Genomic DNA, 134,481 nt, shown 5'->3' with positions numbered 1-134,481 from the left:
TCCATCTCTCTCTCTCTGGTACTAACGTATTCTTACCTCGCCGGTTTTGTGGCTTGCAATACAAGATATATTAGGCTTAAGTGAGATTAATATACTCAGTGAGACAACGTGTATAATGTTATAATTGTTGTTTATAAAAGGTAAAAGGATTAGTAACCTTGGAAACTGTAGTGTTCACCCAGTAGTGTTCGTATTATTTCGTACAATATCTTATAGTTAAACAATTTTAAAGCCTTATTAGTAGGATATTGGTTGATTTAGTTACCAGTTAGACACATTTGTAATTATTTAATTGATAATGCTTTCCAGGATCGATATCCGTCGCCGACAAAATATTGGATTGGTATTATTCACGTATATCCTTTAAGAACAGAGCCACGTGTGAACGACTGGTTGGAAGTTTGTTACCTTAATATGTAAAATTTTAGCCAAGAGCTGTGGCATCTGAAATATAAAAACAAGTGGTCGATACAGGCCACCTATCGTCAATTAAAAGTAGGCGCCACGTCGTGTCCAATCAATATTTGGTGCAAACTGATGTCATTTGTTTTTCGTTGTAGTTTTCAAAAATTAGAATTCCACCAAACACCAGTCAAGATGTTCCGCTATTAATTCGTGTTTTTTTATTTATTTTATATTTTAAGGCCCTGTATGGCCAAGCGGGTTAAGGCGTGCGACTCGTAATCTGAGGGTCGCGGGTTTACATCCCCGTCGCGCCAAACATGCTCGCCCTTTCAGCCGTGGGGGCGTTATAATGTGACGGTGAGTCCCACTATTCGTGATGACTAGCTGCCTTCCCTCTAGTCTTACACTGCTAAATTAGGGACGGCTAGCACAGTTAGCCCTCGAGTAACTTTGTGCGAAATTCAAAAACAAACAAACAATCGTTGTTTTTTTTGTTGTTGTTGTTGTTGTTTACACACTGCGGCGTGTCATTTCGAAACGTGATGTCTTGAGTTTGTATTACGTATTTAAGTACGCTGCTGAAAAGGTGCCTGTCAAATTTATCCATTGAAGTTAAGAACCAAAGTTGTGTTACGCTCAGTGCTGTAGAATTTAGTCTAAACCTCAAGACAGATAATATTTAGTATCCCATTTTTTATCAACTTGATCTCTTAAAACATGAGTTTGGAATACTGTATTCCTCTGATAAAGGGGAATTCCCCCTTCAGATTTCCAAAATTTTACTAATTGTCTTTTTATTTGTATCAAAAATGAATCTAGTACTATAAATGTGGCAGTCAAAGAGTTAGCTCCCTTTCCAATGACTTTGAACTTTGCACCCTCTATCATAATTCGAAACCAATCTGAAAGGAGACTTGGCTAAATAACAACAACATTGGCAAAACCTTACGGTTTATATGCATGTAAACTACAAAACAACTTTTTGAAGAAAATTACATTTTATTAACATCATAATGGTAACTACAGTTCAAATAAAACTGTATATTCTATATTTATTTTATAACAAAAGATATAAAGCACCAAGGAAAAAAGTCATATGTTATAAAGTACGCCAAAATAATATATTAATCTATAGTTTGAAACATTTCTGTGCTATAACTGTATAATGTTAAAATGATCTATAAAATCAAAACTGTTAACTCAGGCGAAATAGCTTAAAAACAAATGGTTTGTTTGTTTTTGAATTTTGCACAAAGATACTCGAGGGCTATCTACGCTAGCCGTCTCAAATTTAGCAGTGAAAGACAAGAGGGAAGGCAGATAGTCATCACCACCCACCGCCAACTCTTGGGCTACACTTTTACCAACGAATTGACCGTAACATTATAACGCCCCCACGGCTGAAAGGGCGAGAATGTTTGGCGCGACCGGGACGCGAACCCGCGACCTTCAGATTACGAATCGCACGCCTTAACGCGCTTGGCCAAAACAATTGGTCTATACGTTTTGTCATCTAGTAACAAAATCCACTTCAAAAATAAACATTTGTGCTGTTATTTAACTCTAACTAATTAATTTTAGCCTTTTGGATTTTGAGTTAAAATTCATGGACTGTTTTTTTTCTTTCGGTAATAAAAAAATACTTCTAACTGATAACGATTTGTTTAGAAAATTGTGTCACAGGGTTCATACAAAATAAAGAATGAGCACCTGATGATTGATATTGTTGTAGTAGGATTGTGAATTATTTATATTAAAAGTTAGATACAAATATTTAAGACGTATATGGTAAAATACGAAATTGCAAATTTAACAAAGTTACTAATTACTATCTCAGAAATGAGATCATTTTGTTTCACACGTTAAAATGTTTGTCAAAAAGAGCTAGTTCTTTTAACAGTCTCCAGGTGGAGTGGAACCTTCAAGCAGAGGGTTTTTTACTTGCATACGCAGCATATTATCAGTGCCAAACGTTAACTAATTTTATGAAAAATATAACTTTTATTTTTTATTTATTGTTGAATTAATGAAAAAGTAATAATAATAAAAACATCACAACTAATTTATACACAATTATAAAAATAATACCAACAAGACATTTTACAGCCTCAAAAATACGATAATATATAAATAACTCACTATATTAGTAAACAACCCAACGACAGTTGACTGGTTTATTTTGCCTTGTTTCGAATTTCGCGCAAAGCTGCACGAGGGCTATCTGCGCTGGCCGTCTTATTTATCAGTATAAGACTATAGGAAAGGAAGCTAGTCATCACCACCCACCACCAACTCTTAGGCTACTCTTTTACCAACGAATAGTGGGATTGATAGTCACATTGTAACGCCCACCACGGCTGAAAAGGCGAGCATGTTTGGTGTGACGGGGATTCGAACCCACGGCCCTCAGATTGCGAGTCGAGTGTCTTAAGCACTTGGCCATGCCGGGCCATGACAGTGGAAAACAGTCTCATACACCATACATGTTTCTATATATATCAATGCATCATCCTCAGGACTTTAATGTTTTACACAAAAAACCTTATTTATGACCACCCGGTCATGAAACACCGAACCCTCAAGACGTCGCGCCAAATTTTGAAATATTATATCCCAGTAAGCGCTGATTGGTGGATATAAACTAATTATCTCTACTATTTAGGATCTATATTCAGATTTGAAATCCATGAAGTATGAAAGAAGATACAGCTTATACGACAGTAATGGTTTTAGAGGTTTCAGCGTTCCCATATTCTCTAGAATCAATACCACATGCTTTGCTTTATTTTAATCTAATTAAATTTTTGCTTCTCCGAACACTTGTCCTTCTCATTACTTCATTTTCAGCAACGTTTCTTTGTTTACAGTTAATATAAGTTGCTTTATTCGAGCATAAATCCAAAGGTAAACAGTATCTACTCACGTCACAGGTGAATCAGTCTAATTTATCTCTAAGTTTATGTTTCTGACAAGGGATTTACAGATTCCGCTTATGAGTATTTTTTCAATCAGAAGTAAAAGCTTTTTTTCAAATGTATTATTGGATTACGGTTATGTAGTCTGGCGCCTCCAATACTTTTTTTTAGTCTTAACGTTTTTGGATTTTTCCCCTTAATTTAGGTCGGTTATTCGCGACCGAGGATGTCATACAATGAGCTGATGACCAATTTGCATATTAAATAATGTTGCGCCACATACCGACAACATTCCCATGAGTTCTATTGTCTTTTTTCCCAACGAAAAAGCAGTGTGATTTATAGATAAGTTAAAGGGAGAGTTTAGTAATTTCAAAAGAGAGCATTCACTTCTTAGCGTGTCTCCAGAAATCATTATAAATTTATCAGATACCACATAAGCTAACTTCATGCATTTTCACTTATATCCAGAATAATAAAGCGGACGGTTAACGTACAATCTAAAGAGTCAACATTTATTAGGTTTATAAAATACGTGCTCTAAATTCTAAATTAAATTACTCGATTATCAATAACAATCGCATTGTAGATATGTTTACTACCCTTAGTCTCTGTATGAGCTTTTCTTTGTTCTGGAAAATCGATCACAGCTACACATGGTTATGCGTTCTAGCTATGGCCAGGTGGTTTAGGCACGCGACTCGTAATCTGAATGTCACGGGTTCGAATCCCTGTAACACCAAACGCGCCCGCCCTTTCAGCCGTGGGGACGTTAAAACGTGACGGTCAATCCCACTATTAGTTGGTAAAAGGGTAGCCCTAGAGTTAGCGGTGGATGGTGATGACTAGCTGCCTTCCCTCTAGTCTTACATTGCTAAATTAAGGATGGTTGGCACAGTAGCCCTCAAATACCTTTGCGGGAAATTCAAAACAAACCAATCTTTCTCCTAGGATACATCATCCCTTATGATAAATACGTTGGTATTAATTATTATATCTGGTTATTTTCATTACTTTTAACATAATACGTTTAATTTATAAGGTATAATTTTATTTCTTTGTAGTTAAGCACAAAGCAGTAAAGTGCTCTACTCACAACGGGTATCGAAACCTGATTTCTAGTGGTGTAAAGCTGAGGACATACCTCTGTACCCCTAGAAGCATAAGGCATGATAGACAAAAACATTATGACTATCGAATGTCATGCCATTTTTATGCTGTTTTACGCGTGAACTTAAATGTTTGGTTACTTTGAATATAATAAGGTTTAAAGCGACGCCAACCATGAACCCTAGGATTCACACTTCGGCCACCCTGCTAATGAGCCACGCCCATCTTGTATAGATGTGCAAACTTATGTGTGTAGTTATATATACATTCACACACAAAATTATATGTTAATACTAGAAACTGCAATAATGTGATTGTCTCTTGCATTGCTGACACTGTAAGAAAAGCCGTGACAGCGCCACCTACCAACTAAAATGTAGAATAAAAATAAAAACAAAATATATTTCGAATCTGATTGTGTAAGTACTAAATTAGCGAACACCAACAACGATATTAAAAATCACAGAATAGTTATATTTCTTCCTTTGTTTTAGCTAAACAATGTCCTGTCCACTCTCTGTCATGAAGGAAATGAACCCAGGATTTTAACGTTGAAATTCCTTAAAAGTATCGCTGACTCTCTGGAAACAACAAAGGAGAATACCAACCCCGGGTTATAATTCCTTTTAAGGTAAAATATAAAACATTTTATAATGATAGTTTCATAGACTTACAACGCATATATTTGGAGTTCGATTTTCCACGGTGGACACAGCAGAGAGCCTAAATAGCTTAACTTCCCTTTGCTCTTCTTACAAACTGAAAAAACGAAACTACTGGAAGGTTCGTCGTTCACTTTCCTACCTCTCTTGTAATATTTGTTTGTTTTTAATTTCGCGCAAAGCTACACGAGGACTATCTGCGCTAGCCGTCCCTAATTTAGCAGTGTAAGACTAGAGGGAAGGCAGCTAGTCATCACCACCCACCAGCAACGCTTGGGCTACTCTTTTACCAACGAATAGTGGGATTGAACGTTACATTATAACGCCCCACCGCTGAAAGGACGAGAATGTTTGAGGCGACGGGAATTCGAACCCGCGACCTTCGAATTACAATTCGAGTGACTTAATCACCTGGCCATGCCGGACCTCTTATAATGTTACAAGCTTCGCTTCAGTTAAACAATGAGAAAGTATCCACAGCCGTAAAGGTTAAAAAATGTGAACCTTCTCGCCAATATTTTTAGGAAATATAACCCTTATCTTGAAGTATAACCCCTTCTCTAATGTATAACCCTATTCTGAAATATAATTTCTACCCTAATGTATAACCCCTATCTGGAAATATAACTTATTACCTAAAGTATAACCCAATCCTGAAATATGACCCCTACCCTAAAGAATAAGCTCCATCCTCCACTCATGACTTCCTACTGCCAACTAACAAAATCTGAGAAGCGTAGTGTGTCTTATATGTAACTGGACACAGCATCATTATATCATTTTTGGACAACTAGAACTTGCGTATCATCTAACTCTCGCTCTTGAGGTCAGTTTAAAAACCTTGAATCAGTCATCGTTCACTTCGATCAGTACTGTCTTTCCTGTCTGTTGGGCCTTTGTTATATCAGATATCAAGCTTCTATTTCTTGTCTTATTGGCCCCGGCATGGCCAAGCGTGTTAAAGCGTGCCACTCGTAATCTGAGGGTCGTGGGTTGGCATCCCCGTCGCGCCAAACATGCTCGCCCTTTCAGCCGTGGGGGGCGTTATAATGTGACGGTCAATCCCACTATTCGTTGGCAAAAGAGTAGCCCAAGAGTTGGCGGTGGGTGGTGATGACTGGCTGCCTTCCCTCTAGTCTTACACTGCTAACTTAGGGACGGCTAGCACAGATAGCCCTCGAGTAGCGTTGTGCAAAATTCAAAAATAAATAAATTTCTTGTCTTATTACACGTTTCAAAAAAAATATTTGTAGAAAGTTGGAACTTCGTAAAAAAGTTATAATTTTGCCCGCTAGATGGGAGGACATAAGCATGGAAACAAATTTAGATTTCACGTTTGCTATTAATGTCAGAAATAAAAACAATTAAACAGAATTATTATCCAAAACTTTGAAATCTATTTTTAAAGCTACAATTTGGAACACTAGATGGAAGGATATGGAAATTAATTAATAGAAACAAATCGTCCTTAGGCTTAGCGGCAAAACCAGAAAGTGAACATCGATACTCAAAGTTGCTGAAAATAGAATATGGGAATATAATTAACTAAAATTGCTTTAGTATGCTTGAAAAAAAAAAGCTATTTAGATTCTTAAAGCAGGGGCAGTGCTAGCAGAGAAACAAAGGTGGCATTTGTCCCCTTGAAAGTCATTAAGGGATCTCAAATCATTAGGTCCAAATCACTCACCAAAATTACAAAGTTTTCTGATGTTAAAAAATTAAAAATGCAGTTCCATATTCCCGCCTACGTCTGCTGAGTTATTTAATTAACTGATAAGTGTATGCGGTGTTTAAATTGTCATTCTATCGGCAAAACCAAACTGGACTAATTGGAAACTGACTGGTCAGTGGTTACCATAGATGTATATCATAACCGTTACGTTTATTCTCTAATCTGGAATGAAATATCACGTTACATTGATCACTGATCACGTTAAATTGTTTTTCTTAATTTCTTGCAAAACTACACAATGGATTTCTGCGCTAGCATTCTCTAAATTAGCAGTGACAGGCTAGAGAGAAAGCAGACACTCGACACCCCTCACTGCCGCCAATGAACATTTGGAGTGACCATTACGTCACATCTATGCACAATTGCAAGGGTGAGCATGTTCGAAGCCGCGACTCTGATACTGAGAGTCGAGCGCCTTAACCTTATAAAACTACAAATGACAAGAGGTTTAACTCAGACCTTAGCTCCCCTAAGGTTGTTTTCATTTTGTTTCAGTTGTGACATCCATTGCCCTAAAAAAAACACCCTTAACCCCCACCCTGTCAACAATAGAAATATATCTTTGACATTATTATATCTACATATAGTTTGTCCTTACACCTTGGAAGTTTGTTTGTTTCTAATTAAGCACAAAGCTACACAATGGGCTATCTTTGCTCTGCCCATCAGGGGTATCGAAACCTGATTTCTATCGATGTAAGTCCATATACATACTACTGGCTCACTGTTTGTGGGAAGTTTTGGAAGACAAGGCAAGAAATATATTCAAACTATATAATAAAAACCTTTAAATTCCAAACATTCTCCTTTTATCTTGCAGATTAAGTCTTCCTCTTTCTTTTCGATTCCTTGGTTCTCCAGTGCCATTGGTATCGGTTTTAAAGTGTTTTCGTAAAGAAAATACGCAATCAGCTTTAACATTAGTAAACCGAACTACTTTGCGCGCTGTGTGGACTATTTAAAGACCAGTAACTACTTGGTGTGAAACGGTAGGGCACTTACCATTTCGATTTGGAAACGTCACGAAGCTACCCAAAGTTATATGCCGTGCAGAAGAAGAAAAAAAATTCTGCGGTTGTTCGTAATTTATCTCTTTTGGATATTTGGTAAGGTATACATTACCAGTTAAATAATGTGCCTTTGTAGCTCAACATTGGCACTGTTACAGCACCAGTTGACCTACTCTCGCTAAGGTAGTTATGGAACTTAATGAATGAGTAAACGTCCTTGCATAGACAAGACATTTAGCGAAAAAAGCGCTTCATGGAGCTTGTGCTGAGATGTCAGTGTGCGCTAAGTACTGGTTCATGGAGTTAGTGCCAAGAAGCCTGTGTGAGTTGAGTTCATGGAGTCTGTCTCAAGGGATTTGTGTACATTGAGAATCGATTCGTGTAGCCAGAGTTAAATACTTTATGTACATTGAGGATGGGTTTATATAATCAGAGCGAAAGGCTTTGTGGATTCAGGATGGGTTCATGGAGCGTAGCGGGCAAAAGGCTTGTGCGTATTGAAAATGGAACCATGGAACCAGTTCTTAGGTGTTTGTATAGATTAAAAGAGAATTCGTGGAGTCAATCAAAGGAACCTGTGTGTGTTGAAGATGGATTCGTGAAAGTTTGTGAGCATTGAAAATGGATTAATGGAACTATTGCCAAAAGATCTTTGTGAGTTGAGGATGGGTTTATGAAGCCAATAGAAGGTAACTGTGTACGTTGAAGATGGGTTCATGAAGCCAATAGAAGGTAACTGTGTACGTTGAAGATGGGTTCATGAAGCCAGTCAAAGAGGGCTCTGTGCGTTGAGGATTGGTTCATGGAGGCAGTCAAATATAGTTGTGTACGTTGAATATGTATATCTGTCAGGTAAAGCGTTATACTCGTCAGTGAAAGCGTATTTACCATATTTACCACACAATATTTGATTTGAATGTTTTACAGAATACAGACAAAGATGCATTACAATAGACAGTAAGTACCCTAAAAGTAGCATGAGTCAGACCAAGATGGAATACAATAGGCAGTAAGTACCCTAGAAGTAGTATGGGTCAGACCAAGATGGATTACGATAGGTATTAAGTACCCTAGAAGTAGCATGAGTAAGACCAAGATGGAATACAATAGGCAGTAAGTACCCTAGAAGTAGCATGAGTAAGACCAAGATGGAATACAATAGGCAGTAAGTACCCTAGAAGTAGCATGAGTCAGACCAAGATGGATTACGATAGGCAGTAAGTACCCTAGAAGTAGCATGAGTAAGACCAAGATGGAATACGATAGGCAGTAAGTACCCTAGAAGTAGTATGGGTCAGACCAAGATGGAATACAATAGGCAGTAAGTACCCTAGAAGTAGTATGAGTCAGACCAAGATGGATTACGATAGGTACTAAGTACCCTAGAAGTAGTATGGGTCAGACCAAGATGGATTACGATAGGTACAAAGTACCCTAGAAGTAGCAAGAGTCGACTGTGTTGCATTTCAATTTTCTTTTAACATTTTTTTCAATTTTATTTAAAGAAAAGATGTGCACGTTGCTTCGGTTTGTAACCTTACGCCAGACCACATTACTATCAGGGTTTACTGATGTAAAATAATTGTAATCCTACCCATCAGCAACATTGAGAGAGAGCAGAGACCGTTGTCGCTTGAAGTTTGGTACATTGCGACACATAGTGGTCATTTTATAAACTAGTTTTACGGTTTAGGCTTATGAATCCTACATTGGTTAAGAAATTTATCTCCAAGTTGTATCCACTGGCAAGTGGAGAATAGAAAATCACGATATTGTTAAACTAGAAGATATAAATATTGTCCATTGTAAATTGTATGGTTATCGAAATGATGCCAAACCCACTTTCAATCTGCTTACAGTTGAGTTTTATTATGAAAATCAGAATGTAACGGTTTCCTATGACAGTTAGTACTGCATGCTTGAAAATCACTCATACCTCCATAAAGGTTTTTCATATTCACGAATATTACGCAACTAACAAATACAACCTTCAAATTATTAACTTGTTTTGATACAATTCACAGTATCTAAGGTACGTATACTGTATTTATTGATCAATCTTTTGCTTTTTAAGTGTAAAAATAAACTAGCTCCATCTACCCCAAAAAGGGCGAAATTTCCTCAACTTTTATCTAAAACGTATAGATGACCCCGAGCACTAATTAGTAGGGTTAATTCCTTTATTAACAGCATTTTTCTTTAAGTTCGTTTGTGTATATCTTATGATTCTTGTTGTTTTCATAGTACAAAAATACACAATTGGCTTTATATACTCTGTTCATCGCATGGAATCGAACCCCAGATATAAAAGGTTCAATCAGAAAGCTCAGCGCAGACCATCCTTTCATCAGATATCAGAGAAGGGTTTTGATTATTTCTTTTCCAATAATGAGAGAGTCCGCTAGAAGAAGATAATTTTAAAACGTGAAATATGAATCACACATCGCAAGTTTGTTTGTTTTGAATTTCGCGCAAAGCTACTCGAGGGCTATCTGTGCTAGCCGTCCCTAATTTAGCAGTGCAAGACTAGAGGGAAGGCAGCTAGTCATCACCACCCACCGCCAACTCTTGGCCTACTCTTTTACCAACGAATAGTGGGATTGACCGTCACACGCCCCCACGGCTGAAATGACGAGCATGTTTGGTGCGACCGGGATTCGAACCCGCGACCCTCGGATGACGACTCGAACGCCTTAACACGTTTGGCTATGCCGGGCCCCACATCGCAAGTTTATTGGGAACTCGAATTATAGCGATGAAAGATATTTACAAATAATACTGACAATAGAAAGCTTGAAAAATTCCTGAGATAGGCAGAAAATTAAATGTTATCTCAATACCATAAAAGATGAAACATCTGATTAGATGGTTTATATTGTAATGAAAGATGTTAACATACAAAGAAACGTGAAAATGTACAGATCATATGAAGATTTGACAGAAAATAGACAGATGTAACAGAAAATATATAAACGTAATGAAAGATTAGAGATATACCAGAGAATGTAGAGATGTAACGAAACGTTTTGGGAACATGTAATTGAACACGGAAGCGAGTAAAGCTAAGATTTAATTGTAGTCTAAAAGAAGCTACACCGGATTTTGTTTATAAGATCAAGCTAAAGGTAAAGCTAAATATTTGTCGTGTTTGAATCATAAAATAAAAATTACGGATGGATTAAAAAAAGCGTGGAACTTTATCCTAATGCAAGTAAACACCACTTAACGTCAAAACAACGACTTTGCTGCTGAATTTTCAGTCGCGGCATAACGGCTCTAAGGATAGTTGAGCGTTTGTTTACTCTCGGATGCAAAACACACTTGATTGCTACCATCTCAATGACAAGACATTTGAGAGACTGGAGTTCATAGTGGACAGTTATAATATCTGTAAGTCATATTTAAAATATATATATATTTTAAGAAATAAAATAATTGAAATGTTATTATTTGTTCAAATTTTGTTTGTTTGGAAGCATTTGGTTTCATAAAATAAAAGTATTGAATCTTATCGTCTTCTGTTCCATCTTTATTGCATATCAGCTGACAAAGTATTCAAGACCACATACTTATGTATTCGTATACCAAGCATTTCAGCAGGCATGGAGTGGCCTGGTGGTTAAGGCGCTTGACTCGTAATCTGAGGGTTGCGAGTGCGAATCGCCGTCACACCAAATATGTTCGCCCTTACAGCCGTGGGTACGTTATAATGTTACGGACAATCCCACAGTTCGTTAGTAAAAGAATAACCCGAGAGTTGGTGGCGGGTGGTGATGATTATCTGCCTTCTCTATAGCCTTTCATTGCTAGGCTAGGGACGACTAATGTACGAAGTTGAAAACAAATAGTTGTAATAATATGAAGTATTTATATTTGATTTCGGATCACTAGTATTCTCTAACTATTGGACCACACCCCACTCCATAAAACAAACAAGATAACCCTTACAATCATAAATATAATCAAAGTTTAAAAAGAAAAACATCCCGCAATTATCAAGCTCGTTTATGTCTCTTTCTTTCTTTATTTCAACGAGGAGAAGAGAACAACATCTTTCTTTAATTATTTTAATATTCAGTGTTAATCATGAAACATCTTATTCTGTGCTGTGGATAGCAGTTAATTTCAGTTATCACGAACGTACACAAAAATGCTTTTACAGCTGTTTGTTCTACATCAGAGTAAATTTCATTATATAATACGACGAACGTAGGTAATCCAGTTTCTTCATATAAGCGCTTAATTTAAAGTATGTGTTTCTATAGCTCTCTGTGCGTGTATATATAAAATGAGTAACACTTACATTATATTTTGCAAGTAAAAGCTACTAACGATCCGCTTTACTTTCACTTGTCAATAAATGACTTAGAACGTCGTTGAACTGATTTTGATAAGTGAATAATTATTTAGTTGTTTTTGTAGCTTCCAAAAGTCATAAGTACTAAGACTGAGCTAAAGTTTGTTTGGTTTAGTTTGAATTTCGCACAAAGCTACACGAAGGCTATCTGCTCTAGCCGTCCCTAGCATTGCAGAGTAAGAATAGAGGAAAGTAACTAGTCATCACCACCCACCGCCTACTTTTGAGCTACTCTTTTACCAACGAATAGAGAAACTGATTGTCACATTATAACGTCCATATGGCGGAAAGGTCGAGCATATTTGGTGTGACGGGAATTCGAGCCCGCGACCCTCATATTACGAGACGAGTGCCTTAACCACCTGCCCATGCCAGGCAACCCTGGGCATGTAAACCGCTAAGCCACGACTGGTTCACTTCAGAAAAGTGCTGTAATTTAACATTTGCCACACGAGCCATGCCAGTATTTTGTAGTAGTGAGTTTGTCTAGAAAGGTCAACAAAGGGTCACTTTTGAAACCGGTAATTTAGAATTGTTTCAATATATTTCGATGAATGAAACTCAGCATGACCTGTGAATCGATAACACACTAGATGTTATTATTGATAAAAATACAATATGGTGAAATCTGTATGGGTTATACTGTGGTATACCTTATACCTTATCTGGCATTATACCATCTTCTTTTGTTTGTTTTAATAACAGAAATGGCATTTTGAATCTGAGAATCGTTAGGGACGCCATCTTGTAATGCATCGTGCATCTGTTTCAATAACAACACTGCATCTTTGGACTTTATGTGCCAGTAGTTTCTAAACTAATGATATATGATCCCAGTACTTCTTTTGGAAGACAATGGTACCATTATGCCTATAATTTTGTGTTTTGTTGTCAGTGACGAATCTTCGATTTTGCTGGTATGTCAGATCTATTGTACATCTTCGAATAAGTTCTTCTGTTATACGTCCCCTCCAGTAGCACAGCGGTATGTCTGCAGACTTACAACGATAAATCCAGGTTTCTATACCCGTAGTGGGTGGAGCATAGATATCTCATGGTGTAGGTTTGTGCTTAATTCGAAACGACTTCTATTATATAACTTGGACCCACTGTTTGGCTTAATTATCACACTTGAACCATCACATCAACAATCACACCTAGAATATTTCTACATCGTCTTACTTTACGTTCACAAGTTATCTTCTCCATGTTCACTCTTATGGTCTTAGGCTAGGTCACAGATCTAGTTCAGCAACCTAAGTTTCGATAATGATACCAAGCGTCTTCTTGTTGTCTAGCCAAAACAACCCAAACCTTTCGGGAGTAACCCACTTCTTTGGATCCACAAACGCCAGGTTAGCTCACAGGGTGTATAAATCACAGGTAACAATTACTGATGCATTTTCGACTGTCTGTAACATTTGATAACAATTAAAATGATAAACCTCAAAAACAAAAGTTAATAAGATATACAATGGTCAAAACATTCTGTATAAAACAGGTTTATTCTGAAATTATTTTTATTTTAATTAGTCTGGCATGGCCAGCGGTTAAGGCACTCGACTCGCAATCTAAGAGTTCGAATCCCCGTCAAGCCAAACGTACCCGCTCTTTCAGCCGTGAAGGCATTATAATATGACGGTCAATCCCACTATTTGTTGATGAAAGAGCAGCCCAAGAGTTGGTGGTGGGTGATGATAACTAGTTGATGACAACACAGTCCACGCTGCTAAATCAGAAATGACCAGCTCAGATAGTCCTTGTGTAGCTTTGCGTAAACTTCAAAAACGAACTAACTTATTTTAACGTCCTCAGTCGGTCACGGCGCAGATAGACCAGTTGCTTTGCACCACAAAGGCCCAAACCATCCAACCAACCAGTAGGTCACTAGTAATTTTACTTGTTCACAACGTTAACATTTGGAGCTCGATTCTCCTTGCTGGACACACAGCGGATATTGTATTGAGTAGGTTTACTGCAAAACAAAAAATCGTATTTTTAGAATTTCTTTAATTTAAATTTTATTGTTAGAATAATATTGACAACGTTCCGAAGAACTTTAAAATTGTTACTGGACGATCAAAGATAAGATCAGGTTAAGTCATGAGAGGTCAACTTTGCTTTATATTTACCGTGTCCTTTCTACTCAGTGTTATTGTTATTTTAACAACAGTAAGATCCAGCGATACCCCACATCCAGATTAGTTGTATAATTCATTTCACATAAAGAATGCTAGCATTATCAACCTGTAAGGTACCTTAGGCACACATGGCTAAATGGTTAAGTCCAAAATCTACCTTAGGCACACATGGCCAAATCACTAAGTCAGAAGCCTATGATGATCAGTTATTGTTGTCTTAATTTTGAGAGTCAGCCATCAATAATTTTTTCCGACTTCCAGTTTAATAATAATAATGATACTGACTGTCACTTTTATAACATGCTACAACTGAATTGTGAAACGTCTTCAGTGGCACGGGGGCCCAGCATGGCCAAATGGCTAGCGAGCTTGAATCGACATCTGAGGATCGGAGGTTCGAGTCCCTGTCTCACGAAACCGTGGAGACGTTATTATGTGACGTTCAATCTCACTGTTCGTTGGTGAGAGAGTAGCCCAAGAATTGGCGGTGAGTGGTGATGACTAGCTGCCTTTCCTCTTGTTTTACACTGCTAAATTAGGGACGGATAGTTCAGATAGCCTTCGTGTAGCTTTGCGCGAAATTCAAAACAAATAAATCAGTGATATGGTGCGAGAACCGTGGGCCGTCTTATCCGCAACCCTACCTGTTGACCACAAGGTCATGTATGTGAGAGTTGCGATATGATTCGTCATGAGACACCTGTTTCAAAACACGCTCTCTCGTCGTTGCTGAACGAAGAATGAGAAACGGAATGAATGTTAAATAAGACTGAAACGTTGTACTTTAATTATAAATGTGTTGCTTAATGGATTTTTGAAACTTAACTACTGTACAGAAACAGCACTAAAGCTATAAAATCATACGTTTTTAAGCATCATAATTCCCTATTTATATTATTCAATCTTTCTTCGTTATAACAACATTTATTTTTATTTTCAACTGTAACTGAAGGATACAGTGGTTTGAAAATCTTAGACTTTGTGTGTGTGTGTGTTTTTTTTTGCTCTCCAACAAAATCTTGTCTTGCGTAAAGTAAACTACACTAATTAATTACATAATCTCGTTTCGTCTCTAGCTATATTTATAAGCTTAACGTTTCAACGTATAACTGAGATAGAATTTCCTCTGGCTATAACGTAAAAGGCCACGTGCGATGATTACTGAAGTACATTCTGTGTTTAAATAACAGTTGTATCTTACTAAGTGGATAAGAAAATCATATGGAGGCTTTATTATTCATTCGTCTTGTTTATGTGTTTTTACAAAAACTTGTCTGTGACGAATTAATTAAACTTTCATGTAACGTAAGCGTTTTAAAACAATATGTGTATACATACACATATATATGTACATTTTAAAACTATATATATATATATATATATATATATACACACATATATATATATGTACATTTTAAAACTATATATATATACACACATATATATATGTACATTTTAAAACTATATATATATATACACACACATATATATATATATACACACACATATATATATATGTACATTTTAAAACTATATATATACACATATATATATGTACATTTTAAAACTATATATATACACACACATATATATATATATGTACATTTTAAAACTATATATATATGTACACACACGTTTCATTACTCGTCTCGAATAATGAGCATCAGCGAATTTTCAGACATATTTGTTCCTATAGAAACCATTCAATGTGAAACTGCGAAATGCAGTATCCGGCACTCGATAGACTAGTTGGATAAAGCAACCAGATTCCACACAGTATGATACTTCTAGTATTTCCGTACTTGTTTAACGGACAGCTGTGCAATCCGTATTGAAGTATTTCCTCTTTAACTCTTTAGATGGGCACCTGAGTAATCTATACTACAGTGTTCCGTAATTAGTTATCAGACAACTGAGCAATCTATACTACAGCATATCCGTAGATGTTTACCGGACAATTGTGCAATCTATATTGTAGTATTGCCATACTTGTTTACCAACCAGATGTACAATATATGCTATAATATTTTTATAGTTGTTCACCGGACAACTATGTAACTGACACTGCAGTATTTCTGTAGTTGTTTGTCTGACAACTATGTAACCTTATATACTTATACAAAATATCAGATACACAAACTATTTTACACAAAGCACATTTATGTTACGACCTTTCTTGGCATATTGTTTATTCACACAACTAGAGAGAAACAGATTGACAAACAAATTTCAGCACACTTTCTAAACTGTAAGTCCGAGCACCAAAGGGATCGAAACTCACTATCTGAACTGTTAAAATGGAGAACTAGAAACTGGAATACGATTCCTAGCTCTAAACGGAGAGCTAGAAAAGAAAAACAAGTTTCTTGACTGCGTATTCGAGCGTAACAAAAAAAGAAAAGAATTGTAGTTTACTTTGATATTATAAAAGCTGATATTTGGAATAGGCCTTTTTAATGATGCCGTACCCACGCATACCTTGCACACGAACAACAGCAGTGACATCTTGATCTCTGGGTTCAGCTCATAACATCATGAGTCAGAAACTAGTCAAATTTAATGTGGGAAAAAATATTAACAGAGATCATTTACTAATTTGTTGTGTCTTTTGTCTCACCCCCTATAAAAATATAACCTACCGAATAGAAAAATTTAATTACATAAAAAGTACAAGAATATCGAAACGTTTTGGACAATCTACTACCAATCAATATAAATCAAACTGCGGCGAACCAATCAGAAAATTAGATAAATATTGTCAAATAACCACTCAGTAACTTCAAAAAGCCGCAAAACAAACAATACTACTACACCAACGCAGAAAAACAAACAAACAACGCATGGAAACCATACTCACAGCTGACAATTCTTATTAAACAACGAAGACAACATATGGAAACAAGAGATCAAGCAATAAAAACAGAAATAAACACAATAAGAAACAAGATAAGAACGGAAGTTAAACTCTTAAAATAAGAAAAGTAGGACAACTTCTGCTCCCAACTAAATAAAAAACAGAACCCATACGATTCTGGTCATATTTTTAAAAACTCATAAACGGAGATAACGCAACATGAAAATACCTACCACTATAATATAACAACACCGTAGCACATACAAACTCAGAGAAAGTCCCAAGTCTCTAAATAACATTTACAAAACACTTTCGAAACATCTCATTAACACTTATCATACTATAATGGATCTCTTGCTTGAATGATATTGGAAAAACGTATTATTACGCGATGTGCAACCCCCAACTTCGCGAAATTTTACTCGTGTGTGCATGTAGATTTGCAATAGGGGTCCCATTTCCTCTCCATTTTCTGTCAAGGAGAATTTTATTCTTTTCCAATCTCAAGGTGCAGATATGATGTCATGAACACATCACACAGACATCTATTGCACTGGCGCCATCTATATGTATATAATAGTACTTTCTGTTATATGTACATTTAAATACTTCGCAGGATGTGGATGGATTTTCACCATAATTGGTATGAAGGTTGATTAGGTTCATGGGGAAATACACACAAATTTTCAGTTTTGTACTTTGCGATTTTTACGATTGTTTTCCGGTTTGTTTGTTTTTTACCATTACTTCGCCCCCTGTTGATGGATCTTCACCAAATTTGGCATGAAGGTTTATTGGGTTCATGAGTAGATACATTCAGATTTACGGTTTTACATTTTGTGTTTTGCTGTTTTTCTAATTATATATAAAAGAAAACAACTTTGCATGTCCTAAGATAACCTTTCACTATTAATGAATTTACATAATTTCCATCTAGAGTACGGTTGCCCTAGCTAGTTTTTATAATAAAGTAAACAAGTACATAAAAAATAATACAGAATTATTCAAACCTCACTTCAAGGTTAACACAAATATTAACATAACTAACAGCTACACAACAAAGCTGTTAATAAAGGAAATAACCTTAAAGATCTGTGATTGTTTCTCAGAGATTTTGTTCAGTTATTTTTTTTATTAACAGAAAGTGAAATATATCCTGAATTTAGGGATAAGTTGAAGGTTGCTTTTAGGTGTTCAAATAATCTCCGAGCGCCTTTTTTGAAAACATGCAAATGTATTAATGATCCATAAATTAGGCAAGCCAGCGAGTAAATCAAATAGCTACTGTCCAATCAGCTGTGTAGGCAAAATTATCGAACGAATAATCAGTAACAGACCCTCCACATTGCTGGAGAAAACATGAATATTGCCTTAAATGAAAAATTGATTCAGAAAATTCAGGCAGACAACCGATCGCTAAGGTTAATTGAATCCATAGTACATAGTTTTAATAAAACAGAACGCACTGTCGCACGCTTTCTCAATATCGAGAAAGCTTTCGACTCTGTATGTCACAACGGTTTCCGGTTTAGAATGACCGAAATCGGGCTAGAACAGCTAGCGATGTGTATATTAACAACATAATAAAGACCCAAATCATGGATACTAATCAGAGTTCGCCGATGACGTAGCAGTCTGGAAATGTGCATCACCACTAACTGTAGCAGCTACAAATCTACAACCACAGTTAAAGAGAATAAATGAATAGCTCCAAAAATAGAGAATTAAAATTAACATATCAAAAGCCAAATAATTATTTTCACAAAATTAACCAAACACAAATAAGAACAACCGCAGCTATATATATGCGAACGGAACATTCCTTCAGACTGCTACATCCGCCGAATTTTTAGAACAACCTTATGACTTGAAACTCACGTGAATAAGCCAGTTAAACAACACTAAAACCAAAATCTGGAAAAGAATAAACTATGCTAGGAGTCTAACAGGTAAAAACAGTGTAACAACAGTCGACAACAAATTAAATATTTACAAAACATACTTACGACGTATGACGAACTATGCAGCCTCAGTGTGGGTAAATGTCACATCAAAACTTTGCAAAGTAAACTACAAACACATTACTCAGAACTGCTTATAAAGTTTTCGAGTTCTTGCAAAAACACTCAAAGATAGAAACAGTGACAGATAGACTTAACGTAGTACACTAAGTTACTTCGATAAAATTCGGAGAAAAAACGAAACAGAAACCCATACAACCCGAGCGCTATCGAAAGGTGGACGGACCTTTCTTCTTCTTAACAGCAACCTGGAAATATCCAGAATAACTGAACGAGTGATATATAAAGATTTAGTTTAGTTACGACGTAGAGGTCATCCAACTTTCCGGGAATTGTTTATTTCTCTGTGTAAGAAAAAAAACAAAAAACAGTTATTTTGCAAACTTGACAGATGCTGCATACACGACAACAGTGGTGGGTATAGGATTTTTGGTGGTGGTGGGGTATGATCGACTAAGTAACAGTGACTTAAACCCGACCACAAGTAAACTTTTCCTTGTTGCTGCAACGTAAACTTCATGGAATTAATTTAGAAACAAAGAAAATAAACATATAGGACTATGAACTCTCATTTATTGATTTTATTATAAAATAAAGTTACAAGTAATCGTACAGCACTACACTGAATCACACAACATAGTGCATGTGACAATGAACTTTCATATATTCCTGAATAACATGTTACAAGTAAACATACAGCACTATCGTACTGTAAAATCACCAGGTCTGAGGTCAATTTAGTAATGGTGAGAGAGTAGCTCCTTGTTCCTGGGGAAATCCCACTCGGTGGTCTACGTAATCAAAAATATTCTAATTGAGATTATCAGTACTTTATATTTCTGATTTCCAATTAACCTACACAGTTTTGGGATGGCCAGTGGGGATGCATCCCCCATCCTCCCCTCTGTATCCATCCCTGCACGACAATGATAGCCCTAAACCTCTCTCTCCAGTGAATGTATATATAAGAATAAAAAAGTAGACCACCTAATTACTAAACGTTTTAAACCTAATTTAATTTACAGTTCTTTTGAAAACATTACGTAAAATACTAAAACACCACTGAGGTTGCTTGGAAAGTGTAGAACTATATGGTAATCAAACGAAGCGAAAGCGTGTTCCAGGAATCTCATGTTACTTTTCTTACCTACGTGGACATGACTTTGAAATGGGTCAGAGCAAGTGGGTGTAATTAGCTCTGATTATCTTGTAGTAAATAAGATAAACAATTACTATGTGAGTAACAGCATTTGTAAGAAGAGATAAAATAACACCTGTTACTTCCAGGTCTTGAACGACCAAATCCAGACACAGAGAGAGAGAACAACCCAGGTTCATTCACTTATTGTGAAACCAAAAATTGCAAGAAACCGGAGCATATTTACAGCCTTTAAAACTAGGAAGATGAACTTTATAGCACACCTTTTAGCAGTGGAAACTTAGAATCACTTTTTGGTGTATGTGTATGTATATAATAAATGCATCAAAGGGCTTGATTGTAATATACTGTGAGTATTTTTGTAACTTATCGCATGCTGGCTAATGCAGTTCTTTATTTGTTGTCTTTTTGAATTTCGCGCAAAGCTACTCGACGGCTATCTGCGCTAGCCGTCCCTAATTTAGCAGTGTAAGACCAGAGGGAAGGCAGCTAGTCATCACCACCCACCGCCAACTCTTGGGCTACTCTTTTACCAACGAATAGTGGGATTGACCGTAACATTATAACGCCCCAACAGCTGAAAGAGCGAGCACGTTTGGTGCGACAGGGATCCGATCAGCAACAATTAGATTACGATTCGAGCGCCTCAACCATCTGGCCATGCCTGGCCCGTTCTGTATGAACAAAAACAAAATACATAATTATTATTACAAGAGAAAATTAACATTGGGTTTTGAACTCGAAGTATGAAATAAGCGAAAAATTCTCGTCTACAAGAAAGATATTAAATGACATCGCTCGACAAAGACCAGCAAGAGTTGTTAATAGAACTGTTCCTTCTTTGTAATCAAAACTTTGAAAGCTTTTGAAAATATAATTTGATTTACTGGAAATAAAATATCTGAAAATAAATGACAAACAAAACCTATTTTAGAAATATGTAAAATTACTTAAGACGGAAAAAACGTAATTGAATGCATTTAGTATTTGAACTTTTTATTTAAATTTGTTACATCTCAGCGAAATAATTAGGGTTAGCAACAGTAACTCGAAGACAGTTTTTTTTGTTGTTGACTTACCACGATATCATTTATATTTTTCAAATAACGAATATTTTAGGTAATTAGATTTTGTATAAAATTTCTTCGATCCAATTTTCATATAATCCTTATAAATCAAATTTTGCTATCAAGAGAAAAGAAGTGATGGTTTTGTTTCCAGCTTACCTATGGAAATATCCCCCTACTGGTACAGCGGTAAGTCTACAGACTTACAACGCTAAAATCAGGGGTGCGATTCCCCTCGGTGGACTCAGCAGAAGGCTCGGTGTGGCTTTACTATAAGAAAACAAACCAAACCAGCTTACCTATAGAAATGTCCCCGCTGATACAGAGGTAAGTCCACGGATTTATAACGCTAAAATCAGAGATTCGATTCCCCTCGGTGGACTCAGCAGATGGCCCGATTTAGCTTTGCTAAAAGAAAAACACCCACGTATAGAAACGAACGAAAATATGATAAGGTTTATGGATTTATTTATTTTATTACTTACCCATTTATAACTCAGCCTATCTCTATTTATATGAGCTTTGAGCGCCACGTATTATCCTTGTGTGAAACTCTCTTTTTATTTCATACGTTGAACCGAGACAACCACTCACTATTGCCAAGACCACGAACGTCAGCTGTATATCAAATAAATGTAACTACGTATCACATATGATACTGAGGTACTTCAGCGTTATGTCCCACGAATCACGTGTAATATACAGGTTAAGGTTAAAACTTAACTGTAAGTATCATCGTATTTATGTCATGTGGTTAGGGCGCTCCACTCGTAATCTAAGGCTCGCGGCTTCGAATCCCGGTCACACGAAACATGCACGCCCTCTCAGCCGTGGGGGCGTTATAATGTTACGTTCAATCCCACTATTCGTTGGTAAAAGAGAAGCCCAAGAGTTGGCGGTGATTAGCTGCCTTCTCTCTAGTCTTACACTGCTAAATTAGGGATGGATAGCACAGAAAGCCCTCGTGTATCTTTGTGCGAAATTAAAAACAAACCGAAACAAACAATCATCTATGTTTTCACTATTCACAAAAACGAAGAAATTGATTTAGATGAGATGATGACGCTTCTGTTTCGTGTTCGAGAACGTGATTAACAAACTGGAGCCCCAAGTAACCAATCAAAATCTCGCCAGTTCTACGAATAGCTTTGTAATCAACTAATGAATAGCATCCGTTTTATGATGTCTGATGGTCGCGGGCTCGAATCCCCGTCACACCAAATATGCTTGCCATTTCAGCTGTGGGGGCGTTATAATGTTACGATCAATCCCACTATTGGTTGACAAAAGAGTTGGCGGTGGGTGGTGATGACTAGCTGCCTTCCCTCTAGTTTTACATTGCTAAATTAAGGACGGCTAGCGCAGATAGCCCTCAAGTAGCTACATGCGAAATTCAAATCAAACGAATCTAATGATGTCATCTTCAAAATACTTAAATCACTCATGCAGACTCATAAAATGCGAAGTATATACTGTCAGTTAGCGGAAAGATTCATTTATCATACACTTCACTGTGTGTCGCATTCATTTAAACGGTAGTTTATATTCTAAAGTACAAAAAATTCAGCTTATTCAAAGAAAATGATAAAACCACAGAGAGGTTTACTTTACAAACACCAGGACTACATTTATGTTATTCATTCGTGGCTTAAGATCGATATTTTTGAAAATGTTCTTCGTTTAAAATACATAAATAATATCCTCCCGTCGAATAGCGTATAGATTTAAAGAATTTTATTTTTTATGATTACGTTTTTTAAAATTAATTTTAAAACACTGGTTCAATGACAAAAACATTTAATTTATATACAAATAAAATAAATAAAGTAATTATATTGAAAAAATAAAAACAAAACAATAATTTGTAAAATCAACGACCAAATAAATCAGATGGGCACAAGCTGTATATTTGAGGCTTCGTGTTTCGCATGCTGTTACCACCAGCCTCTTAGTGGTACAGTGAATTTACAATGCTAGAAACCGGGTTTCTACACCCCTGATGGGCTGAGCACATATAGCCCATTGTGTAAATTTTGTGCTTAACTATAAATAAAGCGGGCCCGGCATGGTCAGGTGATTAAGGCACCTGTCTCGTAGTCCGACGGTTGTGGGTTCAAATCCCCGTCAAACCAAACATGATCGGCCTTTCAGCCGTAGGTCACATTATAATGTGACGGTCAATCCCACTATTCGTTGGTAAAAGAGTAGCCCAAGAGTTGGCGGTGGGTGGTTGATGACTAGTTGCCTTCCCTCTAGTCTTACACTAATAAATTAGAGACATCTAACGCAGATAGCCCTCGTGTTGCTTTGCGCGTTCCAAATTGGGATTGTTGGTCCGTTATAAAAGTAACGGACAAATTCTACTAATAAAAGGATAATTTACCTAATTCATAAAAATAATGTACAACAATGAATCGATACCGACAGTACATTGTTTGTTACAACAATGAATAGATACCGACAGTACATTGTTTGCTGTTTCATCACTCTTTTCATTGTCAGCTTCATTTTTATCATCAGTGAAACTATCTCTTGGAAGGATAAAATAGATAAAACCTCTCTTGCTCATCAACTCTTAGTTGTATCGTCTGGTATACCACATAATATGATTTTTCATTTTTCGTCCTGAGCAAAAGACATCGTTAGGTGTAACTGATCAAAGAGAAGTAACTCTTATTAACTTGTTAATTAATCTTTTAATTTATACCTAAGTTTGAAACTTATTTAAGTGGGGCAAAAAAACGCGAAATGTTTTCATATAGTACTTTAACCCTTCGTTTGCGGCTTGTGCATATCTGCCTACCACCTCAAGCGCAAAGATTCGCGAAGTTATGCGGGTGGGCCATTCAGAATGTTGCTCGCATCATATGGGGTCAACCGCAGCTGAAGGGTTAAAGGTCATTTAAAGTCATAAGATGTAATATAAGACTATATTTCTGTTGTTGTTGTTTTTTTTTTTATTTCGCGCAAAGCTATACGAGGGCTAGCTGTTCCTAATTTAGTGGTGTAAGATTAGAGGGAAGGCAGCTAATCTTCACCACGCACCGCCAACTCTCGGGCTACTCTTTCACCAACGAATAGTGGAATTGAGTGTCACTTTATAACACCCGCACGGCTGAAAGGGCGAGCATGTTTGGTGTAACGGGGATTCGGATCCGCGACCCTCGGAGTAGAAGTCGAGCGCCTTAATCACCTGGTCATGCCGAGCCCAAGTGTTTTGTAAACCTTATGATAAAGTCATCAAATAGTGCGTGCCTGAATATACAACACAGTGCTATCGTTCACCATGATAAAATACTATAAGAGACTATAAGACTATGAAAAGAAGTAACATCGAAAGTGGTAAGAGATCTCTAAAAATCAGAAAAGTCATAACGTCAGGATAGGTCATAAAAGGTCACAATAACGTACGAAACAGCATGAGAGATATCCCTTTCATATATGATAAGGATGACATGGTAACACAAGAGTTCTCTGTTTCCATGCCAATGGAGCTAAAAAAATTTAACTTTGGAGCAAAGTTCGCACCTTTTGTCTTTGAGCATTGTAGTCCCCCTATGAGATGGCGGTAAGTCTGCCTACTTACTATAGTACAATGTGCCTTTGCTCTAAAACAAACAACAACTGAGCATTGTAATGTAACCGTAACGCTAGAAGAAGGCTTCTGGGAAATGTTTCCAGAGAAGGTTTTTATATTTCCTTATTTTTGAATTCACACACTTCAAAGAACCCAGAACTTTCATTGTTATATTTTTATAGTAACGTTTAAAAATAGTCATTATGTGCTTACAACAAAAAAACGTTTTTGTTATCTTTGGTTCGCAATCTATGGGAATTGATCGTTACTTGTAATCGTGCAATGTATATTAATCATTGTCTTTGACTTCGTAATGTGTTTGATAAACAACGTATTTGACCTTGTAATGTATGCTAATGATTTCCTTTGACTTCGTAATGTGTTTGAGAAATATTATCTCTGACAGTGTAATGTATGCTAATCATTGCCTTTGACTTCGTAATGTGTTTGATAAGCATTATCTTTGACCTTGTAATGTATGCTAATCATTGCCTTTGACTTCGTAATGCGTTTGATAAGCAATATCTATGACCGTGTAATGTATGCTAATGATTGTCTTTGGCTTCATAATGCGCTAATCACTAATATTGTTTTATAACAGAACATTAAAGGACAACAAGAGATCTTTTGATTCGTCTAGACTATGCTACCCACTAATTTAAACTAAATTTTAAAACCAAAAATATCAGAACGTTTATCAACCTTTTCCTTAAACGAACTGAATCTACCACATCTGAAGGTTTTCCAAAATACAATTACTCTTTTAGAATAACAAAACTGTCTTAGCTGAAGATAACTCTCTCTCAGCAAAGTCTGAACTTTTGTCTCTTACTTTTATTGTTCTTATAATATAAATCCCATTAACCATCTTAAATACTTCACTCATATTCCCTCTAAATTTTCTTTTATCAAGAGAACACAGTTTCAGAGATCTTAAACTTTCCTCGTATGGCAAGCTTTCCATCACAAATATCATCCTGGTAGCCTTCCTCTAAACCCTTTCCAAGAATTCAATGTGTTTTCTAAGGTAAGATGCCCAAGACTTAACACGGCATTCCAAATTTGGCCTAACTAATGACCTAAGCAATGAAAACATAATAGCTTTAGGCTTGTGTTTAATATTTCTGCAAATACAACCTAGAATCTTATATGCTTGCACATTAAGAGACCAAACAAACATAACTCCAAGATTCTTTTACTTCCCGTCAAAATTATAGTCATAACTGACACTATGATATCCTCCGTGTAGTACCTTGCGTGACACTAGGGTATCCTCCGTGTATTACCTTGCGTGACACTAGGGTATCCTCCGTGTATTACCTTGCGTGACACTATGATATCCTCCGTGTATTACCTTGCGTGACACTATGATATCCTCCGTGTATTACCTTACGTGACACTAGGGTATCCTCCGTGTATTACCTTGCGTGACACTAGGGTATCCTCCGTGTATTACCTTGCGTGACACTATGATATCCTCCGTGTATTACCTTGCGTGACACTATGATATCCTCCGTGTATTACCTTACGTGACACTATGATATCCTCCGTGTATTACCTTACGTGACACTAGGGTATCCTCCGTGTATTACCTTGCGTGACACTATGATATCCTCCGTGTATTACCTTGCGTGACACTATGATATCCTCCGTGTATTACCTTGCGTGACACTATGATATCCTCCGTGTATTACCTTGCGTGACACTATGATATCCTCCGTGTATTACCTTACGTGACACTATGATATCCTCCGTGTATTACCTTGCGTGACACTATGATATCCTCCGTGTATCACCTTGCGTTTATTATAATTAAAAACAATCTGTTCAAACAATTCGTCCAAAAAACCAAATAATTCTGTGTGTGATAAACATTATCTTTGATTTCAAAATGTATGGTCAGTTGTTTTTTTTGTTATATAAGTATATATATATATATATATATATATATTTCATATGAGCTTCGTCAATGTCAGAATAATTTTCGGTCTTTTCCTCTGAATATTCTCTTAGCAACCCATTATCTTTACAGCTATAAGAGGCTTTTAAAAGTAGTCCGTCAACACTGATCAACGTCGGATAAAAATTACTACATTACGATGTTGTTGACACAGCTTTAAGCTCCATTATTTCGAAAAGAAAAATAAACCGTTTTTATCAAGCCATGCGCCGTTCGGTTGCACGACGGAACAATGAAAGATTCAGATAATAAGAGAACCACATCTAAGGAAAATCTCCGAACGATCCGGTATGATAGAAAAAAAAGAGAAATCGATAACATTAGTTTACAGAACTCAAAACAAACTCGAAAGAACAAGTTTCATATTCAGTTTCTTACGGTAATACCAACAGTTTATACGTGTGATAGTGTGGACCATTAGTAAAACCTTTGTGTAAAATTAAGAAACGGTTAGCAGTAAGAAGTACTTTGAGAAACACATATAAGTAAGAATTACTTTAAGAAACACATAGAAGTAAAAACTACTTTAAGAAACACATAGAAGTAAAAACTACTTTAAGAAACAAATAGAAGTAAGAACTACTTTAAGAAACACACAGAAGTTTTGTTTTTTTGAATTTCGCACAAAGCTACTCGAGGGCTATCTATGCTAGCCGTCCCTAATTTAGCAGTGTAAGACTAGAGGGAAGGCAGCTAGTCATCACCACCCACCGTCAACTCTTGGGCTACTCTTTTACCAACGAATATGGGGATTGACCGTCACATTATAACGCCCCCACAGCTGAAAGGGCGAGCATTGTTTGGCGCGACGGGGATGCGAACCCGCGACCCTCGGATTACGAGTCGCTCGCCTTAACACGCTTGGCCATGCCGGGCCTACATATAGAAGTAAGAGCTATTTAAAAAAAAAACACATAGAAGTAAAAACTACTTTAAGAAACAAATAGAAGTAAGAAGTACTGTAAGAAACATACATTTAAGGAAGAGAATTGTGTACATTTTAAAGCACAGGATTATGTTTACATTTTTTTACTAAACACATTATAACAGCAGAAGGTAAACGTACTGTTAACAACATTCGAAGTTAAATATGAGAACATGAGCAGTTTGAAAACTTAACATTCGTCACGTTTGTAATTTATTTTCTTGTTCTTAAACAGTGGACGTTTTATATCGTGACCATCGCGGGGATCTAGCACCGAATCTTACCGCCGATTCGCCTGCTTTCCAGGTGTTACCTAATGGTACGTGATATAAACAATGTATGCCTTTCCAACCTTTACTCTTACAATGTGTATATTTTAAAACTCGTTTCTAATGTTTCTTTGTTTGTAATTATTTTCTCATAAGCTTTGTACACTTTTAAAATTTTATCGAGAAAATTGTATATTCATGAGACCGTATCCTCTAGGGACGACGAATCGAAGGACCCGCCGCCTACAATATAATACAAAGAGTTTTAAGCTTATCATGAAATTGTCTTCTCTGCACTATAATCTCTTGCTAAACTATTTAAAAGTTTCGTTTCATTTTCTTAGCTCGAGCTTTCAGGTAACCTAATCGATCTATCTCTCTTCCAAGAAATGAAAAAAAATGTTTATCCGAATATGTTGACTTTCCTAGAAACATTACAATCTAAATGATTCTTTGTTTCGGTTAATAATAGGATTGTAAGCTGTAATCCTATGCGCTGCGTTACGAATCCTCCTGATTCGAATTGCATTATGGGGTTTAGTTCTGAAAAATATCAAAAAGATGCGGGGGTTTGATACCCATAGTTTACCTTGCCCCCTGCCATGTATGACTAGAATTTAGTTTTAAAAGTCAGTCACTGAATCTACCAACGCTCATACAATAATTTTTTTTTTTACTTTGTTTCGGTAATAATAAGAACACTACAGTTGTTCTGTATATAAATTCAGGAGTTGTTGGTTCTTGGTCGCCAATGTTAAAATTCATGGTTTGTTTCCTACAGCAGACAGTCCATTGTGTAGCTTTGCGCTAACACAGCAACAAAACCAATTTGTTAAGGAACTTTTTTAATACGAAACAAAAGCGAATGATGTTTGAAAGGTTTTAATAAAATAAGGAAATTCGAGCTAAGCCTTCTTCTTGTCTTTGTCAATCTGGTGAATCAGTTTTCATTAATATATCACAGTTATTTGAATCAGTGTATGTAGAAACTCCACACATTATGCTATATGTTGTGCTTTAATTTCCTTTGCAAATATAATATATTTCTTTAAAAGGAATATAATATATTAATTTAGTTTTGATCATTTGTATGAAACTTCGTTCATATAACTAGTAAAAGTCAAATATTTCTTACTTATTAATTTTGTTCGTTGTATGCATATGATTCGTTTAGCTACATGTCTGATTAAACGCGAAAAGAAAAACTATTACCATTACGAAAATAAACATGACCACAATCTCCAGATAAATAAAACCTGTAACGTTTTAACTCAGGTCTTTATCAAGGGTCATGTACCGACAGTTATGTATGTTTGAATTCATTCAACCGCAGAAGAGATGTCTGATTCTTGGTAAAGACGTGAGTCAATACGTTAGACGCTCGGCATGGCCAGGTGGGTTAAGGTGTTCGACTCGTAATCTGAGGGTCGCGAGTACAAATCCCCGTCTCACCAAACATGCTCGCCCTTTCAGCCGTGCGGGCGTTATAATGTGACAGTCAATCTCACTATTCGTTGGTAAAAGAGCAGCCCAAGAGTTGGCGGTGCGTGGTGATAACTAGCTGCCTTTCCTCTAGTCTTACACTACTAAATTAGGGACGACTAGCGCAGATAGCCCTCGTGCAGCTTTGCGCGAAATTAAAAAAACAACAAAAAACAAGACGTTAGAATTTTTTTTTTTTTGAATATGTGGTTGCATTTATTTTAATGCGATTTCTAACTTACATTTTGCACTTAGACGCCTGAATTTAAAAACGATGAATATCCCTTTTTGTTGACCATTTATTTTTGTTGTTGTTTTCACTGGACAGTACCGTTTGACATTGGTGCATGTTTCCTGAAAAAAACCTGGGGTTTCATCTCAAACGCCTAATTGTCTAACATCTTATTTATGAGCCACCTAGTGGCACAGAGGCATGTCTACAGGTTTATAGCGGTAGAGATCGGTTTTCGATACTCATGTTGGGCAGAGCTTAGCAACAAACAACCTACTCACATATGTTCCGTAAAATGTTTATGTATTTTACTTTTATTTGTAACAGTAACTCTTTGATTTATTATTTCTTTTCTATCGTTGTCTTTAAACTATCACTGACCTTAAACAGCCAACTGTGTCTTCTGTTACTGAATATACTAAAAGACATTAAATCATATTATTGACAGTATATCAACTGATGAGCTGGCTTACTTCAGGCTTTAATACAGAATTAGCAACGTTTCTTTAATATATAAAATTCTTTCATGACTGCATTTAGATTTAGTTTATGCGTGGCGAGTGTCTGTCTACCTTTGTCAAGTTCTCGAATAGCGTGAATTTGTAAATTAGATTTCTTATCGTTTAGTAAACTTACATGTTCTTGTGCGCGTGTTTGAGCCATCTTGTAGTAGATTCGGTATATTCGAAGAGATTTTGCAGTCTACATTCATGTCTAAAAAAATCACGTAAACCTATCTATGGATAACTTCTACGGAAACGTGTATATAGTCGTTTCTTCTAGCATAGAACGTCTGCCTATATAAGATAATGTTACTGGTATTGTTTATCCGGCACGTCATAGATAAGTTCATTGGTGTTTCCAGCTTTCACTAAATATTCATAACGTTATTAACAAAATTCAACAAAAGAACATTTTTATTAAGAATGTTTTTGTGTTTAGTTCTTTATGCAGATGTGCTGGTGATCTTATAAGCTTGATAAATCAATATATTGACCCTCTGGAACAGCAGTGGAATAAAACCGGAAAGACAACCATGCACGTGTACAAACCTGTTACGCGTGTACAAACCTGTCCGAAGGCAGTGATAATGTAAATCTACGTATCAGATAAACATTGTTAATTCGTAAGCTGAGGCCCGAACTCACTGGTATTAGTTTAGCAGTGATCCTAATTTACCGAGTTCGTGTTTCTGGAAGCATCCATTTGCTTTCCTGTTGCTTTAAATGTGTAGATCCACAAATCTAGCAAATTAAAGTGGGTGTCGGGTGTGACGAATTTAAAACCAAATGCTAAGATATTTTTTGTATTAAATAAAGGTTTTGTTCGGTTTGGTTTGAATTTCGCTACACGAGGTCTATCTGTCCTAATTTAGCAATACAAGAGTAGAAGAAAGGGAGCTAATCATCACCATCCACCGCCAACTTTTAGACTACTTTTTTTTACCTACAAATAGTGAGGTTGACCGTAACATTATAACGCTTCCACGACTGAAAGAATGTGAATGTTTAGTTGGATAGGAATTGGAACCCGCCATCCTCAGATCACAAATCAAATTAATTAAACACATTAGAAATTAAACCTGGAGTGATTGGTATGAGGACCAACGGTTTAAAGCAAGAAAGTAAAAACCCTAAATCACCCTATTTTGTCTTTATCCTAAGCTACAGCCTTAAACCTAATAGACTGTAGATTTTTATTCCAATTCCAGAAACACCTAAGCTAAAAGGACTATTGAATTTAAATCAAAAAGTTCCATTGTTTGTTGTCCAGATACTACAACATATCAGAAGACAGAGAAATGACACGTCTAAAACGTGTTACAGAACATTGTTTATTGTTTTAATATTGGATTGTCTATATATCAAATTTTAATTAACTGACCTCTGGATTTATCGGTACTGAATAAGTGTCGTTTTATTGTAAATTTGTGAAAATTGTTTTACTTCCCAAAATGTTATTAAACGTATTAAACTAGACTGAAAATCACTGAAAAAATAAATATCTTTTCTTCAAGCTTCTAGAAGTTAATGGACTAAAAGTACACGTTCATTTCAGGACAAAAGAAACTCAGAACGACAATATCCAACCAGATAGTTTTTAACCCTTAATCGTCATCATTAAGACTACTTAACCTTTAACCCTATAAGTCCTGACCTAAGGGAGCCAAATTGTCCCTTGGCCTGAACTCCACAGCAAAAAATGTATAAAACACATATGTGTCACAGAAACAGAGATAACATGAAAACTACTACACAAAAACACATAAAATTTGAGGGTAATATCTGTAATAGACTTACCTTTAATTCTGTATCAACACTAAACCTTGGTGTGCCAGTCTTCCCAACATGTTAACCCGCGTTTGATGCAGAGACATTTCTTGCAGAGGGAGTACCAAATTGAGTTCTTGACCAGTTTGAAAGAAATGTCCTTGCGTGGTATTCCAGGGTGACTTATTTCATATCTGAAGTGTTTTTTACTGTACGCAACACACACAAGGTTTTCGAGACGTACCTGCATTGTTACCATCAAGCTGTAAATCAATCTCTGGTGCAGAAAAAAATATTACTCCAGCCTACATCTAGAACATCTTTATCATCCTACCATCTACTGATCTAGAACCACGCCCCCTGGCTTGAGACATATCATCATTACCTTATTCTAAACTTTCTTCAACTGATTCCAAGTCATCCTCAGGATACTTTTCACCGCATTCCTGTCATCTTCACCTGATTCATCTAATTTTTAAACTTTCTTCAACTGATTCCAAGTCATCCTCAGGATACTTTTCACCGCATTCCTGTCATCTTCACCTGATTCATCTAATTTTTAAACTTTCTTCAACTGATTCCAAGTCATCCTCAGGATACTTTTCATCCTCATTCTTGTCATTTTCACCTGATTCATCTAATTTTTAAACTTTCTTCAACTGATTCCAAGTCATCCTCAGGATACTTTTCATCCTCATTCTTGTCATTTTCACCTGATTCATCTAATTTTTAAACTTTCTTCAAGTGATTCCAAGTCATCCTCAGGATACTTTTCACCGCATTCCTGTCATCTTTACTTGATTCATCTAATTTTTAAACTTTCTTCAACTGATTCCAAGTCATCCTCAGGATACTTTTCATCCTCATTCTTGTCATTTTCACCTGATTCATCTAATTTTTGCAATACCTCATCAGTTGTAAACATCCTAGGCCTTTGTCTTTTCTCACTCGAAGTGCTTGGTTCCAGAGACAGGAGGCCGCCATTTATAAAAAAAAAAAAAAAACAATATTAATACCGCACTTTCAAACTGTCTTTATTTTGATTGGTTGATTTATTTTTAGTTTGACCTTGTTTAAATGTGGGTGTTTCCCCATTCCCGTTAAACCGGTAATTCGGATGATAGTTAAGTCTGAAATTCCCGATAACTCGGGAATACGGCCTGAGCGGGTTAAACGTGAGTAATCTCAACTACCGGAAAGTTGCGTAATTGAACATTGGATACTTATGAGCTCACAGCCTGTAAAGTAAGAATTAAATTGGTCGATATTTGTATAGTTTTCAGTAAACTCTTCAGCGACTTGTACAGACGTAAAGACTCCCCTTGCAGACTGCATGTCGTAAAGATCAGGTTGTACCCAAAGCTGCAGTCTACGTGATGAAACTTTTAGGGAAAAAATGGTAAAAACAAAAACCGTAGATACTTCTATTCCTCTAAGGCGAAGTAGTATACATTAGAGTTGTATTTGAAACTGATGTTTTCGAAACGTGTTAATCAAGGAGTTTGTTTGTTTTTGAATCTCGCGCAAAGCTACACAAGGGCTATTCACGCTAGCCGTCCGAAGTGTAAGACTACAGGATAATCTAGGACATCTATAAATTTTAATACTAAAATTCACTTAGAAGCTTATAAAACCAAAACTAGACAATATTTAATTTTTTAACACCAACATTCACTTAGAAGCTTGTGAAACCAAATGTAGGTTCTGTGTAAATTGGCATCGAAGTTTGTTTAAAAGCGACTAAAACAAACCTATTTTGTAAATAATCTGCTTCACACCAAATTTTACTTCGGAACTCAGAAGTTACTAAAACCTAAAAAACAAGATACGTAGCCTCTAACATTGTATGTAACACCACATTGAAATCGCACGAGCTAAACTATTTATACGAAAACAACAGGTCACACTGCGTACGCACGGTGATTAAATACAGTTGGTATACTGTTTACTTTAGTAAACTGTAACTTGTTAGCAATATGTTACCATTGTTGTTTGTTTGTTTTATTTCGTGCCTATATCTGAGACTGTTTGTTTGTTTGTTTAAATTTCGCGCAAAGCTACTCGAGGGCTATCTGCGCTAGCCGTTCCTAATTTAGCAGTGTAAGACTAGAGGAAAGACAGCTAGTCATCATCGACAATTCTTGGGCTACTCTTTTACCAACGAATAGTGGGATTGATCGTCACATTATAACGCCCCAACGGCTGAAAGGGCGAGCATGTTTGGTGTGACGGGGATTCGAGACCGCATCCATGTATAGGAACTTAGTAAAGACACTAGGAACAATATATAGAGCAGTTTTATCTCATGGAACACAGAGGATACGAAGATTATTATTGTTAATGCTACGTCACACTGCGTCTATTTATATAACTGTTAAGAGATTTGGATTGTCAAACGGCTAGGAGAAAAGTATTTCTTGATACAAAGCATTGCATTCTAAACTGTATTGGAATTACTGATAACGTCCCGTTTGTAGGTTGGATAATATTACTATTCATCTTTACGAAACAATCGTTTACGGTCAAAAATTTGTAATAACCACAAACGCAACATTCGTGAAGTTATAACAATGTAGACTGTAGAACCATGCGTCACTAAAACACAATATACAACGCAGACTGACATTATATATCGAACCTTTCCTAACAGTGCGATTGTATAAGCAACTAACACTATTCAATCAACATTATAAAGCACTTATATGGTTAGCGACACAGAATTCAATAACAGGAGGTTTATCAGGATAAGATCATAAAACAATTTCTTTATTTTTCTATTTTCTTGTAAATCACACGGTTCTAGAATATCAGATCTTGAAGAAAAAAAATCTACATCGTGCATTATTCTTCTACTAAATACAAAATAAATATTTTACATATTTAACACTAGTCATATCCTCCAGAGGGTGCGAACTTCTCACAGGGAGGTAAATACCTGACAATGATCGTAAGTGTAAAATCTGGTTTATCTCTAAGAATATTCTTCGTAATAATCACGAAAATTTTGAATTTTTTTAATAAATTCTACTCACGATCGAAAACTGTTAAGATGACTTAGTTGCTTTAATGAAAATAATTTATTTGACACGTTAAAACTGCTACTTGGCCCGACATGACCAGGTGGGTTAAGGCGTTCGACTCGTAATCTGAGGGTCGCGAGTCCGAAGCCCCGTCTCACCAAACATGCTCGCCCTTTCAGCCGTGAGGGCTTTATAACGTTACGGGCAATCCCATTATTCGTTGGTAAAAGAGTAGCTCAAGAGTTGGCGGTGGGTGGTGATGACTAGCTGCCTTCCCTCTATACTTACACTACTAAATTAGGGCCGGCTAGTGCAGATAGCCCTCGTGTAGCTTTGCGCGAAATTTATAAACAAACAAACATACACATCAAAAACCAACTTTAATGTCATTACCTGGCGAAACGCAACCTTAAGTTCATTAAAGGTCAAAACCAACAGTAATCACCCCTTTACTTGACCAGCAAAAGTTGTCATGCTAGCATGACACTTTACAACAGAAGTTATTTGCTGCCAGATAACGCGTTATTAGTTCTCACATGGCATTATAGTTCGAGTGTTACTTTGCAGAGAGCGCGTTGCTGAGATTCACATAGTGGCATCAGAGGACGGCTTGCTAAGGTTCTTTTTGCGGACGGTCTTACCAAGGATAGAGCTGTTAGGGAAGGTAATGTTTCTACAAATGGATAGGATGGTGAGTTTATCGTAGGTTGTCTCAACATGTGGTTACATCATGAACATTGTAGTCTGAATATAATTAAATGTTCTAAAAAGTTACAGGTAAAACCATTACTCTAATGAAAGAATTATTATTAGTATAGCATAGTGTATTACGTATTAGATGTTAAAATATAAGTTAGAAACTATTATTGATGAAAACTTTATAGAATGGACGACAACTGCCTGTTGTGAAGACACAAGTGTAGAGGACGACGTTTCGAAAGTCTTCCGCCTTTCGTCTTTAAGACTGACTTGTGTCTCCACAACAGGCAGTTGCCGTCCATTCTATATAGTTTCACCACGAATACTCTACCTAAAGAATTTATCAAAGACTCTTTTATTCATGTGGCGTAATTTATCAAAAAAAAAAAACATGTAATTATCTTAAATTTGACCTTTGGTCTGAACATTGATTTTTTAACTGACGATTTTTATAATTGTTCTAAGTGAAAAGATAACATACGTTGCAATAACTGTTTCAAAACATATGTGAGGAAAATTCGAAGTATTACATTTTCTGAGTCTAAAATATCAAAATATGATCACCAAAAAATAATTGTTCATCATAACATGGGATTAGAAGCTCGTTAATAATTAAAAGTAACAAAATTAGACAAAGTCGAGATCTAATGTAAGAAATCTAACTGGAGAGTCCTGTTATAACTTACCACAATATATAAAACAGTTTTGTTGTAAAGTATGATTCATATGGTTGAAATACAAAATTACACGCTGTTGTTTATAAGCTAAATTCATTCCTGTACAAACTTGTTTTTCGGGAACTAATGAGTTTAACTGCTATAATCTGATTTTGAAATTTTAAAAAATATAGAAGGAGAAATTTTGATTTGTAAACAAATTTTAAACTAATAGACATTTGAAAGTGTCATGACCTTTCATAACCCTTCATATTTCCAAAAATCAAAGTTCATCAATATCATTTAAGCTGGACATCTTAGACAGTGTTAGGGTGAGTTACAAATTTATACAAGATGACCGTTGCAAACGTTTTGATTTACACACAAAGAAAATTAATTTATAAATTCCACTCTAAAAGTCACAAATTTTTATGCATAAAGTTAAAAAAGCAAAAAACGTTCTATAAACAAAAGTTTGTGAAAATATCTAAAGAAAAATAAGAATATTAAGAGTTAAACACAACTTTTTATGTAGATCTTTAGTGGAACAAATCAACCTATAAAACTAAACTTTCAATTATTGTATATTATTTAGAAATTTAAATAAGCGTCCTTTTCAGTATCATTTTTTAAAAAAGTGTTTTATGCTCATTAAATATAAAAGATATTATCTGTAACTTTTTAGAATTTATCCATTTATGGAAACATTATTTGCTCTAGTAGCTCCATCCTTAGTTAGACCATCTTCAATCTTAGTAACACAGTCTGCTTACCACGTATAGTATCTGGGTATTATTATCCACCACAGAAACATTGTCAGCCTTTGTAAAACATGTGTAATATGTAATTAAAAATTACCAAGTAACTGTAGAAATATGTGAAATGACATACTGTGTCAAGAACTGATGTGCTGTTTTTCACAATAAAATCATACTTACGTGGGAAGCGTGTTAAGGCGTGCGACTCGTAATCTGAGAGTCCCCGGGTTCGCATCCCCGTCGCGCCAAACATGCTCGCCCTTTCAGCCGTGAGGGCGTTGTAATGTGACGGTCAAACTTTGCTTACTACGGCTGAGACATGACTTGTTACAGGTCCCCTTCTTGATGATCCTGGTATCCTGAGATAACCCATGTTTCTTTGTTTTCAGTGTACGAGGAATAATGTCATCTTGTAAATTATAAACACTACCTGAACATATCTTTATGATCTCGGTGTATCAATATTTTGTGAGGGAAAAGGCTATTATATACCCTTTCCACAAGCGATCAATATTTTCTGTGTTATCGCACTACCTACATAATACCAAGCAATGTGGAAATGTAGTTCTAAACCAATATAAAGGAACACCTTTATACCTATACTAATTAATAACCTAATATCTAACTGCAATAGCCCTTACAATCCCGTACCCGTTTATACTCTCGTCCTTAAGACATGTGTCCGTCAACGGCCACATTCAAACACTCTTAATCTGAAGATGACCTAGGAAGGTCGAAACGTTGTTCTCTCCTTATCAGTAAAAGTGTTAATACCCACACTAGCCGTTCTGAGGTACGTTTTTATTTCAAGTGGGTTCCTCGTCATCGAGAGGAAAATATTAAATTAGTTTAGCTTTATTAAAAATCCTATGTCGAAATTTCGGGCAACAAGCACCAATACAATGAAATACTGACTCAAGAAATGTTAGTTTACTATAAAAATGTGGACGTTATAATGTAACGGTCAATCCCACTATTCGTTGGTAAAAGAGTAGCCCAAGAGTTGGCAGTGGGTGGTGATGACTAGCTGTCTTCCCTCTAGTCTTACACTGCTAAATTATGGACGGCCAGCACAGATAGCCCTCGAGTAGCTTTGTGCGAAATTCAAAAGAAACAAACAAACAATACTTACGTGGGTAGAATGATAACATAAGAATATGTTTAATCATAAAACCAAACTAGTGAAACGTGTATAAAGTGAAAATGTAAGATTGTGAATTAAATAGTGAATGATATTTAGAGAAGGTATCATGTAAAATCAGTCCTTTTTAGGTTAAATACTTATGAAAAGTATACTATACAAATAAGATAATATTCTGTTGATTAATCAATCATTCTACAAACAGTGTCTCTTATAGCATCATTCACTCTTTGTAACACTATCCCTTAAAGTCCGGAAACATTTTGTCAATAATAACCCATTTGTTATTATATATGATACATAAACATATTATCAATATAGAATAATAGCTTATAAAATATAGACATCTTTGTTTAGAAATACGCAATTTACCGACGTAATGATCCTAACACACGCCCTCTACTTCCACGTCGTAGAACTATTACTCTTAGCAACACGCTTTCTGCTGAGCAACACTCGAACTATTATGTTGTGTGACATCTAATAACGCGCTCTCACGCAGTAGATAACTTACGTCGTGAAGTGTAAAGGCGGCGATCACAATGTCATTATAAGTCAAAACACAGTCTCTATATCATTATAGGTCAAAACGCATCCTTAATGTCACTGCATGTAAAATGAAACATTGATGTCAGTAAAGGATAAAACACAACATTAATACAGATCAAAACACAATTTTAATGTCGTAAAGATGTTATAGAAAAGATAACAGAAAACTAGTCACTCCAACATAATAAGCCATGAGGGATAACTTTCTAATCATCTATTGGACTCACATGTCGTGCTTCTAATAGCTTAAGACCGTTCAGACAAACAGACAGCGACAAGTATGACGGACGCGTGGAGTTTTATCAAGCGTTGGCAGTGAGCCGAGGACTTCGAAAACTTAACAAAAAGTTCAGCAAGCATAAATATAGCTCTATAGACATTCTCCGGTATTCTAGTCCCATGAGGTACATTTAGGTATATATATTGCCCTAGCGTTTCGGGTATTCAGTATAACTAATTGTCCTTGCCTTTACTCGAAATGTTATTATTGTCGAATGCTGAGTTTTAGTATGATTATTTGTTTTTGTTTGTGTTTTAATTTCCCGCAAAGCTACACAAGGGCTATCTGCGCTAGTCGTCCCTAGTTTAGCAGTGTAAGATCAGAGGGAAGACAGTTAGTCACCACCACCCACCGCCAACTCTTGGGCTACTCTTTTACCAACGAACAGTGGGATTGGTCATCACATTATAACGCCCCCAGTTTTAGTATGAATACCGAGATGAACATTTTTAAATGTTTATTTGTATTTTAATCACAATAAGTTACTTTTAGAGAGAGAGAGAGTTACGAATTAAAAATTATCCCTACTGACAAAGTTATTTGCATTCTCGTTAATTTACAAAGCGACAGACCTTGATGAAATAATAGTTGTTTCTTTCACATGATTAATTTTTCATGGATATGTATAGTTAAAGGAAAATTAAATAAATACACTTGTGTTTACCTTGGTACATGGAGAGCTGGATTTATTGCCCAGTGAGGAGAGCCATGTTTCTCTATTTGTTTGGGTAACTTTCGCCACAATTATGAATATTGGATTTAGAAAATAAATTAGTCCTGGAGTTAACCTGTTCAGTGCCATAGACGAGATAACTCGTCCAAGCCGATCGGTAACACAGTGCCACGGACGAGTTAATTCGTTCTCAATAATACCTAACTTCAACGCTAGATGTCAGCACCATACGTGCATTTACCTACTTACAATTTGTTTCACTTTCGATCAAAAATGGCGTCACAAAAAACTTACAAAATGAAGAAGCATTAGAGTTGTATTGTAGTAGTTGAAATACCTGGCAGTCAACAGGTTAACAAAGCATCCTCTTCCATCGGCTTTTTAAATATATTTTATAAATTTATTGTTGGTCCATACTTAATTCTACCGAATAATAATTGAACAAGATAAATAAGAGAATTGGGAATTTGAAAACCTGTAAATAGTAAAGGTAAAAAAGTAAAGAAAGAAGGCTGTAAATACTGTAGACATTCATGCTGAAAACTAGAATTACATTTGATGTAGTCAAAATAGGGATTTGTAGTTTGAATAAGTAATGTCTACAATATAACCAGCTATATTTCCTTACTTTCTTTACGACTCCTATTTGCAAGTTTTTAAATTCTCTATTTTTAATTATCTTGCTTGCTGGTTGTTTTTTATGCTCTTATATTGGCAATGATTACTTGATATGGTAGCTAGCTTTATACATTGTAAGGATGATAAAAATAGCTAGTAGCTAGCTGTTACTGCTCATGATGATTTACTGTAGCTATTGACTGATAGATCGTATTAATCAGAGATGTAAAATGTTGAGCTGCAGCTAGAAATTGTCATGAAGAATTATTTGAGAATACAGTGAGCATTTATATTTTCTGTGTAACTAATTTTTCCATATAAAATGTATAGCAATGGACAAATATATGTCCAGACTAAGAAACAACCACCCATTAAAAGCGCAAAATTGTACCACTAAAAAAGCAGCCTTCTGAAATAAAGCATACAAGTCTAAAACATCACTTTAAATAAACCTTCGTGTCTTATAAGGTAATTATTGTAAGAATGTATGTAAAAAAATCTAATATTATGCTTATTGATTTTTAACTCCTTCACTTCATACATAATATGGGGGCTAGCTCCCTAAAGACACCGACTGTATAGTGTACAAAGCATTGAATATTTACACGTTATAGTCATTGGCTGGTAATTCATGTTTCGTTTTGCACTTAAGCTTTCTGAAGGAACAACAGATGTTTGTAAGATAAATTACATAAAAGGATAATGATAACATCGTTTACGCTATAATTACGATATTTTTTTTAACTTATGAAATTACCGAAGCAGCAAATTGACTTTTATATTATCTTAGTTGGTATTCAACAAAAGATTTTGTGCACTATACCAAGCTGTTTTTGTTGTAGGCTGGCAAGATAATAAGAAAATAAAAACTAAAATCAGGCCGTTTTCGGTAGATTTTATTTTCCTTGTAAGCCTAAGATGCGTGCTTTTATGAGCAGTTTTATATACCTTTGTACTGAATAGTAAAGGTTTCAAATTGTTGTTTAAACTGAATGTTTACTGCTTATGGTGTTTGCCAGCACTAACGTTCTATTAGAGTTTTGTGGAATTCCTTGCACGGTTTGTTACAACACAAGGAAATGTCGCAATTAACCCTAACGTGACTACTGCTGTAAGGGAACTCTATACATATTTTAGATGGAAAGTAATTGGTTTTGGACAGTTCTTTAGGACTAATACATGCACAAACATATTGCGACTGCTCAATTTCATGCAATATATGGGCCTCACAAGGATTGAACGATACAAAAAAAAATAAGATGGTGGTCTGAGGACACGAACAGTTTAGTAATTTGACGAATTATAAAATTTGACTGCGTAGGTTGGTTTAAAATTAAACGCTTGCTTTTAAGCACGAGTTTGGATGCGTGTAGCGAATTCTTTTTCTGAAGATTTTGAGTGCTATTGAATGACACGTTTTGGAAAATAAGTTTCTATTAAATACGTTTTTATGCTATTGACGTAAGTATTAATCTTTACATTGTTGAAATAACAATAAAAAAGTCATATAATGAGATTTTTGATCTCGAAACGAGCACAGGGAAACATTCTGACCACAGAGATAACGCCAGTGATTATTAGCGATAGTGCGCAGGCGTAATAAATGTTTACTTTGTTTCGGACGAGTAACAATGTTCCTGATATTGATATAACAATTTACTGTTTTGTATATCTAATGTGTACTGCTACAAACCTTTGTATTTAATTTATTTGGTTTATAGGATTTCTGTTACCCCCCACCCAATCCTCGAGATAATATCTTATCCCATAAGTCAAAGTATAGCAGCCTGATAAATGAATATCTAAGTCGAACAGAACGCCGACACGTGTTGGTACTGCTAGAAAAAAAAAATTAGTGAGCTCTGGCCGTTACGAGATAACAAAACTGAAAGTGAGTTGGCACGTGACCATTACACGCGCCTCCAACAACCAAGACGCACACCTCATGTATTTCAACCCAAATCATGCCTTGTGCATGCACGCAATAAAACACTGTCTAAGGTTTATGAAAACTAGGTTTGAGGGTACGTCATTTGGCTTATATAATAACCTTTTTGAGTCTCTGTAGTCAGGGTATAAAAAAATTACAGCCTTTTTAATAGTAATAGAAATTGTTAATTTATCTAAACCTAACTTCTTTTTTCAGGTATGCAATCAAAGTGAGGACTTGTCTCTATAGAACCTGAAATTTCGTTTTCCTTGGCTACACCAACAAGTTGTGGCAGTGGTCCAGTGAGGTAAATCATAAGACATCGTTGTTTTTTAAAGTAAAGATCTGCACATATATGTCTGTAATTTCAGTTATATTTGAAGACACGAGATGCTATAATGAAGATGAAAGCTGTCTGTTTTAATTGAAATTATAATCCTAATATTAGTTGTTTTTAATGCGTCTTAAAATGATTTAAAAAATTATCATACAACTCTGATGATATAATACCCTTTACTTCGATAAATACTTGCAAAGAGAATAGAAGCAGTCTTCTTGACAACCTGAACAGCATATTTATGACACAAGGACTAAACAGCCTTATCAGAAGTCCCTGGGGTTTAGGTAAATCCATCCCTACTTGTTGAGCTACTGACCAGAGAAAATAAACTCAGTCAGAAACACCCACTACCTCGAGGGTTATGTATAGTTTTCTGATTATAAGTCAAAAGACTGACTCAATTGTACTCTTATAAAGCAGCACAGCGCAAACCTTGGTTACTTCGATCCGCAGCCCAGCACGATAGTTCTTAGATCACGTCAGACTTACCAAAGATATCATATAGACATGTAAACATTAGGAAATTCAGCCAGTCCGAGAACAAATACAATAATAGACGAATGTTGGTCGTAAGCTTAATCTAAGGTTAAGAGATTAGCTACTGAAAGGATTAATCAAAGATTAACAGGTTACTTAGTGAACAAACTAAAAACAGAAACGAAAAAAACATTGTGCCAAAATGTTTGTAGCGAAATGAACCTAGAGAATTCTGTAAGTATTTTGTTTACACTTCTATTATAACATATGTTTGGCTTTCGTGTGGCTCCGAGGTGAATCTTAGGACTTATAACGATCAAAATCGAGTTTCGATATTTGCTGTTTGCTCAGCACGTTTAGACCGTCGTGTAGTTTTGTGCTTAAAATAAACAAAACATGTATTTCCACACTTAGTTTTCATTATTTAGTAAACATACATCAACATTTTTTTTCTAAATTAGAGCAGAGTTTAGTTCATTTATTTTGAAGCAATGTATTAATAATTTACACGAACGAGGATTGAAAGCATTGATAACAGTGCAATTATCTACGTCATGGGCGCGTGCGTGGTCAATCAGAAACCAACAAACTGAAACTTATTTTCTCGTTTTAATTCTTTAAAAATTATTATTTGGGTGTGCCTTATTTTGATAAAAATAACAATGTTTTATCAGTAATTGCGTGATTGTATTTGAAAGTAAATGAATTCCTGCAATTTTTGAAACAAAATTCACCAGAAGTTTGTTTATTTAGAATTAAACACAAAGCTACAAAATGGGCTATCTGAGCTCTGCCCACCACGGGTATTGAAACCGGGTTTTTAGTGGTGTGAGTAAGCAGACATACTGCTGAGCCAATAGAGATCTCAGAAATATGAAAAAGACGACTTGTGACATTAATTTATATTAACTAAGTCTTAAACTTTTTTTTCTTTATTGATAGGGCCCAGCATGGCCAGGTGGTTAAGGCACTCGACTCGTAATCCGAAGGCCACGAGTTCGAATCCCCGTCGCACCAAACATGCTCGCCCTTTCAGACGTTCGTTGGTAAAAGAGTAGCCCAAGAGTTAGCGGTGGGTGGTGATGCCTAGCTGCCTTCCCTCTAGTCTTACACTGCTAAATTAGGGACGGCTAGCGCAGATAGTCCTTGAGTAGCTTTGCGCGAAATTCAAAAAACAAACAAACAAACTAAAGGTAATGAATGAGAGTATTTTAAACATTTTGCTACCATGCTGCCCCCTATGTAAAACATTAGTTTATTCTTAATTGAATATTAATTAAATTGCAGCTCGGAAAGCTGAGATCGAATTTTTATGCATATATTATCCATTTTTAATGCATTTTGACAAGATAGTTTTTAACTTTTAAGCCTACGAGATACCTCTTTTGCATATAAATGAATTAACAAATGACGTTTTAATACTAGGCCTCGCGATGCGTGTGTCGTATCGGGGTTAGCTTTTCTAATTACGGATTTTATTTTACGTTAGTATCAGGACGCACTGCTCCTACCGAAGATATGTAGAATTATTTATGAAATGCGATCTTGTTTTGGTAAAATATAGACCTAAATTAAACGTCACCAAACACTGGCATTCAGCAGAAGTGTCCACAAACACGTATAGATTTTTGTATAGGTATATTTCTTTCCATAGGGTCGCTGTTAACTCTAGAAACCAGACAAGGAACTTTATAACTCTAAGACATCCTCACATATAAAACTGATTTTTAAAGCAATACCCCAAGTCTTAAAACTCCTACCGTTGGACAAGGAATAAGACTAAGGACCTACAGCGCTAAAATACGGGGTTCGATTCTCCACAGTGAACGAAGCAGATGGTCCAATCTGGCTTTGCTTTTAAACAAACAAACTCCCAAATATGAGTTGCTAGACCAAACACGCTACAGTTTCACAACAACCTTCTTTCTTACTGTTTATGTAAACAGAAGCCAGCGAAAATTTCCATCAGAGACAAATACGAAATAAAAATATATATGTATAATATGTTCTACTTCTAGTCTAGTAAAAAATAATATCTACTTCTATGCAGCAACTAATAGCAATTACCAGCATATTTCTTCCAGTAAAAGCTTCTATTGTCTCTAAGAAAGATAGACCACTGACGATGTGTTTTTCTCCAAATAATTCTAAATGTTCTAAAAGTTATTATTTAAGCTTTATATATATATGTATAGGCTACATGTGTGTATCTATCTAACATTTTAACAAATGTTTATTATGGTTTCTTTAGTTAACATAATTTCAGACATTTTTCGCTATGTGCTGTTGTTCTGTTCAGGTCTGAGTTTTACAATATGACACAATTTTCAGGAGTTCAAAATCAGCTTCGCTTCAGCAACTTATTGTTTACTTTGTGTAAGTTGTTTGTTAATAGTATGTTACGAACGCTTTTCTCAGTCTCCAATTTCTCGTTTACAAAGTATTTTTGCATGGCATCGTTATAAATATTAGGTAAATATTCCGTACTCAATCCGACTAAGTACAAGATTAGGCTTAGTAAATAACATGTTTCACAGCGTTGCTGAAACTCATTGGAAATAAACTAAATGCTAAAGTGGTTAAGGCACTCGACTCGTAATTTGAGGGTCGTGGGTTCGAATCCCCGTCGCATCAAACATGCTTGCCCTTTCAGCCGTGAGGGCATTATACAGTAACGGTCAATCCCACTATTCGTTGATAAAAGAGCAGCCCAAGACTTGGCGGTGGGTGGTGATGACTAGCTACCTTCCCTCTAGTTTTACACTACTAAATTAGGGACGGCTAGCGCAGATAGCCCTCATGTCGCTTTGCGCGAAATTTAAAAAAAACAACAACAAGCAACATGTCTTCAAACACCTTACCTTAGCAAGCGATTTATCACATACTGTTCTCTTTTCACGTTTCCCTTAACTGGCCAGCTGGAACTTCATATCAAATAATCACTCGGTGGGACAGCGATGAGTCTGCGGAAAGACTCACAGCACTAAAATTCGGGGTTGGATCTCCTGCAGTGGACACAACAGATAACCTAATGTGGCTTTGATGGGATAGTAAACACCTTTAATCATTTTATGCCAAAACAGAACAACTGATAAACGCTTTAACACATAAATAGACTTGTTACGTGTTTCTTACCTGAAAAAAATCAGTTATTTCGCCGTTGACACACTATATTCTGCATCTCATCCACTAAATCGGTGTCATTTATAAAATACCGCATAGGATTGTGACTGTTTTTAGAATTTCGCACAAAGCTACTCGAGGGCTATCTGCGCTAGCCGTCCCTAATTTAGCAGTGTAAGACTAAAGGGAAGGCAGCTAGTCATCACCGCCCACCGCCAACTCTTGGGCTACACTTACCAACGAATAAAGGGATTGACCGTCATATTATAACGTCCCCACGGCTGAAAGGGCGAGCATGTTCGGTGCGACCGCAATTCGAACTCGCGACCCTCGCATTACGAGCCGAACGCCTTAACACGCTTGGCCATGCCGGGCCGCAGTGCGGTGGAACAAAAACGTTTGTACAATTGCTTCGTTTGGGGCAGTTTATCTTGTAAAGTCTTACTATTAAATAAAGATTAGTTCGACCTGTTTTAGTTGCCCTCGTAATATTTCCTACAAACCGTATAACGCCCTGTGTATCAACAGTACTGACCATGTAGTACCAACTTTATAGTATCTTTAGTCTAATTTCATATGTTTTGTTCCATTCTGCTTATCATTTAAACCTTAAGGCTGGATCTGAAAGGCTTATTATTGGGCTTTATGCCCGAAACCTAAACCTAAATCCGACAAGCCCCAACACCTTTATGTGAAATATAACCTTTATGCGTTTAGGTGATTCGAATGTAATGAATTCATCATTGTAAGACTGTTGATTTTGCTTGTAATTAAACACAAAGTTAGGCAACGAGCTCTCTGCGTTTTGCCCCGAATGGGTATCGAAACCCGGTTTCTAGCATTGTATGTCCGAAGATATTCCGATGTGGAAATTAGCGAGTGCAGTTACGAGAACCAAGTGAAAAAAACAAACTAGTTGTAAATATATCAAGAAAGAAAAAAAACATACTATTGTAGCTCATGATAAATATGTTATCGTAGCAATACGCTGGTTCTAATTATCTAATAACCTAGTTCACACACCTGAGAGAACAAATATCCGCCAATAGCAATGTCTCAAAAACAAATCAATGAAGAACGTGACCGAATGACCTTGTTTTTCATGTACAATAACAGAGATATGTTTAATCATACCATTTTACAGCTCTGGTGGTTTTATCTCTCTGCAATTAAGGACCAAATTAGAAAGACAGCGAAAGAAAGATTCGCAGCTGAAGTAGCTTTTATTATAAATTTTACATCTTCTGTTTCTTTAATATTTCGTCAGATATTAGTGTAAACCTTGAGTTTTTTTACAGTGGTACAATTCACACGTAAACAGTGTTTCAGAAAGCCTTCTATCTGTCATCGTCCAGTCCCATTGACGCGTTTTGGTATTCGATGAAAGGCCTCTGCGACAGACACTTCTGAAAGACAAAAAGTCACGCCTGAAATATTAATTTTTACACGCCTCTGATTTTGAATCCGCAATGGGCAAATTAGGGGGAATAAAGAATTTAAAAATCTGCACTTCACGTGAACTTTACCACAAATCTTGGGACTATCAGTTTCTAATGCTTCTCCAATTTTCGACGAGATTTTTCAACTGTAATTATCCTTCTGTTTCACTCTTTGCTGCAGTGATTGAAGTCAATGAGACAGCAGTACCGCTACCAATTACAAGTCAATGTGACAGCAGTACCGCTACCAATTACTAATCGACTCTCAAATACACGGCCAGGTGGTTGAGGCACTGGACTCGTAATCTGAGGGTCGCGGGTTCAAGTCCCCGTCGCACCAAACATGTTCGCCCTTTCAGCCGTGGGGACGTTATAATGTGACGGTCAATCCCACTATTCGTTGGTAAAAGAGTAGCCCTAGAGTTGGCGGTTGGTGGCTACCTTCCCTCGTGCAGCTTTACACGAAATTCAAACCAAACTCATTTCAAGAAACGATTTTGCACGTTTCATCGCCAAATTTCAGTGGCCAAATAATAAAATTACACAAAATTTAATATGATTACACATCTTGTTCTCCTCTTTATCATTTCATACTCTAGTCTTACACTGCTAAGTTAGGGACAGCTAGCGCGAAATTCCAAAACAAACAAAATCGTAGTTTTTGAGATTTGTTGATGAAATTTTCCCTGATTGACTTACAGCTGAAATGTCTGTTTTTCAAACAAATCTACCTACGTTTAAGTGGTAACTTTCCCTGATTGACTTACAATTGAAATGTCTGTTTTTTGTGCAGTTCTTTCTAAATATCAGTTCTAAAGTTTATTCATTTTTATATCTAATAGCATTAACCAGGTTTGGTTTGGTTTGTTTCGAATTCCGCGCAAAGCTATACAAGGGCTGTCTGCGCTAGCCGTCCCTAATTTAGCAGTGTAAGAGGAGAAAGAAGGCAACTCGTCATCACCACCCGCCGGCAACTCTTAGGCTACTCTTTTACCAACGAATAGTGGGATTGACCGTCACATTATAATGTCCCCACGGCTGAAAGGGCAAACATGTTTGGTTTGACGAGGATTTGAACCAGCGACACTCAGATTACGAGTCGAGTGTCTTAACCCACCTGGTCATGCCGGGTCCATTAACCTGATCAGTGCCGTAGACGAGATAACTCGTCCAAGCCAATCAGTAACACAGTGCCACGGATGAGTTAATTCGTTCTCAATAATACCTAACGTCAACGCTAGATGTCAGCACCATACATGCATTTGACCTACTTACAAATTGTCTCACTTTCGATCCAAAATGGCGTCACGAAAAAAGTTACAAAATGAAGAAGCATTAGAGTTGTATTGTAGCAGCTGAAATACTTGACAGTCAACAGGTTAATCAGGAAAGTTAACTAAATACACTGTTCATAGGTATTACATTTTCATTTAAAAGGAAATAATTTATGTATAGAAATGAATTACATATATAATCTTGACTACATATTATTACTGTTAATAAAAAAACGTTTTCAATTATCTATGTTGCAAATAACATTACTTTATGGAAACAAAGCCTTTAACTTTCCGATAGCATTTTAAATAAAGGATTTATTATGTTATGCTTACTTTATATCTACTAGAGGGCGAGAGTTTACCATGAGACAAAGCTCTGGATTTTGTTACTGGGTAGATGAGTTGGAATGTGTGTATGCGTGTTATTGTTGTTGTTTTAATAGAAAAGCCACGTTGGGACCTCTGTTGTGTCCACCGAGAGGAATTATTTTAAATTTGTGAATGCTGAAAATTCCTGAATTACATGTGACTTTGTAAGAGAACGCGTCTCGTTGACTTTAATTAATGTCTTTGTTGTTCGTGATACAGATTTGAAGACCTCGGTGACTTTAGTTGGGCGTCTGTAATTACTATTCATGGCTGGATTATTGAGGTGGACAAAACACAGTTAGCCCGTTGTGTAGCTTTGTGCTTAACAGCATAACGAACGAAATCTGATAAGTTTCTACTTTTTTTTATTCAATAACCTCATTTTCTATAGACTATAATATCTTAGTTTTGTTTCATTTTCTGGTTTGTAATGAGATAAAAGACGTTTTACCAGTTCTCAACAGGTACTCGAACTTAGAAGTTAGAGTGAGTACCGGAAGGTATAGAACAAAATCTCGACTTCTGTAGAGCTGTCAAACATCAGAGCTGAGACTGTGTCCAACTCAGCTGAACTTAAGTGATCGACTTCCAGCTGTTTTCTCAACATTTTATCATTTCCCTGACCTTTCTAATACTGTGTGTTGAATGATAGCAGATATTTATGCAATATATATGAGGTTTTAAGTCCGTTTTACTTTACCATATGGGAAACTTTGATGAAATAGAAAAAGGAAGCCTTTAACATATATATATATACACACAAATATTGTATTCATTAACTAGATAAATGCCTTATTTTATTATTAATTTTAAAAATCAATCCGATATAAATATTAACAGGCCCGGCATGGCCAGGTGGGATAATTTGTATAGTATGTATACTACATGGGTTGTTGTTTTACGATTAGAATCGCACCGACAAAACAACAACAACAAGAAAGCAGTGGCCCATAACAAAAGGACATAACTTAGATACTCAAATATAGTTTGGAATAATTAGTACCAAACACCTATTAAATTTGGAGACATTATATGTGATTTCCTTCTGTAACTTTAGTTTATATCTTTCAGTTGCTTTATGGGGTTTTTTTTTCACCCATTTTTCAACCAAGTTGTGTTTCGACATCGACAGACCCTTGTATAATTTTATGTAGTAGATAAAGTGGTATCATAAAAACTATGCTAACTGTACACCAGTTTGGTCTGTGTTTTTGGAATTTCGCGCAAAGCTACATGAGGGCTATCTGCACTAGCTGTCCTTAAATTAGCAGTGTAAGGCTAGAGGGAAGGTAGCTACTCTTCACCACCCTCCGCCAACTTTTGGGCTACACTTTTACCAACGAATAGTGAGCTTAACCGGAACATTATAATGCCCCCACGGCTGAAAGGGCGAGCATGTTTGGTGTGATGGGGATTCGAACCCGCGACCCTAGGATTACGAGTCGAGTGCCTTAACCACCTGGCCATGCCGGGGCCTCAATACACCAGAAACGAAGGAAGCATTTTTATTAGTTTGAAGTCTGTGGCAAACTAGTACGTTAAAAATTGTGTGTAATTTTTTACAAGATGGTGGTTTTAGGTTCATATCTTCCGACTTTAAAGTTCGAGTTTTGTGCAGACTAAAACTTTCCGCTTTTCAAAATACTTTAATGTGTGGTAGAAATCTCAGTGCAGTCGAATCAATCAACTTTTCTTCAGGCGAGGGCAAACATTTATGATATTTATGAGCAAACTTTTATTTTTCTTTTTACCCATATCTCCAAAAATTCTTTAGATAGTACAACCAAATTCGCTGACAAGCTGAGAAAATATACGTGCTAGACGAGTACTAAATTTGAAAGAAATATATTAAAGGAATGTTGTTGATTTTACTTGTAGGAAAGTGAAGAAGACATTGAAGTGTTTCGCCTATGTTTGACCACTGTGAAACAATAAAGGTTAAATTGTTTATTTAAAATTGCTTATATAAAGTAAAAAAAAACAACCTAGAAACTCTTCTAGACAGGGTTTTATTTAACAGAAGCAGTTATAGGGATGGGTGGGCCTGGCATGGCCTAGCGCGTTAAGGCGTGCGCTTCGTAATCTGAGGGTCGCGGGTTCGCGCCCGAGTCGCGCCAAACATGCTCGCCCTCTCAGCAGTGGGGGCGTATAATGTTACGGTCAATCCCACTATTCGTTGGTAAAAGAGTAGCCCAAGAGTTGGCGGCGGGTGGTGATGACTAGCTGCCTTCCCTCTAGTCTTACACTGCAAAATTAGGGACGGCTATCACAGATAGCCCTCGAGTAGCTTTGTGCGAAATTCAAAACAAACAAATATAGGGATGGGTGAAAACTCAGAGTTTTCGTTCTCGGTGTAGTAATACATTGGGTATCTGTGCGGTTTTGTTTTCTTTTGGTCACACGACACACTACAGTGTACACATCAACACGTCGTTTCTTTACCTTCTCTTTATGATTACATAAATTATCTTATTTGTTTGAGGTCTTAATACGTTTTAGATCAACTATACCTTGGTTATATTTTACCATTTTAAAAGACATTTTATGTTGACAATAAGTTGGCGTAAGCTTTAGAAAAAAAAAAACCTGCAATTTATCTGGAATGTCCTTCGAAACATTTTCAAGATAACCAAGGTTTTTAAGTCCATATAAGCATCTTGAAGACAGCAACTGGCTACTGAGATCTGCAGTGTCAATTTAGATAATGATTCCCATTTACGGAGGGTCGCGGGTTCGAATCCCCGCCGCACCAAACATGCTCTCCCTTTCAGCCGTGGGGGCGTTATAATGTGACAGTCAATCCCACTATTCGTTGGTAAAAGAGTAGCTCATGAGTTGGCGGTGAGTGGTGATGACTAGCTGCCTTCCCTCTAGTCTTACACTGCAAACTTAGGGACGGCTAGCGCAGATAGCCCTCGTGTAGCTTTGCGCGAAATTCAAAATAAACCAAACCAAACCTATTTTACGTTGAGAGTACTACCTACTTCGCAAAGGATTTCGAGTTACATTAGGTTTTAGTTTCTTTTTTTTAAAAAACATGAAATGCTTTTAAAAGGAATAAAGAAGATAACCTACTTTAAAATCTCATTTCAAAGTCGAATAAACTTCTGCCTATTCGCTGTGCTTTCATAAAGCTCGGAATAGCGGAGAAAACGTTTGCAATATCTTTATGGTGATTCATGTGTATTGAAATACGTGAATACTCAAAAAGTAAAAATACTATTTTTTACCTGTGCTTCTGTGATAACGGTAAAACAATTTTATATTATACATTACTCTAAAATAAATTAAATTTACCTTTCTTAATACCCCCCCTCTGCAAGTTGCACAGCGGTGGACTTACAACGCTAAAAAACGGGTTTCGATACCCAGAGTGGGCAGGGCACAAATAGCCCATCGCGTAACTCCGCGCGTAACATCAGCAAACTTTTTCATGAGTTTCTTTTGTTTATAATTGAGCACAAAGCTACACTACGGCCAATCCGTATTGTGCTCACTACGGGTATCGAAACCAGGTTTCTAGCGTCAGATATCCGCAGACATACCGCTGTATCGAGGGCTTCGTGTAAAGGAATAATCAGAAATTGAAATACTGTCTAATGATATGCGTGGAAACAAAAAATTGTGCACAATCCTGACATGCCCACTGTAGGTTGCTTGGAGACGAGTAGTAATGAGGTCCATGGCTTGTAATTGAAACAAATGAAAGAGTTAGATTACAGGACCACGGTTTATTATTAATATATATTGTACGATAATTATTGTCTAGTAAGCTTGGTTTATTCTACTGAAGTTTACTTTGAAAATGAATGATTACAGATCCGACATCTTCAAAGATATACAGTGATATAAATGTATAATCTGTGTGATCTCTTGTGTGGGCGTGGGCGGGTTCTGATTTTTTTTTTTTTTTTTCGTTTTCAGAACCAAACATACATTCGCGAGAAGTTTCGAATTTATCTCTATATTAGATCATCAACAATGGAATTACTGAAGACCTGGAACAGCGAGTGGCGCTGCTATTATACCATAATGATATAGAGGACTCTGATTGGTTATTCCCCGTGTGACGGAAGCTGACTTACAACAGAACGGCTTAGCTACACCACCACGTTCCCAGTCTCTGGATATTTGGACCGATGGACTAATGAAATATTTCTTTCTGTTCTGAGCGTGAACCAAGGTAAGGTTAGTATCTGATGTGTAAACATTTCGTAACAATTTATTAAGTATTTGGAAAGATAAAGAATTATATGTGGTGGTTGTAAGAAACAAGCAGACAAAACCGTTCCTCACTATTCTCTTATAAAGCATATTTATAAACAGATAAGGTTCAGTTCCGTTCACTAAACTACTGGTATAATTACAGTCTAAATATTACTTTTCAAACTAATGAATCATTTTAAAGATAAGAGGAGAACGTCACAATATCTTTTCTTACTGTTATCAAGTTTTCAGTTTTGAGTAAACCTACCCGAGAGCTATCTGCTCTAGTCGTCCCTAATTTAGAAGGGATAGACGTGAATGAAGGCAACTAGTAAACACCACCCACTACCATCTCTCGGGCTATTATTTAGCTAATGAAATGTGGGGTTGGCAATCACATTATATCATTCCACGACTAAAAGAGCGAACTTCTTTCGTAAAAAGATTCGAACTCTTAGCCAGCAAATTGCGAGTGGCAAGTAATAGGCCACTAGGAAGTACCAGGCCTATTTTTGTAAAATAGTAGTGAATAATTTAGATATTGTAGCAACTGAATATTGTTCATTCAGCTATGATGATAAGACAGGAAGCCAAAACAACCCGCAACTGTGTCTAAATAATGAAATTTAAATTACTCATATTTAGTAACAGCTACGAATTCATTTGTTGTTGTTTATTGCGCAAAGCTTTAAAATAGGATATTTGTACTCTGGTTAACGCGAGGAATCGAATCCTAGGTTTCAGGTTTGTAAGACTGTAAAAAAAAACAAAAAAACATTTGGAACAGAATAGGTCTGATATTTTAGAATGATCATTAAATCATGTTGGGCCTGGCATGGCCAGTGAGTTAAGGCATTCAACTCGTAACCCGAGGGTCGCTGGTTCGAATCCCTGTCGCATCAAACATACTCGCCATTTCAATCGTGGGGGCGTTATAATGTCACGGTCAATCCCACTATTCGTTGTTAAAAGAGTAACCCAAGAGTTGGCAGTAGGAGGGATGACTAGCTGCCCTCCCTCTAGTTTTACACAACTAAATTAGGGACAGCTAGCGCAGATAGCCCTCGAGTAGCTTTGCGCGAATTCAAAACAAACAAACAATTATTCATGCTAAATTAATATAAAGAAGTTGTCCTAGTGGTTTGTTAGTAAAATGTTACGTGTTTTAGCTCAAAGGGTAAATTAAAACCTTTACGATGCGTAAACTTGAGCATCGTGTTTAAAAACAAAAAATATGTTACGGTGCACTAGTGTAATGGTCAGTATCTTAATAATTCATTCGGCGAAGAAATATTCCTTATCAAAAAGTTGTTTGATTTTATTTAGTTTAACACGCTAGTGTGTGTATGTGTCTTTTCTTATAGCAAAGCCACTTCAGGCAATCTGCGGAGTCCACCGAGGGAAATCGGACCCCTGATTTTAGCGCTGTAAATCCAAAGACCTACAGCTCTACCAGCTGAGGACATTAATGCATTAGACTATTAAAAACTTATATTAAACGTGCAACAAATTATTCTGTTTACAATTAAACTTCCGTAAGTTTATTGTGATAAGCCTTGTTTTAAGTGTAACAAAGAAACGTGACCCGGCATGGCCAGGTGCTTAAGGCACTCGACTCGTAATCTGAGGGTCGCGGGTTCTAATCCTCGTCGCGACAAACATGCTCGCTTTATCAGTCGTGGGGGCGTCATAAGTTCCGGTCAATCCCACTATTCATTGATAAAAGAATAGCCCAAGAGTTGGCGGTAGGTGGTAATGACTAGCTGCCTTCCCTCTAGTCTGACACTGTTAAATTAGGGACGGTAAGCGCAGATAGCCCTCGTGTAGCTTTGCGTCAAATTCAAAAACGAAAAAGAAAAGGATTTCTTATTTAATTGTAAAAATAACCTTCTTTAAACGCCTAATTAATACAGGGTGTTCGGAAAGTCATTGTGCAGTTGTGTAATCATATTTTATTTAGTCTATTTAAAGCCAGCAACTGATAGCGGTGTTTAGGAACAAAACAAGAAGGATCCAGGCCTGTATTCATTCCAACGGTGGTTGCTTTCAACTTTGTTTATAATTGTCATTCATATTTACCTCCTGTATTCTAGATTGAAACATGTGTGTGAATAAATATATAAGTGCTCAGTGACTTTCCGAACACCCTGTATTAGTTTTAATATTTCTACTAATTTACACAAGTGTAAATTACTTGCAAAACTCATTTCTATTATAGTGAAAAGTACACTGTAACCTATTATATATATATTTATATATACGAATCAAAGCCTAAACGTTCACAATAAGACTTAAAAGTAATAGTTTTATTATCAGCTCTCTTTATTACCATCACATCATAGTGGAAAATGCCTGAAGTCATAACTTCCAAAAAGCGTTTGGAATATTACATCTATCAGACATGGCTCAATAAAAGACGGCCGGCATGGCGAGTAGGGTTAAGGCGTGTGACTCGTATGCTAAGGGTTGAGGGTTCGCATCCTCCTCGCACCAAACATTCTTACCTTTTCAGTCGTGGGGATGTTATAACGTAATGGTCAATCCCACTGTTTATTGGTAAAAGAGTAGTCCAAGAGTTGGCGGTAGGTGGTGATGACTAGCTGCCTCCCCTCTAGTCTTACACTTCTAAATTAGGGACCGCTAGCTTTGCGCGAAATTCAAAAACACACAATAAAAAGATGCCCCCCAGTGGTACAGTTTTACAACGCGAAAAACCGGGTTCCGATGCCTGATGTGGGCAGAGCACAGATAGTCCATTGTGCAGCTTTGTGCCTAATTCCAAACAAACAATAACAGATGCCAAAAAAGTTAGTAAACACGGCGAAAGTAGTTTTCTACTAATATTCATTCTTTTCGGGGCAGCACCTATAAATTTAATAATTTTATTTGTAAAAAAAGTTCAAATATTTATATGTAGATCAACAACTTCACATTACATTAACTGTAAATAGGCAATCAGAGTAGTACCAGTTAACAATAGTAAAATTAATACGGATTACAACAAAGAGTTAGTTGTAATAGAAAATACCTTCCCGTTGTCATAGTTACCAAAGATATGTGTATGTTCCATCTATCAGAAATGGTCCAAGTACATATGCCAAACAAGTTAGCAGACGTGGAGAATCAAATTAGTTGTCAGGAGTTCAGTGTTAAGTTCAACTAACAACTTTCTAACTGCAGCTAGTTGTAAGAAGATAGTTGCCCTTAATCTTTAGACGTGTGAAAAGAGTCTTGTGGTAGAAATAAACCACCCTGTTTATATTAGTTTGTTTGTTTTTTGTTTTTGAATTTCGCGCAAAGTTACACGAAGGTCTTCTTCTCTTTGTGTTCTTTGTCATTGTTGGCACATCCACATCACAGATTACAAGATCTTTTTAAGAAAATTATTTTTATTACTTCTTTATAATTTAGCAGTGTAAATTTGGTTTGTTTTGAATTTTGCGCAAAGCTACTCGAGGGCTAACTGCGCTAGCCGTCCCTAATTTAGCAGTGTAAGACTAGAGGGAAGGCAGCTAGGCATCACCACCCACCGCTAACTCTTGGGCTACTCTTTACCAACAAATAATGGGATTGATCGTCACATAACGCCCCCACAGCTGAAAGGGCGAGCATGTTTGGTGTGACGGGGGATTAGAACCCGCGACCCTCAGATTATATTAATTTAAAACTCACACTTACAATTTTCAATAAGTGTTAAATATTACAAAATGTGAAGCTGAGTAAACGTACCAATATTTAGACATAAAATTATCTTGAACCAGATATAAACTAACCTTTGTGAGAATCACCTTCTACGTTTTCAATTGTTATAACCAAATGGATTATTTCGATAATAATTTAGATATAAAAATAACCTCGTACCAGGTATAAACTACCATACATGTACTTTTGTAAGACTTGCCTTTACCCTTTCAATAAAGGCCCAGCATGGCCAGGTGATTAAGAAACTCGACTCGTAAGTCGAGGGTCGCGTGTTCAAATCCCGGTCGCACCAAACACGTTTGCCCTTTCAGAAGTAGGAGTATTATAATATTACAGTCCGTCTCACTATTCGTTGGTAAAATAGTAGCCTAAGAGTTGCCCTTAACCCAAGGTGGGTGGTGATGGCTACCTGTCTTCTCTCTAGTCTTGCACTGCTAAATTAGGGACGGCTAGAGCAGATAGCCCTCGTGTAGGTTTACAGGAAATCCAAAACAAACCGAACTCTTTCAATAAATATTATCAAATGGTCTTTAACGGTGTTAAACTGAAATAAAATCTCTTACCCTAATAGTTCTGCAAAAATTATTTAAACTATTAACCCTCTTGTCTCTGTTTTAAAATGTTAATGGGCCTGGCATGGCCAAGCGCGTAAGGCGTGCGACTCGTAATCCGAGGGTCGCGGATTACAAAATTAGGGACGGCTAGCACAGATAGCCCTCGAGTAGCTTTGTGCGAAATTCCAAAAACCAACCAACCTAAAAAGTTAATTATAACCACGTAAACAAAGACAAGTTCAGCTACCTGAAGTGGTCTTTCGGTCCCGGAATACTGAACAAATAAATACCTGAAGGAAAAAAAATTACAGTTAATTACACAGGTCTGCCAATTTTCTTTTTTTACAAATCAGAAAGAAAAATAACTCTTATTTAGATCAAAATATTATTTCTCTTACCACAATAAACATTTTTTTTTTACTGTTATGTCTCTCATGTTAGGGTTCCAGAACGATCGATTAGAGTCATTAGACTCTCACGTCGCAATTGGTTTAGAGACATCTATAGTCAGTGATTGTCAGTATTTTACGCATAACAAAAGTCGATCTTATTTCGATAAAAATGATTGACTTATGTTAAAGTACGTATGACGATTCCTAAACAAATCTGTAGATAATGGAGAATAGTTGATATCATTTTCGGATTAAGCGTATAGGAATTACCGTGGAACACGTAACAATTTCAAGACAATAAAACCATCGTAGGCCTGTGTTATTTATAAGCTCGAATTATCTTAAGTAGTGACCTCTATGTATTTCAGAAAGTAATTTCAGTAATAAAAAATATTTTTAATATATTATTATATTTATCATAAAAGTGTAAAAAATGTCCTTACTTGCGAATCCTTGTGGCCATTATTTTTAAATGTATTTGTTAATAACTAAGCATAATCCATAAAGGATTAATATTGTTACAAACTGTTAAATATATTTTTAATTGAGAAATAACAATTCCTTTCAACAATACACACGGAACTACGCTGTTTACGACAATTAAACCAAAGATAGAGAAACCAAAATATAAGTAGTGTGTGCGACTAATAGAAATGAGTAAATGTACAAATTAGGGTTAATTAGTCGTTTCATATATACCTATAAAGTCTTATAGAGGTAGAGATACAGGTTAGCCAAGTTTATGGAGAAATTATCTCTCGTGAGAAAACTCATTATTTGTTTGAATACCTTTACTTTTAAGATAATATAATTTATTATATTTATACAGAAATTAAACATATTATTACATTGAAACGTGTAAAATTTTAATTTCAGAATAATTATTTCACTATCTATAAATGGATCGATTAGATCATTAAAACTTATTCAATCTTTCAAATCTATTTTGTTTTTTAATGTAGTAAAATCACAAGAGGCGACAGAATCGTCTGTTTAAGGAAATCAATTTAGTTAAACACTCCAAAACTGAGATGTTATATTTAACAACTCAAAAATGTTGAATCAAATCATATGATAACAACAATTTTATTTCTCCAATGGAACATCTAGGGGCCCGGCATGGCCAGGTGGTTAAGACGCTCGACTGGTAACCTTTCAGCCATGGGGACGTTGTAACGTAACGGTCAACCCCACTGTTCGTTGGTAAAAGAGTAGCCCAAGAGTTGGCGGCTAGTGGTGATGACTAGTTGCCTTCTCCCTAATCTTACACTGGTAAATTAGGGACGACTAGCGCAGATAACCCTCGTGTAGCTTGGCGCAAAATTCAAAACAAACCAAATTTACACTGCTAAATTGGGGACGGCTAGCGCAGATAGCCCTCGCGTAGCTTTGAGCAAAATTAAAAAAACAAACATACAAGAACGTTCAGAATATCATTAAATACAATAGATATGGATTTAATAATGGTGTTTATAGAGTGTGTAGTTAACCTAACGTTACGAGACGTTTTATTCGTACAAAACTTATAAATGAAACCAAGTAAGATTTTAATTCATGTTCCTTTTGTAATGTTTTAATTCAAAACATTGAATTCTGAATTCTTATTTAACGAAACTTTGTAAATATTTTAGTTTCGTTAATTTGCTTAATTACGAGGGCTGTTCAAAAAATACGCGGACTGACGTCATAAAACAAAATGTACTTTATTTAGAAGTTACAGGTCTGGGACTCCTTCAAAGTACTCTCCTCCCCAACGCACACACTTATCCCAACGGTGTTTCCACTTGTTGAAACAGTCCTGGTAGGCTTCTTTTGTAATGTCCTCCAGCTCCTTCGTCGCATTTGCCTTAATCTCGGGAATCGTCTCAAATCTTCTTCCTTTCAAGGGTCTTTTGAGTTTGGGGAACAAGAAAAAATCGTAAGGAGCAAGGTCAGGTGAGTAGGGGGGTGGGGAAGAACAGTGATCGAGTGTTTGGCCAAAAAATCACGAGTTCTGAGGGCTGAATTTCGCAGCAACGCAGTGCATCTTCAATTTTTTGGTCAAAATCTCGTAACAAGATCCAACTGATATCCCACACTCTTCAGCAAGCTCCCTGAGAGTCAGACGTCGATTTTCCCGCACCAGGGTGTTGATTTTGTCGACGTGTGGGTCGTCAGTTGACGTGGAAGGACGTCCAAGACGCTCATCATCTTCAATGGACTGTCGACCATCCTTAAAACGTTCATGCCACTTGAAACATGCCGTACGCTTCATAGCAACATCACCGTAAGCCGTGTTAAGCATAGCAAAAGTTTCAGTCGCAGATTTTCCAAGTTTAACACAAAATGTCACAGCAAGTCGTTGCTCCTTCAGGTCATTTATTCTGAAATCCGCCAAACGAAAAAATCGCACTTCACTTAAAACCGCGTAGCTAATACACAAATGAAGATATCTGCAATCTGGAAATGGCGTCGTAATCAGCTTATCTGTGCGAACCTAGCGACACCAAGCGGATTCCCCTGGAACCAACTGGATCGGCGCAATTCAAACAGTCCGCGTATTTTTTGAACAGCCCTCGTATAATTTTTATACACAAAACCAAAATTACAACGTGCTTTATTAATAGGGTTAATAATAAATTTACCTTAGTTTATTTTAAGAAATACTAAAAGAAATTTTTTTTTTTTAATTTCATACAAAGCTACACGAGGGCTACCTGCAACAGCTGTCCTTAGTTTAGCAGCTAGTCATCACTACTCACCGCCAATTGTTGGAATATTCTTTTACTAACGAATAATGGGATTGACCGAAACTTTATAACGTCCCCACGGCTGAATGGACGAGGATGTTTGGTGCCACGGGGATTCGAGTCTTACCACGAATCGAGCTCCTTAACCACCTGGCCATGCCGGGCTTCATATTTTATATTCAGATAACCCCTTATTAGTTTTTAACTGCTTTTTATAGAATTAATAACATATAATTTCCACTTAAAAAGTCCTCCGCTAGTACAGCGTTAAGTCTTCGGATTTACAACGCTAAAATCAGGGGTTCCAATCCCCTCGATGGACTTAGCAGATAACCCAATGTGGCTTTGCTATAAGAAAACACACATACACTCCACTCAGAAAAGAAATACAGAATATTGTGAGATTTTTTCACTAGTTTTAGTGATACAATCGTCAATATTTTTCTAACTAAATCTTTTAATATTTTACTATTTTGTTTTTCTTAAACCTCTATATTTGTTATATTTTCGGAAATTACCTCTAAATCCCCATCAATAATAACCTCTAAATTGCACTGACCATTCTGATTTTAAATAAACCTTCTTGCATAAGAACGTAAAGGTTTAGTACAGCTCAGTGGTTAAGAAATTCGAGTCACAACCTAACTGTCGTAGGTTATAATGTGCTCGCCCTTTCTTCCGTTATAATATTACGGTAAATCACAATATTTATTGTAGAAAAACATAGTTGACTGTAGATGGTTTAATCAGCTCAAAATTTCTAAAAGAAACAAACAAATATAAGAGATTAAAAATTCCTTTAAATTCTTACATTATAGAGATCACTTTAGTAACAAAGGAAAGCTGAAATTTCTAACTGAATATTTATCGAAATTTGAATATAAATCTTCAGTCAAAATTATATCCATTGAAATTCCAAGAGTTAGAATATGAATTTAATAATATAACAGTCAGGGAACAGGTTTGTGATGAATGAACATAATCTACGTATTAAGATATGATTATTCCACTGTAAAGCTAATTACAATATTGAAATATATTATCGGTTACTTTCAGAGTCACGTGAGCTGAGTACGTTATTTTAATTGCTTGAGAAAACATCATTTCCGCTAAAAGGCTAACCATGATATTAGGCTTAATATAAGTCGCCTGGCATAAAAATAAATAAAAGGTTACTTATGTGGACTGCCGTTTGCAGGCAGTTTAGTACGTTATCATTGAAACGATTTTGATGTCTCACAACGTCTTCATAGTCCATGTCGCCACGTCATGCTCTACTTAAAGATAGCTTTACGGCCAGGGCTGGATTAAGGGCAAATGATGCCCTAAACACAGCCTAACAATGGTGCCCCCCTCGCTCCTCCACTGCTTAACTCACGAGACATTATGACTCAATAAGTGCTGAGAGTGAAATAAAAGTTTGAAAATGTATAACCCTTCTTCAGTTTTCTTTCAGGTCAGACCCCACAATCATACTAAATAAAAACGTTTATATTTTATTTATCTAACAGATTGGGCATGAATCAAAATCAAGCAATGACTGAGGCCTTTTATTTAGAAATGATGAGGGAAATCACTTCTTTAATTAATGATAATTATAACGAATTATTTTTACCGTATATTTGTTTTCACTCTTGAGTTAACAATTCTCACTTTGATGTTCACAAATTCACACTTTGATTTAACAAAAATGAAAAATTTACTCAAAACCCTTTTATTCAAAAAATTCTCTTTGATGTTAACAATTTCTCACTTTGAACTAAAACCCTGAAAGCAACAAATTATTTACTTATACCTTGATATTTATTTACAATTTGAAATGTTTTCGTCTAGATTTTTTAATTCCAAAGTCTTTAATCAAGTCCTCAAAACTAATTTGACGTAACAAATCTGCTGCTATACTTAGCAGAGACAAGGCATCCTGCCTGTCTGGTCACATAGTTGTTCTGTTGGGATTTTTAATATGCTTGAGTTGAGAAAATGAATGCTGTTAAAATTATATGCAGTGCAATATCTACGTTTGGAAACGCACACTCAATTTTGTCTTCTGAAATTATTTTATAAAATTCAGCATGACTGAATCTGTTTTTCACAGTTTTTGTTGCACTGAACTTATGGTGCTCATATGAGTGAAACTGCTCAAGCTCGGCAGAGAGATTAGTGTCCAAGCCCTCTGGATAAGCATCAATTAGCTTTTAGGAACACTGAGAGTACCTTTCTGTTTCAGCAGATTAAGTGACATCATTTGGCTCATCACTAAGGAAAGAAAACCTGTTTGCTATTTCTTTGTCCTCCTCTCCTCTTCTTCTCATCTGGGTTTCTAGTTTGTCAACAATTGTTTAAAAGGTGGTGATACGAAATTTATCTCTGGCATTCAGATCTACTTCTTGTGCATCTCCGTTATTGAGTACCTTCTTTTTGACATGTTTGTGAGTTTGAGCAGCATTGTAATCAACATCTGGTAGTATTTCCTTTGCAACTGCTTCAAATCTTTCAAAGTCATCCCTTAAAGTGCGTAGTTGGTCAGCTAATGACCCGTACAGATCTGCACGTGTTGTTAATTTCACATCCTCATTTTACAGAACTTGACTTCATTCATGAAATTTTTGCAAAATCTCATCCCACGTGATCAACATAAAAACAAATTATTGCTCTTACATCTTATTTGCAATATTGTCTGCTTCTCTTCTAGTGTATCCCTTCTGTGACTGGTCTTCAACTAGACATTCCAAAGCTTCAAACTCTTCAAAAAAGACTTTCAAATTGCTGTTGTTGCCATAGCACGTGCCTCCCATCTGGTATCTGAGAGGGATTTTAACACACTTTCATTTCCAAGACAAGCTTTAAGAATTTTCCACCGGCTGGTTGAGGCTGGAAAAAAATGTATAGAGCAAAGGTATTGTAGAGAAAAAATTAACTGCCAATTGACAGCAGTCAACAGCACTTCGGTCCACCAGATTTAGTGAATGGGCTGCACAGGGCACATATATGATAAATTTATTTTCTACTAAAATCTTTTGCTGCATCCCCTTACAACGCCCAGACATGTTAACAGTATCGTCGTAAGACTGACCCCTACATTTTGAAAAACTAAGTTTGCAAACTTCACACAAGTACTGCAATATCTGGTTTGCCATTTCCTCACTGGTATGGCTTTTCAGTTCCAGAAAGGTTAAAAAGCGTTCATTAGGCTGCCCATCTTTTAAGTATCGAAGTACAACACTTAACTGATCTATATGTGATATATCTGGCGTCGAGTCAACTGACAAGATGAAATAATCAGAAGAATTTACTTCATCAACAATGAACACGTGGGCCTTCTGAGCCATTGGTTCGATGAGTTCTTCACATATAGTTTTGGACAAGTAAGGATTTCCTTTTCCAAAATTTCAATATTTCGAAATGTCCCCTACTAAAAATGGAGCAAACTTATTTATGAGCTCAAGCAGCCCTAAAAACTTCCCATTCTGCAGTGAACCAATTTTTTCATCTGTTCCTCGAAAAGCCAGACCACATTCAGCTAACGTACGAATAACAACTGTTACATGCTCCAAGACATGTTCCTGGTAATTGCACTATTCTTTAATTTGTTTTTCCAACTCTTGTTGCAAGCCTAAACCTTGTCTGTGAGATAAATGTGTTAACATAGTCTCAGTGAGTAGTGCTTCTTTCATGATGATCAACTACAATAGTATTTCACCAGTCACTGAATTTTATTGTCTTTCAACAAAACGTGAGGAAAATTTAGGGGCAAAACGTTTACAAACAAAGCAGTAAACTGACCCTGTCGGTGGTGAATACAATAACCATTCTCTCTTGTATTGCTCATTTCAACTTCAAACTTGTAGAGCAACTTGCATAAACATTAACACTAGAGATATCAGGAGAATTTACAGGCAAAGTGAGAACAGTTGTGAGACTTGTGCCAGTTGAGCGAGCCTGTGACATCTCAACGTCATCATGATGTTCTGACCTTGAAGTGACTAAAGTGGTACTTGTTGGTGTGAATCTTGGTTCAACTTCAATCTTGTCAGAGTCAGATGCAGTACAATTAACTTCTGATGGTGGAAATGGGTTTTGATTTGGAAGATCATGTTGTGTAAGTTGAGTGAAAAAATTAGTCAGCTTTTCAGTCTTGACCACTAAATCCAAAGCATTTTGTTAGTTCTCTTTTGCCAGTTTTCTCTTTTGTCCACCACTTAATTAAACACGTTTCATCTTTCAGTCTGAAAAAAATACAGAAACAAAAATAAAAATAAAAACACAAAAGAATATGAATCATATATAGTTATAATGATCAGTAAAACACTGAAATTCATGAAGAAAAACGTTGGTAAGACAGTCAGACATACTAAACTCTAGGTCTACATTAGACAAAGATTGTCAGAAAGTTATCCTAGGACCTAGGTCCATCAGCCAATAAAGGAATTCATAAATACCTTTACTGGCTTGCTGCATTCTGATTGGTTAAAACCATTCGAGACTGGCTTCAATCCATTTTAGGATAATTAGTTTCAGTCATTGCAAGAGTTTCATTAATGTTGCTGCTATGGTAGCGTTATTCAAGAAGCAATGTCAGTGGTAATATGCAAATCCACTGTGAGCCAAAAGGTATTCCGAATGAATCCATGATCAACAACACATACTGTAGTAGACTATATACACAGTGATCATTGTGTACTGGTACACATACATAACATATAATCAATTGTAAACTACTGCACATTGAACTACTAAATACTGAGTTAGGCCTAAGCTAGAGTACTTAATACTAATCAAATATCCGAAGAATGAGTTGTAACCTCAACACTGAGCTCAGTTTTGACCTGGGGGCTTCAGATGAGCCAACAAACCATACATCAACAAAATAGGTATATGTCTGAAACTTTATCTGCATGCTTGGATGCGAAGGCAAATTCAAAACGATGGCCTTAAATTGGGAATAGGCCACTTCATTATTCCAAGATACAGTAGCGTTTCCAGTGTACTTACACTAAACTAATTACAGTATTTAGGCTTTATGTTATTGTCACTCAGTTCTCAGATAACAACACCAACGTTAGGCCTAATGCTAATACATTGCAACTGAGGCCACTAACGTTAAGCCTAGTACTCAGTACTAACCTTGCTCACGTAAATTTGTTCAATCGATGCACTTTTTCAGACAATCCCAAATTGATTTTGTTGATTTGTCGGTTCTTTACAATATCTTTGTATGACCACGGTGCTACAGCCCTGTATTACTACTAGTAGTATAGTGTATACGTAACAACGTTAAGAAAAACGTTGTCGTACATGTCGAAGTCTTACGCAATTTGATCTCAAAAGTCGAATTATCGCCTTTAAACTGCTCCGATCAGTCAACTGTTTTCCCAGCTTTTCAGAAATGTAACAGAACACATACTGATCTGAATTTATAGTCGTAAAATAGTTGAATTACACTTAAAAGATTGTCGTCGTTATCTCTGCGTTTCTGTCTCATAAAAATATCACCAGAGGGCCAGGGCATTATGACGTCAGGATAGGATCAAGGAAGAAGTAGGAGAATATAATTGTGATCTCCATTTTTAGGTATAAAAATAACATATTTGACAAACCTTTGTTGACTATTTATAAATGAGGATAAAAACAAGGGTGCTCGGTATTAAATGTGATTTGAGACCGGACACCCTTGTATTTATCCCCTAAGTAAATCTCAGCTTCAGATCTGTTTATATTATTACATAATCAGAAGGGAATACGTACATGCCCAAACACTCTTATAGGTTACATGTAATCTATGACCGGTGGCGTTGCTACAGCGGCATTCCTTTCTAAATTTTTTCTTGGTATGATAACTTTCAAAACATGTACTCACACACAAAAGAGTTTTTGTTTTGTTTTTACAGCAAGTTGTTTGAAGCCAAAAAAATTACGGCTCAGAAAAGCTTTAGTGAGAAAAACATTATAAAAATATTACAAAACATAAGTGAATAATGCAATACTAACACAAATAAAACTAAAACAAACGAGACAATAACACAAATATAACGTACGAAAACAGAAGCCGAAAAAAACATAAAACTAGCCATGTCTCTGTACACATCTGTCACCATTTCGTTTGACTTATGTTTCTGTGGTATTATACTCTTATTTGTCTGTAGATGTAACTGAATAAAGCAGTAAAAGATAAAACAAAACAGATCCATTGCCTATAATTTCTAATAAACAGCTACAACAGAAAAAATGATTGAGAAAAATATTTCATCTTCAAGGTCAGACATCACAACACACGATCATCTTTTATCTGAAGTTTTATTAACATTTTGTACTGTTCTTTACAGTTATCTTTCACAAATCAATGACTTCTTAATTCAAATACACAGTTTAACAGTTTCTCGAATCACTCACCGAACCAAAGAAACGTTTTTTTAACAATGCAGAGTAAAGTCGAACACGGCAGATAAGGACAATTTCACAAAAATATCGACTAGTTGAGTGTAACAGTAAAAGAGTTAAGGGCATGATAGCTAGTGGAAAAATTCTGTGTTGTTCCCCTTCCCTTGGTGGCCTAAACACGTTCTTATTTTGCTTAATGGTTAATCCAGGGTTGTTTATGGAATAGTTTCAGTTGCAAAAAGGATCCGTCATAAGGATGTCATGTCCAAAGCACGCCACTCCTCTCTCCATACTCCGTCCTCTGTACGATAACGACAGTTATAACAATTCGATCGCCAAGTTGTTGAGGTATGTGACGACTGAAAAGGAGATGTGAATGTAAGCTTTATATTGGTAAACCTATACCCTGTTGGTCTTATTTACAGACGAAAAGCCTTTTTTATTATGATGCATACTGTTGCCTAGGTCGCATGGGTCATTTGCCATATGTGTTTGTAGATTCTCATTCGTTGCTATAAATCACACTGTTTGTCACGACTCAAGTCTCTTTCTAGATTCTCCTGGTGTCTCGGATTTATACATTTTTCTTCGTTTGCCAAAATAATTAAGCACGAAACATATCCATAGCTTTTCAATTATAAATTACCAATCTAAACACATCTTCAGGATCTGTGTATATGATTATTTTGCGTTGTAAAAGACTGATATGCGACCCTTCTCAATACCATTCACTTTCCGGTAGCACTACACTATCAAAGAAACGACAATGTCAACAGTTAGTACTAAGGTATGTAAGTCCACTTCGACTTTATATTTGCTCTGTTTATCATGTTTGTTTGCTTCGTGTTTTTGTTTTTCGCGAAAAGCTACTCGAGGGCTATCTGCGCTAGCCGTCCCTAATTTAGCAGTGTAAGACTAGATGGAAGGCAGCTAGTCATCACTACCCACCGCTACCTCTTGGGCTACTCTTTAACCAACGAATAGTGGAATTGACCGTCACATTGTAACGCCCACCACGGCTGAAAGGACGAGCATGTTTGATGCGACCGGGATTCGAACCCGCGACCCTCAGATTACGAGTCAAACGCCTTAACCCATCTGGTCATGCCGGGCGTTTATCATTTAACAAGTGTTTTACTTATTCACAATCGTTTTAATGTAATCTACTCAATCCTATTAGTTTTTTTCAGTCCTAACAGGGCGACTGAGGTTTTATATTTTCTCCAATTCTCGACGTTTTTTCCTTTTCGTTACAATAGATAGTAATATTATCCAATAACAGGAAGTAAAACTTTTACCTACACTTTCACTATTATGGCTTGTGTTGTAAAACATACTAATGTACTAGGTATCAATATCCGTTGGTATTGAAAAGATAAAATATGTTAGCTTGTACTATACCTAACAAAACTATTGCCTTAATTTTTGGTGCTGTATGGATTGTTAATATCTGATATCAGATAACTAACCCTTACCTTTGTATAGCCTGAACTGGTAAATAAACCCTCGGTGGACACAGCAGATAGTCTAATGTGGCTTTGCTCTGAGAAACCACCCATCCAAGCAAATAAAAATTAACACTTCATACAATTCTGTGTAATTAATGTTTGAAATAATAGCAGATAAATATTCATGCTAATAATATAATCTTAAGTTAAAAAGCCTTTTCCCCAAAATATATTAGGCTACAAATTATAACTCCAAATATCTTGGAATCAGACTCAGACTTTAAAGCCCTCGCGGGGAAAAAAAATAAAATTCACTTAGCACAGAAAAAAAGGAAAGTTAAAAAAAATTATATATCGTGCTTTAGTAGACAGGCATGTTCAGCAATCTAAAGAAACGTTTTGAGACAAAAATACAGGAATTAGCTGCTTGTTTTTATTTAATATCGATTCCTTAAGTAACATTGTAAGCGATTCTTTCACTTTCGGCATTCCAACATTTCCTCTTCCACTGAAGCATTGAAAATGGAGACCTTCTAGGGACATCGTGTATCTCTATTTGGAAATGAAACGTTGTAATCTGAGTGATGGTATCGCTTATTAACAAAAAACGTTATCACAAAAGAAAAAAAGAGATGCAGTTTTGTAGGCATAGGGAGGGACAATTTAATAGGGAAAAAAAAGACATCGTGTGTTTTGAAGGTGTGTACTTTAGCTGCTGCTTACTATTACAATTTGAAACAGCCTAAAATTGAGTTAATTTGTAATTTAGATTTATAAGTTAGATAAGTGTTGATATGCAAACAGTTTATGACAATTGCCAACAAGATTAATAAACACCGTTTTTTTCTCTCTTTTTTTTACTGCAGATATATTTTACATATAAACAATAACACAATTTACAGTGACGGTTATAATAAATAATGATTTTTATATATATATATAAGTTTTAGAAATTTACAAATAACACTGAAACTTCTTCCTTATCCGGAACTTCCTTGATATCTTATCGACGGTTCACGATGAGCGATTTAATATCGAGTTGATGTAGCTACGATTCACTTAACAGGAAGCTAGCTTGCTATGTATTCTTCGTTCCTCACCGGTCATAAGTCAAGTTCTTTCACCAATGAAATTATGTAATTTTTTTCTAAAAATACCAATGTCCGCTGTGAATCCGCTGAAGTTAAATGGTTTGTAATTTTTGACATCGAAAAACGTACCTGGTCAAATATCTGAAGTTCCCAATTAACAAGCGTTAATCGTGGTTATATCGTCCGATGTTCATTGTATACCAACTATATCAAACCAATAATATACAGTGACTCTTGATGCGTGTTAGTCGTGTTAGTTACATTCATAGCAGTGAGGAGTGTTTTTAGAAACTTCAGATTACTCAACAATACTAACAATATACCAGTGTCAACAAACCCATACATATTGTTTCTTTGTTCGCTTTTGATTTTCGTACAAAGCTACACGAGGGCTATCTGCGCTAACCGTCCCTAATTTAGCAGTGTAAAACTAGAGGGAAGGCAGCTAGTTATTATAACCCACTGCCAACACTTGGGCTACTTATTTACCAACAAATAGTGGGATTTACCGTCACATCTCAACGCCTCTTCGGTTGGAAGGGCGAAAATGTTTAATGCGACAGGGATTCGAACACGCGGCCCTCAGTTTACGACTCGAGCGCCTTAACCACCGTTGGTAAAAGGAGTAGCCCAAGAGTTGGCGGTGTGTGGTGATGACAAGTTGTCTTTCCTCTAGTTTTACACTGCTAAATTAGGGACGGCTAGCGCAGATAGCCCTCGTGTAGCATTGCGCGAAATTAAAAAACAAACAAAGTAACTGTAAATAAATTCGTCGAGATTTCTTGCCAAATAATTGTGTGATAATTTTAAAAATGCCTCGAAGAATATCAACAGGCTTAATAGTACAGAAGTGTTTTAAACGAACACTCATCGCTTGTGGCAATTTTTAGCTCTTTTCGTTCAGGAATAATCTTTAGTTTAGTCTTTTGGCATTTTGTGGAAATTTCGAGAAAGCTCTTGTTTATCGTAACCGTAACTCGTTATGTCTGAAATGACGGTGTTTATGTATATATTCCAAAAGCTGCTGACATGTAAATTCCAATATTTCTGCAACGTTGCAAGTTAAGTTATATTTTTACGACAATTCTAAAGACGTTGACACATAACTCCAAATTACTATCGATGGATATCTGAATTTAGCTTCAAGAAATGTTACTTAAATATGACACCAGAGTAAATAAAGAACTTTATGATTTAATTATTTCGAATACTGTACTTAACGTTGGACGACAATTACAGTAATATAGGTTTCTGTAGGCGTACGATATACTTTAAGTTCCAAGTAAATTCAAGCTCGTTGGGATCTATAAAACTTTTAACACCCGAAGAGAAATTGAATGTTTTGAGTATAACTATTATCACATTTTGTTCGGAATTCTTAAGAGCGAGTGTGTCAAAATTAAAGTTAAAATTATTATATAGCTTGAATGTAGATGAAGATATATAGTTTTATTGTGTTAAGTATTATATGTGATATTTAAAAAATCTTTCAAACTAAGTTTTGTATGATGACAACTGTCAAAAACGTATCACACAAATTATCGGTCAAATATTATTTAAAAGGTTTAGAGGAAGTAAAAAGTTCTTAATTCTAGTCAGATACAGTTGTTGGTTAAAGAAAATTAGGCCTTTTTTTTTGCCGCGGCAAAGTGGCTCACAGAATGGCTCTGAGTTTTTTAGTCGCGACGTAACGGCAAAAAAACTTTAGCTCATATCTCCGTCCGTCATCTCTTGACTGATTTGAGATCTAATTACAGTATTAAACACAAAGATATAGCTTACAAAAGAAAATAAGGATCTCATAGATTAATTTACCCTAATCCTGCCCAAAATAATTCCAAGTGCTGCGGCTACTGAAGATCCCTCTTGATTTTCTAGTACAAACTTTTAACTCATACTTCCATCTCTTGACCGATTTGAGATCTAATTACAATCGTGGTTATTGAGGATTCCCTCTTGTTTCAAAATACCTCCAATTACTGATTAAAAGATTTGACTTGTTTTGAATTTCGCGCAAAGTTACTCGAGGGCTATCTGCGCTAGCCGTCCCTAATTTAGCAGTGTAAGGTTAGAGGGAAGGCAGCTAGTCATCACCACCCACCGCCAACTCTTGGGTTACGCTTTTACCAACGAACAGTGAAATTGACTGTCACATTATAATGTCCCCACGACTGAAATGGCGAGCATGTTCGGTGTGAAGAAGATTCGAATCCGCGACTCTCAGATTACGAGTACTGATTCAAAGAAATAGATTTCGATTTGTAAGATACGTTTGAAGTTAGTGATTGTTCAAAACTAAAACGAGGCGCAACCCACAACTTAGCTGAAAGACAAAAATTTACAATAAAAATTATACTTCTACATTGCGTGTAGATTTGACAGAAAGATCAAATTATTGTTCATCCCCGATCAGAAATGGCGCTACGAAGTCCGATTTAAAAATCGGGTTTCGATAGTTGCGATGAACACATCACAGCCAGCCCATTGTGTAGCTTCATAATCAAATGCAAACAAGCAAAGCAAATGAACTCTATGTTTCAGTACATGAAATACAAAATTCCGACAATAGTAACCCCACCTATGATAAATCAAATATTTCAAGCAGCTGCTTACGTAATCAACATTTTCTCTAAACTTTTACGTTAAGGACCCGGCATGGCCTGGTGGTTAAGGTACTCGACTCGTAATTTGAGGGTTGCAGGTTCGAATCCCTGTCACACCAAACATGCTCGCACTGTCAGCCGTGAGGGTGTTATAATGTGAAAGTCAATCCCCCTATTCGTTCATAAAAGAGTGGCCCAAGAGATAGCGGTGGGTGGTGACGACTAGCTGCCTTGCCTCTAGTGTTACACTGCTAAATTAGGGACGGCTAGCGCAAATAGCCCTCTTGTACCTCGGCGAGATATTCAAAAACAAACTTTTACGTTACACATTTCTGTGTTAGATTAAATACAGAGTATAGTTTTTCGGATACCATCAGTAGCACGTGCTCACTATGTCGCCCTCTTCCATTTAAGATTTTCCCATGTATTTGTTTAATGGATCAATTTAAAGTTTTGAAACAAAAATAATGTTCTCTTCCTTTCACAGCTCATGCATTCATATTCAGAGGTTTTGCTTAATTATCTAGTCTTCTCTGTAACAGAGGGACATTTCAGCGTTAGTTTCCATGGAAACGTTTCACAAAATTCAAATTCACCATTCCTGCTGTCCATGTTCTTCGTGTTGTGGAGAGAAAGGGGTTTGTATCAGTCATTTATGGTAGCTCGAGATAAAACTGTTAAGACGATACGTTATAGACGTTCTTCCACAACTTGTACACGTGTAAAAAAAACCTTTTAGGCAAATCAATTGAAACACTCAAGTTAAAATTCAAACATCTGAAGTGTTTATTACATTATGTAACACAAGTTTTGTTTCTGGATAGTATGTGATATTTCTTCATTGCTTATGTTGTAAAAGTACAGAAAATGGTCATTATTCCCTTCAAACTTTGCTTTTGTGACCTGGATAATGAAATTTAGGAATTAACCTATTTTCTTTGTAAAAACGGGCAAATTTGCACATTTTTATTTACATGAGTCTGAATAAAACAACATATGAACTAAGATTTACACGTATTTATACTAAAGTTATACAAAAATGTTTAAAAATGAGTAGTGTTTCGAGAAACTTGGAAAAGACTACTTGAAGACCCATCAGGAATGTCGTCATTTTGAAGTCTCTGATGACCTCTCAGTCATAGTCATCATTCTTCAAGACTTCTAGCAAGGTCTTGACGCTGTTGTATTCCCCTTTTAGGTGTACCGAATGAGCCAGGGAAAGAGACAGATAATTATTCCCGTTATGGAGCAGCACAGCTTTGAGGCTTCTGGATGAGCTATCAGAAGAGGCGCCACTCGTTCTGGTCACAGGCAATTCCAATTGCCTCGTACAAACCGGATACATTGTGACAGAATCAGAGCCCATCTTAACGAATGAGGAAGCTTGAATAATGTCGATGACGCTTCCTCTGGCTTGGGACTTGCACACTTTCATCTAACAAATCCCATTCCTTAAGCCTAGATGTCAAAAGCTCGGCATTCGACTTTGTTACATCAAGATCTCTGATCAAGTCATTGAGGTCTCTTTGGTTGGGGTAGTATGGGTTTCTCTCATCACTTGCACCTCTGAAATTGTAATCTGGATTTTCAACGTCTACTTCCTCTTGTGATTTGCTGCTCTTTTCTGAGAATGGCTGCTTTCTCTCTGGCGGAGTGGGTACAGGGAGCTCAGAGGAATGTGGCACTGGAGCGATGGATGAAGGAATATCTGGATACATGATAGCAAATTCATGCTTGCCAGCCCGACATAAGGAAGGGTCCACTATGCAGAAGTAGTAATTGCTTGAGTGGTCAGTGGGTTCTCGCCAAATTCTTGAAATAGCGAGCTTTATGGCTCTCTTTTCCCCTCTGAATCATCCTGCAAAATAGCAAAATAAAATTACTTCATCCATAACATATGTGTAAGAGGTTCATACAAAATATTTTATATGTGATATTTTTCTATGCTAATGGAAATTAAATAAAAATATATTTAAATTTTAAAAGGTCTAAAATTTGTATAATATGAAATCTTACTATTCAAACAAGCAAAATTTTTCTGTCTTACCTTCCATAATTTTTTTTGCAGTGCTCGCAGGTAAAATGAAGCACCCAGGGTTTGTATTGATCCCCGACATGCATGCCGAAATATTCTTTGTAGGCTTCACATATTTTAGAAGATGCTGTCACAGAGTACTTTTTCGCTCTTATCTTGATAAATTGGCCACATACATAGTAGAATGCGTCTGAAGAATGCTTGCAGCTTCTTGATGCCATCTCTGATAAAATCAGATAGGTCTATGTGTTGACTTAGACAGCTAGAACTAAACTGAAGTGGTGAGTGGTGAGCCCCTTTACATATATTATTATGGAGAGTTCTAGAAAATACTAAAAGGTTGTTGAAAATTCTTGTAAGTTCTACAACATTCTAGAAAGTTCTTGAAAATTCTTACAGGTTCGAGAAAATTCTCTATCAGTTACTCAGCACTGAATCTATCTGGAATGTTCTGGAAAATGGGTAAATTTGAAAAGTTAAATACCCATATCACAAAAGCAAAGTTTGAAGAGAAAAATAGGTTTTTCCATTTACTTTAGGCATAAGCAATTGGGAAATAACACTTTCTGTCCAGGAACAAAAAAAAGTACAAATTTTGTTACGTAGTGTTATTGTATGTGCTATAGAGTTTCATGTGCTGGTTTTAACGTTATAGCTGTCAATTAGGGCATATTATATTTTAGTAGTAATATGTAGTTATTACGTCACAATAACAGTTACAAAAATGGAATAATACGAGCAAAAAATGTATCACAAGACGGCTTATATGGGTATTAAAACATTTTTTTAACCTGAAGATGATCTAAGAAAATCGAAACGTTGTTCCTTACTTTCTTTCAATAAAGTTTTAATACCCATGTCAGCCGTCTTGAGATACATTTTTACTTTAAGTGTGTCTTTTCAGTGGGAACAACACGGAAAGCCCATTATGTAGTTTTCTGCTGAACTACGAACAAACTTAGCGCGGTTTAACACGCACATACATTGCTCATAAAGTGTAGTCTCCTGCTAGCTAAGATTTTCTACTACGTAAGACCATATTTCCCTGTCGCACCAAACATGCTCGCCCTTTCAGCCGTGGGGGCGTTATAACGTGACGGTCAATCCCACTATTCGTTGGTAAAAGAGTAGCCCAAGAGTTGGCGGTGGGTGGTGATGACTAGCTGCCTTCCCTCTAGTCTTACACTGGTAAATTAGGGATGGCTAGCGCAGATACCCCTCGAGTAGCTTTGTGCGAAATTCCGAAACAAACAAACAAAGGGACTATATGTGCTCCGTTCACCACGGTTATCGAAATCTGTTTTTAGCTGTGCCACTGAGGAGGTCGAATGGCATAGGAAATGAATGTCTTTTTTTCTTTTTTGTATAAGTTTTGTTATCAGGAACCATTCCAATGCCATGTTTAACGTTCCAATAGTGCAGCTTTCAGTTGTTGAACTGATATAAATAATTGATTTAAATATATTGAAGTAATAATAAAATTCCACGGAAGAAATGTATCGGATACTGCCCAAAGCTGTACTACTTGAAAAGAGATTGAAGATTGTTTGGTTTGTTTTTAATTTCGCACAAAGCTACTCGAGGGCTATCTGTGCTAGCCGTCACTAATTTAGCAGTGTAAGACTAGAGGGAAGGCAGCTAGTCATCACTACCCACCGCCAACTCTTGGGCTACTTTTTTATTAACAAATAGTGGAAGGAACCGTCACATTATAACGCCCCCACGGCTAAAAGGACGAGCAAGTTTGGTGTGACGGGGATTCGAACCCGCGACCCTCGGATTACGAGTCGAGCGCCTTAACCACCTGGACATGCCGGGTCGGCTCAGCATGCGCAGGTGGTTAGGGTGCTCAATTTGCAGTCTGAGAGTTTTAACAGCTTCCGGTATTATACCTTATCTGGAAATGATTTTAAGAACTTTCAGTTCTACAATAGTTACGATGAGAAGAGACCCAGTGAAGCAGGTCTTCTTCTCTTTGTGTTCTCTGTCATTGTTGACAGATCTACATCACAGATTACAAGATTTTCGTAAGAAAGTTGTTTTTATCATTTTATTATAATTTCCTGGGATGATGATACGTTATTTATAATGAAAGATCTGTTTTGCCCAGAAACTAACTGGTAAAAAAGATTAAAGGATTTCTTAGCGAGAGACATTCCTCTTCAGTTAGCACTTTTGCCGTAATCAGAGATAATTGGACAGGCGTTCATCTTATCTCTTCATCAGATTAGACCAGCTGTGATGAGTTTCCAAAATCGTGTGTCACAGTACAATCTTTTGTTCTAGGAAGAGATTACTATCATATAGAAAACTATAAAAACATATCAAGCAAACAATAACATGGTTATGGTAAGCCTGACGCATTTCCTGATCATTTAGAAAAGTGGATTTCGAGTTGTTTAATACAAACTGGGAAAAAAACATGACTAACTGTGCAACTTATAAGAGAATCCACATGACCTAATGCCAGATTGAAACCACTTACTTCAAATAGCCTCCGAATTAGAAACAGTTTCATTAAGCACCAACCTTCTATTAGATAAACGTTGAACTAATAATTTTAAGAGTCCAATGAGTCGCTACCTGAAGACTCAGTCAATGAAATTAACTTTTATTCGCCAAGAAAATAGACCCACGGACGTTTATTGGCTGGTGGAATTAATAAATGTATATATGTATGTATATGTACGAAACACTTTCATAAACGGATGTCAGTTGCTATGATAACGTCTCTGAATCTACTCATTAAACTAATCTTTGTGAGAAGACAATCAGATAAGCTGTCTTTAGCTTTACTTCGAACTGACACGTTGTTAACTCTCCATTGAGTCACTAGTAATTACCAAAGTGTTCAGGTGCAGCGACATGTCTAACTGACACATTTTAAACACTCAACTGAGCCACTAAACTGACACGTTGTTAACTCTCCGTTGAGTCGCGAGTACTTAGCAGGGTGTTCAGGTGCAGTAACGTTTCTAACTGACACATTTTAAACAGTCAGATGAGCCACTAAACTGATACGTTGTTAACTCTCCGTTGGGTCACGAGTAATTACCAATGTGTTCAGGTGCAGCGACATGTCTAACTGACACATTTTAAACACTCAACTGAGCCACTAAACTGACACGTTGTTAACTCTCCGTTGAGTCGCGAGTACTTAGCAGGGTGTTTAGGTGCAGTAACGTGTCAAACTGACACATTTTAAACAGTCAGATGAGCCACTACACTGACACGTTATTAACTCTCCGTTGGGACACGAGTAATTAACAGGGTTTTAAACAATCAGCTGCGCCACTAATGGTCTTCAAGGGACTCAAGTGTACTTAATTTAGCTACAAACTTTTACACTGACAAACCACTGATAGTTTATGCTGAAATCTTTAAAAAATAACTTTTTTTAAAGGTTATAGCTTTTTCACATCCTTATAAGTAGAATTATGGTTCTTGTAAAAGCTATTTTATGGCCTGGTGAATGATATGTGGTATCTCCTAATATGTGTCAGTATTCTAATGGTAATACAAAGAGATGAGTAAGTTGCATGTGGCAAGTTCACATATATAAATGTAAATAACATAATACGTATGTCTGATGGCTCTTGTTACATGTACAACTAATTTATATACAACTATTAATACAATTAATATCTACTTGTGGTCCTTGGGGACGAGGATAGTCGTGATGGCTTGGAGATTAACCAACCAACACTTATTAAAACATTAATTGATCCATTTGGTTTGTTCACGAAAAAAAAATTCTCATAAGTGGGATATCTAGAGATCTTGACAGGTTTGTTTCATATTTATGTGTGTGCGTGTGTTAGAGTGAATTCGAATCTCGTCCCCGAGTATATTGGTCCTTACAGCCGTGGAAGCATTATAATGTGACTGTTAATCCTGTTTTTGATGTAAAAGAGTAGCATAAAAGTCGGCGGTTGGTAGTTTAGACTCCTCTGAAGAAGGCTAGTGCAGATAGACATCTAGTGATCTAGCGAGAAATCCAATAACAAAAATAGAAAGAGAAATGATGTTAACAACGAGCATATTATAATTATTATAATTTCTATGTTACGTTAAAAAAGGCATTGCTAATTCTGTTTCCATCTGTTGCGTACAGTTAGTTTCATTAGTTAAGCCTAACACTTTATAGAAAGTAGTTTTTGATACCCTTTAACAAACGGAAATCACTGTTCCAAGACTAGTTATGAGTGCTTGTAACATCGCGCTGTTTGTAATTACGTCTGCGAAGGAAGGCAACTGGATATTTGAGATATATAGAGTAGCGGAAAGATAAACAACGTTTCTATAAAGCCTTGGAAATTATCAGTTTTCGATGAGTTGGCTCTTTATTTAATGTCTAAGAAGACGGAAGAATTTTAATGGATTCGAAGCCTGGGTAAGTACTAGGAAACATTACTTTTCTTAGCATGCGTTTATATCTATAAATACAATGTACGGTTGTTTTTAATACCAGAAACATTATCATGTGTTTGAGTGGCTCTATGCAAACAACAACGTATTTTATATGTACCAGGTCATCCCTTAAGTAATGTCCGATTTTAGGGTCAGAAAAAGAGAAAGGATTTCAAATACTTTTGATGTTATTTAAACAATAATGCATGTTCCATTATTATTAATTACGTCCTGCCAACGATTCATAAGATTTTGAATGTACTTCTGTAAAATTCTTGGGGCTTGAAGGTAAATAATGTAGAGAGGGCAGTTTTGACATCTTCATGTGTTCCAAGCTCTTTTCCATAAAGATAGTTCTGAAAACTTTGGAATGGATGATAATCAGATGGGGCAAGGTCTGGAGAATAAGGAGAATGTGGAAGTTTTTCCCAGTCTAGCTCTTCAATCTTTGTAGATGTGATCCATGCTGTATGGACCCGCACATTATCATGGTGTTAAAACAACACCTTTACGACTGACCAAAGCAGGCCTTTTTTCTTTCAGTGCAACATTCAAGCGCTCCAACTGTTGACAATAAAAGTCTGACGTAATCGTTACATTGAGTGGCAACAACTCAAAGTGGATAACACCAAACGCTTAACAAGACTTTCCTTGGGTGGAGGTCCATTTTGGGCTGTCCTGCACAGAGCCATTGTCTGCGGCGCTTAACACTTATAAAACATCCATTTTTCATCTCCAATCACTAACCTGTCCAAAACAGATGAGTGACGTTCACGAGAATGCAGAGAAGTGCAAATGTCCACTCTTGCTCTGAGGTTGGCTTCTGTCAAGTCATAGGGGACACATTTTCCAAGTTTTGACACCTTTCCAAGCTGTTGCAGATGACAATTAACTGTTGAATGGGTTGAATAACTTCTGAAACCACCCTCAAAATTTTCTTTCATGAAGTTTCTGCTGCACTATTGCCTTTTTAAACTCATAAAGCATTATATGTCTGATGTGCTCCTCAGACACATCCATCTTCACAATGGTTTATCTGATTAATGATCTGAAACAGTGGAGTTGGGTTAGTTTCTTTTATTTGTCTGAACATTTTTATACATGTCTTACTATATATTTTATTTATTTTAACCTTCTACATAGACAGAAATGATGATGCACTTTCTGTATTAAATTTTCGGACATTCCTTATGGGATGACCTGATAATACTACCCGATATGTTTATTACTTGATTTATAAAAGCGCCCTCTAGTTTACATGAAAATAACACCATTTAGTACTTTTTTTAAATCATAATATTATTGTATACACTTTAGACCCATTTTGAAAGTTGTCCGTACTAGTAACGAACTTGATCGTGATCAATACGATAAAAACAATTTAAACAAAAATTAAGTTCTCACACCCGACGTTTCTAATTCCGATATCATTCATTTTCGCAGCTAGAAACAGAGAGCTGCGGGAAAAGGAAAAAAAAGCAATGAAACATCAGTTTATGTTGTGAATAAATTAGTAATAAAATACGAAACTGATTTTTTTCGTGATTACATATTAATTGAAGAAAATACAGTGGAACCCCTCTAATGCAGCCACCTTTGGGACTGAGACAAACTGGCCTGATTAGAGGTGTCATCTGTACCAGACACTTCGAAAAAATATCCATGTCAATATGGTTACATAATTACATAAGAAATTAAGAAAATTATAGTCAATTTTTTACGGTTTTTACAGTAACAGAATCACTAATGTTCAATGTAATTCAATTTATATCGTGACAGAAGTGAGCTAACCCCATATACCTCCAGAACGTAACGACATGTCAAATGCCTTGCAGCTAATTAATTAGGTAATTGCTTATTTATTCACAATATTCTAAACTCGAAGATTTCGTTTGCATCTGTAGTTACCATGGAAATATCTCGGGTTTATTTATTGATTTTTACACTAAATCACATTCTCTTGTTCCAGGCATGGCCTGGTAGTGGGCTTGCCGAATTGTGGATTTCATGGTGTGCGTTTCATGTCTTGTTGCACAAAATTTCACTTCGCAACTGGAGGGACAGTGGGTGAGTTATAAGAGTGATGGTCAAATTCTACTATTCATTTAAGTAGATCAAGAGTTTATGATAGGTGCTGTTGGCTAGTTACCTTCCTTCCTGTGTGTCGTTTTTAACATTACGAAGAGAATTTTTAAAACAACCAACAAACCAATCACTTCACTCTTAGTGTTTTAAGTCACGTTTCTCGATTGAATTGTGGCTTAGACTTTCATTGAAGATTTTGTTAAACTGAAATATTTCAACAAATGTTTATCTCTAGCGATAAAAATTATTAACTACTTTCTCTTCAGCACACCAGTAATACAGTGGTATCTGTGGACTTACACCACTAAAAACCGGGTTTTGATACCCGTGGTGGGCATAGCACAAATAGCCCATTGTGTAGCTTTGTCCTAAATTCTAAACAAACTTTCTATTCAGTTAAATAGAATGTATAGAGTTTGGTTTGGTTTGAATTTCGCGCAAAACTACACGATGACTATCTGCGCTAGCCGTCCCTAATTTAGTAGTGTAAAACTAGAGGGAAGGCAGCTAGTCATCAACACCCACAGCAAACTCTTGGGCTACTCTTTAACCAACGAATAGTGGGATTGACCGTCACATTATAACGCTTCCACGGCTGAAAGAGTGAGCATGTTTGATGTGACGGGGTTCCGAACCCGCGGATTACGAGTCGAGTGCCTTAACCATCTGGCCATGCCGGGTCAACATATAGAAATACAGACAAATACTATAAATTAACTGATAAAATCAGAACGTGTATAAAAAGATAGCAAGTGCCAAGTATTCTTTCCTTATATATAAAATAGCCAAAAACGTGATAACTAAATTATTGTAATGAACCTCAATGAGAACAGTATGCAATAACGTTAGTATCCTAAGCCTAAATATCTAGGCAGCTACTCCAAGACGAACAAAACGCACTATTATGTGGATAAATTTCCATATAACTAATAATTTGTGATACGTATATACATTATTGCTCCACATTCATCGGTCATATCTCGTTGAAGCCGAGTAATGACTGTATCATCTTTCGAAACTCCTATCTATTAGCTGTAAATGATAACTTGGAAATCTAATATATTACTACCATAGTCGCGATATTAAAGAAACCAATCTCTTTAGAGGTTTCCATTCTTTTCACCTCCCTGTTGACTTGACTTTCATTATAAACCGATCCGTTTCACGTTGCATCAGTGTGTTCTGTATCTTCGTAAATAAACTAAGTGTACAATCAATAGAGAAGCTCAACAAAAACTATTAATGTTTTGAAACTAGCTTCCGAAATGTAATTACTAGAGTTTATTGAATCCACAACTGCTTCTTGTCCTCCTGAAGAGACTGGAAGTATTTCCGGTGACGTGGATCACCTACTAACGTAACGTAATTTTGCTGTAACTTATATTTAATAGTGTTTTCAGAAGAACGGAAAATTAAAAGGTATCCATAAGTATGAGATCTTAGGGTGGTAATGATAGGTGGAGAAGATAAAAAGAGATTCGTTAATGATAGATGGAGAAGATAAAAAGAGATTCGTTCTTATAACTTTCACACAGTGTAACTACTTTTAATTATAAGTGATTCGGTTTCAGAGTTCCCTGGTTACTGATTTTTTTTCATTCTCTTCTCGTGGTCCCTGGATGAGACTGCGACAGAATTACGATGCTAAAATCCGGTGTTCGATACCTGAAATGGACACAGCAGTTAGCTCAATTTGGCTTTTTCTCTAAAACAAACAAAACATTTATCACAATACTTTCCCTTGAGAGTTTTTGATTGATTGATTGGCTGGTTGGTTGGTTGGTTGGTTGGTTTGGTTTGTTAGAATGAAGCACAAAGGGCTACCTTTGTGAGTCCACAGACGTACCGCTATGCCTCCTTGAGAAAATAATATTATACGCTAACTAATCGTTTCATTAAAGACTCACCTGTTGATTAACGAGATTAACTGTATTTCTTAGTTTGTCTTCTCCCGTTAGACATTTCAACAGTTTACAATCTAAATTATCCTTTTATGACCATGTAGTACAATGAACACAACACTAGATAAAATATAAAACTATAATATAATATGGCCACTGGTCACTTGACTATTAGATAAACTTCGTGTGACGTGTGACTTTTATAAGGCGGCCCGGCATAGCTAGGTGGTTGAGGTACTCCACTCATAATCTGCGACCTGATGGTCGCAGGTTCGAATACCCGTCACACCAAACATGCTCGCCCTTTCAGCCTTGGGAGCGTTATAATGTGACGGTTCATCCTACTATTTGTTGGTAAAAGAGTAGTCCAAGAGTTGGCGGTGAGTGGTGATGACTAACTGCCTTCCCTCTAGTCTTGCACTACTGAATTAGGGACGGCTAGCGCAGATAGCCCTCGTATAGCTTCGTGCAAAAATTCAAAACAAACAAACTATCGCAAGACGTCTTTTCAGGCATCCCCCAATAGCTCATCGGTAAGTCTGCATGCTTAGAAAGATAAAAATTGAGTTTCGATACTCCTGAAAGGCAATACACAGATATTCCGTTGTGTAGCTTTGAACATAGCATCAACCAAAACTACGCCCTTTATTGCATTTTAATAATATTTACTTCGAACTGTTTGTTTGTTTGTTATTATGTACAAAGCTGTACAAAAGGATGCCCACCACGAATATCGAAATCTGGTTTCTAGCAGTACAAGTCCAGTGGCATGTATGCGTACATTTAAACCAAATGATCTAAATAATTTAATCTATAATAACAATATCTCTCTCAGATATTCCAACAGTTTATAAAGTTCTTCTAATACAATTTCGTTTTTTACGGAACAAACGTTATGACTAGAACTGGATTAAGACAGAACTAAAACAGTAGAACTAAGATTAACATGTTATTTACATTCGCAAGCCGAAAAAAAATAATTTCAGTAACATTTTCATGAAAAGCTGTCATTTTCCCATAATATATCTATATATATATACATATACGTAAGGGCCGGGCATGGCCGAGCATGTTAAGGCGTGCGACTCGTAATCTGAGGGTCGCGCGTTCGCACCCCCGTCGCGCCAAACATGCTCGCCCTTTCAGCCGTGGGGGCATTATAATGTGACGGTCAATCCCACCATTCGTTGGTAAAAGAGTAGCTCAAGAGTTGGCGGTGGGTGGTGATGACCAGCTGCCTTCCCTCTAGTCTTACACTACTAAATTAGGGACGGCTAGCACAGATAGCCCTCGAGTAGCTTTGTGCGAAATTCAAAACAAACAAACAAACAATATATATTTATTTACTTATACTACATTAATTATCTTCACAACCAGATGGACCTTCCATATTTTTGCTAGGCTTAGAAGAAAAACGACTTGGGAATTTTTTTACCTCCTTTTGTCTCATTAAGGCTATAAATAAAACAACGTGATTTGAGCAAATTATCTATTGAATTAGCTACACATTTGAAGCCAAACAGAAGTTTCCGTTCATATCCCTTTGAAAACGTGTTTTTTATTAGGAATTTCTATTATTACGTTTCTGATCATCTATGCGTGTTCCTTCTGTAGTTCTGAGAATTCTCATCGGAGAAGATGGTAACCAAGGGATATTGTTTGTCCGATGGGAGAAACAGTTAACATGCAAGCAAAGCAGTAAAGGATTAGCGTGTATTAATCACTTTTGGTTCAGATCTAATACTCTAGAAATAGTTGAGAGTCAGGTAGAGTGAATTTTGTGATACGTGATTCATTTCCTGTCAGTCTTTGTTTGGTTGCATAACCCAGGAGGCGCTTCTTCGGCGTGAAAAAATCAGTTTTTTTTATTCATTGATCGTTCGGCCATTTTTATTTAGGTGGTTTCTAAATGTGTCATGTGAGACGGTAGTTCTTCTTCTCTCCATAACAATGGCTGGAAGTTATCTCGGTGCTTATTTGACCATAACGAAAGTTTCCGGTCGCAATGTTTTAACACTCCTACGAAAAGACGTTTCTAGTCCTGATTTCTCCAAGCCCGTTCCCCTGGCTGTGGTTTCGCTAGATAGTAGATTGGGACAGTGGGAATCTCGTTAATCCATTTATTAATGGATTTAAATGGCAATTTCATTTAAATACAAAATTATTAGCCTAATATTAATAACCTTTCAAGTTGCTCTGGAGCCTATTAGGCCCCACTTTTCGTAAGAGTGTTAAATAGGGTCCCACCAGGCTGCCAAAATATTTGTGTGTAGAAGTTTCGTCAAGTCATCTGTGCAATGTGCACATCTAGTTTCAGCAGCGATTCTGACAGTTCCACCAAAAATCCTTCTGATGTTTTAAATTGATGTGCGGAATAATTTCTTTTATGTGCACCAATAATCAAGACAATGTGCAGATGTGTACGCTACCAGTTATATTTTAGGGTCGGTGAGTATTTTTAGACCATCGATCCTATTAGATCATCAGGCCACTTCGTAATGCTACCAATCGATTAGCTGAGCTTTAGGCCTTCCAACTTCATATCACCAAGGCCGTCAATGTGTTGAGACTCCTCACCATTACTGATAATGTGTGCAGCTAGAATAATGAAATGCACGGCACTTGATTGTTTGTTGTGCCAAGCTCTACGATTCTGCGGAAGTCAAGATGGGTAAAAGTTTGTTATTGAGTAGTAATGTTTGTCCAGAATAAATTGTTAGAATATCTTCTTTGACACTATAAGTAGCATTTAGACCAATAAACTCAACCTATGCCGTTCTGCAATGAGCTGGCAGTCTGACAGAACTGGAGCCTACTTCTAAGTAATAACTAACCCAGCGGGAAACCACTGCCTTGTCATTCTGACAACCACATCAGAACTCAGAAATGATTTTACTTCCTTAAAAATATTTACTGTTACAAAGCAAAAGTTGGTCTCGAGATATTACTCTATTACCAAAATCTGAGAGTTGGGGAACGTCACAGAAGCATCCTGCTTTTTTTCATTTTCGTTCCCTGTTCGAGGGAAGTTTGGTTTGAATTTCGCGCCAAGCTACACGAGGGCTATCTGAGCTAGCCGTCCCTAATTTAGCGCTGTAAGACTAGAAGGAAGGCGGCTAGCCATCACCACCATCTGCCAACTATTCGGCTACTCTTTTACCAACAAATAGTGGAATTGACCATCACATTATAACGCCTGCACGGCTGAAAGGGCGAGTATGTTTGGTGTGACGGGGATTCGAACCCGCGACTCTCAGATTATGAGTCGAGTGCCTTAACCACCAGGCCATGCTGGACCTGTTCGAGGTAGGAGTCACGAGAAAGTCTCACTTCGAAAAATGTGAGTTTCTTTGGCTTCCAGAACTTTAACCTAATCATTCAGGGTAAAGCAAGTGGTTAATAATTGGGCCCTTTTCCAAAAGGTGCAATGTAAAATTACCTGAGGTAAAACTGGAATTTCTCTTCCAGTTTGAGATTTCAGTTTCATCTCGAATTGATAAGTTTATTATTATTATTTTCCTTCACTGTTAATTAGAAGCACCAATTAAGAATTTTTTTTTCCATAAATCACTTAATATTTATTTTTGGTTTTTCTTGCGCAAACGCAAAAAAAATATATTGTCTTAACAATATTTGAGCAATCGGTAACAGAGGTTTGGCTGTTTTTTCTAGATTTTTTTCATGTTCGTCTTTACAAAGCACGAAACAAATTTGAACTTGATGAAGAGGAGTCCACTTTGAGACCAATATTCGAATGGGCGACGAAGACAACTTTATTGTATGTTTAACACAGCTGGTCAATTCACCCATCGACAACTTTTAGACTAACACCAGTGGCACAGCGGTGTGTCTACGAACTTATAACGTTAGAATTCTGGTTTCGTGGTGGGCATAGCCCAGATAACCCGTTGTGTAGCTTTGGGCTTAATAACAAACAAATAACTCTTAGACCATTCTTTGCAAACTAAAAAAGTGGGATTGCTGTAACATCCGAGGTTGAAAAGACGGGCATTTTTTTTGGTGAAGGACTCGATACCGTGCTCACAGATTATAAGATGAATTCCCCATAACCACCAGACCATGCTAAAACTAACACCAGTAAATAACGTTGAGCCCGACATGCCCAAATGGTTAAGACACTCAACTCGTAATACGAGGGTCGCGGGTTCGAATCCCCGTCACACCAAATATGCTCGCCCTTTCTGCCGTGGGGGCGTCATATAGTGACGGTCAGTCCCACTCTTCGTTGGTAAAAGAGTAGCTCGAGAGTTGACGGTGGGTGGTGATGACTAGCTGCCTTCCCTCTACTCTTACAATGCTAAATTAGGGACGTCTAGCACAGATAGCCGTTGTGTAGCTTTGCGCGAAATTCAAAACAAACAAACAAGTGACGTTGACTTTTTACATTTTCCGAGCAATTCGACAATGTTTCCTCAATGTCAGTTCTTTCCACTAAGCCTAAAATTCAGCAAATGTTTTTTGTTGTGTTTTTTTTTCAGGCTTAAATGCATATGTGACTTTGTAAACATTTTTGGGTTTATTTTTTACCATTTTAATACATAAAAAATAAAATAAAAAGTAAATATTCCCACATTTTTTATTTACTATGAAATATTTTACTTGGAGTTAGTATTTCGGAGCTTAAGATATTCTGTTAGTAAATATTAAAACATTAAACACACATTACAAGATAGCTATTGTCAATAATATATCTACATCAATAGATGTGTAAAAGTGTTTATTGACTGTAAAGTTGCAAGTAAGAGGATCACTGTCTGGGACTTTGAGGAAATACTTTCAGGAATATGTCACTACATTGTGATGATTAAAGCACTCGTATTTTAATCTAAGGGTCGCGAGTTCGAATCCGCATCGCACCAAACATGCTCGCCTCTTCAGTCGTGGGGGCGGTATAATGTGACGGTCAATTCCACTATTTGTTTGTAAAAGAGTATCCCAAGAGTTGGTGGTGATGACTAGCTGCCTTTCCTCTACTCTTATAATGCTAAATTAGGTACGACTAGCGCAGATAGCCCTCGTGTAGCTTTGCGCGAAATATAAAAACAAAACAAACAAACTTTTCTACACGCCCCCTAGTAGCACAGCGGTGTATCTAGAGACTTACAACGTTGGAAACGTTGTGCTTAACTACAAACAAGCTTTCTACTTTGACGAGTAATTATTTTTAGTAGTATTAAAAAACAGTAAGATACATTAACCGGACGTATTCATGCTATGACGCTAATCCAATCAGATTCTTTCATATCTCCTTGTTTATTTCCACGTTCCTAATGACGTAACGTGCTTCACGAAATCTGTGGATCTAATTTATTCTTGGTGGTTTATAAGAAGCTTTGTTCTTTAAACTATTTGATCTCCATGAATCAGAAAGCAGTTTGTAATTAATTTTAAGGCTGAATAACAGCTAAATCATGGATATTTAAGACTGAGAGATAATTTTATTATTTTGAGATCATCTTGCCATGTTCAACTTGAAATCAGTAAATTCGTACCGTATGCAATTAATTTATTTTTCTTTCTTTTCTTTCAATTAACTGTTTTTTTTATTTCATTTTGGAAGTTTAAAATGAAATTACATCTGTTTAAAACCAAAAATGCATCTTTTACGCTTTAGTTTATGGTTTATAATTAAAAGTTTTAATTTGTTTTGTTGGTTTTTTTTATATAAGACTTTAAAACTTTGTGTATGCAAAATATAAGTTTGGCGTCTATAAGTAACCTAATTTATTTTCTGTCAAGTTCATTATACGCACACTTCAAATTTATTTCTAAAATTAAAAGTTCCCCGGAAGAAGAGAAGTAACTTTACGGAGGTAACTGTAAAATCCGGGGTCCGATTCTCCGCGTTGGACATAACAGATATTCTAATGTGGCTTTGCTTTAATACAAACAAGCAAAAATTACAGTTCCTAGAGTTTATTCTTGAATAAAAAAACTATGTTGCTTAACAAGTGCTCACGAACATAATCAAAGTGCTCAAGTGTCAGCCTGAGAAGATCACGTAAACATTTTTAAAGTGTTTAGCTAATGCGTTTATTATATGTGTGTGTTTAAACACAATATACATATTTTCAATTTACCCATTACATATTTCCTGTAAGAAGGATTTATAATACTGCTTTCCTTACAATTCCTTGTGTTATATGTCGTTAATGAAAAGGTTCTTTCTCAACAACAAAGTTCATCAGGCTAGCTGGGTTTCACAACGTACAAAATCTTAGTTGAAAAGCTGTCTGTAACAGTAGTTTATGACACAATTAGTCTTAGGTTGAAAAATATATTGTGTGGTAAATTAAGACACCTACGACATCCATAAAGACTTCTTGCAAAACTTGAATGGTAAACACATTAAAGTGAAGTAAACATCATATCTCCTGTCGACCTCTTGAACCAACAAAAAATATATCTCTGAGAAATTTGGTTTGATTTGTCTTGAATTTCGCGCAAAGCTATACGAGGGCTATCTGCGCTATCTGTCCCTAATTTAGTAGTGAAAGACTAGAGGGAAGACAACTACTCGTCGACTCTTGGGCTACTCTCTTACCAATGAATATTGCGATTTGCTGTCACATTATAACGTCTCCACGGCTGAAAGGGTGCGCATTTTCGGTGGGATGTGGGATTCGAACCCGCGACCCTCATGTTACGAGTCGAGTGCCCTAACCATAAGTCGTTCCAGGTCCCTCTGAGAAACTGTTGAAACAGTTTGTCCGGCACACTGTACATATATTTCATTCCCTTAAAGCTAACCAGTAGCACAGCGGTATGTCTGCGAACTTACGACGCTAAAATCCGGGTTTCAATACCCTTTGTGGACAGATCACACAGCTCATTGCGTTGCTTTGTGCTTGACTTCAAACAAGCAAGCTTTTTTTAAAAAGATCATACAAATATAATAATTTTTAAAAAGTTCAATCCATATAAAACAAAAAAACAAAATACGGATTGGTATTAATTGCAATATTCTACGGAATTGCTTCTTTCAGTAAGTTTTTCTTAACGTCATCAATGGTTTCTTACTGCAACAGACGGAGCAACAAATGAATGAATGCTTAGTTGTCAGTTCATGGGGAAAACTTTAAACTGCATAAAAGATAAGCAGGGACGTTTTATTTTAATATGCTTGTGTTGAGTGTTAGGCGTAGCTCATAAGAACAATATTACAAATCTCGTGCTGCCCTTGGAACCATTTCCTCCCTCATTGACCATAAATACGTAATATTGGCCGACAACGATAAATACATTGCACGTGGACATCTGCTTCAAAAACGAACTTCAGCCAAACAAAAAACTCATAACATGTCAGTGAGTCACGTGGGAGAAGTTGACAGTTATGTGATCGAATGAAGTTGGTGTAATTCCTCAAAGAACTGTTGATGTCGAGATGTGATTGGAGGATTGTGCCCCCTTAGTAAACTATTGTTTATTTTATTTTTAGGGTATACGAGGGTACACTCATCTTTAATGCAATGGTTTTTTTTTTGGTCAGGTGGTTTCCTTCTAACCATCACTAACACAAATGTAAAATTAGATATTTATATAGCATTGCAAAGGCTATCTTACATGTTTATATAGCATTGCGAAGGCTATCTTACATATTTATATAGCATTGCGAGGACTATCTTACATATTTATATATTGCGCTATCTGCGAGGGCTATCTTACATATTTATATTGCATTGCGAGGACTATCTTACATATTTATATAGCATTGCGAGGACTATCTTACATATTTATATAGCATTGCGAGGACTATCTTACATATTTATATAGCATTGCGAGAACTATCTTACATATTTATATAGTATTGCGAGGACTATCTTACATATTTATATAGCATTGCGAGGGCTATCTTACATATTTATATAGCATTGCGAGGACTATCTTACATATTTATATTGCATTGCGAGGACTATCTTACATATTTATATAGCATTGCGAGGACTATCTTACATATTTATATTGCATTGCGAGGACTATCTTACATATTTATACAACATTGCGAGGGCTATCTTACATATTTATATTGCATTGCGAGGACTATCTTACATATTTATATAGTATTGCGAGGACTATCTTACATATTTATATTGCATTGCGAGGACTATCTTACATATTTATATAGCATTGCGAAGGCTATCTTACATTTTATATAGCATTGCGAGGACTATCTTACATATTTATATAGCATTGCGAGAGCTATCTCACATATTTATATTGCATTGCGAGGACTATCTTACATATTTATATAGTATTGCGAGGGCTATCTTACATATTTATATAGCATTGCGAGGACTATCTTACATATTTATATTGCATTGCGAGGACTATCTTACATATTTATATAGCATTGCGAGGACTATCTTACATATTTATATAGTATTGCGAGAGCGATCTTACATATTTATATTGCATTGCGAGGACTATCTTACATATTTATATAGCATTGCGAGGACTATCTTACATATTTATATTGCATTGCGAGGACTATCTTACATATTTATATAGCATTGCGAGGACTTTCTTACATATTTATATTGCATTGCGAGGACTATCTTACATATTTATATAGCATTGCGAGGACTATCTTACATATTTATATAGCATTGCGAGGACTTTCTTACATATTTATATTGCATTGCGAGGACTATCTTACAACAAATTTAATTGCTCAAAAACTGGCACTTGTAGGGAGCTGTTTTTTGTTCCTTGGTATTTTAGTGCAAAGCTACACGTTACTTTATCTTTGCTATGCCCACAACGGGAATCGAACCTGATTTTTTTGCGTTGTGAGTCTATAAATGTATTTTTGGTTCACTTTGTGATAATTGTACGCGTGAAGGAAGTTTAATTAAAGTCAAAATTTATTCATCAAAGCAAACACACACACATACACATGTTTTTCTCTGTTTTATGAAATATTGTAAAATCGTATGTTTCCAAATATTGAGGTTTGACCTCATCTAGTTACAACTACAAAATCCAGTGAAGTCAGACAGAGGTTTATCGCTAAGTGGAGTAGCGGATTCTTTCCTACGAAACGTATTCACTGGAGTATGATCAACTGGAAATTGAGAGGCTAATTGTGTGATAAACTTAGAATAGTAATCAACTAATAAAACACGTTTATTGGATTAAGATCAACTAGATATTGAGAGGCTAGTTGTGTGAAAAACAGTCTGTATCCTAATGAAAACAATTAAGTATCTTTAAGCAGTCTGTATCCTAATGGAAACAATACAACATCCTTAAGCAGTCTGTATCCTAATGAAAACAATTAAGTATCTTTAAACAGTATGTATCCTAATGAAAACAATTAAGTATCTTTAAGCAGTCTGTATCCTAATGGAAACAATTAAGTATCTTTAAGCAGTCTGTATCCTAATGGAAACAATACAACATCCTTAAGCAGTCTGTATCCTAATGAAAACAATTAAGTATCTTTAAACAGTCTGTATCCTAATGGAAACTTTAAACAGTATCCTAATGGAAACAATTAAGTATCTTTAAGCAGTCTGTATCCTAATGGAAACAATACAACATCCTTAAGCAGTCTCTATCCTAATGGAAACAATACAACATTCTTAAGCAGTCTCTATCCCAATGAAAACAATTAAGTATCTTTAAGCAGTCTGTATCCTAATGGAAACAATACAACATTCTTAAGCAGTCTCTATCCTAATGGAAACAATACAACATCCTCAAGCAGTACTATCCTGATGAAAACATCAAAGCATATTTAAGCAGTCTGTATCCTGACGAAATCAATACAATATCTTTAATTAGTCTGTATCCTGATGAAAACAATACAACATCTTTAAGCAGTATGTATCCTGAAAAATACAATAGAGTAAATTATAAACATTAACGTATAGATTATTCAAATTCCCATATAAATATAGTTTCACTGTCGTAAAGAAATAACAACTTTAACACCATATATAAAGACAGTTTTTACAATCTGTCTAGAATTAAAATGTATTAATAAACAATTATCTGTTTTCTATTACAGCTTTTTCCATTTATTAATTCATGTATATCAGTAAGTCATAGATTCTTTAAACATTTATGTTTTAACCAGTTTCAGCGCGGCCTGAAATTGCTAGGTGGCTAGGACGCTCGGCTCACAAGCTGAGAGTCGTGTGTTCGAATCCCCGTCACACCAAACATGCTTGCCCTTTCAGCCGTGGGGGTATTATAATGTTACGGTCAATCCCACTATTCGTTGATAGAAAAGTAGCCCCGGAGTTAGCGGTGGGTGGTGATGACTCGCTGGCTTCCCTCTGGTCTTACAGTGCTAAATTAAGGACGGCTAGCGCAGATAGCCCTCGTGTACCATTGCCCGAAATTCAAAACAAACAAACAAACACTTTTAGCAGCAGGTGGCTTCCATTGGATTATGAGTAAACAGACTGTCTGCTATCTGCAACAGTGATCTGTTGACGTTAGAAAAGTATAGTATGTTAATAAATAATTAGACTTCCCTTACTCTTACCCTCCCAGCCGTGGGGGCGTTATAATGTGACGGTCAATCCCACTATTCGTTGGTAAAATAGTAGCCCAAGAGTTGGCAGTGGGTGGTGATGACTAGCTGCCTTCCCTCTAGTCTTACACCGCTAAATTAGGGACGGCTAGCGCAGATAGCCCTCGAGTATCTTTGCACAAAATTCAAAAAACAAAACAAAACAAACAAACAAACATTACGGAATATGTAACAGTTTTACAAACTTACAACACATTCAGTTACGATATTGTTTTTGCCTCATTATGCTGACCATAGGTTTTATTGACCCCTGTGTTCTAAATCTTTCTTAAATCGGAGTGCTTAGTTAGTTTGACATGCTCGAACTCTTTTAACTAACAATGAATTTCACATTATGGTTGAGGATTAAGAAATTCTACGTTTTACTTTTTTATTTTTTTCCGTATTTTGTTTTAAAAATAATACTGTAAGAAAGTCAAACTAATAAAATGTAATCATTATCTACGACGAACTTATTATTAGCGTAGTCAACCATGATGAAATGACTGACACGGCTAGAAACCTGGTTTCGATACCCGTAGTGGACAGAGCACAGATAGCCCATTGTATGGTTTTGTGCTTAATTCCTAACAAACAAATAATAAAATCAACTTATTTTTAAATACAAGTCTCACCCTCCCACTAACATAGCGGTATGTCTGCGAAGTTACAACGCTAAAAATTGAGTTTCGATACACGTGATGAGCAGAGCACAAATACCCCATTGTGTAGCTTTGTGCTTAGTTACAAGCGAAATATTTATATATTTCAATATGTTTGACTGCTGAGACTAAACTCCTCAAAGAAAAGAGAGGAAACTGACAGTAACTGTGAGAGATTATTTTATAGAATGTCCACTATGTCCTGTCCACTATGTCCAGTATTTACCCTACTTTTTCTTTAACATCCTTACACCGACGCATATATGAATGGTCCCGTAAGTATATATACGTTTGTAGTGTACACATACTCTCCGTATGGAGCTCATTATGAATTCCAGTAGACAAAACCTCTAGAGAATTGGACTCACTCTACTAGAAAGGTCTGGCATGGCCAAGCGCGTAAGGCGTGCGACTCGTAATCCGAGGGTCGCCGGTTCGCGCCCCCGTCGCGCTAAACATGCTCGCCCTCCCAGCCGTGGGGGCGTTATAATGTGACGGTCAATCCCACTTTTCGTTGGTAAAAGAGTAGCCCAAGAGTTGGCGGTGGGTGGTGATGACTAGCTGCCTTCCCTCTGGTCTTACACTGCTAAATTAGGGACGGCTAGCGCAGATAGCCCTCGAGTAGCTTTGTGCGAAATTCCCAAACAAACAAAACACTCCACTAGAAACTGTGTTTAAATACCCGTGGTGGTCAGAATACAGATATTCCATTGTTTAGCTTTGTACTTAATTCTGAACAAGCAGAATATCTAGAGAACAAAGTGTTTCTCACAATTCCTTGTTCTTTTTTTTATATTCTTCCTGTGAGCGAGAAAGTATAGAGAAAAATTTTTATTACATTGACCATGAATAAAAGTATGTTACCATTAAGTTCGTGACATAAAACAAATTCTAGAATGTGACTGTTTTGTCAATTTAAAAAAAAAAAAACTCAAAAACTCATACATTGCACCCACGTGGCTCGGTAATAATTTTGCGGACTTTCAAAGTAAAATACTTTATGTGTCCGGATAACTCCTTGTGTAGTTTTTGGTAACTATAAACAAACCGAAAAAAACAAACTCAAACAATAACTATGGTTATTAGTACGTAATACATTTTAGCAGAAGAACAAACTTTGATTTTTTTGTAATAATAATAATTAAAATTAAGTTTTTTTTAAGAGTAAAGATCGTTCACAACCAAGTAAAAGTCAAATCAAACGTTCGAGCCGTATTTCAAGCTTCTTTAGGGTTAACAATTAGCTGTTGGATGTGCATGACTCTTGAGACAAATTAGCTTCTTGGTTAAAGTTTATTTAACTGATGTCTGATATGTGTCTGATATTTTAGTAATTTATTCCTCAACATTTAATGTGTAGGCGTGGCTCACTGATTTGAGTTCTCCATCTATGAATCTGAAAGGGACAGTTTCTGAAAGAAATAAATCCTCATTTGGGTCCATGGATTGAAGGTCAAATCCCGCTTTTGTGTCACACAAAAGTAGCCCAAGGGCTCACTGTGGGGGCTGTTCAATTACTTCTATTCCTCTAGTCTATCAGTTCATAATTAAGGACAGCTACGCGTATCTCACTCTTAAGTTTTTACCCTAAAATTCTGAAATCCACAAAAAATAACATTTAATACTAATATTCAAATCTTAAGTTTATTTAAGTCTTCTTTTAAAGATTCTATTAAAATGTTCTTTGGAATCTAATATGACTGTCATTGACTTATTCAGATATAATTCAAATTTTTGGATGTTATTTATTGCTTTAAAGGGCTAATTTTTGGGCATTTAATATATTTATCGTTGGTTCATTTAATTGTCACCTAATAGTTTATTTGTTTTTAACAAGTTATTTGTTTAGTTACCGTTTACGGTTTAGTAACTTGTCACACAGTTTTTGTGGTTGTCACTATCAATTTTATGACCGTAATTTAAATATTTTGCTGTTTGAATAGAAAACGTTCATTTTACAACTGAATGACCTTCCTGTAACGATTTATTATTTAAACGTTGGATTTGATTGAAGGTAATTGCTCATCCGTAAATCTGCGAGCTGATAGCACTATCACTGAGGTTGCCCGCGATGGACAAAAACACAGATGGTTCATTCCGTGGCTTTATTTCTTAACAACAACAGTTAGTTACTAGCCAATAATCTAATCCATTATATCATGAAAAAATTAATTGGTCATCGTCTCAGAGATGGTTAAGAAATTATTGCCCTATTTACGTGGCTTAATCTTAATGAACGATTTTATTTTGTCTACTACTTAAATAAAAGGACCTGTTTTTGTGTGGTCCAATGTTATATTCTTAGCTGACATTCACTTGTTATTTAGGAAAGTGGTGATTGGTTTTAATTATTACGTCATCTAATGCATGGATTCTCAAAGTTTTTAGGACAAGAATCCCTTTCCGGAGCTGAACAGCCTGTCACACTTCAGTTTTCATACATCCAAAACAAAAAACGATTAAATAATCAAGTATATATTTGTTAGTATAACACAATTCAACACATACAATGAACCATCAGTATAGAATATCCCAAACACTGCAATACAACGTACTGCCCATGACCTTTTTAAATTTTGTTTGTTTCAAGTTAAACACAAAGCTACACAATGGGCTATCCGTACTCTGCCCACCACGGGTATCGAAACCCAGTTTATAGCGTTGTAAGTCCGCAGATTTAGCGCTGTGTCACTGGGGGCGACCTTCTTAAGACCTGTGTACGATCTCTTCTCCACTTTGTTGATCGCTTCCCACAATTTGAGAAACACTGCATCAAAGAGCTTTATTTTGTAAATGTGCTTTCAACTATAATAATATGTAAATTCGTTTCATTTGTTTAATTATTTAGAATTTTCTATGTGTTTATAAAGATTTAGATTAAAAAATGGAAAAAAGTACTCGTACTAAAAAAAAGCTTCAAATCCTGATAAAAGTTAGACTTAGGATTGTAATAGAAATCATTTATTTTTGTTTTAATAGCAAAGTCACGTCAGGCTAACTGCTGTGTCCATCGAAGGGAATCGAACCCTCTGATTTTAGCGTTGTAAATCCTTAGAATCACTGTTATTTCACCAGGAGGCCGAAATTATCTAATTAATTATGCTAAAATTAATAATTCAGCCATTTAAAAATTATTTAAACCCAGTTTGTTCAAACGAATTATGTGGAGCGACACTGATCACTAGGTCATTGCTAAGCTTACGGATTTATAACGCTAAAATCTGGGGTTCAATTCCCCCTAGTGGACAAAACACAGACTGCTCATTGTGTATCTTTATGCTAAAGGCCTGGCGTGGTCAAGGGGTTAAGGTACTCGACTCGTAATCTAATGGTCTTGGGTTCGAATCTCCGTCGCACCAAACATGCTCGCCCTTTCAGCCGTGGGGACGTTTTAATGTGCGGTCAATCCCACTATTCGTTGGTAAAGGAGTAGCCCAAGAGTTGGTGGTGGGTGGTGATGACTATGTGCCTTCCCTCTAGTCTTGCACTGCTAACTTAGGGATGGCTAGCGCAGATAGTCCTCGTGTAGCTTTGCGCAAAATTCAGAAACAAACAAACAAACTTTATGCTAAAACTAAATCAACACTAATGGATGGTTACCCAGTTCACAAATTGTAATCAAATAGTATGTTTAAAAAAAAATTTTTTTTAATATTTATGTGGTTTGTTTGAATTTAAACACAAAGCTCCATAATGGGTTACCTGTGCTGTGCCCACCACGAGTATCGAAATTCGATTTTTAACGTTGTAAGTCCGTAGATTGTTTGTTTTTTAATTTCGCGCAAAGCTACACGAGGGATATCTGCACTTAGCCGTCCCTAATTTAGCAGTGTAAGACTAGAGGGAAGGTAGATAGTCATCACCACTTATCGCCGACTTTTAGGTTATTCTTTCACCAACGAATAGTGGGATTGAACGTCACATTATAACGCCCCCACGGCTGAAAGGGTGAGCATGTTTGGTGTAACGGGGATTCGAACTCGCGACCCTCAGTTTACGAGTCGAGCACCTTAACCACCTGGCCATGCCGGGCTGGCATCATTAGAGTCTATTTCTAATTTAGTTACAACGTAAAACAAGATCCCGTCTTTTTGTTATTATTTATTTTGTAGCGTTCCTTGAAACAATGTATTGGTTTTGTGTACTGTATTGTTCCACTCTTTTCATTCCAGAATAGAACTGCATATCGAAAGATCCAAGGTTCAAGTCCACAATAAGCTGCTGGCATCACTCTGGTTATAAGGTGTGTTATAATTGTAACAGCTAATCATTCTCTTCGACTAAGAGCATGCGGTGGGTACTGATGACTGAATATTCGTCCCTAAAGTCAACATTTTTTATTGTGATTTGCTACGTGACACAGAAAGAAAAAAAAAACATATATTTTTCTACTCGTCATTTCATATAATCAGCTTTATTTATTACTGATATCAATCAGGCTTAGTAAGGACGATGCCCTCAAGCAATAAACGTGGAGCTAACACGTTCCCTGTTCGAGAGACCATTATTATTAAAAAGGAATACTCTGTGTTAGAGCACAATTGTAGAAATACAGCTTAACATCATAGTAATGTAACTTCCAAAATGTATTAAACTATTTAAGGTTCGTTTAATTAATTTGTTTTTCCAAAGTCTTGAAGCGGACACATCAGTTGGCTTATCAACAAAGGATAACCACAAACCTCTCCTCCGTTAAGCCTGAACCATTAAAAGTCAAGTGCTAAATAGTCTTAAATTCTGTTTAAGCCTGTTAGGCTTTAAATTTCTGATGTTAACAATAAAATATCATTCCCACTATGGGGTTAAGAAGGAAGGGGGGAGAAATGACAATTTCTAAACGCCCCTAATTGCCTCTAAATCCCCTTTGGTAACCCAAATAAAACCCAAATGACTTACCAAGTAAGCTGTTTGAGGGACTTTCTATGCTATATGTGTAAACTGGAGAGCTCTTCAAAAACTTTATAATTTGCAATTAAATCGTAATTATATAGCTATATGTTTCAAAAAATCGCAAACTCTGTCAAATTCCTAATAACAATACAAGTGTGTCAGAGCTTCAAAACTCCAGACTCCTAACATTTGCATGTCTAGACGAAGAAGTAGGCTGTAAGTGGTATTTATAGAACTTTACTTTGTGTTTAGTTTTCGGTAATACTCTTTCTAATGCACAGTATTACTTTCTCCTAATTCAAACTTTAAAGTAAATGGTATTTAGAGACAAAACATGTTTCTTTGTGTCTTGTAGCTTGCCAATAATACTGGTAATAGATAGTGGAAGAAATAGGTACTTGTTATTCACTGTTTAACTTAACTAGTATGCATTACCTCATTCAGTATTCTTTCTTACTCAGAGTACGTGTGTATAGATCCAGTAAGAGAAACACATGAATGCAGAAAGTTCACGCTCGATAACTCCACTAATTTCTTCAAAACGAACAAAATTCTGTCTTCTGGTTTGATTTGAATTTCGCGCAAAGCTATACGAGGACTATTTGAGATAACCGTTCTTAATTTAGCAGTATAAGACGAGAGGGGAGACAGCTAGTCATCACCACCCACCGCCAACTCTTGGGCTACTCTTTCCCCAACGAATAGTGGGATTAACCGTCACATTATAACACCCTCATGGCTGAAAGAGCAAACAGGTTTGGTGTGACGAGAGATTCGAACCCGCGAACCTCGGATTACGAGTCGCATGCCCTAACCACATGGCCATGCCGGGTCTTGTTGGCCTTTCCGGTTTACGTTTTATGTATTTCGATTATTATTAGATAGCTAGACAGATAATAATCATTAAATAAATCTACTGCGTTTTGCACATTATTTAAATTATACCATTGGAAATAAACAGGAAACTGCTGTGACATAAAAATAAAAACAGCTCACAGAAATAGTCTCTGAGTTAAGTTGTACATAACAATCAACTTGAAAAGTTGCTGCCCTTAACAGTTTAATAAAGAATTTAAACAAGCGAAATGCATTTTAACTTAATAATCGATATAGATATTCAATACTTTTTTAGCCTTTTGCCTGAATGAAAATATTATTTTTAGTTACTTATAAATAAATTTCATTTCGCTTTATTACGGTTTTAGCCAAATAAATTGATTATATTTAAAACACTTTCCAAAAAGCCAAGTTTTAGCTCGCTGTTACTGACGATATTGAAACCATAAATCGTGTATGGGTTGTATCTGACTCTATTAAAAACTTCCATCACTGTACACGACAGCCAAATCTGAATGTTGATGGAAATCGAATTAGAATTTTCAACGTGAACAACACTTTAAGCGCCCTTGAGTTCAACAGGCAAATCAGAAGCCCCCTTAGAATCTGGCTTATTCGTCTTAATTTTAAACTATTCACCAGGAGAAAGGAAGCCAACAGCCTCCGTCGCTACAAGGGTTTATCAATTTTTGTTGTTGTTGTTTTTATTATTGAATAATACGATTAACTGTCATTCCTGTCACGCGACCACAGCTGAAAGTGCAAAGTGTGTTCAGCCCCATCAAGTCTTGAACCCCAAGGTCTTTGACTCACACCTTGACAAAGCATAGACCTAAAACTTTGAATGAATTCTATTTTTGTATTTAATTTTAAGTTTCTATATCCTAAAGAGTAATAAAATTCTTCGCCTCACATTTTCGAAAATAAAACTTGAGTTTTAAAATGCTTGAAATTACTTAAACAAACAAACTTATGGGATAGTAATCAAACATCTAAGCACGCCCTCTACATTCCTACACTCAATTACACGATACGTAGTTTGTTTTGGTTTTTTATTATCTCTATAAGTGTGTATTCTAAAATATTAAACATGTTACTCGAGTCTTAAGTGTTTATTTCATAGTGGTAAGAATTCAAATTTGATTTTAGGTGTATTTTTAGAAAATTACGCAATATTAAGTTTGTTTCTAATTTCAAACACAGTATCTGTCAGTTAGTTTATATACTGTCTGCTGTAACTTATCAGCCATCTTTCTTTAACAGGTTGCACAAAATGGCGGAATGTCCAATGGCTATTGACACTATGACTAATAGCCTCACAAACATCACGATGATGGTCACTGGCAATTCTTCACTTGAATCTGACATTCAACAGCTAAAGTTTCTAGGATATGGTGTCATTGGTTCGGTTGTGATTGGACTAGGAATTCTTGGAAATATGATCAACCTAATTGTACTTACTAGGCCTAACCTTAAAGGTGTGACTTTTGTTTATCTATCGTGGCTAGCTACTTCGGACTTAATGACCCTCTTGGTCAGCACCACTTCTTTACTTAGACTCCATGGAGTTCAGCCACGTAGTTTCGTTGCATCTTTATATTATGCTTACGTGGAGTTAGCCCTGGTTAACGCCTTCATGGCCAGCAGTGTTTTTCTGGTGGTGGCCTTGACCATCGATCGTTATTTCTCTGTTTGTTTGCCCACTAGGTATAAAGAAGTACATAATAATCGCAGAGCAAGGAGGGCCATAATAGTTGCTTACGTGTTAGCTTTCTGTATATACGTGCCTATTTGTTTTCAGAAGAAACCTATTGCAGTGCACACGGAGAAAAATGAAACTATTTATATCGCCTGTGAAAACCCCACCGTCTTCAACCATACTGGCTTCAGATTCTATCTACTGATAAAAGAGATAATCGTGAGGATTGGACCAGTCATCATTTTGGCCATCTTGAATATCACCATCATCGTAACCTTCAGGAGAACGGTCCGTAAACGAAGAAGTCTTCTCAACAGCTCAAATTCTAGTCAATCGAACCAAAAAGAGAGCAATAGAAAGCTAATGGAAGAGCGCCGCCTGGTTGTATTGCTAGGAGGAATTGTGATCTTGTTCTTCGTGTGCATGACCCCAGCAGCAGTTTTAACTCTTTTGAACAGTGACCACAAAGAACTAGAATTTGGCTTTCAGCTGTTTCGGGCAATTGCCAACGTCTTGGAACTGGCAAACTTTGCCATGAATTTTTATGTGTACTGTCTATGTAGTTCCGAAATCAGAACAACATTCCTACGATTATTTTGTTGTGCTGACACCCAACTCTCTGAACAAAACTGCATCAGTCGACTTCATATGGAAAACAATATTCAAATGTAAATACAACTATTTAACTCGGTCAGCTAGTATCGTGAATGTATACCCTTGTTGCTTCGTGTTCGGACGATCTCTTTGTACAAAAAAATGCAATGTGTTTTACTCCATTTCAATAGTAGTAATATCTTTGTGATTCGTCCAGAAAATTACAGCCTGTCTTTCAATCAAGCAAATAAACGAGTAAATGGAAATTACGTTGGGAAAATACACATATGTTCTTACCACTAATCAAAATGAAAAGAAGATCACAGACGATTAGGAATAATAATAAACTTTAAGCAGAGATACATTCTTCGAAAACACTGAACGTCTTATGAATTATTAATAAATGTTCAATAGTTTCTTGACTTTTAAGATTTGAAAACATAATCGTTATAGAAATCATATTTTTATTGGTTTAATAAGGTTTTTAAAAAATGCTATTTTTGAAAGGGAAGCTAAAGAAATCTAACTAAAACACATTACCAGAATTACTTTGTTTATTTGAAGTTAAGCACAATCTACACAAACTATGCTCTGCTCGCCGAGGGTATCAAAACCCGATTTCTAGCGTTCAATAACATTAGAAATACTGAAACATTATATGTTGTCTACTTTCTAAAAGTATATTCAGTGTAGAAAAACATAGTTTGATGTCAGAATTGTGTGACTTACAACTAGCATAATTTGTTTCAAACATCAACTAAGTTTACGTACTACTAAAAATGTTAATAATACTATATCAAAGTGTATTCAGTTATAGTTGCATAATTTATCTCATTTAAAAATGCTTTGTCCTTCAGTAAATTAACACTATATAGTTCTCTATGCTATTTGTTAAGTAACAACAGGCTTACGTTTCAACAACAGATCAAAGAGATATCTCGTCTTCTTTGATGTTCTCACGCAAATATTTCCAAATAGTTCAACTAGCCAGCAAGAACAAATCAAAAACTGGGAAGGTGTAATTTACTTAAAAGTTCATTTGAAAATAAATTAGATTGTTGAGATTTAGTAACATCTTCAACACGTTAAAATGTGAAGTTCAAAAATCCGACAAGCTAAAGAACGTACGTCGAACCATGTTCCACTCAAGAACACAGCCTAAAGACATGTTAAATGGGTTAACTGGACAATGAGCAGAACTTTGTGGCCCAGATTTTATCCACACACGACAAGCGTTGATATGTGAAAACATGCACAGATAAACGTGGAACAAACTTGCTATAACTTTTAGAGAAAAGGACTTATTTGTTTACTGCGAACTTCACCTCATATTATAAACTCTCCATACTGGCTTTCAACTTTTTAAAAATTAATCAATAATATTCTAAAGTGTGCAAGTTTCTTGTGGCGGGTAAACAACAACGAAGAATAATTGTTTCGTTTAACTCAGATATTTACGAAAATCTACAAGACAACAGTTTGCACAAACCATACGTAGTTTCGAACTGATAAACTATGAACAAGACAACTAGTCAACAGGATCCAATGCAGGAACTGAACACTGAATATTAGTGTTATAAGGTCCTCGCGCACTGATGAGCGCACCAAACATGCTCGCGCTTTCAGCCATGGGGGCGTTAAAATGTGACAGTCAATCCCACTGATAAACTACCGAGAAGCACTACAGAGCCAGGACTGAATTTTAACACTGAACGTATACTAATATTCTATACTTTAATACGTTTCTTGAAGTTTATCTCATGATGACGAGAAACCCACTTGAAATAAAAACGCATCTCAAGACAGTCGGCACGGGTATTAAAACTTAATTAAAATAAAGTACAGAACAACGTTTCGATCTTCGTAGGTCATACCAGTCGTATTAAGAACACATTTTCACTGACTCTGTTACAATACACAATACATTCTGACTGGAAGCAAAAAATAAATAAATCAGTAATAGAAAATGAACAACAAAATCATAGAAGTATAATTTTCATCTATTGTTTTCCTTTGTGGACAAAAATCATGATATTTTCTTGCACATTCCATTATTAGTAGTGCCATTGTCATATACTTTTAGGCCCGGCAAGGCCGGGTGGGTTAAGGCGTTCGACTCGTAATCTGAGGGTCGCGGGTTCGAATCTCCGTCGCACCAAACATGCTCGTCCTTTCAGCCGTGGGAGCGTTATAGGGTGACGGTCAATCCCACTAATTGTTGGTAAAAGAGTAGTCCAAGAGTTGGCGGTGGGTGGTGATGACTAGCTTTCTTCCCTCTTGTCTTACACTGCTAAATTAGGGACAGCTAGCGCAGATAGCTCTCGAGTAGCTTTAAGCAGTGAAAGACTAGAGTTAAGGCAGCTAGTCATCACCACCACCGCCAACTCTTGAACTACTCTTTTAGCAACGAATAGTGGGATTGACTATCACCTTATAATGCCTTCACGGCTGAAAGGGCGAGCATGTTTGGTGTGATGGGGATTCGAACTCGCGATTCTCAGATTACAAGTCGAACGTCTTAACCCACCTGGCCGTCCCGGGCCGATTTTTAATGTGAAAATAATAAATTGTTCTATGATCAAAGAATCAATGTTTCGTATAGTTTTCATTATATGTCACAAGTTTGCCCGATAAGCGCCATCTGTGATTTCAAGATGTGAGAAAGGGTTTAGTTTCTTTCATTATAAAATTATTTCTATTATTCCTTAAACATACATTATTTTACAATATTAAGCTACATCATAACATATGATTCCTTGTTAAAGTTCATTAGATTATACCGTAATATAAAAGACTGTTGATAAAAATTTTATTTATTTATTTTGTGAGTGAGTATCTTATCACTATTTTTTCATAACAAGAGGGTTAGAAGCAAATATTTTAAAATAAATGTGATGTTTGTTTTCTTTAATTAAGCACAAAGCTACACAATTGGCTATCTGTGCTCTGCCCACCACGGGTTTCGAAACGCGGATTTTAGCGTTGTAAGTCCGCAGACATACGGCTGAGCCACTGCGGGGAGGAGGGGCAATAAATGTGATGACCAGTTTAGTTGCGCAACTCGATAAGAGTCGTCCGTTGTATTTATAATTCATTGATGTAAAGATTATGACACGTCGCATAAGATTTATTTATATCGATGATATACAATAAACATACGATTTAGTAATAAATATATAAATAGTATGAAAGGTGTGGGAAACAGCAGACACAAAAACAGAGCAAATGAGAGCAAAGTAAAGTCATGTAAAAAAGACATTCGGACAGAGTAGGAAGGCCTAATGGTTGATATACACTGCTTGCCAAAATCTTAAGGTCAATGAACATAAACAAAAATATGCATTTTGCGTTGTTAGACTCCACCACGTATTTGAGTAGAGCATCGAAAGATGAAAATAAGAAAAGGGAAAATAAAAATAAAAACTTTTTAGCATTTAATAGGGAAATTGTGAACACTATGAAATTAGCCTAAATACTAGCTGATCAAAAGTTTAAGTCCATACCGAAAAGAAGTCCTAAACAGAGTAGGAAATGCCCAACAAGAAGTCTCAGTAGTAAATTGCACAGCCGTCATTGCGAATAACTTCAAACATTCGCTTTGGCATTTCGATATAAGCGTTTGCAGAAGGCTGGCTGGAATGTTATTCCAAGTGGTGAGGATGGCTTCACGAAGATCATGCACTGTTTGGAATTGACGTCCGTTTCTATAGACTTCCCTTGCCATCCACCTCCAAACATTTTCAATGGGGTTCTGTTCGGGCGAACACGCTGGATGGTCCAAAAGAATCACGTTATTCGCCATGATAAACTCCTTTGTCCTGCGGCCATGGTAGATTGCAGCGTTGTCCTGCTGAAAAATCCAGTCATTTCCACACAAGCGAGGGCCTTCAGTCAATAAGGATGCTCTCTCCAACATGCCAATGTAGCCAGCTGCTGTTCGACGCCCCTGTATAATCTGAAACTCCATTGTTCCATAGAAGGAGAAAGCACCCCAGATCATGATGGAACCTTCTCCACTGTGTCGTGTAGAAAATGTCTCCGGTGAGATATCCTTATCGTGCCAGTAACGTTGGAAGCCATCTGGACCATCCAGGTTAATTTTTTCTCATCAGAGAACAAAACCTTCGTCTACTTTTCTACGTCCCATGTTTGGTGCTTCTCAGCAAATTTTAACTGAGCTGTTTCGTGGTGTGGAAGGATTCGTGGCCTTTGAAGACGTTTACGGTTTTTAAAACCTTTCTCTCGCAGATGCCGTCTTATTGTTCTTGAGCTGCATTCTGCGTTCGTAAGGGCCTTAATCTGGTTCGACAATCGGCTGGTGTCTTGCCGGACAACCCATCGAATCCTCCTGCTTAACGTCGGCGAAATTCTCTTGGGCCGATCACTTGAAATTTTCATTCTGTATCCTTCAGGGTCTTTTAAGAAATTTGCAACAGCAGTTTTATTACGCTCAATCCCACCAGCGATGGCACGTTGAGAGAGACCTGGCTTTTGCAGCTCAACAATTCTGCCACGTTCAAACTTTATCAACGTTTTAGCCTTTGTCATGTTTTTACCCAATGTTACACAGAAGATATCAGTGGGAGGTGTTGACAGCGCTAAAGCTTGAACACAAATAACTAAATTTCGTTACATGTTTACCAATTAACGCTTCGTTTCAGTATGGTCTTAAACTTTTGACCAGCTAGTATTTAGGCTAATTTCATAGTGTTCATATTTTCCTTATTAAATGCAAAAACAATTTTTTTTTTATTTTCCCTTTTCTTATCTTCATCTTTCGAAGTTCTACTCAAATTAGTGGTTGAGTCTAACAACGCAAAATACATATTTTTTCTTTATGTTCATTGGCCTTAAGATTTTGGCCAGCAGTGTATAAAGAACAGGCAAAATAGGTGGTCTCTGAATCAAATTTGTGAGAAAAGTTAAACAGTTATACGTATTGTGTTGCGTATTAATCTCAAACATTTTCCAGAACCTTAAACTTTAAAAACATGTTATATCATAGGTATAAATATAAATTTAAGACACTTTTTGATAAATTGAAACTTGGACAGCACCTTCTATCAAATGGGATAAGTGGCCAGATTAAGGACTCTCATTGGGTTCAGGTAGCAACCATAATTTTTAACAACTGATTAGACGTAAATCAGACGATAAGCAAGCAGTACATAACATTTGAACAGCTTTTGTACCGAATTAACTGATTTGAAAATCACTCTTACAACGCACGCACAGTGAACCTTGAGCCTTCCGTACGCAGCCCTTTAAGCTAACCATTATATCACGATTGGTCTAAGTTTTAACAAAAATGACATATCAATTTGTGTTTGTTGTGTCTAACTCTTTTCTTTAATTCGCCATTTTAGCCCAAAATTACGTAATAAGTGATGATGTTTGAAATTTAACATTAGTGTTTTTCTACCATAATGGAGGCTAGAATGCTAACTTCAAGAAGTAAGTTAATTTGAATAAATTACCCAATTTTTTTCTTCTTCTTCACTTTGGAGAGCAGTCACCTTCCCACAGCTGTCTGCAGACAGCGAATGATCATATAGACGTGGGACGTAGTGGGCTTGAGCACCCACATTTCGCTCTCCTAATTTCTATTTTTGTAACTATTATTTTGATTTTACTTTATTTCATTATGAGAGATTAGCTAATGGAAGTTAAGACTGATAGACGGTGTATCCCCACCGCAATGTGGGTTCTACTTCCAAAGTCATCTCCAAAACCTAGGATACATTTTATATCCCACATGAAAGCTTGTATTCTGAGATCCTTTCAATTAGTGCAGCGTTTTTTATCTTTGTTTTGACTTGTTTTGGGTTATAACAAACTAATATATATATATATACTGTATACCCTTTTTGGAGCATGGGTGCATTATAAAAGCGGCTGTAATATTCCACTGTTTGATTAGAGTAATTATACATGTAATAATGTTAAATGTATCAAAAGCAAAATGTGTAAGTGAATACTGTAGTTGTTAAAATAAATAATTCATGCGTGAGTATCTTAGTAAAGGATCTGAAATGTCACAAGGTATCCAACAGTAATGACATATGTAACAATAACACCAGTAAATGTACAATGTGGAAAAAAATTCATCTCTTGTCGCAAAAGAAAATAAAAACCGTAGATTTTATTGTTCATTGCGTTATTGCTGATATACTGTATTGCGTTATTGCTGATGTTCTGTTTTTCAGGATTCCTTTGAGAAAGTAAACCTTTCTCGATATGAACTTTCTCCAATCTTATATATAAAGTTACAATAACTTTACCTCTGGGATTTCAGAATATTTTAAAATTGATTCTAGAAATCAATTTCCTCTTATTTTATCTTTACGTCTGGATATTTTCTGTTGAGGGATTCGAGAACTCTTCACTCTGTTTGAACATTACTTTCAAATTAGATGGTAGGCCTAATTCCTACAAATTGTAAAATAGAATACTATACACTATTTTCTGTGTGTGTGTTCGTGATTGTGGATGTTATGTACGAAGTTTCTGAATAAAAAATTTTGTATGAATTAAAATCTAGAAACTGCTCTGAAACAAAGAACTCCCATTGTCTCTAACTCAGTGTTGTCGTGACCACTTATTGGACTGAATGTACACAAAAAATTAAAACAAAATAATTTTAAAAGTCTTGTCACGGCTAAAAACATTTACGATAAAAGCAATGAAAACCAAAATTTAAACTTGCACATCTGCACACTTTTACAATGAAAAGTAATGAAAATCGAAATCTAAATTTGCGCATCTTCCAAGTGCGATTTATACAAACCGAAACAAATATATGGGTTTTTACTACTCTGAAACTTTGATGAATTACGATTATAATCTAGTTTTGAAACCTAATACATAGTCATTAACATGACCTGGATGGCTGTACATCTCTTAGCTTGCGCCAATCTATTTAAAATATTACTTGAGTTAATAATGGTAGACATGTCTTGTTCGCAAGCCATAATTAACAAGTATTCCAACCTGTTGTTTTTCATAGTTGATTGAAGCCTAGTTTATATTAGCTTCATCTTACTCAAGACTCTTTCATCTTAAGCTGAAATGATTGAGAAATTCATTAAATCTTAACAGGTATATTCATGTATTATTAGTAAATTAATAAAGAATAACCCTTAATCGGTCTGGAACGGCTAAGCAACAACGGAGGCAACAAGATAAATAACTTCGAAGTTTGTTTCCCCAAACCGTTTTTAATTTGATTTGATAAGCCAAATGCCACATTTCTTGATTTTTTCTATTTTTTTAAAAACCTGAACTAGTATAATTCTGAAAAGTTAATAGACACAATCAGTGTCACTTGAACAAAAAATTGAAACTGATAAATAGCAAGAAAATGGAAAATTTATTTTCACTTAATGTTTTTATAATTGCCCAAACAAATGCTAAAACTAATCGGTAGGATTTTAAAGACTAAAATGAACAATAGATAACAATATGTTGATGTTTCTTTTGTTTTTGAATTTCGCACAAAGCTACTCGAGGGCTATCTGTGCTAGCCGTCCCTAATTTAACAGTGTAACACTAGAGAGAAGGCGGCTTGTCGTCACCACCCACCACTAACTCTTGGGTTAACAGTGTAACACTAGAGAGAAGGCGGCTAGTCGTTACCACCCACCGCTAACTCTTGGGCCACTCTTTTATCAACAAATAGTGGGATTGACTTTCACATTATAACGCCCCAACGGCTGAAAGGGCTTTGGCGCGACGGGGATGCAAACCCGCGACCCTCAGATTAGAGTCGCACGCTTTGTTTTGTTTTTTTGTTTTTTGGAATTTCGCACAAAGCTACTCGAGGGCTATCTGTGCTAGCCGTCCCTAATTTAGCAGTGTAAGACTAGAGGGAAGGCAGCTAGTCATCACCACCCACCGCCAACTCTTGGGCTACTCTTTTACCAACGAATAGTGGGATTGACCGTAACATTATACGCCCCCATGGCTGGGAGGGCGAGCATGTTTAGCGCGACGCGGGCGCGAACCCGCGACCCTCGGATTACGAATCGCACGCCTTACGCGCTTGGCCATGCCGGGACCAATATGTTGATGTAGAATAGCACTGAATTAATTAATCTACATAAACTATATGTTGCACAATTCAGTAAAACTTAAAATTAATTTCTTTATCATCAACGTATTGTCTAAAAATATGAAACCTCAAATTTTGCCAAGTGGTTTTTAGTAGTCAAATAATTTTATAAGACGTTTGATTCACCTTCTACCATCACGATTGTGACCGTATGTTCAAAATACTCTGAAAACTGTAACTGCATTATTTAAACAATCCAGTATTCCTTTCAGAGTATCGTATGAATCAATACTTTATTCCCCTAAACATCCTCACACATAAATATCTGACTAATTTCTGACCCTACAAAAGTAAAGAAGATAAAAACATTTAAAGGTTGTGTACTTTCTATTCTTCAACTAACATCTGCTGTCAAATGAGTCAAATTCCAAAATTTATATCCCATTTATCTTTAACATACTTTTAACAAATTAATGTTATTACATTTCAACTTTAACATTATCAGTCAGTTATTTCTCATTAGTCCTTTTTTAATTTCGCAATTGTTTAAACTGATCCACAGTTTTCATAGAGTCCTATTATATTTTTCAGATATAGTATCCAGCTTTGTTTTTTTTTTCTTTTATGTCCTTAGTGATCCAATGATGTATTTGTTTGAGATTAAGCACCGACTCCCCCTATGAGCTATCTGTGCTCTTCCTACCATGGGTAGCAAAATCCAGTTTCTAGCTTTGTATGTCCGCAGATGTGCTGCTGTGCCAATAAAGAGGAGGGAGCTTGTGAGCCAATGATGCTTGGATTTCCTTTATCCTTTAATATGTTCCAAATTAAAAGAATATAGCATTACATACACAATACAATAATGTTATTCTCCTGAAGGCACGGGCTCTATCTACGTGACTGAGTCATTACCATTGCACAATAAAGGTGTTGTGTCCTTGAAGTATCACTTGACTTATCAAGGAAAAATGTCACTGTCTATTTTAATACAGCTTCTTCTGCTTTACAAGATTGCTCCCACGAGAACGTTCATGTGAGAACCCAGTTGAATAACCCATAAACGTATCATCCACATTTCATATCCTGTTATCCATATCTTGGGTTTTTCTGCCGATGTTTCGAACACAGCATAATGTTTTAGGACAACAAGAGATCTACTGGTTCATCTCGGCTGTCTCATCCTGTAGGCTAAACTAAAATTATTGAAAAAATAAATAAATTCTAAAGTCAGACCTTATTATTCACAGTATTATCAAATTCATTTAAATTTACTGTCTCCAAAATATCGAAAAGCAAGCCATAACAAAGGCCAAAAGACATAAAACTATACGAGCTGAAGATTACTCCTACCTTGCCAAAATTTGTATATATATATATACACTCCTCCTACTATTTAATATTTTTTTAAAAGGAATGATAAAGGTGATCTCATAAACAAATCTTTATTCTGTATATACATTTCATTTTCTACCATAAAATAACTGGTAAGTGTGTGTGTTTTCTTAGAGCAAAGCCACATCGGGCTATCTGTTAAGCTTACCAAAGGGAATCAAACCCCTGATTTTAGCCATGTAAATTCGTAGACCTACCGCTCTACCAGTGGAAAGCAGCTGGTATTTGTTTGTTTTTGAATTTCGCGCAAAACTACTCGAGGGCTATCTGCACTTGCCGTCCCTAATTTTGCAGTGTAAGACTGAAGGGAAGGCAGCTAGTCATCACCACTCACCACCAATTCTTGGGCTACTCTTTTACCAACGAATAGTTGGATTGACCGTCACATTATAACGCCCTTACGGCTGAAGGGCGAGCATGTTTGGTGCGACCGGGGTTCGAATCCGCGATGCAGCTAGTAAGTAAGAAAAATTTAGTGGCTTCCTTGAACAACATTTTGTATTTAAACTGAATAAAGATAGTTGGTTAAATAATCTTAACAAAATTACAATATCATACTTAATTATGAATTACTAATATTTAGGCAACAGTTGTTCTTTAGTATTTACCGTGTTTTATTTAAATATCTTAAATGTAACAAATGCTAAAATATTTTTAATAGTGACATTACATACTTTTTCAACACTGTGAGAGGACGTGCAAATACATCCACGCAAGAGTCATGGAAACTACTTTACGGAACTTGTCTCGTTGGTAAACTAGGTGTAAAATTAGGCAGATGTGGACTGGTGTTAAATTCATATTGTTTTTCATACATTTGTTTGACTCCATGTAAATGACCATTGTAGCCCTAAAGTTATGTAAACATAATACTCGTTGAAAACAAAATACAGTAAGACAGTGTCTGCGATTTTTAAATATTTTGTCTAAGTATAATGACATAAAATGATAAATAGTTATAATAATGTATATCGCAAGTAATATACATTTGTAATTACTAGGTGAACGCAAACTAGTGTTTTAACCGTCTTCTAATTTTTGATTAGTATTAATATTATAACCGAGTCAGACTCTGAGATTTTACTTTTAAACTTAGTCCTTGAATTTTTAAATATTTACATACTTTTAAAATTAAGATTGGTAAATCACCAACACCTAACTCTGGAGTTCCAGTTACTTTTATGTTGAGTATTTGAACATTTACACTGAATTTGAACATCCTCTTGGTGGGTCAAAGGAAGTTGTATGTATTTTAATTTTGTTTGAATGTGAATAATTTTTTGTTGTTGTTTCTTTTCAGATTTTACAAATTATTCATGTTTTTAACTTTTATTGTCCTAGGATGCTTTTACTGTTTTTATTAGTATTAATTTAAAATTAAGTCTATAATGATGAAATTGAACTAAATTTTTAGTTTTAAATTAGATTGACCAATTAGTGAAGAAAAGTACAAGAAACCAACTTTGGCATAAGCTATTTTGAATAAAGTTTCAATTATTTATCAACATACTGTTTTCTTTAACATTCATCTGTTGTTCTGTATAACTTACAATGTAATTTGTTGATCTTTAGAGGTATAATATTAAAATTACTATTTTGTGATTTTTTTGTGTTGCTTTCTTTTGAACTTGTAATGTTGTTTTTACGATTACTCTCTTTTTTCCAAATTGCACCTATTTTTCTTCAATCAAATTTGAGATAAATTTTTCACATGAAGTTAAAACATATTAATCTGATTTTCACACAAAAATGCAACAAAATATTCATTGTTTTCTCTAGAATTGTAAAACAAGATCTGCAGAAAAAAAAAGGACATTTTCTTAATAAGGAAGTCAAACATTAATATCATAATTTGCTGTGTGACTCAAAGTTATACAAGTAAAATATTTGACAATATATTTTTTAACTTGTACACTTTGTACACTGTCATTTGATCTAAAAATAATAAGTTGTATTATGCAGTGGAACATACATCTTATCTGAAGTTATGTTCAAACTTTCTTGATATTATTGTTGTTTACAGTATTATTTAAATGTTCAGTTTATCTATTTGTATTTTTATCAATATATGGAATATTTAATATTGTTAGCTTGGTATGTGGATTTAGGACTACTACAAATCTCTCAATGTATCCTAATTTTTGATATATTAATAGATTTATAACCAAACATATTACTATCAACAAGGCTACCAAACTAATGTAGTAGTGCATTTTGATCATAATAAGAATGAACATTATATTAATTCAACTACATTTACTACTTGGTTAATTTTTTTAGTTCTGGTCTGTGTTGGTGACTTGGTTTGGTGAGAAGTTAATGTTAATGGTCATTTGTTTATCAAATTGCTTTTGGATATTTTTTTCTAATTAAAAAAAAGTGTTTATAAATTTCATTTCATCTTTTTAATTTTTATATTTTTATCTATAGGATCTTTTTCTTTTCTTTAGATTCTTAATCTCTAAATAAATAAGCAAAAGATAAAAGAAGTCGTGGAAAAGCTATTGGAGACTGTGTAGCTTTAAGGAACTAGCATGTCAGTTTCAATTTCTATCCCAGAATTGCTGCAGACACCAGTAAAAAGGAAGAGTCTGTGGCGGGTAGGTTTAAGTTTGAACTTGCTAATTTAGTTGTTTTTGTTTATCACTGTTTTTGACAGTTGATCATTTATTTCAACTGGTGATTTTATTCATCTCAGTTTCTTTCTTCATTCTCAGTGCCTGGTACCTTGCTATAATACAGGGCTCGGACGACAAGCAAAATGAGTACTTTCAGTTGATTCAATAATATTATTAATATAACATTACTTTGTGCAACATTTATAGTAGGTTTATTTTATGTGAAGAAAAAATGATTTAAAAATTTAACTTTCAATTAATTCACTATTTCTTCTGAGCTCAACTGGGTTTGGGAAGTTTTAATATTGTTGCTTATTCCAACTTGTTCTTGGCCTTTTTTTATAAATCATGTAATAAGTACTAATTGAGTAATCAAATCCTTTATGAATATTAGCTATATTTGTTCACAATCCCCCCCAGAAAATAACATAATTCATTCAAGGTTAATTAGTATTTAAAGTGAAAAGAATTGTTTATTTTTATAATTTTTTAGGTTATTTGAGTAGTTTTATTACAAACAATAGTGTTAATTTATCAGACATTTGTTGTTTTTTATAGGAATGGAATCGATTGCCAAGATTTCTTCGACTTGTGTTACTTGTTATGTTCATGATGGCTGGTTTTTCAGTGGTGTATCTATATTTAATATTGTCGTCAGAACTTCCTTCAGTGAATAACAACAGAGGTTTTACACAGAAGCATTTTGAACAAAATATTAACCCTACTGAAAAGAAAGAGCTACTAGCTGAGGTTCAACAAATTGAACCTCCTCATAATAAGAGCAAGGAAGTGGTAAGAACATTTTTTATCAGCAGTAAATGTTTGTAAATTTAAATGCAATTTTGAATGTCACATAATTTATGTTGTATATTTAATAGGAACATTTACTAACACGTATGTTTTAATGATTATGTATTTACTTTAAAATGTCTTTACCTATACTTTGAATAACTATAATTTTCTTATATTAACTAAGAAAAATTCTACTAGATCGAAATAGATTTGATTACAATTTTAGTTAACTGTTAAACTACCATTTTGTCTTTGAACCTGTAGAAACATGACTTCATGATGATGAGAAAACCACTTGAAGTAAAAATGTATCTCGGGATGGCTGGTATAGGTATTAACAGAAGATGACCTAGGAAGGTCAAAATGCTGTTCTCTGCTATATTAGTAAAAGTGTTCATACCCATACTAGTCATCCTGAGATACAGAAGCATAACTTATAATACAGTTCCCTCACACTGAAGTGAAATACCCATACTAGCCATCCTGAGATACAGAAGCATAACTTATAATACAGTTCCCTCACACTGAAGTGAAATACCCATACTAGTCATCCTGAGATACAGAAGCATAACTTATAATACAGTTCCCTCACACTGAAGTGAAATACCCATACTAGTCATCCTGAGATACAGAAGCATAACTTATAATACAGTTCCCTCACACTGAAGTGAAATACCCATACTAGTCATCCTGAGATACAGAAGCATAACTTGTAATACAGTTCCCTCACACTGAAGTGAAGTACCCATACTAGTCATCCTGAGATACAGAAGCATAACTTATAATACAGTTCCCTCACACTGAAGTGAAATACCCATACTAGCCATCCTGAGATACAGAAGCATAACTTGTAATGCAGTTCCCTCACACTGAAATGAAAATGTATCAAAACTATTCTGATGTGATAAAATTGTGTACTAAAATTTGTAGGTCAATCAGATTGATTAGGACCAGTAAGATGGCATATGACATAAAGCTCTCCTAACTCATTAACAATAACGTGTATTTTGTGCAAATTAGCTAGTGATAAAAATACAGTTGGTAAAGTCAATATAGAGAATAAAGTTTCTTTGATCCAGGAAGATTTGTTTAGCCTCACTGAGTTGTCTTAAAGTTGTTTAAGTATTTGAGTACAAGAATATTAACATGGTTTTATAGTTTGCTGAAAAAGTACATTAAAAAGGCTAGATTCTTTAGAGTTTTCAACAGTGACTAAAGAAGTTAACAAGTGTTGTTCCTACCTTTTTTTATATATAAATTACATTGTTTAGAATGTTATGTTCAGTCTGGGCCTTTTTATTATAAAAAAAATGTACATTATTGCTTTGCTAGAAGAAATATTGAAGCAAATTGTAGTCGTAAATTATGGTTTGAAAGATAAAATATAATATGGAAACTTGCCATTTGTAATAAAGAATTTAGAAAGGGAATTTGGTTTCAGTGATTAAAAGACCATATAAATTCAACAAATTACATGATAGTCTGTCCATTTACTTGAAAAATAAAGTTAAGGGGTGATGACTTGAAAGTGAAAGGTGATAATTAGAAACTTTACAGAAATATTAAATATTGGTCATTATTTATAATATTTACCATAAAAACTTAAACTAAATTAAAAATTTCAATTAGAAGTAAATGCCTAAAATTTTACCCAAATCCTCAATAATTTTACTTGTTTCCTTGACAATTTATTCCCACCAGGCAGTAACCAAAGGCTGAAGATTTATTAGTTTGTTTATTTGCTAAACATCTTAGCATCAGAAATTAAGTTACTTTTATATTTTTCATAAGAATTTTATAATTCACTAAACCAGACCTCATTAAGTGGAAGATCTCATATCGCACGATGATCTTTTTTTTTCACCTTTTCTGTACTATAAGAAATTACATATAATGTACATTTTTCACCCTTTGATCTTTTAAATAGATTCTATTGGCCTTACACACCACTAGAGGTGATATAATTGAAGCTAATTATTTATAGATAAATGCAAGTGCAAGTTGACTGCCTTATTATAACAAGCAGTCACTGTGTGTCCAATAACAATGTAACTGATTTGAAAATCCAAAACTTTCAAAGCTAACATTGTCTCCATAGGAACACCTGGAGTAAGGATTTTATTTTTTTCCACAATGAGACTGTATTATAGGGAGTAACTTTAAGTAAAGTCTCTTGTTTGTGTATAATAATATTCACTGTGCTAAGTAAATTATTTTTGTGATTTAGTTATCTTTAAATTATAATGTGAATATTAACATGTAATATTTGTATAAAGAAAATGTGCCATTGAAACTTTGGATATACATACGTATATTTTAGTGAAAATAATTACATTTTAATGAAGTTAGATAGTGAAATAACAAGGAAGGACAGCATTATAAACAATAAATCCAAACCTCTGACTAATTATGTTAATTTGTTATAACTCAAAAACAATCCGAAACAAAAACAAATTAAACAAAAAACAGTGCATCAACTGAAAATATCCCAGGGTACAAGTTACAATGTGGGATTATAAAATCTAACCTAGGTTTTGGAGGTGACTGCAGAACCAGAACCCACATTGCAGTGGGGATACACCATCTACCAGTCTTAACTTCCATTTGTCAGTCTCACATAAAGAAATAAAGTAAGGTAAAAGTAAGATAACAGATATAAAAATAGAAATTGGGAGAGTGAGATGTGGGTGCTCAAGCCCACAACATCCCACATCTATATCACCCTTCACTGCCTTCATACAGTTGTGGGAAGGTGACTGCTCTCCCAAGTAAAGAATTAATTGAAATAAAAAATAAAGTAATAAGGAAATAAAGTACTACCATTTGGAAGTAAGTAAGATGAAAACTTACCTCTTGATGTTAGCATTCCAGCTCCCAATGAAGTAGAAAGGCACTAATTGACAGCACAGCAAACTATATCAGCATGAATCATCTATCAAGCTGTCCAAACAAACTAGTACAGCTTCCAACCACCACTCATTCACCTAGTCTACTGTGACTATCATGTTCTAAATTAGCCTTTTTATGCTGCACAGTGCACATCCATATAAAGTAGTGTCAAGTTGTTAAATGACCTTATTTTTAACTAAAAATAGTTATTAGGAATTTTAAGTATAATTTCTCTAACTGTTATCTCTTTATATTTATTTAATACATTCTTGTATTTGTGGATAATTACAGAAATGTATTTGTACATGATAACTGGATGAATAAATCTGGGGCAAAAGAAAGTATTTTCCTTTCAACAAGGGTTAACAAAATATAGCATGTAATACGTACAATCCACTAGCTTGATATTTTCACATTTTCATGGTAAAAAGATTTTGTATTTGACAAAGTGCCACATAAAAGACTTGTAAAGAAACTTATCTCTATTAGTGTGGGTATAAGTTAACTATATGGATAGAAGAGTGCCTGGGTGGAAGAAGTCAGAGGGTTGTTATTAAATGGAATTTGGTGAAACTGGATTAATGTCACAAGTGGGATAATTCAGGGTTCAGTCTTAGAGCCATTGTTCCATTTGATTTACATTAATAAGACAGATGAAGAAATGGTCAATAGATTACTTGAATTTGGTGATGGTATTAAAGTGTCAGATCTTGCTGGCTGTGAAGAGGATACTGCTGCTTTACGAAATGAGTTAGATCATTTAGTAAGTTGGGCAAATAAATTGTAGATGAATTTTAATTATAATAAATGCATGATAATGCATGTGGGCTATCATAATTTGAATTATAAGTTTAGTTTGGGTGGGAATAACCTTAAAATTATCATGAGAGAAAGGGATTTTGATGTAATAGTTGATCAGCCTCTTAAAGAGGTCATAATTTCATTGTATAAGTGACTGATTAGACCACATTTGGAATATTGTGTTTAGTCTTGGGCTTCTTACCTTAGGAAAGGCATTGAATCATTGGAAAGGGCTTAGAGAAAGGTGCCTAGGGAGAAGGGATTTTCATAAGAGGAGAGATTCAAATCCTTAAAATTGTTTTCTTTTGAAAACAGAAGAGTTAAAGAGGATCCGATTGAAGTATTTAAGATAGTAAAAAGAACAGATAATGCATCAACATTTTTCATACTCAACAGCAAGAATCATAGAACTAGGGGACACAAATATAGATTTAGGGAAGGTAGAAACCACCTTCAGCAAAGACAATTTTATTTTTCAAAGAGAGTGGTTGGCTTATGGAACGGATTGCCCTCAGATGTTGTGAAGGCAATAAATTTGAGTGAGGTTAAATGAAAATTTGATAGATATATGATTGATAAGGACTGGCTTTACATTTTATATATTATTTAATAATTTGGCTTAGAGGATGGTACAGCCAAGATGAACCAGTGAGGCCCTTGTTGTCCCTAACTTTACATTTAATATAAAAGAACACAGAATATAAGTTGTACAAGCAACATTTCCAAAGCTCTTTACCAAGTATACAAACTAATATCTATAATATTAGAAAGTGTGTGATCTTAATTAGGGTATTTTTAATTTGTTATACCTATAAACTATAAATAAATAATATATGAAGCAGGTAAAAAACAAAACCTTCCATATATCTAAACCTAGTTCATCATATTCTTATGGAACAATGTGATGTGCGAGTCTTTGTGTTTACTAAGCCAATACCAATGAGCTTAAAGGAAACTCTGATGGGGAAAAAATGAGGTTTTAATGTTCTTTATATTTTCTAATTTTGTTTAAATGATTTGCATGTGTTTGACGAATCAGTATTCTTCCACAGGGCAAAGATTTACTGAAACAGCTTTCCATTCGGAATGAAATGAAACATTTCGAAATTGAAGAAGCGGGTAAGCTTAAAAAAAATGTTTACAACTGTGTGTTTAAAGTTTAAGTGTCGATGTTCGTAAAAAACTTGTGATAATAGTCAACTAACATAATAAAATGTTTAGAAATTGCTTAATTAAATATGCTAGGGAATGTTATTGGTGCTTTTTTTTTAAAAAAAATGGTGCACTACTATGATTTGTATTTGGTATTCGTAAAAACTATTCAAACTGGTGGATTATGTACATTTCTTAAATTGAGCAAAGTGCTATCCAGTCCTAACCCCACTCACTGAACTTTTGACTGTGAGGGACACACACACCCAGCTTCATATGCTACATTATTTGATTCTCCTAAGAGGAAATAATTGATAAGACCTACAGAATATTAATAACCTTGCTGCAAGTCCATCCATTTAATTAACATAATTTTTAACACATATATAAGAGATTTACTTTATCAAAAATTATAAGTTTTAAAACAAAAATCATGAAAGTAGAAAAAAAATACTGAGTCTTTGTCTTAAGCATGCAAAATATTTTAAACATTCAAGTTAGCCATTTGGTAGGTCTTTATATTATTCTAAGCTGAATTTGAGGGTAGGAGTTTTTATTTGGGAGGGAGTTGTATTTTAATTGGTAGAAATTGTAAATTTGAGGATGATTGGCTAGTGCTTGGAATTTGTTGTTTGAGAAACTTGAGTGTAAACTTCTTTTGAAAATTGGTCAGTACATATATTTCAAATTAACCCTTTCAACACCAAGGACTGTCACGTATATCCCTTAGTTTCTTTGTTTTCACAATGTAAATGCTTGAAGAAATTACTTCTGGTATTAATGAGAACAAAAGTTTGGATGAAGCATATTTAGATATTTGGAAAGCATTCTAGAAGGTGACACACAAAATATTTGTTAAAACTTATCTCTATAGGTTTGGAGATAAGTTAGCTTGTTAAATTTATAAATGACTAGAGGGAAAACAACAGAAGATTATTATAAGTGGAGTCAAACTGTATTAAATGTTGGTAAATTCTGTTTATGATAATCAGGTTTTGGATTCTTCTAGTGATAAGAATGATACAGCTGCTTCAGAAAAATGATTTAAACCTTTTTGGTAAATTAAGCAAACAAGTGGCATATGATCTGTAAGTACAGTAATACATATGACGTATAGTTTTGTTGGGAATCACGTATTTAAGGAAAGGATGTTGGTATTGAGGATTGGTAACTTAAGTCAACAAAGCAGTGTACTGTTGCTAGTGGTAAGACAAAGATAAGTTGAATTGGTAGATATACTGTATATAATTTTTACAAAAAATTATTTCATTGTACAGGCTATTAGTCAGTAAGCATTACTTGTGATAATTGTATTTAGTTATGGCCTACTTTTCTTAAGAAGTACACTAAATGGTTGAAAGCAGGACTGCTGTGATGGTACCCAAGATAGAAAGGTTGTCATACAAGGACTAATTTTAAAACTCTGAACTTTGTTTTTTTAAGAGGATCTCACTGAGTTGCATAAGATTATTATGTGAATTGTTAGTTACAATATGCTAAACTATTTTATATCCAGTGGTGAGAATGACTGAACAACAGGACACAAATATAACAATTAGCATGGTATGATCATCTAATACTATAAATACTAACACACACATTTAATTGAATAATTTAAACTACATAAACTCTTAGAACCATGAGCTGATGGTCAGGGCACTGACTCGCAGTGTGCTCTATGTAGGATTCTTTGTCAGGGAATAGTTCAAGAGTTGATGTTGGGTAGTGTTAACCAGCCACCTTTCTGCCTTGTTTACCACTTCAAAATTGACAGTGGTTAGTGCAGGTAACCCTCAAGTAGTTTTACACAAAGTTTAATGGTCAAACATAAACTTACATCCTGTTTAATGCATGTCAGGTTTCCATTCAATAACAGTTACACTTGTCACAAGTATTGAATTTTGTTCTAATCATTTTGCTGTTTCACAGCATGTGATCAGAACAACTAATAATTAAATTCATCTTTGAAAATAACTACAAGCAAAGTTTACATGCCATTGAACAGAGCAGATTATAAACTATCTCAATATAGAATGAATATGATTTTGTAAAAGACTCAAAAGAATCGTCTTCTGTGGAGATGAAGAATGGAATGGAATGGAAAGTTTAAACAACTTTGGAACTGACCACTGACCTAGAAAATTGTTATGGTGTTTTTAGTTATTCTTTTCATTTCTGAAAATATTTTTGTGTTAAACTGTATTTCTTTCAGAGCTACAGTGACTTTCATCTTTGACAAGACATCAGTTAGGTTTAGTGGGTGCAGTAGGCAATGGCAAAATGTTCCATTGACTCAAATCCGTATTTATAGATTATTACTATTATTAACTTTATTGTATTGAAACAAAGCTTATAAGTAAAGTAACTAATTATTTATTGAAAATAAAAGATATTTATTAGATATAAATCGTTTCGACCAAGAATACTATTAACACAAATACTGTAACCTGAATTTCACCATTTTAAAAGGTCAAGTCTTGATATTGATAAGAGGGGTCATTCCATATAGAGTTTGCTCTCAGGTCACCACCTTTCTCTCTTCAATACTGGTTCTTATACTTATTTTCATGGACCTGGTCAGTCTTTTACTGCCGTTGATCTCTGTATCTGCCACGCTTCACTTTACTCTCGCTTTTCTTTGAGGGTTTACAATTACCAATGGGGCAGTGATCATTTTCCTATCCTTTTGAGGGTTATTGGCTGTGGTTGATACCACCTGACTCAAATGCCACAGTGGAAGTTGGATCAGGCTGACTGGTTCTCTTTCACTTTTCTATCTCAGAACTTCATCCAGTTGTTGTTGGTTTACCATTTTTTAACGACTGCATGGAAGCAATAACTGATTGCAATGTTCAAGCAGCTTTTCATTCTATACCTGAAACCTGAACGTGTTTCCCAAAGTTCTTGAGGCTTATCTCTGACCATAAGCTTATTTTCATTCCTCACATAAAGCAACTATGTATCAAGTATACTTAGGCACTGAACATCCTCCTTTCCCTCTCTTTTACCTCTCGGGGAGTAGATCAATGTTCTATGCTCAGAATTTATAGTGCCCTCATTCAATTCAAACTGGACTATAGGTCTCTGATCTGTCAGATGCTGTACCATATTCACCATCTGAGGATTTGGCTCTGCACACAGGCTTTCCACACTTCTCCATTCCAAAGTTTGTGTACCAAGTCCCATTAACCTCCTCTTCACCTCCCTCCACCATTTGCAACTCTACCTACAGTATGCTAACAAGTTTCAATCCTTACTACAGCATTCCACCTGGGGTTGTGTCATTCTTCTTCAGTGGGTCATGCTATTTCAAAATAGATGATCTGCAATTCCTTCTTCTGGTCTTTGAGTCCAGACACAACTGTTTGAATTGGGTCAGACATTGGATGATGTCACTGTCCCCAGTGATCATCTCATTCCATTGTTACCGTCCTCAAATACGCCGTTTCCTTGGGTCCTTTGAATAAAGCAGATACTCCCAATTGGAACTATCATCTTCTCTTTAACAAAAATTTTTCAAAACCATTCTTCTTTTCCTGTTTATTTTTATGGTTTGAAATCAGGTGCCTCTGTACGTTCTGCCATGGTTTACTGTGGTTTTGTATTTGCTTGCAGGATCCCCTCCACAGTTCCTATGTTCACTGCTGAGTTGTACATCATTTCTTTTGCATTGGATTGTTTAGCAGCTATGCAGTACATTTATTTTACTATTTACACTGACTCTCTTAGCTCTCTACTTTCCCTGAAATCACTTAACAGTAACTCTCACCCAGTTACATCAACATTCAACAACAGCTGTCCCATTTTTCTGTATCTTCCATTTGTATCCAGTTTCTCTGGACACCTAGCAATGTTGGTATTTATGGGAATAAGTTTATTGACACTGCAGTTAAGTTCATCTGCTGTGGTGCATGTTTTCTGTTTGGACTACTGTCCTATATTGAAGGCTCATCTTCATGCCAATTGGCAGTTGACATGGAGTGAGTAACGTGTCAACAGGTTTTCCAATTCAAAACTTCTGTTGTTCTTTGGCTGTCTTGTTTCCACAAGAATTGGAAGAATTAAGTTGTTCTGGCTAAGACTATACATTGGTCACAGTTTTTAAATCCATTGTTTTCTTTTATCAGGGACCGATTCACCAATGTAAAACTCCCACATCTTACTGTTGTTACAACTCTTAAGTGATGGCACCACTTTAGACATGTTTTCTACAAGTTAATCCTGACAGAGATTAGTGTCATTAGCAATGATAGCACTGTCCGACTTGATTGTCTCTTTAACTTCTTATGAGCCATTGGCATGTTTAATTCTAAATAAATCTTTTATGTGAACTCTTGGCACTGTTTTATTTTAACTCAACTTTTTACGATTTTTACTTGTTTGGTGCAGGTAACCTAGTCGCTTTGTGCCACTAAATGCCAAACAAACAGTCTGTTTTTTAATGGTTTTCAAATAATTCAGTTACCAAAGTAAAACACTGGGGAGTTAATTATTAGAAATCAAATGTCAGGTTTCATGACAAATAATTCAGCACAAATCTTTATTATTACATTCATATATCAACATTTTGATTGCACAAGTAAGACATCTAGTAGCAGTGATATGAAGTTTGTTTATTCAGTCATAAATAAAATTCTTGATGTCCTTTACATTGGAAACAAGCATGCTGTAGCAGTTCTTTAAAACAGTTTTATTTTAATATTTCTGAAATACAACACCAAGGTTTTTATTAATCAAACCCAGTTAAACCAATATTTTTGAGGGTTGTGGGTTTGAATCCCCATAACATCAAACATGCTTGCCCTTTCAGCTGTGGGAGCATTATAATATGATGGTCAATCTCACTATTCATTGGTAAAAGAGTTGGCAGTGGGTAGTGATGACTAGCTTCCTTCCCTCTGGTCTTACACTGCTAGATTAGGGACGGCTAGTGCAGATAGCACTCGTTTAGCTTTGCACAAAATTCAAAACCAAAAACAACTTTTATTCAGGTGTAACTCTAAATTTTAGCTTTCTAATTGACTTTTACTGTTATCACTTGGCAAGACTGTTGTTTTTGCTAGTGGCAGCTTGATGGAAACATTGGCCATGGATTTGGATCTTATATTTTGTCATGCTTTATTTATGAAAACTATGGAAAATATTTATTTTCCATTATTAAAATGATATATGTTGCTATAATGTATGCAGAATTTTAATTTTTTCAGAAATACGATTAACTGTTAATGTTGTGAATGAAAATGGTTATTTGTTGTGTTATGGAAACGATAATTTCTTCCCAGGTCCAACTAATCAATACCAAGAGGCTGTCGTTGAAGCTTTCAAGCATGCATGGAAAGGGTATCGAGAGCATGCATGGGGCCATGACCATCTAAAGCCAGTCTCCAAGTCTTTCCATGATTGGTTTGGTGTTGGACTCACACTGATTGATGCTCTTGATACTATGTTTATTATGGGATTGAAAGAAGGTACATATGGTGTGTGTAAAAGAAGCAGTCATTTTTGGAAGTTAAAAATGTGCCTGTGTGTTAGTGTTCAGAGTGTAAGCATTTGATTTTGTAAAATAAATTGTTTCTTAACTTAATAGAAAAAGATTCTTGTTGGAGCTTTTCTGAAGTAACAATTAATATGAGTTGTGAGCTGATTAAAGGGTTCAACTTTTGCAACAACAACAACTTGAAATTTGCTTCTTAATTTGTTTTATTTTGTTGTGTGATATATAGCTTCATTTAGGTAATGCTAGAGGAAAATATGACTTTTATGGAATAAGTTTAAACTACAAAAGCAGTGTAACTTATATTATTTTAATTGTTTTAAAAAGTTAATATATACTTTGGTCTTTTATCTTTCTTGTGTTCAAACAACCATCTCCATTATTGTAAAAATATTTACTCCTTTGTAATGAAACAATTTAAGGGACTTGTTAATAAATAGGTTGTTTCAAGAATTTTTTTGTATTATTTTAAATACATGTTGAAGTTTTACTAAGATGTTGCATCAGTTTCTTCAAAGTGTTCACAAATTATAGTTAAACTCACTTATGTTAGTTCTTTTTTAATTTTTTAATAAATCTTCAAATTTTTGCAATAAGAGTAAACAAACTGTTTTTTCAAGAATTATTGAGAGTGCAAGTAATTTATTTTTTAGAGATCTCACGTAAGATAATCCACTGTTAAATCAACACGTTAATATGATCCAAACATTTCTAAGCATTTTCACCATCCATTTCTGCAGTATAATTTTGTTATTTTTCTGTTACTCACTTTGCAGAATAATTAATACTTAACTTTTCTTACATGTATTTACTCTTATTCAAATGTATAAATAATTTTAACTTTGTTGTAATTTGTTTAATTGTCATAGAATTTCAGGAAGCCAGGGAGTGGGTGGCTAGTAAGTTAGATTTTAATATCAACAAAGATGTGAACTTTTTTGAAACAACAATTCGTGTACTTGGGGGACTTCTAAGCACATATCATCTGTCACAAGACAAGTTATTTTTAGAAAAAGCAGTAAGTATTTGTAATTTTTATTTTAAATTGAAAATTTTCAATTTTGTTAACAAAAAGAGCCATAAACAATGAATGCTATATTCAGCTAGAAAATGTATCACAGTTTTATCACTGTAAACTATTTTAGCCCAGATGTATAAATATAAACATTCTCTGTTAGTTTTCAGTGTTTTCAAGAATGGTCAGGATAGAACAAAAGGGACAGAAACATTGCAATGGGTCATCGTTTATGTAAAGTGTCTTAAAGAAACCCACACTTCCTTTGTTGTATATGTTCCTACTAGAGTTTCAATAGCCATTTTATGTAATGCTACACTGGCTTTATAAATGTTAATAGTTTCCACAGCTGGGGTCAAACTTCCCTGAAGAAAGAGTCTTAAAATACATGAAAAGGAAATGTGTTGGATCCATCACTCATCATATGAGTATCCAAAAAACTTCAATCCACCAACTTCTACCAAATCCACTGTAGATAGTATGCTAAAGAAATAGGAGGCCATTGGAAGTTATAATGTAGAACAACTGGCTACAAACCTGGAGTTAATTACTTCTTGGTTCATATAAGATTTGATACGTATAAGAGAACCAGACATCTGTGACTAAGTGATTTTTCAATGACTGCAAACCAAAACATCTGCTGTGCACGAGGAGCTTCATACCATTTGATCTCACTAGCTGACTACAGCTCAATAAGCTGCTTGTCATAAACATTAATACAAGGATTGAACTAACAGTGCATTCAGTTAGGATGAACAACAAGAGAACTGTCGTGTGGAGTGAAGAAAGTAGACTTTTCATCATGTACGTTGGAAAGACCAGTCTGGTTTAACCGAAACATGGTGAACATTTTGGATACAACTGTGTCATCTTAACCATAAAGAGTTGTGGAATAATATTCTTTTGTAGACTTGTCGTGTCAAGCTTGGACCATGTTACAGTGCTTGAATTAATGAAGTTCTCTGAGGAAGAACTAAACTTCTATCAGTATGATGAAACACCATGCACAATCTGTTTTGCGATGGCTCAAGACAGCATCTATAATTAGTCTTGTCATCAGTTAATTAAATACAACAAATATTTGTAATGTTATCTTTACTCCAAATAACAAATAAATCTCTTAGTGTCATTCACTATTATTTTAACATCAAAATATCTATCATCTCTCATTACTATAAAATTATACCTGAAAATGGTGTTACAATCTGAGTGAAAGTGATTTAAAAGCCTCCAGTTATTATTGCTTGTTATTAAACTTATTTGAAAAGCTGAATCTATTATATTTTTTTTGTTGATTTATGTTTTAAATTGGACTAAATGTGTTTCACACAAGAATGGTTGTGAAACTTAATTTATTGTATGTTTGCCAAAGTTGGTTACTGATGGGTGTTTTTTCAAATGTTGTTTAGTGCATAGCAATAAAACACTATGTTCAGAATTTTATTTCTAATGGAAATACATGCAGCATCCTAACTCTAATGAAATTAGCTTTCCATTTTATATCAGATATTTACTGTTACAGAAACTCTTCTAGAAGAGGAATTCCTATTGCATATTAAAAGTCCATTATGAAAGAATTAACACAAACAATTGTGGAAAAAAGTAGGGTTAACAAGACCATCAGAAACTCAAGTTCTATGAATTCATTATCAGTATTCTTCTTCAGAAGCAAAATGAATTATATACAGAATTATTTTAAATAACACATAATTTTTCATCAATATTATTAGACAATATAACTTGTGGTGTTATTATGAATATTGAATTTAAGAAAATCTTGTCATACTCAGCATTTGTATGTTTCTGGTTGTTGTTTTTTAGGAAATTTAACAATTATTAGCTTGCTTCATTTATTCATATAAAGTGTATTACCCTGTTGTTTTAGTGTTATTTTTGTCATTACATAAAAGATTAACTACTGTGAGTTTTGTGACAGGTGGACATTGCCGACCACCTGATGCCTTGTTTCAGGACTAGATCAGGTGTTCCGTATTCTGATGTTAACCTGAAAACTGGGTTTGCTCATGCTCCTCTCTGGGGTTCTGACAGCTCAGTATCTGAAGTCTCAACTGTACAGTTGGAGTTTAGAGATCTCAGTCGAATTACTGGTAATCCTAAATATGAAGTGAGCAATTTTGTTTTCTTTCTTCCTTGTATTCGTACAACGTGTACAAGATATATACAAAATGATTGTGTGAGGATGTGCAGACTTTCCAAGTGTTATTGTGTATTATCGTAACATGCAGTGCATGATAATATTACCTCTCCTGTTTACAGTGAGAATTTACCGTCTAATGCATATGAGTACTGAAGTCTGAATTTTCCCTCTAAACCTGTATACACATAGTTATTATCATACACTCTTAACACAAATGTTTTGTTTTTTTTGTAAGGTTTATTTTGAAATTGAATCAAGATATGTGGATGTTTGAGGATAAAATTGATTTTTATGACCATGACACTTAAAATTGCATGTCATATAAATATGTAGTTAAAACTAGTAAAGTTTTCTGAATGAATGGCATAAAACCTGTTTGTTTTTTCTGTTAAATGTACGATTTTTAACACTTGTTGGTTTTGTTAATTTGGTAGATCGTACAAATATTATTGTCTCGAAACTTGTTTCTTTCAAATTCTTTCCTATCAGGAGGCAGCTTTCCACGTGTCAAAATACTTACATACTTTACCCAAAAAAGATGGACTAGTGCCAATGTTTATCAATGCTGATAAGGGCCAGTTTCGTACTCATTCCACTATAACCCTTGGTGCACGTGCAGATACTTATTATGAGTACCTTCTGAAACAGTGGATCCAAACGGGAAGGAACATATCATGGTATGTAACACAAAACCAAAAGAGAAGTAAGAACACATTATGAGTATTTTCTGAAACTGTACAGCCAGTCTGAAGTAAAACATTTGTGTTACACAATATATGTATGAAGCAATAAACTTTGGAGTTTCAATTATATACTGCTTTGTGTTTCAATGCAGTGGTCTATATTAATAATTTTAGTATTTTGTATGATTTATTTTGTGTTACTATTAAAATGATTTGATACAGCATACTGCTTTACCTATTTTGTTAACCCTAGTTACTGAATCAAAATCACACTTAAAAGTAATGTTATGTTGTTTCTATAAAATTACTATAAAAGGCTCGTGACATCACAAGCAAATAATTTATTATAAAAGTGTTATAATAAATTTTTGTATTATGTCACCAGAATAGATTGGTTTGATATTTTCAGAAAATAATACAGTTTAAGATCTAAGAAAATGTGAATATTGAGGTAGAAATAACATTGAAATGATGAAACTCTGTAGAATGGACGGCAACTTCCTGTTGTGGAGACACAAGTGTAGAGGGCAAGTGTAAAGTCCTGAAGATGAAAGGCAGATGACTTTCCAAACATCATCCTCCACACTTGTGTCTCCACAACAGGAAGTTGCTGTCCATTCTACAGAGTTTCATCATGAATACTCTGCCTAAACAATGTTAAGAATATTGAAATTGGTTTTAGAATTACAGTAGTCTTAAATCTGGAGATTTGCATAATTAAGGAAATTCCAGTTTTTGATCACTTGATCAGTCCCAAGCAAACACTTAACCATAAAATATTAAATAAAATTCCACAAATGTAGTAACCACATAGACCATCTATAAAACAGAACCAATCTTCCTTAATTTGTATGTTCTGCTTATTTTCCTACTCTTCAATTTATCATCATGGTGTATAAAATCCTAGTAATTTATTTAACCAGTAAGATGTTTTTTTTTTTGTATTTCCTAAATAACTCGATAGAAATATTCTGTGAATGACTCCAGGGTAAATTTTGTTTCATTGTCTGTGGACAGGTTAAAAGAAGATTACATGGAAGCAATAGAAGGAGTCATGAAAAACCTCGTTCGGAAAAGTCAGCCAAAGCAGTTGGTTTTTGTAGGCGAGCTCTTGAGTGGAAGAAACTACAGTCCAAAAATGGCAGGTTTAATTCTTCCTTTCTTGTGTGTCATTCTCTATAGAGTTCGTTAGTTCCTTTTATCTTCTGTTTTTTGTGCTTATATCTTTCTCTGAACCAAAACGTTTTTACTGTTGATACTTTTGAGTTCATGCATGTATTTTGTTTCAGTTATTTGTATTCTTAAAGCTTTAACAAAATTTATTCATTCATGAAAAATAAAATATAATATATACACGTGTTTTATAGTTCATTCACCATGGATACAAGAAAATTCAGATTTTGTACTGTACGATGCCTGGTACTATTTAAACATCAGAAGAATTTTTATGTGGACTTGTAGTAAAACATTAGGCCTAATTGTTCTTGAATAAATCATTTGTCACCCCTCTTTATTAAAAAATAAAATAAAATATGTTTCCCTTTTTATAAATCCTATAGTATTTTTATTTTCTGTGAGTTATTTTCAAAATGGGAATATATCAAGTCCATAACTGTATCATGACTCCTTAGTTTCCCAATAGCCATATATTCATGAAATTTATTTAATCAGAGAAACTTCTTATAGAATTAATTGTTTATTATATGTTGCCATTAGAATTCCTGAAAATAACTTTCACAATTATTGTTTTAACGTAATACGTTTAAATACATCAAACGTACTTTTGTTATTTCAGTTTAGTTATGGTTAATGTTATGTGCCTTTTAGCTATTTGGTGAACAGGTTTTTGGCATCCTTTGTTTGGTTTGTAAAGCTGAGAGCTATGTGAAATTGTTACGTTTTAAAAATTTCTGAGATGTCCTTTAGAGCAACTAATTTGTTTTTAATATAATTTAAAATGCTTATGATCCCTTTACTGTGATGCACATTTCATCTTTTATTTTGTTTCCGCAAAGACAAATTAGTTGCATCCTTGAAGTTCAATAAATACATTTCTGTAAGAAAATAATAATACAGGTCCACAATCCCTTTTCCAAACCCCTTGGGGCCAGTTGTGTTTTTGAATTTTTCTGATTTTAGAACAAATGTATCACCCCAATAGGGTCCATAATCAAACATTAATACTGCAGCAAACATGTATGAATACTCAAAGTAAGTGGATAATATAAAAAGACTACAAATACTACTACAGTTTATTTATAGAGAAATGTATTGATAAATAGTGGGATAATTATAGACCATAAATTATCTAAAACGTTTTATTTCCAACAAAAACATTCGGTAACACTTAAATGTACACAGTCTCAAATGAACAGTAATTAAATACATTAATATATATGCAAAAACGGCTCGTTTGGGTTGAGAAAATATTTTACATAGAAGAACGAACAACGTTTCGACCTTCTTTGTAAAATATTTTCTCAACCCATACGAGCCGTTTTTGCATATATATTTCTCTACAAGTGGGTTTTCTCGACATCACTGATTAATACATTAATATTCAGATTAAGTGGGATGAATAAAGATTATAAATAGTACTACAGTTTACTTATATGCTGTAATAATAAACTGGAAAATGACTTAGTGGAATAAATATAAGAACGTAAATAGTCTGGGACATTTTCACAGTGACATTAAACACAAAGTCACAAAATGAAAAGTAAGACAAAAATATCAGTAAACAGTAGACATACGTATGACCAGTAGGAGCTCTGAAACACAACTGATGTGCCTGTCAGGCAGCTGGGCCACGCTGCCACATCACACCTGATTGATATGGGTCAAGTGGGTTGTGGAGTTGGGTCAGCTGTTGTACTTGACGCTCCACACTCCACAAAAAAATCTTCAGTTTTCGGAACTTCTGATACGGGATTGTGGACCTGTAATAATAATAAAATAATAGTTTTATTTCTGATTGTATTTTATTAATTTGTATTTCTATAATTTTGTTTGAAAATAATTTTACTTTATGGATAAACTATTTTTGTTATCTTGTCCCAGGACCATTTAGTCTGCTTTCTATCTGGTACCTTAATTCTTGGTTTTCATTATGGAATGCCAGTCTCCCACGAAAGGCTTGCTAAGCAACTCATGGAAACATGCTACAAAATGTATGCCAGTACTGCAACATTTCTTAGTCCTGAAATAGCGTACTTCAGTATGAACAATGGAGGAGGTTCAGATATCATTATTAAGGTGTGTCATAAAATACATCTCGCTAAAAAAAAATGTTCAGTGAAATTCTAGTTTTAAAATAGATGCTTCCATTATTTTATATTTTCCATTCACTTAGTCACTGGATATTGCCTCTTATATCTTGTACAAAACATTTCTATTAACTTTATGATCTTACAAAAGAGAATAAAAATCCAGTTTATAATAAGATTATTGCATTCAGGTACGTTTTTTTTTCCATGTAGTAAAATAATTGAGACTTGAACCTATTAAAATGTTTTTCTGAGGCTTAAAGTGTTGTTCATTTAACAAATCAGTTCAAATATTATTCAGTAAGAATAATCTGGTTATAGTTTGTTGCACTTGATTAGAAAACTATAGAGAACTCAGTAATGTACAATATTCAATGCGAGGTCGTGAAACAATATTTATTTTACAAAGATCATAATAGGAATCTCCTTTTCTTCAGGCAGAACTTGTTTAGAAATAATTCTCTTTTGGACGATTAGAAGTTTTCAGATTTCCTCCAAATTATATCTGTATTTTGATCCTGTACAAAAATTTTAATCACTTGAGTGTTTTTATTAATATGTGCTGTATTCATTTTCTCAATATCTTACTTTCTGATTTACAGAGCAATGATGCCCATAACCTCTTACGTCCTGAAACTGTTGAAAGCTTGTGGTATATGTATTACTTCACTCGTAACGAGACGTATCGCAAGTGGGGATGGAACATTTTTCAAGCATTTGAACGTTACACCAAAGTTAAAACAGGAGGTTACACCACAATTGGAGACGTTCGAAATCCCCTCTTTGTACGTCCGCGTGATCTCATGGAAAGTTTTTTCTTGGGAGAGACTTTAAAGTATTTTTATCTTCTGTTTAGTGACAAACAAGAATTTCTTCCGTTGGATAAAGTTGTTTTTAATACCGAAAGCGCACCCTCTGCCCATCTACAACAATAGATAACAGTGAAATAAATTAAAGTTTGTATTTTAAATTGTTGTACATAAAACATTGACATTTGTGGTTTTAATTATCTTTTGGTTTAATCTACAGGTACAAGGGCTTATGATAAATATGAAGTTATGAATATTGCGAGAGAACTTAAGTACAATTAAGATTATTTAAGTGATAATTGTAAAACAGTACATAAACTCAATGTTATAATTTGTAATATTAAACTATAACACAAGGTAAAAACATTGCTTGCTTTTATGAACTTGGGAGAAAAAAGTAAAGTATCCTATTTTTAATTACTTCATAAATGTCCCCTGCTGGTACAGCTGTAAGATTATGGATTTACAATGCTAAAATCAAGGGTTCAATTCCCCTCGGAGGACTCGGAAAATAGACCGATGCGGCTTTACTATAAGAAAACACACACTTTACAAATGAATAAAAACTGAATAACCTGAACATTTTCGAAAAGTGGGAACTGCTTTACAATATATTTTCTTAAAATTAAAAAAAAAAAAGTTGAAAATTTATTAAGTGTTAGGTAAGAAGGTGTTTCTTTACTTTGAAAGAAAGAAACAATTAGTACATATGTTTGAGGAAAAATCTTGTAACAGAACTTTAACTGAATGGGGATTAGTTGCTAATCAAGCAAAACGTCACGTCTTGCTAAACCTTTGCGATTGAAAAAAACAATCATTAAATTTAGGTTTAATAAATACTGATGAACTGTATAGAATTGTATTGCACATATACATATATGAACTTGAAACAATTTTTTAAGATAAAAGAAACAATGTTGTCATGTTATTGTTTGTGATATTGTATATATTTAATTAAATAATACAATATTTTCTAAACTTAATATTGTATATAAGCTTATTCATTAAAAAATAGTTGATATTACATTTAAACAGAAAAGTACAAACTTCTGATTGACAGAATTTAATATTGTAATTTCCCTTACTTATTGAAATACTTTGCATCT

General features: G+C 35.4%; 2 protein-coding genes across 7 annotated transcripts; both read left to right on the top strand.

The window, feature by feature from the left end:
• The first annotated feature begins 42,471 nt into the window (after positions 1–42,471).
• On the top strand, positions 42,472–102,716 carry LOC143247583 (putative G-protein coupled receptor B0563.6). 5 transcript variants are annotated; one of them, XM_076495889.1, is made up of 5 exons: positions 42,472–42,566; positions 42,689–42,779; positions 53,422–53,680; positions 98,409–98,479; positions 101,227–102,716. In XM_076495889.1, the coding sequence occupies exon 5, from the start codon at positions 101,237–101,239 to the stop codon at positions 102,332–102,334; it is 1,098 nt and encodes a 365-aa protein (XP_076352004.1). In that variant the 5' UTR covers positions 42,472–42,566; positions 42,689–42,779; positions 53,422–53,680; positions 98,409–98,479; positions 101,227–101,236; the 3' UTR covers positions 102,335–102,716. The 5 variants fall into 5 exon arrangements, 3 of the variants coding, with proteins under 3 accessions (XP_076352004.1, XP_076352003.1, XP_076352005.1); XM_076495888.1 differs by having other exon boundaries at positions 53,422–53,685; XR_013026616.1 differs by lacking the exons at positions 53,422–53,680; positions 98,409–98,479; positions 101,227–102,716 and adding an exon at positions 49,962–50,070.
• A 9,662-nt stretch (positions 102,717–112,378) lies between these two features.
• Positions 112,379–133,573, top strand: LOC143247582 (endoplasmic reticulum mannosyl-oligosaccharide 1,2-alpha-mannosidase-like). 2 transcript variants are annotated; one of them, XM_076495885.1, is made up of 11 exons: positions 112,379–112,945; positions 114,149–114,298; positions 114,875–115,108; positions 119,851–119,917; positions 125,233–125,418; positions 126,314–126,462; positions 128,396–128,584; positions 129,107–129,294; positions 130,318–130,441; positions 132,361–132,555; positions 133,169–133,573. In XM_076495885.1, exons 2-11 carry the CDS (start codon positions 114,233–114,235, stop codon positions 133,499–133,501), a joined length of 1,731 nt encoding a protein of 576 aa, XP_076352000.1. In that variant the 5' UTR covers positions 112,379–112,945; positions 114,149–114,232; the 3' UTR covers positions 133,502–133,573. The 2 variants fall into 2 exon arrangements, with proteins under 2 accessions (XP_076352000.1, XP_076352001.1); XM_076495886.1 differs by having other exon boundaries at positions 112,395–112,941.
• The last annotated feature ends 908 nt before the right edge of the window (positions 133,574–134,481 follow it).

The sequence above is a fragment of the Tachypleus tridentatus genome, chromosome 3 (genome assembly GCF_004210375.1).
Source record: "Tachypleus tridentatus isolate NWPU-2018 chromosome 3, ASM421037v1, whole genome shotgun sequence".
NCBI lineage: Eukaryota > Metazoa > Arthropoda > Merostomata > Xiphosura > Limulidae > Tachypleus > Tachypleus tridentatus.
This window is presented reverse-complemented; position numbering and strand designations above follow the sequence as displayed.

Bases quoted from the DNA above. Each gene is read 5' to 3' on its own strand.
- LOC143247583 (XM_076495889.1), top strand. From the start codon at position 101,237: ATGGCGGAATGTCCAATGGCTATTGACACTATGACTAATAGCCTCACA.
- LOC143247582 (XM_076495885.1), top strand. From the start codon at position 114,233: ATGTCAGTTTCAATTTCTATCCCAGAATTGCTGCAGACACCAGTAAAA. The intron at 115,109-119,850 runs GTAAGAACATTT...ATTCTTCCACAG, and splicing joins ATAATAAGAGCAAGGAAGTG to GGCAAAGATTTACTGAAACA. The intron at 132,556-133,168 runs GTGTGTCATAAA...TCTGATTTACAG, and splicing joins GTTCAGATATCATTATTAAG to AGCAATGATGCCCATAACCT.